At 45.3% G+C, this 142192-nt stretch overlaps 9 protein-coding genes and 2 pseudogenes across 13 annotated transcripts in view; 2 read left to right on the forward strand and 9 right to left on the reverse strand.

The window, feature by feature from the left end:
• Nucleotides 1-27428: 27428 nt before the first annotated feature.
• Nucleotides 27429-30656, reverse strand: LOC112891520 (the record flags this gene model as incomplete). Its single annotated transcript, XM_025958403.1, has 3 exons — nt 29070-30656; nt 28683-28916; nt 27429-28427 (listed from the first exon to the last, which is right to left on the reverse strand). Coding segments are annotated over exons 1-3 (2820 nt in total), but the record flags the coding sequence as incomplete, so codon positions are not given.
• An 8612-nt stretch (nt 30657-39268) lies between these two features.
• On the forward strand, nt 39269-44406 carry LOC112894140. Of its 2 annotated transcripts, none has more exons than XM_025961757.1 (4): nt 39269-40125; nt 40197-40270; nt 40374-41048; nt 42874-44406. In XM_025961757.1, the coding sequence occupies exons 1-4, from the start codon at nt 39669-39671 to the stop codon at nt 43858-43860; spliced, it is 2193 nt and encodes a 730-aa protein (XP_025817542.1). In that variant the 5' UTR covers nt 39269-39668; the 3' UTR covers nt 43861-44406. The 2 variants fall into 2 exon arrangements, with proteins under 2 accessions (XP_025817542.1, XP_025817543.1); XM_025961758.1 differs by having other exon boundaries at nt 40212-40270.
• Nucleotides 44407-50469: 6063 nt separating this feature from the next.
• On the reverse strand, nt 50470-51922 carry LOC112895078 (1-aminocyclopropane-1-carboxylate oxidase 1-like). The gene is made up of 3 exons (XM_025962950.1): nt 51719-51922; nt 51373-51608; nt 50470-51274 (listed from the first exon to the last, which is right to left on the reverse strand). Exons 1-3 carry the CDS (start codon nt 51836-51838, stop codon nt 50692-50694), a joined length of 939 nt encoding a protein of 312 aa, XP_025818735.1. The 5' UTR covers nt 51839-51922; the 3' UTR covers nt 50470-50691.
• A 1457-nt stretch (nt 51923-53379) lies between these two features.
• LOC112895273 (beta-galactosidase 2) lies at nt 53380-59053 on the reverse strand. The gene is made up of 19 exons (XM_025963218.1): nt 58889-59053; nt 58629-58724; nt 58407-58519; nt 58015-58081; nt 57823-57915; nt 57593-57736; nt 57326-57414; nt 57117-57222; nt 56949-57036; nt 56321-56439; nt 56060-56224; nt 55702-55871; nt 55519-55628; nt 55321-55430; nt 55114-55224; nt 54931-55032; nt 54637-54842; nt 54234-54552; nt 53380-54144 (listed from the first exon to the last, which is right to left on the reverse strand). Exons 1-19 carry the CDS (start codon nt 59051-59053, stop codon nt 54034-54036), a joined length of 2484 nt encoding a protein of 827 aa, XP_025819003.1. The 3' UTR covers nt 53380-54033.
• Nucleotides 59054-70082: 11029 nt separating this feature from the next.
• Nucleotides 70083-72532, forward strand: LOC112892520 (annotated as a pseudogene).
• A 375-nt stretch (nt 72533-72907) lies between these two features.
• On the reverse strand, nt 72908-75710 carry LOC112891353. The gene is made up of 8 exons (XM_025958184.1): nt 75453-75710; nt 75186-75304; nt 74929-75011; nt 74462-74583; nt 73825-73989; nt 73612-73705; nt 73222-73396; nt 72908-73113 (listed from the first exon to the last, which is right to left on the reverse strand). Exons 1-8 carry the CDS (start codon nt 75667-75669, stop codon nt 73093-73095), a joined length of 996 nt encoding a protein of 331 aa, XP_025813969.1. The 5' UTR covers nt 75670-75710; the 3' UTR covers nt 72908-73092.
• A 739-nt stretch (nt 75711-76449) lies between these two features.
• Nucleotides 76450-79277, reverse strand: LOC112893959 (annotated as a pseudogene).
• A 1551-nt stretch (nt 79278-80828) lies between these two features.
• LOC112895605 lies at nt 80829-83308 on the reverse strand. The gene is made up of 2 exons (XM_025963579.1): nt 83079-83308; nt 80829-81525 (listed from the first exon to the last, which is right to left on the reverse strand). The coding sequence occupies exons 1-2, from the start codon at nt 83194-83196 to the stop codon at nt 81206-81208; spliced, it is 438 nt and encodes a 145-aa protein (XP_025819364.1). The 5' UTR covers nt 83197-83308; the 3' UTR covers nt 80829-81205.
• Nucleotides 83309-88404: 5096 nt separating this feature from the next.
• Nucleotides 88405-91746, reverse strand: LOC112895325 (calcineurin B-like protein 9). Its single transcript, XM_025963273.1, has 9 exons — nt 91380-91746; nt 90989-91289; nt 90796-90878; nt 89898-89957; nt 89627-89735; nt 89477-89529; nt 89287-89367; nt 89093-89205; nt 88405-88923 (listed from the first exon to the last, which is right to left on the reverse strand). Exons 1-9 carry the CDS (start codon nt 91419-91421, stop codon nt 88869-88871), a joined length of 897 nt encoding a protein of 298 aa, XP_025819058.1. The 5' UTR covers nt 91422-91746; the 3' UTR covers nt 88405-88868.
• A 3587-nt stretch (nt 91747-95333) lies between these two features.
• On the reverse strand, nt 95334-97062 carry LOC112892521 (zinc finger MYM-type protein 1-like). Its single transcript, XM_025959662.1, has 2 exons — nt 97020-97062; nt 95334-96943 (listed from the first exon to the last, which is right to left on the reverse strand). The coding sequence occupies exons 1-2, from the start codon at nt 97060-97062 to the stop codon at nt 95334-95336; spliced, it is 1653 nt and encodes a 550-aa protein (XP_025815447.1).
• Nucleotides 97063-130083: 33021 nt separating this feature from the next.
• Nucleotides 130084-142192, reverse strand: part of LOC112894676 (chromatin modification-related protein EAF1 B-like) — a 14699-nt gene continuing 2590 nt past the window's right edge. For all 4 annotated transcript variants that reach the window (XM_025962453.1, XM_025962455.1, XM_025962454.1 and 1 more), the window contains exons 5-23: nt 141693-142192; nt 141499-141618; nt 141128-141385; nt 140751-140924; nt 140353-140433; nt 139694-139754; nt 139003-139580; nt 138875-138925; nt 138508-138565; nt 138191-138372; nt 137411-137464; nt 137257-137337; nt 136813-136950; nt 136481-136597; nt 135203-135303; nt 134894-135100; nt 134418-134811; nt 130932-132397; nt 130084-130410 (exon numbers count right to left, since the gene is read on the reverse strand). The exon at nt 141693-142192 is cut by the window's right edge and continues 938 nt beyond it. In XM_025962453.1, coding sequence (XP_025818238.1) covers nt 131000-132397; nt 134418-134811; nt 134894-135100; nt 135203-135303; nt 136481-136597; nt 136813-136950; nt 137257-137337; nt 137411-137464; nt 138191-138372; nt 138508-138565; nt 138875-138925; nt 139003-139580; nt 139694-139754; nt 140353-140433; nt 140751-140924; nt 141128-141385; nt 141499-141618; nt 141693-142192 — 4553 coding nt within the window. In that variant the 3' untranslated portion in view covers nt 130084-130410; nt 130932-130999. The remainder of the gene's footprint in view (nt 130411-130931; nt 132398-134417; nt 134812-134893; nt 135101-135202; nt 135304-136480; nt 136598-136812; nt 136951-137256; nt 137338-137410; nt 137465-138190; nt 138373-138507; nt 138566-138874; nt 138926-139002; nt 139581-139693; nt 139755-140352; nt 140434-140750; nt 140925-141127; nt 141386-141498; nt 141619-141692) is intronic.

Consider the following 142192-nt stretch of genomic DNA (forward strand, 5'->3'; position numbering starts at 1 on the left):
CTTGATAATCTAGGTCCGGGTGTTAAAGGCCGGGCTCTAATCTTATTTAATTTCGAACTAAATATACATAAAGGCTAAGTTGGATTGTAAAGAGCGAGAAACCTATATATCTTCCGGAAGAAAAAATGTTAGCTACGTGTCTCACGCCCCACATGTGTTGTAACTACACGTGATGCAGTAGGATTACTCGTACAGTAGTTAGGCTAGTCGGACTCGGTAGGAAGTTACCCGAGAAGTATTCGGATAGGACTCCTGAGCCTGTACCCGACTAGAACTTCCATGTAAATCTGTCCCCGCAGACTATATAAGGACGGACAGGTACCCCCTCGACAATCATCATCAAAGGCAATACAAACCACACATGATATAGGGTATTACGTTCTCAGCGGCTCGAACCTGTCTAAAACCTTGTGTTCCTTTGCACCTTCGAGTTCCTGATCTCGGCGACACCCTACCTACAAACTCACCACCTCAGGGGTATCCCTCGGTAGGTGTGGCGGTAAAACACCGACAGCTGGCGCGCCAGGTAGGGGTGCTCATCGAAAATCCACCGGAGAACTCGATGGAATCGTTCAACTTCACCAGCGCTGTGCTCGACGAGGGCACGATTTTCATCTTTGGCTCCTGGATCTGCGTCGCCGACGGTTTGGGTGGCTTCAACAGCCACCTGGCCAACTCCAAGGAGCCGGAGGCTTCTCCATCAACTTCAAGCAGCGATCTAGACGACTTCATCAACAACCTCGACCACATGCTGCTTCCCGATCTGGCCCAGCAGATCAAAAAGATGTCCGTTTTCAACGCGACTTCCACTCATGACGCACCAGATCTACTCGGGTCGGATTCAAACCGATCTAAAAAGACCTCATGATATAAGTCCCTCTCTGACTTGGAGGAGGATTTGGATCTGCTGCTCAAGATTAAGGACGTGGGCGCCACCGCTTGCCGGGAGGCCCCCGTTTTCGACATCTACTCAGATTCCGATGAAGAGTACTCCCCGTGCAGTACTACAACTTCAAGCCGGACCCGAAAAGGACTCGGAGACGAAGGGGCCACCGTTTGTCGGGCGGTCCCCGCCCTTGAAAACCACTCGCAACCCGACGGCCACACCGAATATTTTTCGGATAGCTTTCTGGGTTTAACCATTACTTCAACGCTGCAAGGACGTTTCGCGTACTGGAAGGGCTTTGAGCCCTCCGAACTACTCGACTACGAGTCCCGCCTTGTGGCCTTCATGCAGGAACTACCCTTCCAGGAGGGTAGACCTCTTTCTCCTATCATGGAAGATGGAGAAAGTAGCACAGAGCTACTCGAGTACAGCCTTAGGGTTAACCACTCGCCGGATCATCAAGTCTGCATGGCCTCCCTTCGTAACGCGGAGGAAGACGAGCTGGGCACCCAGTACGACAACGAACAACTCACGGGCATCTCAGCCGACGAGCTCACAGCTGACGTTCCCCAAGATAAAGACGAGCAGCACCGAAGGATCCGGTGGGCAAAGAACGCCAAGCGTGCTCAACGCAGGCGCAATGCGTAGAATCGCGCCCGCCAATCAAGGGATCTAAACAATGCTTTTGCAGCAGTTGCGGATCGCGAGTACCATACACCGATTGGCGCCATAGCAGAAGCAGCACTACTAGCTCAATAATTCTCATCTAATCCTCAGATACAAAGGCTGCAGTACTTGACCCAGCGCGCGCTCGTGCAACTCGATGGGCAACATCCAGTGTCCTCCATGTGGAATCAGCTCTTGAGATCTGAGTACCATGGTGATACCGTGCTGGTCAGTCACGCCCCTGGAGAAGGCCATGGGAGTCAGAGGAACAACAACCGCCAGCACAATGAGGGCCCCCTGTCCGCGCGTGGCAACAATGAACAAGAAGTACAACAACCCCCTCGCAACAAGCATGGGGCAAAGCACCACGGCCAAGACCCAATCGAGGCCAACCTCCATGATGCTCCCACGGTCGACCTCAGGCAGTAAATCAACGAGGGCCGCGACGCGTGGCTTGTTATTAAAGCGAGGAGAAGGGACCATCCCGGCAGGTACCATGACGATGACGACAGCGACCGCTTCCCCGCCTTCACCACCAACATCACCGACAAGTCCTACCCCAAGAACTTCAAACCAGTCGGAATCCCCAAGTATGATGGTAAGCAGGACTCGCGCCAGTGGCTTCGTTGCTACTCCGTCGCCATTGAAGTTTCAGGGGATCCAACTCTACAAAAGCTCTCTACTTCCCGGTTGCTCTGGAGCCTGCGTCCATCACGTGGCTTGAATGCCTCAAGCCAAACTCCATTGAATCATGGGAGGACCTCAAACGGGCATTCATCGACAACTTCTAGGGATCCATGATCAGGGCACTCGCCACGACTTGTCCCAGATGAAGCAGGATATGAACGAGACCCTGAGGTCTTACACACGGTGTTTCTTTAAGACGTGCGCCACCATCGCCAAGATCACAGATGAGGACGTCATTCGTTGCTTCCAACACGGCCTCTTTTCGAAAAACACGTACCATGACTTCGGGCGCAACCGCCCGACTACTACCGTGGGGCTGCGTGAATTGATGGCAAGGTGGGCTGACAAGGAGGTTGAGGAAAATGATCGCTTCCCCAAGCGCAACCACGACAAGCAAGGCAATGGCAATGGCCACTACAACAAAAGCCAGCGGAACCACTCGGGGAACACCCGAAAGCGCAAGCCAAACCACGAAGTCGCGGATGTCGAGTGCAATCCACGTGGCAAGAAGTCAGGAAGCAACCACTCCAACTACAAGCAAGACATGCAAAAACAATGCCCAATACACCCGAAGTCGCGGCATACGCTCTTTGAGTGTGCCACCATCCGAAAATCACTCAATGCACCACCCTCCCCCAAGCAGGGAAGCGAAAGCATAAGGAGGATGACGAAGAAGGGAGTGACAACTCGGGGGCTCAAGACTTCCAGGATTCGAAAAACGTCATCAACATCATCTTCGGTGGAGACGACAGATTCCCCTCCAAAAGTGCGCAGAAGCTAACTCTGCGCGAAATACACTCTGTGGAGCCAGCCACGACAAGGCTTCTGAGATATAGCGAGGTCCCGATCTCCTTTTCCAGGGATCATCAATGGACAAGCTTCTCCAAGCCGGGAAAATTCCCGCTCGTCCTAGACCCTATCGTGGCGGGCTCATAGCTCACTTGAGTACTCATCAACGGCGGGAGCAGCCTCAACCTGCTCTTAGCGAGTACTCTCAAGAAGATGGGACTGCATATCTCCAAGATGCTCACTCCTAGCAAAGCTCCTTTCTACAGCATCATCCTGGGTAACGTGGCTACACCACTCGGGTCAGTGGTCCTGCCAGTCACCTTTAGAACAAAAGACAACTACCGCACCGAGTACATCAAGTTCGAGGTGGTGGGTTTCGACTCATTGTACCATACCATCCTTAGCAGACCGGCACTAGCCAAATTCATGGCCGTGCCTGTCAGACCCGAGGCCATGGGACTGTGTACATAACATAGTTTAAACAGGTTTAAGAGATAAAGCCATCGTATCTCTTATTTACCTCATTTATCTCTTATTTATCTCGTATAAATAAGAGATAAAGCTAGTCGGTACAGAAGGAATCTACTCGAGTTGTACTCGGTTACAATTCCTTATCTGGTATTAGGCTAGGATTCTTGTAACCCTGACCTCCTGGATATATAAGGGGGAGCAGGGATCCATTCAAAACACAACATCAACACCAAGGTAATACAAACCACCATACAGGACGTAGGGTATTACGCACCTCGCAGCCCGAACCTGTCTAAATCTTGTGTTCCTTGCACCTTCGAGTTCCTGATCTCGGCGTCTCCTCACCTAAAACTTACCACCTTGGGTATACCCCTCGGTGGGCAGCTGGTAAAACGCCGACAGCTGGCGCGCCAGGTAGGGGAGCGCATCGAAGATCCACCGGCGAACTCGATGGCATCGTTTCAGTTCACCAGCTCAGTTTCCTCTCAGGGCACGACATTTGTTTTTGGCTCGTGGGTTTGCATCGTAGATGGTGTAGGCAGTTTCAGTCGATTCCTCGTCGACATGAAGCCAAAAACTTCCATGGCGGGTCCCAGCAGCGACCTTGACAAGTTCATTGATGATCTCGATGACCTGTCAAACCATGCATCTGCCGCAAACACCAAGGTGGAGTCTGCTTCCAGCACGACTTCATCCGGCGCTACGACAACCTTCCTTGGGTTGGACTCGTTCCAATCTAAGAACTCGCGTAACCGATCACGACTCGGTCCACACAATTTGGCCACTGATCTCCAGGAGGCCGGTATCGCTGAGTCCCTCTCCGCATTAGAGAAGGACTTGGATTCTCTGCTCCAACTTGGAGGGCCCAAAGCCACCGCACGTTGGGGGCTTCGGGCTGTATCGGTGCCAGTGATCTAATGATCACTTCCACCCCGGTGGGGCGTTTCATTCATTGGAAGGGCATGAAACCTTTTGATCTACTCGAGGCTAAGGATCGACTTGTTGCCTATCTCGAACCTTTGCCTTTTCAGGAGGGCAGGCCGCTAGCCACCGTGGTGGAGGAGTTGACTGAACTAGTCGACGAAAGCTCTGAGGAGCTCATCTCCCGCCAGGTGCTGATGGCGGAAGAAGGCAACGACGATGGCGATCTGCCCATCGACGAGCTTGATGCGGTCTCCGAAGACGAAGCCACAGCCAACGCTGGCGACGAAGATGACGCCGGTCGTGAGGTGCGGAGGACTCGAAACAGGGCTCGCGCAGCTCGCCGAAGGAGGGTCAATGAGCGCATGCGATCCATGCATCGCAAGCTTGACGCCGAATTCACCACCGTAAGCGGGCGGAGCTTCAGGACTCTGGTGGCCATCATCGCTAGGGTTACGGACATACTCGAGCGTAGTAATGATCCAAACGTGCGTCAAGCACTTCGTTACGCGTAGAGGGCCTGGATTCAGCTTGATCAGCAAAATCCGGCATCTACCCTCAGGGAGGAGCGCGTGGGCGAGATCTGAAGCTAAGCTCACAGCCGAACGGCAGGCGGCCATCTTTGACCTTAGCGCAGCAACAACAACAACGCTCGCGGAAGTCAAGCTCCTGGCGGGAGGCAGCAGCCACCTCCGGAAGGTAACCCGCGACAGGCCAATAACCGGCCTCTTCCAAAAGACCTGCACCAGCATATCAATGAAGGTCGCGATGCGCGGTCCATGATCGATTCCAGGCGCAAAGTGCGCGAAGAAGTCGAGACGAAAGGTACTGATTGCAGCGACCGTTTCCAAGCTTTCTCCGCACGATTCAGCAGCTACAAGTATGCTGAGGGCTTCAAGCCGATTGGCATCACCAAGTATGATGGCAAGCAAGCTCCTCAGCAATGGCTACGTTGCTACTCAACCGCCATTGAAGTAGTAGGGGGCTCCAACATCACCAAGGTCGTCTACTTCCTGATGGCTTTGGACCCCGCGTCGCTCATGTGGTTGGAGAGCCTCAGCAACAACTCGATCGACTCCTGGGAACGGCTCAAGAAGGTCTTCATCGACAACTTTCAGGGGGCGATAGCTCGTGCAGGTACTCATCACGATCTTGCTCAGTGCAAATAGGAACGTAACGAGCTTCTACGATCCTACACATGCCGTTTCTTCGATGTCCACGCCACCATTGCGAATATCTCGGAAGAGGACATCATCGACTGCTTCTACAACAGCATCACCGATCCAGGCATCTACAGAGACTTCGGACAGAATAGGCCAAAGATTGTTGCGGGACTACATGACATGATGCACGACTGGTCCGAGCAGGAGGAGAAGATGCGGGAGCAGTTCCCGAGACGCCAAGATAGCAATCTGAGGCGTCCTAATGACAACCGTAATTACAAAAGCCAGCAGGACTATTCGGGTCCACCCTGAAAGCGCAAGCCAGATGATCTCATCGCGGCTGTGGATCGTCCCTCGCGTGGCAAGAAGTCGACGACGCAGGAGAAGTTCGAGAAGCTCCTGCAGAAGAAATGCCCGTGGCATCCAGGTGCCAATCATGCGGCAATTGATTGATACCACCTCCGGAGGACTTTCAGCAATTCCGGCGGTGGCAAGAAGAACAAGAAGCCCATGGACAACGAACCCGAAGACAATGACCAAGGGGACCAAGGGCGCAACCCAAAGTTCCAGGATGCTTCGAAGACCGTCAACGTCATCTTCGGGGGTGATGGAGACTTCGGTTCCAGGCGGGAACAAAAACTGCTTCTCCGGGAGATTATGTCCATAGAGCCGGCGGCACCACGACCACTCCGCTGGTCGGAGGTCCCCATCTCGTTCTCCTGCGATGATCAGTGGACAAGCTTTTCGGAGCCTGATAAGTTCCCCCTGGTTCTGGACCCGATGGTGGCAGAAGTCAGGCTCACCAAGGTGCTCATTGACGGTGGGAGTGGTCTCAACCTCATCTTCGCCAGCACTCTGAGGAAAACGGGTCTGGACTTCACGAATATGCTGACTCTAAGCAAATCTCCCTTCTACGGTATTGTCCCAGGTAATGCAGCGCACCCACTTGGCACGATGGTTCTTCCAGTCACTTTTGGCACGAGGGAGAACTACCGCACCGAGTTCATTAAATTCGAAGTTGCTAACTTTGAATCTTCTTATCATGCTATACTGGGTCGTTCGGCACTTGCCAAATTCATGGCGGTGCCGCATTACGTTTATTTGCTTCTCAAGATGCCAGGATAAAGTGGAGTGCTCACTCTCCAAGGTGACTTGAAGAAGTCGTATGATTGCAACCAGGAGGCAATCCAGTACGCTTCGACTACGTGTGTGCCAGATGCTTCAGGGGAAGTACTCATGGCCGCGCAGTAGCTCTCCTAAGCCGGGCAGGAGATTCCTTCGAGAAAGGCCAGTAAGTCGAGCATCCAGTCAACTGATGACGTGACCCTCAAGTCGATCCAGCTCCAGAAGAGTGACTCATCCAAGACCGCCGTCATTGGCACGGGCTTAGGTGAGAAATAGGAACTCGTGCTCGTCAGTTTCCTTCAGGCCAACCGAGACATATTCGCGTGGAAACTAGTGGACATGCCAGGGGTGCCCAGGGAACTGATCGAGCATAGTCTGAATGTACACCCACAGGCCGTGCCCAAAAAGTAGTGCCTACGAAGGTTTGCTCATGACAAGCATGAGGCAATTAAACGGGAAATCGCTAAACTCCTCGCTGCTGGATTCATTAAAGAAGTAATCCATCCAGAGTGGGTAGCTAACCCTGTCCTTGTAAAGAAAAAGAATAATGAATGGAGAATGTGTGTTGACTACACCGATCTCAACAAGCATTGCCCAAAAGATCACTTCGGGCTACCGCGCATCGATCAAGTCGTCGACTCGACGGCGTTGTGTACTCCTTTGTTTCCTTGATTGTTATTCAGGATATCACCAGATTGCGCTCAAGGAGGAGGATCAAATCAAGACCGCGTTCATCACCCCGTATAGGATATATGCTTACAAAATTATGTCCTTCGGGTTAAAAAACGCAGGAGCAACCTATCAGCGCGCGATCCAGATATGCTTTACGGATCAGCTGCATCGGAACATTGAAGTCTACGTGGATGACGTGGTCATCAAGACCAGGAATCCCGATGGCCTGATTGCAGACTTGGAAGAGACGTTCAGCAGCCTACGCAGATTTCGGTGGAAGCTCAACCTAACTAAATGCATTTTCGGAGTACCATCAGGGAAATTGCTCGGGTTCATTGTTAGCAACCGGGGAATTGAAGCCAACCCTGTGAAGATTTTGGCTATGACTGATATGGAGGCTCCGGCCATAATCAAAGATATGCAGAAACTAACAGGCTGTATGGCAACCCTGAACAGGTTCATCTCCCGGCTCGGTGAGAGAGGACTACCCTTCTTCAAGCTCCTGAAGCGCCAAGACAAGTTCCAATGGACGGAGGAGCCGAGCGAGCCTTACAAGACCTGAAACATCACCTTCAGTCCCCTCCGATCCTTACAGCACCATTGCTAGGAGAAGATCTACTACTCTACATTGCGGCAACAACTCATGTTGTCAGCAGTGCTATTATAGTCGAGCGAGGCGAAGAAGGCCATGCATTTGGAGTGCAGAGGCCTGTATATTTCTTCAGCGAGGTACTCTCCGAATCCAAGGTACGATACCCAGCAGTCCAGAAACTTTTATATGCAATTTTGATTTCATCCAGAAAATTGCGCCACTACTTTGACGAGTACAAGATCATTGTGATTACGGATTTCCTGTTGGTGGATATTCTACATAATCAAGATGCCACGGAGCGTACATCAAAGTGGGCAGTGGAACTGGGGGCTTTGTCTATCGACTTCAAGCCATGCACTGCAATCAAGTCTCAAGCTCTTGTCGATTTTATGGCTGAGTGGAGAGAGAACCAAATCCCGACTCCAGCCGACAAGTCAGATCATTGGACCATGTACTTCGATGGGTCTCTTAAGCTCGACGGCGGCGGTGCTGGAGTCCTATTTATTTCTCCACGGGGTGAACAGCTGAAGTATGTTCTCCAGATCCTTTGGGAGGTATCGAACAATGAAGCCGAGTATGAAGCCTTGCTTCACGGGCTACGTTTGGCAATATCACTGGGCATCAAGCGACTACTCGTATATGGCGATTCACTTCTTGTGGTTCAGCAAGTCAACAAAGAGTGGGACTGCAACAAGGTGACGATGGATGCTTATGTACAAGAAGTTCGCAAGCTGAAAACAAATTTTCCGGTCTGGAGGTTTCATCATGTGTTACGGGAGCATAATGTTGGCACAGATATACTATCCAAGCTGGGGTCTACTCGTGCACAGGTTCCAGCGGGAGTTTTTGTCCAGAAGTTAAAGCAACCATCCATCAAGTCTTCACCTCAGGTAACCACCGATGCGGGTCCTCAACAGCCTGATCGGGAGGTTATGCTGCTTGGTGAGGACTGGAGAGAGGCTTACATCAATTTCATCAGGGATCAAAGGCTACTGGCAGGGATGGACCCAAGGAGCGCAGAGGCAGCTCGTGTCATGCGCAGAAGCAAGGGGTTCGTCCTAGTCGACAGCAAGCTCTACCGACGTGGCGCTCGATCAGCCATTCTAATGAAGTGCGTCATGAAAGAAGATGGCTACGAAATGCTGTGGGAAATACATGAGGGTGTTTGTGGCAACCACGTAGCTTCAGAAACGTTGGTGGGAAAAGCATATAGAGCAGGTTTCTGGTGGCCCACCGCAGTTTTCGATGCTGAGGATCTTGTGCGGAGATGCCAAAACTGCCAATTCTTCGGCAAACAGTCTCATCACCATACCGCCATCTTGGCTGTTTGCTTGTTGGAGCCTCGATATGATTGGGCCCTTCACAATGGCGCCAAGCGGCTTCACCCATGTGTTGGTGGCTATCGACAAGTTTACCAAGTGGATTGAGTACGGCGATACAGCATATTCTTCATGTCAGCAAGTAGCTCTTCTTTATATGTTAAGATTTTCCTAAGCTCTGCGGTGAAGGTATCTTCAGAATTCAAGATAAATTGTTAAGGGAAAAGTACTCGAGAGAAGAAAGGGGCCTACCTTGGTGCGCTTTCTTCTGTTCCTTGAGCTGCTCCCCGAGATTGCGCAGATCGTTCTTGAGAAGCCATGTCTCTCGAGTCCGTTCCTGCTTCAGCATGTCAAGCTCTCTCTGAAGATAGCAGTTCTTCGTCTTCTCGTCGGATATGCGTTTTTCCATGGCAGCAAGCTCCTGGTGACCACTCACAATTATTTTCAATTTCTCAGACTTCTTCTGAGAGTGTGTGATCATGTTCTGCATAAAGGAGAAGATTACGATAAGCAACTCGACAACGTATACAAGCAGAAGAGCGATCATGTCTTACCATGGAAAAATCATACAACTCCTTGTAGGCCTTCTTGAAGGTCTTTATGTTGTTAGCCGTCAGCATTGGATCATCCACCAGATCGCTGGTGATGACGTTCTCGTACCCGGGCTCAGCCATCAGCAGGTCGCCAGGACCCCTTGAGGTCCCTGCGGCTTCTTCAGAAGGCGGCTGCTGGGCACCTGCAAGTTAAGATGCACTCAGTACATATTGCCTCGGGCCAAGCAGCTAGACGTGAGCGGTCAGACACTTACCTGTGCCATCTGCAGGAGCGGCACCAGGGGCCTCGACTTGTTCCCCACCACCAGCCCTGGCTTCGGCTTGTTGAGGCTCGGGGGGTGGCGGCAGATCGGGCAGCGTCGTGTCTGCCTCGGGGGCTGGCTCCTGGGGCGTGGGCTCGTCCAAGGCCGATGGCACGGGGGCTAGAGTAGCTGCGGCCTGCTTCAGTTTGTGCTTCACGGCGCTCGCAGACCTAATGAAGCAGAGTCAGTCCTATCATTACAAGTCGAAAAGGGTAGACTGTTCATTACGTAACAAGATGTGAACTTACAGTGAAGACCTCTTCATGACAGCCTTTTTCACCCGCATGACCCGTGGGGTCTCAGCCTTGGTACTTGTTGCTGGCGGCGGGGCGACACTGGCTGGCGGCGTGGTGCCCGCCACGGCAATGGTAACCGATCCTGCCGCCGAAGCTGCTGGATCCGTTCCTATTTCTTAGCGCCTGGGCCCGGGTGGAGAAGCGGGAGGATTGTAAGCGGAAAAGGTCAACATCCAACAATATTAATGTATGATAACAGGGCAGCATGTTCGTACCTAGAGGACTCAACTTCTTGCGCTTTTCATTTGCGCACAACCTGGCAACCCTGTGGGACTAAAGGCACGGTGTCGGTCAACTCCACGGCTAGTCCGGGGAGTCGCCCCTTCTCGCCTCCCCTTCGGTTTCCCTTTCCGCCAGGGGGCTTCCGCCTTCGGCGGACTCGCTGCCGGGCAGTGCCTCGGCTACTCGAGCCCTCTTGGCTTTGGCTGCAGCGCTGGGGAGGAGGTGGTCTGGCCGAGAGATGTCGGGTTGTGGCGGGTAGCTCCGGTACAATTCTGTGTGCCCCTACAGAAGGTCTTCAGTTAGCAGTGGCAGAACAGAGTTTGTTTTCAACATAAAGTAGTCGAATGCTTACCGGTTTCGGAGGATTTTGTGACGAAAACAGCTGCGGGACGTAGGGGACCGCGTCCACATCCAGTAGCACCCGCCTGACCCGGGTGAGTGCAGCTTCGTCCGTTAGCTCCTCTGCGCACATGCGAGACGGATCTTCAGCGCCCTTGTACTCGAATCTAAGTATATGGCGTTGTTGAATTGGCTGGACTCGGCGCTTGAAGAAGGAGAACATCATGGATGCACCGATCACTCCCATCTGCTTATGAGCCGCTATGATGTCTAGCAACTCTTCGACTTGATCCATGTCCCCCCTGGGAAGTTCAATATTCCACTCCAGCCTTACAACAGGTGGTCTATTTGATTTTTCTAGGAGTTGGGGGGGCATGATTTTCGATATAAATCCAATGATTTTTCCACCCGGGAATATTGGAGGGGAATTTGTACGAGAGGTACTTATCGCCGGCTTGTTGTCTAAGTTGGATGCCGGCGCCCTCTACAACAGATGGATTTTTTTATGTGGGTTGTGGTTTCACCCGGAAGAGGAAGCGGAAAAGATCCCAGTGGGGTTCGATTCCTAGGAAGGCTTCACAGAAATGGATGAAGATTGAGATATGGCAAACGGAATTTGGGTTGAGATGATAGAGCTCAAGCCCGTAGTAGTAAAGAAGACCCCGGAAAAAGGAGCAAGAGGGGAGGGCCAAAAACCATTCAGCAAAATGGTAAAATATGATGATTTCATCCATATTTTCCATGGGGAAAGATTCATGGAATGAGGGCTGCCAATTGACAAGATTCTTGTCTTGGAGCAACCCCTCGGAAACAAGCTTATTGAGGTCATAGAGGGAGCACTTACTGCGTGTCCACTCCCCGGACGGCGGCTACGCCGCCTTCTTCTTCCCATCCTTCTCCGATCTTTTGGGTGCCATCTCTGGATCCGCTCACGACGAGTTGCTCGGGGGCTGCGGGAAGAGGGGCAGGGAGATTTGGGTGGATTCGGATTTCTTCAAGAGGATGAATGCGGAGTGCGGCTCTATTTGGGGGCTTTTGGCGGTTTTTGACAAATTGCATATTGGAAGCGCAGTTTTCACTCGGTGCTACCGCGGGGTTAAATAACTAGAGGCCGGGGACAGTTTTACTATTTTGAAGTTGAAGAGTCGTTTCAGGGGGTATTCGGAATTTGAGGGGTCATTTGATGGATTGTTTAGATAAAATATTTGATTAATCATTTTTCAGGGTTAATTGTCCCGAAAAAAGGGGTTTTCGAATACCAGATCCAATTTTCATCATTTGTACCATCACATCAGTTATGTACCATGTGGACATTTTTACACTGCGTGCCACGACTATTGGATCCTTATTTCCAAACCTGAGAGTTTTGGATTCAAGGCTTGGGGGCTGCGGGGTACGTGGCATCGACTATTTATTTTTTTCGAATCTATTTGAAAAAGTAAGTAAGGAGGATTCAAGTTTAATGCGACCCTCAGCCTGATTCTCCGATTCAACCTAAAGCTCGGGGGCTACTCCATATGGAGTGCGATTTTTCAATCGCACACCATATCAAAGATATGATTCGGGGCATGAGCACCTCATAGCTTCGATGCAGCCAATGAAGTACTCGAAGAAGAACTTCAAGACGGAGCTTCAGAAGAAGCCGAAGACTAGTTCGAAAGTACTCGATAAGCCTGCAGTACTCAGCTATGAACAGCTCGGGGGCTTGTCAAACCCGGGGCCACGGGACTGTGTACATAACGTAATTTAAACAGGTTTAAGAGATAAAGCCCATCTTATCTCTTATTTACCTCATTTATCTCTTATTTATCTCGTATGAATAGGAGCTAAAGCTAGTCGGTACAGAAGGAATCTACTCGAGTTGTACTCGGTTACGATTCCTTATCTGGTATTGGGATAGGATTTTTTAACCCTGACCTCCTGGATATATAAGGGGGAGCAGGGACCCATTCAAAACACAACATCAACACCCAAGGGAATACAATCCACCATACAGAACGTAGGATATTACGCACCTCGCAGCCCGAACCTGTCTAAATCTTGTGTTCCTTGCACCTTCAAGTTTTTGATCTCGGCATCTCCTCACCTAAAACTTACCACCTTGGATATACCCCTCGGTGGGTAGCCGGTAAAACACCGACAATGCCCCACTACGTCTACCTGCTACTCAAGATGCTAGGAAAGACACGTGTACTCACATTCCGTGGTGACCTGAAAAAGTCGTACGACTACGACTAGGAGGCGATTGAGTACGCCATGACTTCACGCGTGCCAGAGCCGTCTGCAGAAGTACTCGCGGCCGTACTGAAGCTGACCACCACAAAGATGGAGATCTCCAACCAGCGGCCAAGCCAGTCGAGGGTTAAACCTAACCCCAGCGACATCGGCATCAAGACTATCCAGCTACAAGAAGGCGACCCGTCCAAGACCGCTTTGATCGGGGCGGCTTAGGCGACAAATAGAAAAGCGCGCTCATCAACTTACTTAGGTCTAACCGAGACATATGTCAGGGGTGCCCAAGGAGTTGATTGAGCATTGCCTAAAATTCGATCCTAGAGCCACTCCGAAAAAGCAAAGACTATGATGCTTCACCCCCGACAAGAGGGAGGCCATCAAGAAAGAGCTAGCAAAACTACTTGCGGCTGGTTTTATTAAAGAAGTATACCAACCCGAGTGGTTAGCCAACCCTGTAGTTGTAATGAAAAAGAATAATAATGAATGGAGGATCTGTGTGGATTATACTGATCTCAATAAACACTGCCTGAAGGACCCCTTCGCGAGCCCACACATCGATCAAGTCATCGAATCCACGGCTGGCTGTGTCTTGCTCTCTTTCCTTGATTGCCACTCGGGCTATCATCAGATAGCTCTCAAGGAGTAGGATCAGATCAAAACAGCGTTCATCACCCCCTTTGGAGCATATGCTTATACTACAATATCTTTCAGGTTGAAGAATGCAGAAGCCACCTATCAACAAGCCATCCAATTATGCCTTGCGGACCAACTACACCGCAACGTTGAAGCATACGTGGATGATGTGGTCATCAAGACCAGATCACACGATGAGTTCATCACTGATCTCGAGAAGACTTTCAATAGCTTGCGGTTTCGATGGAAGCTCAACCCAACAAAGTGCGTCGTTGGCATGCCTCAAGGCAAACTACTCGGGTTCATTGTCAGTCACCACGGGATCAAAGCAAATCTAGAGAAGATTAACGCCATCACAGCCATGGATGCTCCAAAGACAATCAAGGATGTCCAGAAGCTCATTGGCTGCATGGTAGCTTTGAACCGATTCATCTCCCGATTTGGAGAAAGGGGACTACCATTCTTGAAGTTGCTCAAGAACCACGACAAGTTCAACTGGACCGAGGAGGCAAACCAAGCGCTACAAGATCTCAAACATTACTTGCAGTCGCCACCCATCCTGATGGCTCCCCAACCAGGCGAGAACGTGCTACTCTACATCACCGCGACTACTCACGTCATCAGCACGGCAATCTTGGTGGAATGACAGGAAGAAGACCATGCCTTTGGGGTGCAGCGACCAGTTTACTTCATCAGCGAAGTCCTCTCTGAATCTAAGGTTCGTTACCCAACAATTCAGAAAATACTTTACGGCATACTCATCACCTCCAGGAAGCTTCGCCCTTACTTTGATGCATACAACATCTTGGTGGTCTCCGACTTCCCATTGGCGGATATCCTCCACAATCAGGATGTCACCAGGTGCATCTCCAAGTGGGCAGTGGAGCTGGAAGCCCTTACACTCGACTTCAAGCCCCGGATAGCCATCAAGTCACAGGCACTAGTCGATTTCATGGCGGAGTGGTGAGAAAACCAAGTGGAAGCCCCAACCAACTAGGCGGAGCATTGGGTCATGTACTTTGACGGTTCACTCAAGCTCGGTGGCAGTGGTGCGGGAGTACTTTTCATCAGCCCGATAGGAGAACCACTCAAGTACGTGTTTCAAATACTGTTCGAGGTCTCCAACAACGAGGCTAAGTACGAGGCATTGTTGCACGGGCTACGCCTAGCAATCTCCCTGGGCATCAAGCGACTACTTGTCTATGGCGACTCCTTAATGGTGGTTCAACAAGTCAACAAGGAGTGGGACATCAATAAGGACACCATAGACGCCTACGTCATGGAAATATGCAAGCTCAAGAAAAATTTCTCGGGGTTGGAAATTCATCATGTGGTTCGCGACAACAATGTGGGCGCGGACGTGCTCTCCAAACTGGGTTCTAATCGAGCTAACGTCCCACTGAGAGTCTTCGTTCATGAGCTGCATCACCCTTCCATCAGGGCACCAGACACAAGTTCCATCGCTCAGGGTCCCAAGGAACCCGATCGAGAGGTCTTGATGATCGAGGTCGACTGGAGGGTGGTCTTCATCGACTGCATCCAGGAGCAAAAACTACCCCCCAGCGTCGACCCAAAAAGTGCTGAAGCCACTCGCATTCTACAGCGCAGCAAAGAGTATGTTCTAGTCGGGGCAATCTGTACAAGCATGGATCGGCATCAAGCATACTCATGAAGTGTGTCAGCACGGTGGAGGACAAAGAAATACTCCAAGAGATTCATGAAGGCGTGTGCGGGAACCACGCTGCTTCTCGCACACTAGTCGGCAAGTTGTTTCGCTCTGGTTTCTGCTGGCCGACTGCTTTGGCAGATGCGAAACACTCGTTCATCGGTGTACCAACTGCCAATTCTTTGGCAAACAGCCTCACGTTCCGACTCATAATCTTATCACCATACCACCTTCATGACCGTTTGCATGCTGGGGCCTGGACATAATAGGGCCTTTCACAACTACGCTAGGAGGTTTCACACACGTGTTGGTGGCCATCGACAAGTTTACTAAGTGGATCGAGTACAAGCCAATCGCAACGCTCAGTGCACATCAAGTGGTTATTTTCATCTGCGACATCTTACACCGCTTTGGCTTTCCTAACACAATTATCATAGATTTGGGATCCAATTTCCACTCGCATCAGTTTTGGAATTTCTGTGAACGAAGCTCCATTGAGGTCAAATATGTTTCGGTGGCTCATCCGCATGCCAATGGCCAGGTAGAGCGCGCCAATGGCTTGATTCTTGATGGACTGAAGAAAAGACTTTACGATGAGAATAGCAAAAATGGAGGCAAGTGGATCAATGAGATCGCATCAGTGGTCTGGGGGCTTCGCACTCAACTAAGCAAAGCGACAGGACAGTCACATTTCTTTCTCGTATATGGGTCTAAAGCTATATTACCAGCTGACGTGATGTGGAAGTCTCCACGACTGGAGATGTTTGAAGAAGGTGAGGCTGACACTGCAAGACAGCTTGAACTTGACTCAACTGAGGAAATCTGATGTAACGCATTGTTGCAGTTGGCCCGTTACCTACAAGGAGTTCATCGTTACCACGACAGGAACATTCAACGGCGCTCCTTCAATGTTGGAGATATGGTTCTTCGATGAATCCAGGATGATACCGGGCTACACAAGCTCAAATCATGATGGGAAGGACCTTTCATTATGCATAAGGTCACAGGCCCTGGATCTTATCGATTACTATACCCGGATGGCCAGGAGGTACCAAATTCATGGAATATTGAACATCTACGTCGGTTTCATTCTTGATCAACTGGGGACACCTTCTATTGGTGCCTAGAGATTGATACTACCAGTATAACTCTGTTTTACCAGTTTACGACAGCTAATACGTGTAAGTTTACTGAAGAGCCTCGCTCCCATACTCCTAGTACCTAATTACTAGAGTACGACTAGTCTTTTGGCTTTTTGAAGGGCCTTTGTGCTCATACTTCTAGTACACCTCCGTTTTACTGGTTTACGACCGGTATCATGTGCAAGTTTGCTGAAGGGGTCTCGCTCCCTTATTTTCCAGTAACATATTACTTTTTTTGACCTGTACACTATGTTATTGAAAGGGTCCTGCTCCCACGACAAGAACTTTACTTGTTTAAGACTGGTTCCACACCTGTTTGATTACTTTGACTACTTGTCTTGACTACAATTCTAGACGGGATCGATTCCGACTAGATGGCTTCATCGACTGCTCATGCACTAGTGGCTACTTGCTCTACGCTTGGGCTCGGGTGCTAGCGCCACCTTTCTACAACGACTACTTTATGACTATCATCTAGCTCCTGGCTCGAGGGCTTGACGTGACAAGGCACTTAGCATGCCTCCAGGGGCAGCTCTCATGCTTACATGCTGGACGTTGTACAATTCCTGGACAATGCCCGATCCAAGAGGCTTATTAAGATTTGTCTTGGGTATAGGTTTGTTAACCATTATTTTTGAAATTTTATTCCGAAATAAGGGGTTTCATCAATCTATTACCCAGATGTCTTATTTAGTCATTGGATCAGGGCACAATGATCAGTTTGATAGGTAATTTTGGGTGTTTGTTGGGGATGTTGTTTGTTTTACCATTTTTCAGGGAACTTATCCCGAAAGAAGAGGTTTTCAAATTTACTATACCAATTTGCCCATGTTTACCATCAAATATTTTCTATCATATATTGCATGCCATGATTCTTTGAATCCTTTATTCCAAACCTTGGGGATTTGGATTCAAGGCTCGGGGGCTGCGGGACACGTGTTATCAGCGACTTATTTTTCAAATTTGCTGGAAGATAAGGATAGAAGATTCAAGATTAAATTGACCCTCAACCTGATTCTACGAGTCAGCCTAAGGCTCGGGAGCTACTCCATATGGAGTGCGAGTTTAATCGCACCCCATATAGAGAATACTGGACAATTACTCGGGGCATGAGCACCTCACAGCCTCAACGCAGCCAAAGAAGTACTCGGAGGATACTTTCAAGATGAAGTTGCGAGAACTCGAAGACGCTTTCAGAAGTACTCGAATGCCTGCAGTACTCGGCTACGAAGAGCTCGGGGACTTGTCAGATCCGGGCACACGGGACTGTCTACGTGGCACACTTCTCCTAGGATACGGGATTGGACATGACCCACGTCCCACATCTATTGTAACTACTCATGACGCAGTAGGATTACTCGTACAGTAGTTAGACTAGTCGGACTTGGTAGGAAGCTACTCGAGAAGTACTCGGGTAGAACTCCTAGGCTTGTACCCGACTAGCACTTCCATGTAAATCTGTCCCCCCAGACTATATAAGGGCGGACAGGTACCCCCTCGGGGACAATCATCATCAAATCCAATACAAACCACACAGGACGTAGGGTATTACGCTCTCAGCAGCCCGAACCTGTCTAAAACCTTGTGTTCCTTTGCATCTTCAAGTTCCTGATCTCGGCGACACCCTACCTACAAACTCACCACCTCGGGGGTGTCCCTCGCTAGGCGTGGTGGTAAAACACCGACAAGACCCCCTCAAGAAGATGAATCTGTTGACATTCTCATCGATCGTGTATTCCTAAATCTTCATGATAATTGTACATCTACAACCTATATGCACGAGAGTGATTAGTCTTCTGTTGTATAGACTCATAATAAAATTGTAAGGATGATGTTGACTCATAATTATTTTCTATGTTTTCTTATATATTATTATGCCTTATTGTATTGCAACACACCGGAAAATTTAGTTAAAAAGCTTAGTTAACCATACTACCGCCCTCTTGCCCAGGCATCTCCACACCTCAATGGGGATGCCATCGGGACCCATCGCTTTACCTCCCTTCATCCTCTTCAAAGCCTCCCCGATCTCTACCTCCTGAATCCTCCTCACAAAGCGTCTGTTGGTATCATCAAATGAGTCCTCCAACTCGAAAATAGGACCCTCATTTTCCCCATTAAACAACTTGTCGAAGTATTCTCGCCATCTGTTCTTGATCTCCTCATCCTTCACCAGAAGTCGATCTGTCCCATCCTTGATGCATTTGATTTGGTTTATATCCCTTGTCTTCCTCTCGCGGGTCCTAACTATCCTATAAATGTCCTTCTCTCCTTCCTTCGTACCTAGCCGTTGATAAAGGTCATCAAAAGCCTGACCTTTCGCTACACTTACAGCTCGCTTTGCAGACCTCTTCGCTAATCTATAGCCCTCGATGTTGGTTGCGCTCTTATCGAGGTGAAGGCGTTTGAAACACTCCTCCTTCTCCTTAATAGCCCTTTGCACCTCGTCATTCCACCACCAAATCTCTTTCACTTCCTGCTTGCCTCCCCTACTCACACCAAACACTTCTGAGGCCACCTTCCGAACACATGTCGCCATCTTTAGCCACATATCATCTACATCTGCTCCTTCTTCCCAAGACCCCTCGCCTAGCATCCTCTCCTTAAACGTTTGCGCCTCTTCCCCTCTAAGCTTCCACCACTTCGTTCTCGCAATCTTGGCACGTTTGTCCCGGTGGGTACGTACCCGAAAATGAAAATCCGCCACCCCAAGCTTGTGTTGGGGGACAACACACTCCCCAGGTATCACCTTACAATCTAAGCAGGCACGTCTATCCTCTCTCCTAGCAAGGATAAAATCGATTTGGCTCGCGTATTGTCCACTATGGAAGGTCACTAGATGGGACTCTCTCTTTCTAAAGAGGGTATTCACTAACAGCAGGTCGTAGGCCAACGCAAAAAAAAGAAGAGAAAGATACGCAAGTTTGACGAGAGCAAAAGGAGGTCAGGCATGCAAAGGCTAGGGAGAACTACCATCACAGAAAGGTTGTAGCCAAATCAAGCATAGAGACTGAATGTGTCTTTGGTAAGAAAGGGAAGATGTGAATGTTAGATGGTAATTGTTCATTGATTTGCTAACAGGGTTGTTCGCATGTACAGGGGGTCATGCATGAACATGTTCCATTGAGTGACACAAATAATATTGATGTACCAGGGGTGATGGTGGAGCCTGTTGCACGGAGTGACGTATCGAATACCGTCGAATTAGATTTTATTCAAACAAATTTACACTATATATTTTAATTACATTATCTTGTGATTTATTGAAATAGTTGTGATTTGTTTATTACAGGTTCATCGAGCGAGGTTGTACCTGACAATGGAAGTGATGGCTGGCTTCATAGAAACAATGGTTACTCACGAAAGTTTGATAGAGGGACCGTTATTTTATGAGATACAAATTTAATGAGGAAGTTCCTACTCGAAATTGAAGATGAAATTATTTTACACATGAAGATTTAGTTTGTTGATACCAAATTTTTTACTACCCAATCTATTTATTTTGTATCATGAAGAAGATCAGAAGGTCACTCCAGTGGAGCGCAAAAGAGAGAAAGAAAGGCAATGTTATACTAATAAGTCTAATGCAAAAATCAAGAAAGGATTTTGAAGCAAAGCGAGTCTCAAGAAAATAGATTTCCAAGCTCACACAAGGTGAATTATTTTAGTCTATGCATTTAGGATTTGCATTGTATATGTTTTCGGTTCATGATTGATGCAATTTTCCACTTGTGGCATACAGGATTTTCATAGTTTGAAACTGTGCAATCCACAATAACGCAGCTAGCTCCTCGCCCAAGGACTAGAAACAACTACCAATGGTGTGATTTCCTGATCCATGAACAATAATTGTTATTGATAATTAGTAACTATAATAATTGAATTACTATCTATGTCTTTTTGTATTATAGGCAGTAGAACCCCCAGAAACAATGATGACGTCGATGAGATGTGTTTGACCACAGTTCAATTTCTTTAAGCAATGCTGGAGGATACTCATAGTCATCAGGACTAGAAGGTGATTTAATAGTATTATTAGTTATTGGTGTTCGTTTAAAAATATATATTTAAGAATTACATATGCTACATCATCAACACTTGTAGTTTTTTATTGCAGATATTAGAATTGGCATAGATACGGACCTTGTACTGTGTGATGGCATCAAATTTGCGGTTGTCGCACCAGTTGAGGAGCTAAATAAGTTCTATGATGAACCATGCTCAGGTTCTGAAGGCCATAAATCTACACTAGAATACATGTATGAGTATATGAGAAGCCGTCAGGGAACTTTCAGAAATAAAAACTTAAGAAATGTTCTTATGAGCTCATCGACTACATGTATTTATAATTTTGTCCCATACATGTATTTATAATTTTGCCATAATTCTGAAGGCCATAAGTCTGCACTGGAATACATGTATTTATAATTTTATCCGATGTTTCATTTTTTATAGCGGAATAAAACATCACAGCCCCTATATCTAAGCTTTTCCACACCCCAAATATATATACATATATCATATGGCCATCATCGTGAGGCTGATGCCAATGGGGGGCGGTACCGCCTCCCTATCGGCACAGCTCAGGCGGGAGGCAGGCGGGAGGGCGGGAGCGGGCGCTATCGCCCCACTCCCGCCCACGTTGGCAGGCGCGCGGGGGCGGGAGGCGGACGGGAGCGAGGCGGCGCGCTGGCGTCGGGCGAGAAGGGTGGGGCGGGAGTGACGTGGCGCGTTTCTATTGGTCCACGCGGAGGTTGAAATAATTAAATCTAGAAAAGAAAAGCTGATGTGGATGAGAGAGAAGTGAGAGCTGACACTATAGCCTGTGCATTGGAGGGGTGGGGTGAGAGTGGGGTGAGAGTGAGGATGAGAGCTGACGTGGCGGGGAGATATCTCCCCCCACCAATGGACTCAGCCTGAATATGATGCATATATATTTATGTAGTGCCTAGCACCTAACTTCATCCACTGCCGGAGAAAGGCACATCAGTGCCGGTCATAGGGAGACTTAGTGCCGGTCCCTGTGACCGGCACTAAATGGCCGGCACTAACGTGACAGCCGTTAGTGCCGGCTTTATTGACCGGCACTAACTGGCGCGTGTTAGTGCCGGTCTGTTACTCCAGCCGGCACTAACTTGCCCGACCCTGCCCGGCTCCTGGCAGCAAGGTTAGTGCCGGCTGGTATAACTGGCCGGCACTAAATCTTTTTTTTATTTACCTTTTGTTTTTTGTTTTTATATGTATAGGGTTTAGGGTTGATGTTCTTACCTTTTGTTTTTCATTTTTCGTTCCATTATACGTATGGCTATGCGTATTTGTACCGTATGCGACTACATAATCGTACTTTTTGCATTGCACAGTAATATTAGGACAGCATATTACACTAATATTATATATATATATATATTCATCATGTATGGAACACTTAGGAGTTTAAAAGTACTTGAGATATTACAAATTAGTAAGAACATCAACTATAGTAATTTATCAAATTCCCCGTCGTCGGATCTTTTTCGGCGACGCTTGTACGGACATCGCCATAAAATTCGCCCTTAGGATTTATGACTTCATCGAGCAGGAATCCGCATATAGCTTCTTGAATTGCCCTGATCCGAGCCATTTCAATGAGTTCTTCTTTCATCTGCCAATGCTGTCACATTTTTCGAAAAAACATGAGAATAAAAGATAATGAATTAAAATGATGAGCAGATGTGATTGTGCTCACGTACATTGAATGCCTCCACTGTCATTTGCCCTTTTTCACTTGCAAAAGTGTTGATCCACTCGCATACGTAGTATCCACATAAGTTGTTTCCTTGTCCCTGTCTCCAACACTATGGACAAATGTGGGTTAAGATATAGAATTTTTCTGATGTTTATTACGAATGACATTAGTAGCGAGAGTATATTCATACCGGAAAATCAGTCACCCAACAAAGAGGCTCGATTTCACCTATGGGCAAGCCTATGTGTTTGCGGAGGTAGCGATGCCATGCAGTATTTACCACCTCGATGAGATCTTGGTACTTTGATTTATCTTGCCTTAACGAGTCGTACACCAAGACCTTGTGCTCCTCAATCCGAATACAAAGCAATATCCAATGAAAGCTGTGCATATACATACGCATAACCAATTAATGTTGATTAAAATAGTTATTAAATAGTATTATTAATACGAAGGGATTGAAAACAAGAGGCTAACAAAGAATGACTCACTGATGGTTGTATGGCAAGAGAATGAAGGGACACATGCTATTCTTACGCAACCCCCTGTATATAATATTGACTATTTCTTCAGGGTTTTGCTCTACCGTTTTCTCGTGTATAATATCGGGGTCGAAGAACCCGACGTTATGGAAGTTCTTTTTTCGGCAAATTTGAATTTTTGACCTACGGGACACAAGAAAAACGGGGATCAGTCAACACACAAGGCTAAAAATAATGAAACGAGAGACAATACTCACATGCACCATACACTCAGGAGGGACTTGTCAAGGGCATCTTGATGGTATAAATCGTAAAGTGCTTCAAACTCGATTGTAATTCACGAATTCATTCCACCACTCTCGTTGTTTCTTCCAGACTTTATCAAAATCTGGTGTGAGGCCCTTGTTGACAAAGTTTGCCACCAATTTTTTCTTGAACGAGCCGAACTGAATTGCCATCTTCTTAAATGCCCAACCCTTTACTTTGTCAGCTTTGCCCGAGGGAAAGTTGAAGTGCAACAACACCTCTTTCCATAACAAATCTTTCTCTGAATCTGGCACGATATCTTCAGGTCGATCAGAGACTTTATTTCTCTTCCAAAGCTTGTACTTTATGGGGACGTTCTCCCTAACAAGATATCCCAATTGATTTACAAAGGTCGTCTTAATTTGACCAGGGGCTAGTGGCTCGCCGGTTGCTTCGTTGATCTCCGTGATGGTCGTACATCCTACCATCTTCCTCTTGGAGCCACGTTTCCGTTTAGGCTTCGTCGATCCTGATGCCTGAAAGAATCACAAATTTATTAAGCGGGTTGCTAGCATCTAGTGGACGTCGCGGCAGGTATTGACAAAACGTTTATCCTGATGCCTGGAAGAATCACTAAATTTCATACCTCGGCTTCCTCGATATTTTCTTCTTCCTCCCCACTAATATCTTGCTCCTGGTCGCCATGATAATGCAAGTTTAAAAATTGGCTGCCATCGTTCTCATCCTCATGAAACTCTTGAGCTACTTGCCCAGTACTACCACAAATGAGCTCGTGCATTAACTCGTCTTGGTTGTCCGTAGGATCCATTTCCACTACCCGAAACAATAAAAAAACATTAAGTATTTTCTAGTACTAATAAAATGTATGTATTTGCAAGGTTTAAAATGTATGTATTTGCAAGGTTTAAAATGTATGTATTTGCAAGGTTTCAGTCTTAACATTTCGAGGTTCGTACCCGTGCATTGCTACGGGCGATGAAAACAAATTACAGTAATACACAGAGTACAGGGAACACATAATACAATTAGACACAATATCACATAAATGAAAGAATAGCCTCTGTAATCATATTGAAATGAAAAAAGCAAAAAAAAATAAAAAATCAACAGATCTTCCAGTAGCGTGATGCTTGATGATATCAACTGAAACCAACACATTAAGCATTGAGCATTACACGTACATCAAGCATTGACCACACACAATATGTCATACAACTCTTAGATCACCAATTACCGAAGAATATAACTCATATACCTCCTCCATCGACCTTCGAGTTTGTTCGACTTTTATCAGTATTCCAATTACCGAAGAATAATCAAGCAAATGCAGATATAAACCTTCTTCAGCAGATTCTTCGGAGGGCGAGGAGGAGGTCCGGAGGGAGGGGTCGACAGTGGGGGCCGGAGCTTCGGGCGCCGCAGCAATGGCGCGAGGACACCGAGCAGTGGCGCGAGGACCTCGAAGTGGCAGGGGCAGCCGGGCGGCCGGGCTGCGCGGAACTAGCAGTCACCAGCCAGTGTGAATCCATCGAAACACAAAACTCCATAAAGTATGTATTGTTTCAAGCATAAACACATTCAAGGAAGTATTGATTCACACACATGCATCAGTCAACATCAGGGTAAAACCACTGAAGCCCAACTAGTCCTGAATACCACACAACGCGAAACACTGTTGGATATGCTCAAAATCCCAGTTTATCTCTGCATGCCATCTTATCTATTCAGAAATTTAGCATAACATCATCAACTATGGTTTGTGTTGGCTCATTCTATAATCTCCTCAAAACAAAACCTGCTCACTAGCAATGTAGGAGTAGGTGTGATCAGAAATCAAATATCTAAATACATTGAAATCTTTTCTTTTTCCAAAACACTGAAACACTTTCTAAAATTAACACCTAGCTCAATGCACTACTCTCTATATATAAAAATTTAGAGGGAAGATTTGCAAGTACTTCAAAGGACGTTTGCTTTATCTAAGTTTATGTAAACGTAGCCAATTGCGTGCATTACTGGCTCATTGCTCCTCTGAAACGTTCTAGATTTAGAACGCCTAAATAAGATTCTGCTGAAATTGCAACACTAGCTCAAGCATTCCGGGAAGATGAAACAATTTGGATTTAGACGCCTCTACCTGACCATCTAACTTTAGCAAACAGTTTGCACCAAGAAATCCCGACAATCAAACGCAGAACACTAGTACATCAGCATTAGCAGGCCGTGAGCAAGAACAAGAAGTTTCCATGCCGACGCTACATTATTTAAGACCACTAATATGTGCAGGATGTGCTCACCTCAAATCCGTTTCAATGAGGATATTACAGAGGAGTGAGCAGAATAGAAAATATATAGCACTAATAATATCCTTAGTTCAGAATGATAGTGCATCTTGATTTTTTTACACCTATATTGACTGAAAACAATGGGTGGTACTTCTTTAAACATCATTGCATCTTGATCTTTTTTATACACCTTTATTGACTGAAACGATTGGACAGTACTACTTAAACATCATATCATCAATTGGGAATAGTCTTCAGGATAGCAAACTTTAGTATTATCTGTTTTTTTAGAATTGATCCCATTTCTGCCCCTTATATGAGGTGTGCCTATCAACATTCTACATTGATCCAATTTTATCACATGTGAGCTGTACAACTGAGGTTTTATTTATTCAATAAGTTCCTAATCGAATAAGTAGCACTGAGATTAGATGAATTGAGTCTGTAAACTTGTAATATGGCACTGCAACTGTGTGCCACTTAATGTTTATAATGCTGCAAAACAAGCAATGAACAGGACTAGAGGCTGCAGTGGAGGCAGCTCTTGAGTTCTTGGAAAAGGTAGAAAAGACGTGACTACCCTGATCCCTCTGTCTATTAATGTATGGCTTGTGTAGTCATAAATAAGTTTGCAAGTAATTTTTGACGTATAATTGCTCTTGCAATATATTGTTATTAGTTGCTAAAAGATCAACATCATATTAAGAGAACTTCTATACAGGCAAGGAGGCAAGACAAGATACATGGCCAGGAGATGACAAGGTGCTCACCGCGAGGAGGAGGTCCGGAGGGAGGGGTCGACGGTGGGGGCCGGAGCTTCGGGCGCCGCAGCAATGGCGGGAGGACGCCGAGCAGGGGCAGCCGGGCGGCCGGGCTTGCGCGGAACGGGCCGCGCGCGAGGACGACGAGGTGCGCTGCGGCCGGAGCTTCGGGCGGCGGCGGCAATGGCGCGAGGACGACGAGGTGCGCTGCGGCCGGAGCTTCGGGCGGCGGCGGCAATGGCGCGAGGACGCGGAGCAGTGGCGCGAGGACCCCGAGGCGGGGGGGGGGGTGCAGTCGGGCGGCCGGGCTGCGCGGAACGGGCCCCGCGCGAGGACGACGAGGTGCGCGGCGGCCGGAGCTTCGGGCGGCGGCAGCAACGGGGCGAGGGCGTCGGGGCGGCGGTAAGTTGGGGGCGACGTCGATCTGAATGCCAAGGAGTTAACTTGTTGGGGAGATGGCTAGGTTAGTGCCGGCTGACATTACCAGCCGGCACTAACTTGTCCACCTGACGTCAGGTGCGCGCGTTAGTGCCGGCTGGTAGTGCTAGCCGGCACTAACGTGCTAACGATAGTGCCGGCTGGTATTACCAGCCGGCACTAACGTGCACCATGCGCGCGGGAATTGGCGCGCGGGAACTGGCCACGCCAATTCCCATTTACACTAAATTTGTAGTATTCTTAAATTAGATCAACATAGGCTTAATAATTAGAATAATATAACAAACATTACATCTTATTTTTAGCTACACAATAATTATAGTAATTATATGTACACAATAATAATAGTAATTGAAGTAAATTAACGAATATGCAACCATTATCAATTATGTGTAGCGTAAAGGGTTTATATGTGTATATGTTTCTATTATTGATAATAAATCGAAAACATTTCATTTTGATTCATGCAAAATTGTTCAAAAAACTTTTCAATAGTAGCCTATAGAATGATGTAATCAATTCTCATATTACTTGATTATTTATTTGTAATTTAATGTTTCAATGCTTCTAGTAATACAAAATTTGTGAATGTAAATAATATTTATACCATGCAAAAATATAGTATTATCTGAAGATGATATTATGTCATAATTGGATAAATAGTATCAAGAATTGAGATAAATACGATACGGTGCGTTACATTACATCACTGATTGAGAGAATTCAATACATAATTTATATAAAACTACTACTCATTATCATTATCTACTGGAACATTGATAATCTTCCTTTTGACGAAAGTGCCTTGAGCGTGATCACAGCGTAAGTAAGGTGTGTCCTCTTTGGATAAGAGGATGCTAGGGTCAACATCAACTGAGAATGGAGGAAGGTCATCAATTTGGTCATAATCTTCCGAATTGTCCGAAATATCCTCAACTCCAACAACTTTTCTTTTTCCAGGAAGAACTATGTGCCGTTTCGGCTCATTTCCAGTCTTGTCTGCTTCAGACGTCTTATCTGACTTCTTCTTCGGTTTGCTCGACATGTCCTTCACATAGAACACTTGTGTCACATCCTTGGCTAGAACAAATGGTTCATCTTTATATCCAATCTTTTTAAAGTCAACTATGGTCATCCCATACCGGTCCTTCGTTACGCCTCCTCCAGCCACCCATTCGCAATGAAATAAAGGGACAACTATGGGTCCATATTCAAGTTCCCATATCTCCTCTATGACACCATAGTAGTTGTTCTTTTCTCCATTACTATTTACTATACACATACGGACACCACTGTTTTGGTTGGTGCTTTTTCTGTCTTGAGCTCTCGTATAAAATGTATACCCATTGATTTCGTACCCTTGGTATTGCTGGACAGTGATTGATGGTCCCCTAGCCAGCCATTGAAGTTCTTGATCAACTGTGTTGTTGCCCAATAATTTTCGTCTAAACCAGCCGTCAAAAGTTTTTATATGTTGGCGTGTAATCCAAGAAAGATTCTTTTGTGGATTTTCAGACTGTATAATATTCATGTGCTCATCAATATATGGAGCCACCTTGGATGAATTCTGAAGAACCGTGAAGTTTGCTTGGCTGAATTCACTACAAGGGATGTGCACATTACATTTCTTTCCTAGTGTGCCTTTTCCCTTTAGTCGCCCCTCATGGTGTGACACGGGGAGCCCAATCGGATTGAGATCAGGAAGATAGTCAACGCAAAACTCAATGACCTCCTCGGTTCCATAGCCCTTAGCAATGCATCCTTCTGGGCGAGAACGTTTACGCACGTACTTCATCAATACTGCCATGAATCTCTCGAAAGGAAACATATTGTGTAGAAAAATAGGACCCAGAATAGTTATTTCTGTCACAATATGAACTAGAAGGTGTGTCATAATATTGAAGAAGGAAGGTGGGAAGACCATCTCAAAGCTGACAAGACATTCGACAATGTCTTTCTGCAGCTTTATTAGATTATTTGGATTAATTGCTTTCTGTGAAATTTCATTCATGAATGCACAAATCTTTACAACTGCCAATCTCACATTTTCCGGTAGAACACCCCTCAGTATAACCGGAAGTAATTGTGTCATCAGAACGTGGCAGTCATGGGACTTCAAGTTTTGAATTTTCTTCTCTTTCACATTTATTATGCCCTGTATATTTGAGAAGTACCCAGACGGGACCTTGATACTGTTCAAGCAATCGAACATGTTTTCCTTCTCCTCTTTACTCAGATTATAGCTGGCAGGTTTTAAATAGTGGCGTCCTTTGTCTCTCTTCTCGGGTTGCAAGCCTTGTCGCCCGGCTAGCATCCACATGTCGCGCCTTGCTTCCAATGTGTCTTTTGACTTACCATACACTCCCAGAAAGCCTAGTACGTTGACGCAAAGATTTTTCGATAGATGCATCACATCAATTGCGTTGCGAACCTGTAAGACTTGCCAATAAGGTAGGTTCCACAATATAGATTTCTTCTTCCACATTGGAACATGTCCCTGGTCATCCTTCGGAACAGGTTGGCTACCGGGACCCTTTCCAAATACTACCTTCACATCCTTGATCATCGAGAACACACGCTTTCCATTACGGAACACAGGCTTACGACGAGTTTCGGGCTCTCCTTTGAAATGCTTCCCTTCGGTTCTTAGGGGGTGATCGGTAGGAAGGAATCGGCGATGGCCCATGTATACGCACTTCTTACAGTGTTTCAAATAAATGCTATCGGTTTCATCATAACAGTGGGTGCAGGCCATGTATCCCATGTTCGACTGTCCCGAAAGTTTTGCAAGTGCAGGCCAATCATTGATGCATACAAAAAGCAAAGCTCGGAGGTTGAAAGACTCCTGTTTATACTCATCCCACACATGTACACCTTCTTCTTTCCAGAGCAGTAAGAGATCATCCATCAAGGGTTGCAGGAACACATCAATATCGTTGCCAGGTTCTTTTGGCCCTTCTATAAGCACCGGCATCATGATGAACTTACGCTTCAGGCATAACCAAGGAGGAAGGTTGAACATACATAGGGTCACGGGCCATGTACTATGAGCGCTGCCAAACTCACCGTACGGATTCATTCCATCCGCACTTAGAGCAAATCTTATATTCCTTGGGTCGTTGTCAAATTGAGGATACTCTCGGTTAAGGTTTCTCCACTGGGACCCATCTGCTGGGTGTCTGATCATGTGATCCTCCTTACGGTCTTCTTTGTGCCACCGTATCAACTTAGCGTTGTCCTTGTTTTTGAAAAAACGCTTCAGACGTGGTATTATAGGGAAGTACCACACCAACTTTGCGGGAACTCTCTTCTTTACCGGCTCCCCATCAACATCACCTGGATCATCTCGTCTGATCTTATACCGCAATGCGCTGCAAACAGGACAAGCTTCCAAGTTCTCGTATTCGCCGCGATACAGGATGCAGTCGTTAAGACATGCGTGAATCTTCTGCACGTCCAATCCAAGAGGGCAAACCATCTTTTTAGCTTCGTATGTTGTTGACGGCAGTTCATTACCCTCAGGAAGCATGTTCTTTACAATCTTTAGTAGCTCACCAAATCCCTTATCGGTGACACCATTAGTTGCCTTCCATTTCAGCATCTCTAGCGTGGTACCCAACTTCTTCTGCTCCGGTTTGCAATTAGGGAACAACGGCCTTTTGTGATCCTCCAACATCTTCTCAAACTTTAATGCCTCCTTCACAGTGTCACTGTCTTTCTGTGCATCAAGCAACGCCTGACCTAGCTCGTCAGGTGGCTCCTCTTGTGCAACATTTGCTTCACCCTCGTCCATTGGTTCATCTTGAAAGCCACCTGCTTCATGAACCCATGCCCAATCTGGAAGATTGTTATCACCATCGTCATCTTCTTTATTATCTTCCATCATAACTCCAACTTCGCCGTGCTTAGTCCAAAGGCTATAGTTACTCATGAAACCATTCAAGGCCAGGTGATTCCATAGAGTTTCTCTTTTCCGGAATTCCTTTTTATTTTCGCAAACACTGCATGGACAACACATTAAACCCTTTGGCGACCTATTGGCCATTGCTGCCTTGAGAAAAGAATCTAAACCCTGAATCCACGCCGAGGTGCTCCGGCTTCCGTGCATCCATTGCCGGTCCATCTGTACAAATTAAAAAAAATCATGCTCATCTGTACTATGAATTTAGAAAAGTCTAAACGACTGATAATTTAAAACGGAACGGAGGGAGTAGCTTTGAGAGTGAAACTGTGAGAAACTCTCCAGAGGCATATCCAAGGTTTGGAAATTCTAAAAAAAATCAGACATACATACATCGGGATATTTATAATTTGCAGAAATTTTTCTAGAGATTATTATATGGCTTGTGCATTTATTGTGTGCGGGTTGTCCAATAGATCACGACCCCCTTTTTGTACATCTTGCTGTGGTGCATTTGCTTTGTCGGGATTGATTTTAGTTTGTTGGGCTTGTGCATGTAATAACTAGTGGGTGCCCTGATTTGTTTCGTATTGTGGCCATGAACCCCACAACAACAAGTCTATTTGTCATGTTTTCATAATCAGATCCATTATTTTAATAATTAGCTCATTACCTAAATAAGCTAAATTTATCACTATAGAAGGAAATTTATCAATAATTAGCTCATTGTCCCTCATCCTTAAAATCTCTAAAATTTTGCATAGTAACATATACACATGCCCCCGTGAAATAATTCAAATAAATTACTCTAAATGTGTCATAGTCAAACTATCTAGAAAACCTTCTCTAAAAAGTAACAAATCGATTCTATTTTGCTCAAATTAATGAACAAATCGGAAAATGATGCTCCTTTTTTCCTCAACCTTAAAATCACTATTTTCTTTATATAGAAAGCATGAAACAAAAAATAAACACCGTGAAAGAAGAGTGGAAGAAGATACTCACCTTTGGTGCACTTGGATGGGTGAAATCCTCACAAATTTGGAGAAAAATGGGCAGCACCTCCCCTGTAACACGCCATGGGAGTGAGAAGAGCCCGGTTGAATGCTCGGGAAGGAGGAGTGCCAAATGAAATGGAGGGCTGGGGGTTTGGAGTGGCCGGTATATAAGGGGCAAGTTAGTGCCGGCTAGTGGCTTTAGCCGGCACTAAATGTGTACGTTTAGTGCCGGCTAAAGCCACTAGCCGGCACTAACTTGTAATTGACCAGGTTAGTGCCGGCTAGAAATGCGGACCGGCACTAACGTGCGTTTTGACCGTTGTGCCAGCTGTCTGACAGTTGGGGGGATCGCACGTTAGTGCCGGCTGGTAACTCTAGCCGGCACTAACGTGCCCGCCTTACACTGTTGAGGCACGTTAGTGCCGGCTCATTATTGACCGGCACTAACGTGCTGGTACCGATAGACCGTTTTCTAATAGTATATGCATGCTTTGATCATTCAATCTATTTATGCTGGCGCTAATTCCAATTTTAATTTGCCAGCTATATATATATGTATATATATATATATCCGGGATATCGGATAATCCAATGCCATATATAGTGCTTGCTTTTTCCGCCGAGCCACTGGATATTTCCCCGTATCTGGAAACCTACCTGCTTGCCATTAGTTCAGACAAGAGATTTGTTGCAGAAAAAGGAAAAAAACGCTCGATTCTGAAAGCTGACTTTGTGTCTAGTCTTATCAGGGCACTGATGCTTGATCATATAGAAATCCATGAACAGGAGCTCCAAAGTAGACGCGACTAATGCCGTTACGACAGAGAAAAGAAGTAAGAATTAGTGCAGCAGGACAATTATTAGAGGGCACCGGTTCTTGTTACTTTTCTACTCATCTTTCTTCTCCGTTAAAGTATTAGCGTTGAAGGAAATGCTCTCTTTACGGAATGGAGTGATCATTTGCATCAGATGCTAATAATAACGTATTTTTTTCTGCCAATTAACGTGCATAATCACATGTTTTGTTCACAATAATACAATATGACATTGTTTTCTATTATCTGTATTTGATTTACGATATTACTGATCCAACATTGTATAGAATTTTTGAGCAAACCAAAAACTCATATCTTTAATTTCAAGCAACTCAATTATATGTACATTCTTCAATAATCAGTTTTTCTGATTTATGATCGCGTTTTGCGGCGCCCTAGCTCTCCATACAGGAGGAGGAAAAGGACCGAAAGCAGTGGGCAGCCCCGGGCACTCAGATTATATTATTATCACGATGGAAATCATTTTATTGTTTTATTTCCAGCAAAAGATTTATTCTTCTTGATTAGGCAAATACATTGAGTTTTGATTGAGTTAATTAATTTTTTGTAGCATGGTAGATAGAGCTTGGAACAGTAATATTGTCTTTTTTTGTAATTATATTTTCACAGCTTTTTAAAGTATGGAAATTCAGAGCGCACAAAGAGTGAGAGCACTAGATTTGGTCTCCGATGAGGACGACATCTCCAATTTACATGAGCTTTTTTATGCCCGAAGAGCCTTACTATCTGAATAATGACGTCATAAATCAAGGAAAAGTACGTAGGCAATGCAGCAGTCAGCGCGCCTGCCATCGTGTGAATCTTATGGCAGGTGCGATTATATATATTAGACGTGACATGACTACTCACCGACCTTGTCTCATGTGCATGCAAAGAGACCTAAGAACATTTAAGAAATTATTAAACTTGAAAATTACAAAGTGTCGAACGGGTGGCTACTAGTTGCGGCTAGCTAGCCTGAGAATAAACCTACAGAGCTGTGGTGCTATGTGTATTTTATAGTAGAAGAGGAGACTACATAATTTGAGAAGAATCACTAAGCAAATGGAGGCGGCAGCGCCAATGATGAACGAAAATAAACTAAGTACAATAAACTAATGCTCAGCTATATATATATGAACCCCTCTCGGTTCTCCATTTTTCATAAACACAAGTTAATAACTATGCCCATTCCGCCATTAAACACAAGCTACAGATTCATGAAGGTCTGAGCTCTGAAGCATATGGGATTCAAATCCGCTGACAGCCTGAAACACCTGCTGCTGGAAGCATAGGAGAGATTCAGCTCGGCTGAAAGGTTTGGCTTGGTGGTGACAGAAGAGAGTGAGCACACGTGGTTGCTTCCCTGCATGCGTTTCTCATGCTAGGAGCTACGCGTGCTCACTTCTCTTCCTGTCACCCACCCTCTCTTCTCTATTAATTTCCCGTCGATTGAATGTAAGCTTAAGCTACGCCTTTGAAGCTTTTAATTTGTAAAAACACGTGCATGAATGTCTTCTAGTTTTCTTTCTACCTTGAAACTAGCTTAATCTTCTAGTTTCTTTCTTTATTTTAGAATTTTCTTTTTTCGAAGAAAGTTTTAGAGTTTTCTTTCTTTTTGTGTTTTGATACCCTCATTTGAGGTTTGATGTTTAGAGTCCAAAGAACTCTTCTAACATTGGTTGTATGTATCCACCAAATTGATATAGAGACCAGTTTATCCTTTATCTAAAAAACGTGTATGAATGTCTTATTTAATTTGGAGCACAAACTAGCTCGCGCTTGCAAGGGCATCCTTAGTTTATTATTAGACCTCTGTATTTCGCCAAAGCACTGGTAAATATCCATTTAGCTTACAAGCATGTTTTGGCCGACATTTTCAGAAGCTAAGTAAGGCGTATTACCAGTATTCAAGCAACAAGCTTAAGTTATGTTTTATAACTGAAGTTATAGGTAAACTAGCAGCTGCAGATATAAGTTATGAAGTTTTCGAAAAAACTTATAAAGCTTTCTGCTTATTACCCTTATTGCAAATATAAGTCCATTTGTACTAGAGGTCTTTTATGATGCACAATACCACCACTTAGTGATGTACAGTATAGATAAGGTCTAACACTTCATTAGTAAGGATAATTTTATAATTATTTTCCAGTTATAAATGAAAATGAAGGGACGGAATTAGAAAGATAGTCCAATGAAATGGACCATGATATTATTAATATTTTTTTCATAGTACCTTATACGTTTGTTACGGTGCTTGGGGGCAGGAGGCAACATCAAATATCCATGGGGTACCCTTACTTCAGTTTTTTTATTTCACATTTCTCAGTAAAAAAATTCCTCTCACCACAATTATTCTCAGCCATTGATCTTAGAAAGAGAGGATTTGTTATAACTAAGGGTAGTTTAGGAATTCTTGTGCCCCTAATTAATTATGTCACCGGTTTATTCTCGCCGTAGGAGATCGAAGGAATCCCCTCTTCGTGCTGCGCTTGCGGAGGGGCTCGCCAGCGCCCGCCGGCGCAGGGTCTCGCCGTTGGCATTCCAATCCAGCGAAACGGACTCGCACGACCAAGCCACCATCACCCGATCGACGCGGCACAGCATCCCTTCGCAGCACAGCACATTAGAACTTAAGGGCCAGAAGATTGCACCAGTTCTGATCGCTGGAGCTCCAGGAGAACGTTGGCTTCAAGCCTTCAACGCTGATCGCCGGAGCTCCAAGTTCTGCTCGGCGACGCGGCAGATGTGCACAGCCGCCAACACGTTGTGCACGCCTCCCATGGTCTTTCTCGACTCCACAATGGCAAGCGTGCCCAGCGCCAGGGCAGCGTGCGCAGGGAGGAGGAGGGCAGCGGTTCCTGTGTAGGTGCCGCCGAAGGAGTGGCTTGCCAGCGGTGTCGGCGCCTCGCCAAGCTGTATCCTGCAGGTGGGCGGCATCGCGCTTCCTAGTCGTCTCGGGCTGCTGGCACGAGCGCTGCTGCGTCAGAGAAGGTAGGGCCTGAGCGCCGGGGTCCACGCTCAAGGCCGGAACCGGTGTCCGTGGCACGAATTTGAGGGATGGGAGAACGGGCCGCTGCTTGGCGTGAGGGGTCTCGGATGTTGCCGGTGGCGGCGCGAGCTCGCCCAGCGCTATGCGCCCGTGCCCCTACGGTGGTGCCATGCCTTCTGGCCGTCCCTGCTCCTTGACACCAGCGCTGCACCGCTTAGCCGGCCCCGCCCCGCTCGTGCCGTGCCGCCATCCCGGCCCGGACCAAGGGACATGCGATGGCGGGGGTTGGCCCTCGGCGGGAGCGGCAGCAATGGAGGACGAGGATGACTTTGATCATTGTATTACTGACTGAAAAAGAAAATACTAAATAACCTTTAATATTGTTTCTATAAGTGGTTCCTGGCCCACAAAATAATAGGTTCCGGTCCACGTCTTGGGTTCTTCGTAGTAGGTTACTCCTATTTTATAACCATTGGATCTGGATCCCTCAATAGCTCTTAAAATTTTCAAGCACTGTAAAATTTTTCATATCACTCACATCTATACCACTATTAAATTTTCCAGTAGTATACAATTAATTTGAACATTCGAATGTTCTATATTAGTTATTTTCAAACACTAGTACAGAAATAAAAGATCTCTTGTACTAAGTCCAATTTCATTAACTTTGACCATTAGTTCTGAAATTTCTATAGGTTGACGACATACGATTTATATTTTATAAAAGATATTTCCTGTAATGAATCTAGTAATTTTAACCTTGTATTGCCGGTCTCTATAAAAATTCTATATGTCAATATAATGGTCATAGTTATAGAATTTTGATTTATTACGAATCTAAATGAACTTAGATTGGAGGAAGTACGTATTAAAGATAGGTGTGAAGTCCAATTGAAAAAATATGGAGCTCATGGTGTCCGATGATGCCCCTGAAGGCAGAAGGAACAGATATATAAGCCAAGACTAAAGCCCCATTTGGTAGGGATTTGGATCCTCCGGCTGTTAGGAAGCAGTGAAGTCAAAAGGCTGGCTTCACCAGCTTATAGTTCATTTCGGTCATAGGCTTTTGCTACAGTGTGCAATGTTTTCCTAGAACCATAGCCGTTTAGTGGTTTCTCTAGCTCGCTTGGCGTGCTGAAAAACCTGAAGCCCTTGCATACGTATACCAACGTGTGCTCTTGCATTTCAATTAGATGAGTCTTCAAGCTTAAGCCTCTACCATGTAGCAGCACGATTGCTATTGCTCTCTGATGATGATGAGATGACACATAATTTGGAGATCCATGCTGGTAGATTCCAGATTGGACTCATATAGTGGTCAAGGTTTCATACAAATTTTTTTACAAAATCTTTCACATTCATAATTTGATTTTGCCATGAGGCCTCCAAATAATGAATTTTTACTAAGAGAAAGAAATTACATATAGTCCACCCAGAATTTTGTTCAAATTTAATTGCAATGTTTGAATCCTTAGTTCTACTGTGTTCACTGTGCAAACCTAGTGAAAATTTTCTAAATCCGCTACTGAATAAGCTCTGCTCTGGCCTTTATTTTTGTTACATCTCTTGCCCACAGAGAATCGTTGCTAATCGTGCTTAGAGGCCAATTTAGGGGCTTGGGTGGCAGGCTATCCTGTTAAGTTGGGCTGGGCCCAACATCAAAGTTTTTGTTGGGCGGTTAGCTTAGGTTCTAGACCTTTTTCCTGATCCCGTGATGGGGCGCATGTATGTTGTTCTGCTGCAATTCAATCCTTCTTATGCAAGATTTGAGCTTCCACACCTTTCTGTATTTAAGATTATATTAGTATTATAAGGATGGATAGCTGATATGAGGTGGGGAGAATAAACAAACAGTTCATATGGATGACATGTGCCATAATTGGATTAGAGGGGTTGAGTTGGGAATTAATCACTTTGAATCTCCAATTTAAATTTTTTTTTCTTTTAAACTATGATTGTTTTTACTCCGTTTAGACCAGCATTTTGTTTATGATAAATACAAAAAAAATATCCAAAATGAGTATATGTTCAGATTTTTTAAAAACCAAGTTTGAATTTTACCATGTCACACCTCTATTGTCATTGGCGATAGCATATCAAGTAAAGGACGAGCGCTCTCATATTCGCCCCCTTGAAACACCATGTGAGAAATCACTAAAATCTTCTTAAAGATTTGGTGGTGTGGAGTATGTTCTAATCAAACATCCCACAATATTTGAACTTAAACAATGACTTCATTTTACGAGTAGAAACAAAAAGGCAAATACAAACGTTTGCCATTTGTTCAGTCCATTCGACCTATCTTTAGACAGGTTGTTGAGTTTAAACTTAAGGGGGTATTTGATGCCTTGATGGCACAATAATCTACATCAAAGAAGGTTTTTGTTTTTAAAATTATGACCATTATGTTGCACCAGTAAGTATAGCAGCAGTCCTTTCGGGCGATAGCTTCGACTCACCGCCTCACCGGTGTCATACATTCCCAACGGATTCATGGTTTTAAGGAGACAACGAAATCGCCACTAAATTGAAGAATACAGTAGAGAACGGCACCAGAGACCAAAAGAGAAAAAAAGGCTAACCTGAAACAAAGGTTGCGGATTGTGACTCGAAATTAGAAGCATCCCCAATCCAGGCATTCCATATATAGAAACAAAAAGGTATGCTAATTAAGAAAAGGAGGTTGCTGCCTGCTTTCAATTGAAAACAGCATCATCATCTTCTTGTGTGCCAGCCTAGAGAAGAGCGCTGGCGTGACAATGACATGCCGGATTGGCTCCCTGCCCTAGCTTTTCCTCGCTTTCAGTGGCGCTGGCGCGGCACACCCAGAGAGATCCGCCTCGAGAGCAGCGGAACGGCCATGGGGTCACCTCACATGCCACGAAAGACGCGCGTATACCCGGCGAGCGACGACGAGGGAAAGGAGAAAGGGAGAGGGATACGGCCAGGAAAGACGCGCTTGTAGCCGTAGCCGCTTGTCGCTAGCTCGCCTTTACTGACACAACGGCATCACTTGCTCATCAGCACTCATCAGAAGAGGCGGCGGCCATGCATGACAGGAGCCAGTTCGGTGTCCGCCGCCGCTGCTACCAGTACCAGATGTCCAGATCCGACCCTTGTTTGCGGCCTGCAGAATACCGCGGCCGTTACCACAAAACCTGGGGTGCAGTAACTCATCAAGCTGCTTAATCAAATAGTTAATTGTTTTGTTTATTAGTAGTAGGTATAGTACTGAACAAATCAAATTAGCATTGCAAACAGTACATGGATCAGTGATACTTCTGCTAGTAGCAGTCGTAGCCCAGGGGAAAAAAGATGAGTTGTGCCACATATACAACGGTAGTGTAGAGCAATAAGGGCATGCTTGGCGTACTTTGAGTAGTACTATGCATGAGCATGTGGGCTGAAAAGAAAAGGCTACGACGAGCGAGGTGGACCGGCAGCATACAGCCACAGCCCACAGAACCATGGCTGATCTTGTGGTCAAAACCGTGGAAAAGGATGTCCCGTTTCCTGACGCCCAAATCCCAAATGGGGTTTCAACAAGTGTTGTGGTCGCAGCTGCTGGGGGAATAAGATAACACTATCTTATGTCTTCCGGTCTACTACTTGTCACTGACATCTGAGATGGCCGTACGACATCTGGCATCTAGATTCCAGACCGCCGGTGGAAACAATACGCTACTAAATACCCATGTTATGACAAAGACAGTGATCAACTAATCCTCAATTTTCCATGTCAAAACAAGGTCGGAGTACATGGTTTTGTGGCCCACAGTATGGCATCCCCCTCTCGTTAGACACCAGTCGCATGATGATGGCACGCTCATATCTGCAACCATTACACTTACACCTCACTTGTCCTATCTGATCCAGAAACACCAAAAACTTTCCAAAAAGCAAACTGTTTTCCTGGAAAAATTCCTAATAATTCCACGTCATGCAAGCCGCCTACCTACCATCCGTGCACACCAGTCGCCGCGTCCTGCCGGCAAGCAGCCAAGCACTGTACATAAAAGCAGTGTGTGCGCGTGCGCCCCAGCAAAATTGCACACACACATACACCCAAGTTCAAGTGTTCAACCCAGAGACTCAATTGCCGAGAGGAAGAAGAGATCGAGAATCGAGAGACACTGGCCTCTCCTTTCCGTGTGGGGCACTCTGATGCTTTCTTCCCCGCGCCCATCTTCCATCCATGCAACAAGGAATCGAATTCTTAATCCAACTTTTTCCAGAAATAATTTTCCTCGCACCAATTCCTCTCCATTTTTTTTTTATTCTCTTTCTTTGACCAAGATTGGTGAGCGAGTTGACATATATACCCATGGGGCCGCCGCCGCCTCCTCCACCTCCGCACGGGCTCTGTTTCGGCGGCGCCTCCTGGACATGGGGAATCGGGGAGCAGGGCCCGAGCACTGACGGGATGGAGGGGAGCGGGGGCGGAGGAGGAGCCGGGCTCAGGTTCCTCCTCCAGTTCGATCCGGAGAAGCCGGGGCTCGACAGGACCCTGCTCGGTGTCTCGCTCTCCACGCTGCTCACCCGCCTCCTCGGATGGAGCAAGGACGGCGGCCGGGGGAGAGGGTCCCTGGCGATCGCGGGGGAGGAAGCTGGTGGCATCGGCGGCGGCGGGTCTGGGAACGCCGCCGTGTCCGCCGCCGCGCTTGCCGCGACGGTTTCGCTTTGCCTCGCGGCGGTGTACGCTTCTGACCAGCGCCCGCGCCGCGCTCCGCCGCCGCCGCCGCCACGGCGGAGGCGCCGGCCGCTGCCGGCGCCGGATTCAGGTGCGCGGTTCGAGTGCTCCGTTTGCTTCGTTCGCGTCTCGATCCGACGGTGGTGCTGATTCTGTTTACAGTGGATTTTCGTGCAGCTGCCAGGCCTCGTGCTCTGCCGGCGCCCGACGACGGGCTCAGGATTCTGTCGTCCAACGTGAGTTCTGGACCCAACGACTTTCCGTTTCTTGATCGTGCCAGCTCCGCACGGCCTTTTGGAGTAGGGTCAGGCTGATCCTTTGAAATTTCCGTGTGAAAAGGATGAATCTTTGGAGAACGTGATTCACGGCGCGTCCGTCGGCGCCGGAGACGACGAGCCGGATATCATCGCGCGAGTGGTGATCGAGGCCACGCCGGCCGAAATCGCTGGAGCGAATGCCGACGACGGAACGGAGCCGGACGGGTCGGAGGAAGAAGAGCGGCAGGAGCTCGAGCGGCAGCGGGAGGAGCACGAGCGGCTGCGGGAGCTCTGGCTGTCGCTGCTGGAGCGGGAGCAGAGGCTGGAGCTCCGGCTGCAGGAGCTCGAGGGCCTCCGGGAGCAGGAGGCCACCGTGCGGGAGCTCGAGGGCCGCGTCGCCGCCGCCGCCACGGAGGAGCGGCTCCTGCAGCTGAAGGTCTCCACGCTGCAGGAGGAGAACGGGAGGCTCCGGGCGCAGCTGGAGGAGCTGGGCACGGCCCGCGGCGAGCTGGCGCGCGCCAAGGAGAAGCTGCGCGCCATCAAGGCCCGGGTGCAGGCCGAGGAGGAGGAGGCGGCGGCGCTCCGGGCCAAGGTGGCGGAGCTGGAGAGGGGCGGCGCGGAGACGGCCGGCGCGCTGGCTGCGGAGATCGCGGAGCTGCGGAAGGCGAACGCCGCGCTGGAGGAGGAGAACCTGGAGCTCGCCCTCAGGCTGCAGGATGCACAGCAGGATGGATCCTCTGTTAATCCAGCTCTTGAGGTAATTGCCTTCTTAACTCATGTCATCAGTAAAATTTAATCTTTTTACACGTTGCATTGTCAAGATAATAAATGTTTTTTTCTGAATTATTAGATGCTAGTTTATCTTATTATCATGATAGACCGTTGAAGATGGCACCTTGCACTTTGTTTTACATTACACTTTTGCCAAATGGTTGAAAAATAAGCGTTGAAATCTTTTACGCAATACATTTTCTACCTACTAAACATTTTTAATTATTAAATGCTATTGTTTATGATGGTAAAGCGTTGAAGATGGTACCTTGCACGTTGTTTACAACTTTTGGAAATGAGCAAAATATAAGTAATCAAAGTAATTTGGTCCACGAGGTTCACATGGATGGCTAGAAATTTTTCTGCATTCAGGAATACAGTAGTGCCAACAATGCCTGAATTATGTGATTTGCAACTGTGCTGGTGGAACGCCCTTTGTCGCTCCCTTATGTCAGGAATAAAAACTCTCCTTGAAAAGCAGAGGCTGAGATTTGTGCCAAGTTTCCATGTCACTGTCATAGCTTTAATTTGACTTATGGATGCCTTACCAAAGCAGACTACCTCATCCTGGGTGGGTTTGTTATTCCAGTGCTAAAGTCATGCTTAGAACCTTCTGCTGCTGAATTATTGGCGCTGGGCATGCACGAACTTAGTCGTTTTCGCCTTTGAATCTGTAAAAGCTTAAACAAATTAATCTTCTTTCTCCTTGATCACTGGTGTCAATGGTACTTTTCCCGGCTAGCATATGCTGAACGTGATGGGTCATAAACTTCTCCGTGCACCTTGCTCGATCAAAGAGTCGTTAGTTTGTTACTCGTTCAAGACCTTTCAAATGCTCAAAAGCCAGAGGAAATTGCTATACTGTGTTGGGTTATTTTACTCTTCTACTCCGTACCTGATTTTTTTTTCTCTCCAATACCTTTGAGATTCCTCCCCCTCGCCTCTATCTCCAGCGACATTAGGGATTTTCAGAGGTTATCTTTGAAAAATTTTGGGGCTTTGGAAAGCCAACGAACAAAGATTAGTCCAGCGGCAGAGGTAGCTGGTAGGCAGGGTTGGTCTAGCTGTGCAGGCAACTCGGCAGCAAGGTGACGTGGGCTGCCCATGGGGAGTGTCGGGGAGGAGGCAACTTGCTCCAATCGGTTAGCACAACGACTCAATGAGGATCAGAGGATCCCAAGGCAGGAGCCAATAGAGTTGTGTGTAGGAGAGCGGGGCGAGGGCCAGCAGACGATGTTGCGAGTGGAGCAAGGAGGAAGAAGACTAGAGTAAGAAGAAAAAGGAGAAACGTTGGATGGCATTATGATAATAAGATCAAGGATCTAAAGTTCAGATTTGTGAGGAAGGGTGAAATATACAGAGCCAAATCAAAAGAAGGCGATATAGTTCTTCCATAGTTTCTTGGACGCAGAACATTCCCTTTCTTCAGATCTGCTTGCAAATTTGTCAGAGCGCGCAGATGACTCCCTCGCAGGAAACACTACCGGCATTCACTTACTTGATGCAAATTCTGATGTTCCCAGATGAGGAATTCTGTTCTGTACCTATCTGTAGCCATCACAAGATCTCAGGCTTTAAGCACACACCAAATAAAGGAGAAGCGTTTCGACACCGAAAAAAGAAGCACGTGTAGTCAAGCAACATGCCACTCTAGTCAGTGCCATACGGCTCTGCTCTAAATTTGTTTAACTAAGCTTCTTAAACTGCTATCTCTGGAAGCATCTTAAGCTTGTTCAAGTCAATTGGTAATCTGAACATTTCTGCGCTTGTAATCTTCTGGGCTAATCTTGTCCCTTATTTTCCGAATGCAGGAGGACATGGCTGAGGAGGCGAGGTACCTGAGGGAGAGCAACGAGAGGCTGACGAGGCAGATCGAGCAGCTTCACAACGACCACTGCGCGCACGTCGAGGAGCTCGTCTACCTCAAGTGGGTCAACGCCTGCCTCCGCCACGAGCTCCGCGACCACGACGGCCGCCCGAGTACCGAGCAACCGGACCACGACGATGACGGCGGCGGCGCCGGCGCCGGAGACTTGTCGGCCCTGGAGCTGAGCAGGAGCATGAGCTTCCGCTCCAGCGAGAGGGCCAAGCAGCTGATGCTCCGGTACGGCCACCCCGGCCTCGAGGGCTTCGACCCCGCCCTCTTCTCCCCGCTGCACGAGTCAGTCGACGGCGACGCGCGGTCGCCCGCGCGCAGCTACTACGAGCCCGACCGGAGCCCTTATGCCATGTCGGAGAAGACGATGGCCGCCTCCGTCTCCGCCGGCGCCGCGACGCCAGGGAAGAAGGCCGGGCCGCGCAAGCTCAAGTTCCTGGGCAACATCAAGAAGCTGCTCCCAGGCAGCAAAAGAGGCCACTCAAGCCACGGGCACGCCGGGCGCGACAGCAGCAGGAAGGCGCCGGCGACGCCGAGCGACGAGTACCTCGATAAGGCCATGCAGTGGCTGTCGACCCACGACGTGCTCGACGGCGACCACTCGTACGAGAGCACGCCGCTGTCGTCGTGCGCGCGGACGCCGCTGAGCAGCGTGACGACCGCCACGACCGCGGACTCGCGCGCCCGCGGCGGCGGCCACAGCGAGCGCGGGGAGGCGACGCGCCGCCCGGAGGCCGAGCCAACCATGGCGCGGTCGAAGAGCGACGCCGGCAGGTCGTACGGGCGGGAGGCGAGCCGGTACCACGCGCTCCGGCCGGACCACCCGGCCTCCGGCGGGGTCGAGCCGGACGGGTTCCGCGCGCCGGAGAAGCGTGAGCCAAGGAGGCGGTCGGAGGAGCTGAGGAACCCGGCGGCGGCATGATGACGACAGTGATGGTATGCTGTATGCAAAAGGTAGGGTTTTTTGTGAATATTTGTGATCAATGTTGAAGGGTGAACTTGGATCGAGGAAGTGCCATGGTGATGAGTCGATAAAAGATGTAAGAGAAGATCCGCGTCATGTGTGGATGAATGATGATAACAACTTCTTGGGTCGCCAGATCGCTGTGCAGCTGATGTGAACAACTTCTGTGCTCTCAGCAGTCAGCACGCAGAGTCATCTGGGCCAGAATGTTTGGCCGGCTGTGCTTCTGATCACCATCCTCGGGGGTATTTGGGATGCTAGAAGTAATTTCGTCTTCCGTGGTGAACCATTCATCACCAGGCGGGTGCTTGCTGTAGTTTGCAACTATCTTGATTGGGCGTACCCTTTGAAACTCCAGTAGTCCTCCATTCGTCGTTGGCGTTTGCATATGCGTGCTTGTAACTCAAAGGAAAACACAATGCAGCATGTGCCTGCTGGGTTGTGTTTATCTTCACTGTATTTGGGTTGATGATGTTTGGCAGAGCTTCTATTGCTTCTGATTAACTAGAAAACAATTCATTGTCTCAAAATGATTCTAAATGATACTCTATATTAAATTTTAAATTGAAGTGATTATGAGAAAGAAGTAAATCAGAAAAAAAACTACTTTTTAAGCTCCCAACCCTTTAGTTTATTGTATATAATTACTTCACGGAATTAGACTAGAATCAGTTCTTCGTAAAAAAACTGTTTGTAAAAAAACTACGAAAGGCCAGCCGTAGTGGTGACTAAGGGCACAGAGCGGCAAGGTGGTACCAAACTCCTAGTCTCCTAGTATGTTCTTTATTTTTTACGAAGACAAAGGGCGGAGCTAATTTAATCTAATTATTTTCCAACTGAAAAATAATAGGAAGCCTAAGCTCCATTCAAAAAACAGCTCGAAGTTGCCCATAGGAGGAGGTATATATAAGGCACAGATTTTAGGCTGCAAGTCAACCCGGTCCGAACCGAAAAAGCTCAAATCTACTGTGGACGAGAGTATCTCCAATCAAGCTTGTCTCCAATCAGTGAAACAAATAAATAAATGCCCTGCATTTGCTTGGACGACGCGGGAGCGGTACATGACAAGTGATTAATCAATCTAGAGAATCGTTGGCGTGTGACGAGACAACTCACTGGGAATCAGGAGTCAGGACCAGAGATTGGCGTCGCAGCTGGGATTCGCACAGGTCGTCGTCGTTCAGAGGACCTGCGCGTCGCGGCGCCCTGCCTGGCTGCCGGAGATGCTGCGGGTCACGGGCGCCCTGCCTGGCAGCCGGATGAGCTGCGCGTCGCGGCGCCTTTCCTGGCGGCCGGAGGACCTGCGCATCGCAGGCGCCCTATCTGGCTACCGGAGAAGCCGCGAGTCGGGAGGTAGCGGAGAGGCGGAGGAGTCGTCCCGGCGGCCGAGCAGACGATGATTTGGAGGGGAATGGAGGCACGGCCGGCCGGACGACGATCTGGGGCCGCCGGCGCCACCGGGAACCCTAGCCGCGCCCCTGGTCTTCTCGTCGAGCTCGCGTGGGGGATGAGAAAGAAAAGGGAAGAAAAAAGTTAACCAGTGGTACGGTGGGTAATTACTAATAAGTTAGGAGAGGTGGGAATCTGAAAAATCTAGAGTAGATCTAGATTTTCTTTTGAACTACAAGAATCCGGAGATTTTTGATAATCTATGACCGGCAGTTAGCCTTTTGGTTCGGATTTTAGATTTTTGATAGAGAATCTGTTGGAAAAAACTAAACCAAAGGAGCCTAAGTATGGGTTCGAAGAGGTTCCAGGTAAGGAGGGCCGGCGATGGTGGCGACTGAGGGAGATGTGGTTCCGTCTCTTGGTGGTGTGGGTAGGAGCTTTTTTTAAAAAAGGATAAAAAATAAAATTCGAAAAAGGGGAGCCGGATGGAAAAAATTCGGAAAATGTGTACCTCCCGCCCGTTGATCGGGCGGAAGGCGTGGGGCCGGGGATCTCCCGCCCACCCAGCGGGCTGGAGGTCAAAAAAAAATTCGAGGCCCCTCCCGAGGGCCTCTTCGCGAATAAGAAAAGTTTCTTATTCGCGAAGAGATCCCTGAGGCAGGCCTCCCGCCCGGCCAGTGGGCGGGAGGTGCCCCAGCTTATGATTTTTGTTATATTTTTTTGGAATTTATATTTCACAACTATTTGAACTTTAGATTTTTTTCAAATACAAGATTTATTCGCCATACTTTTATGTATGCATATAAAATTTTAATTCAATTTTACGAAGAAGATTACGGTATCTAAAACTCGTACGAAGATGGTTAAACGATAACGTTTTGCAACGTAGAATCCAAATATTACGATAGTACGATACATGAAGCCATTAAAAATAAAATAATATGATAACAAACAAGTTTAATTATACAAATGCCAAGTCACAGTTATAATTACAAACACAAATACTGATATGTCTTTAGTCAATGCGGCAAATATTACAAATACACATTCAGGTATGATACAAACTCAACGCGGCAAATATTACACATGAGCAAACAACGTTCAAATAAAATTACAACTAAATGATGCCTGATGACGTAGTAGCACTCGATCGGCGACGTCTCCCACTCCTTGATGCAACCGGAGGTCTTCCATCTGTAGCATCACCTGTAGGGCCAGCTTCAGCGGAACTGGGGCCAGCATCATTGTTTGGACAATGTTTATACGTGTGTCCAATCTGATTACATGCACTGCAGCGCTGTATCCTCGGACGGAGCTCTGACTCATCCATATCATTACGAATACGCCGTGTCTGACGGCGCCCTCTCTTAACCCGTGCTGATCTTGGGTCTGGAATATATATAACAGGATTCGTTGTCTTAGTGAACGATCCAACCAAACGGAACCCATAGATCTCATACTGCCAGGTGCTGGCAATTGTCTCTTTTCTGAAGTAATGGAAAACATATATATCGACAGGATGTCGAATATCCGCACAAGCAGCCATTACATGAGAACACGGTACGTGCAGCAACTTTGGCCTCATGCATGAGCAACAACAAGTTCCATCAAACTTGAGAATGCACTCCTTTACAGGAGTTTGACATCAAATGCCACGTCGCGCTCTGTCTTTAAAAGATACTTCAAACTTGAGCTCCTGTGTACCACATTGCCGTACGTGGTGTAGCCAGGCGCTAGCTGCCTTTTTAATCATATATTCTGTCATCATTTTCCTCAAATATCTGTCAGGATCTTGCATGAATGCCTGATTTTTAGTGAACCGATCCCTAAAGTAATCGGTACACCCGCGGACGATGAATTACACAATTGCAACCAGTGGAAGCCCACGAACACCACGCAGCACCCAATTGTAAATCTCGGCGAAGTTGGTGGTCATTATGCCGTACCTTGCACCATCGATATCGTAAAGTAAAGCCCACTTCTCTTTCGGTTCATTCTCAATCCATTCAGAAAAGATTTTCACCGCTGACCCAGACCTTCTGCGAGTACGTGCAGCATCTGTTGGCAAAGGACACAAAGCCTCTGCTTCATCCTGTGCAGTTCTGTTTTTTGATGCGTCCTCGTTTCTTTTCTTCCCGGTCAGTTCATCAAGTTTCTGCCACTGCTTGTTAATTTTTTGCTGATTTGTTTTCTTGCATAGCCTCTTGAACATATTCATAAAGTGCTTGTTCTTAAATTGCCTGAAAAAGTTTGCACCGATATGTCTCATGCACCACCTACTGCGAACATCACGCCACTTGGGCGGCTCTCCGATCTCCACACACCCCTCCTGCAAATCTAGTATTGCCCTCAGTATGCCGGCGTGACGATCATGAATCAGGCAGACATCTTCCCTATCCCGAACGACTGCAATCTTAACCCGTTCCAAGAACCAGTACCAACTGTCTGTGTTCTCACTTTCAACAAAAGCAAAAGCAACAGGAACCAATTGATTGTTTCCATCCATTCCAATAGCTGTCAGCATTTGTAATCTATACTTTCCTGTAAGAAAGGTCCCATCGATGCACAGTAGAGGCCTGCAGTGTTGGAATGCATTAATGCATGGACCCAAGCTGAAAAAGACCCGCTGCAATATGTAGGGCGGACCTTCTTCTCTGTCTAGGCTTTTCAAATCATAATAGCTTTCAGGATTTCTCTGACATAGGACGGCCAGCAATCGAGGAATATTATCATATGCAGCCTCGAACATACCAAACCTCATCTCCAACACCTTCTGTTTTGCACTCCACGTCTTGCTGTACGAGATGGTGTACTTGTATTTTTCCTGAATATACCTGATAATAGACTTTGGTTCATATGACATGTTCTCTACTATCATCCCGTACATCTCATTTGCGATGTATTGCGATGTAGGGTTGCGATGGATCTTCTGCACTCCCGGCAAATGACATGTGTGCTCAGTGATAATTGAGCATTCCCAATAATCTTTCCATTTTCCCTTATAAGCATGCACCCGCCATGGACACCCCTCCTTCACACATACCACATCGTACTTACGAGATTTGCACTCGACTGTTTTAAACTCTCGCATAAGAGAGAGACCAGCACTTAACAGCTTCCTTGACCTCTTCAATTGAGTGGTACCTCACACCCTGGACAATTTTATTCTCCCTGCAATTCGAAGGCACGCTAGATCCGTCATCTACGACAAGATGACTGAAGTCGCTGCTTACCCATTCTTCAGGCACATCATCATCATCATCAGACGAATCGGCATTCATTACTTCATCCAATTCACGTTCTTCGTCTTGCAGCTGTTCAACAGTAAAGAGTATGTTCTCGCCCTCATCAGCCACGCATTGAGGTGCTGCGGTGCCACCTGCCTCAATGTTTGCCTCCTCAAATTCTTCATCAATATTTTCATCCCCCGAGCAGCCTCAATGTTTATCAAAGGGTTCTGGTGCACACTGACAAGAAGTACCAATGGCCACTGCTAATAACTTGCATTTTGCAGATAAGTTAACCAGTCCTCGTTGCTTGCAAGTGGCATCAGCTCCCAGATCAAAGCGTGAGTGGTACGATTTATGACGCACTGAACACTCACAGTGTGTGTCTCCTGATTAATCCTTAATCCCCTCATTAACCAGTTGCATAGGGATTCAAATATCCTCTCGTGTGGTCTGGTAATTTCTCTGACCGCACAGTTGAATTCACTTAAATCTACCCCATTCGGCCCATAAATCACATTTCTTTCTCCGTAATATATATTGAAAATACCCTTTTCGGAAGACATATCTGTCAATCATTAATAAACTAGTTATACTACATATTAATACACAACGACCCTAAGTTTCAGCGACTCCCAGATTCTATTTTCCAGAATCTAAACTATTCAGAATATAAATTATACTAAAAATAATTGAAAATACTAAAAACTATTCAAATCATAAATACTCTAAGAAATATTTCCTAAATTATAGTTATTTTCAAGTAATTATACGGCTAGAATGAGAATATACCTCCAAATCGACGTGTGAACAGGGCTTCGCCGCTTCCTCTTCTCTCTTCCTTTTTTTTTTGGTTTTTGCTGAATAAAATGACATTTTTGGGGCAGGTGGGGGCTTATATAACCGAGGGGACCTCCCGCCCGACCAACGGGCGGGATGCCCCTCGGCACCACCTCCCGCCCGTTGGACGGGCGGGATGCCCCCGCAGGGACCTCTTCGCGAATAAGATAACTTTCTTATTTGCCAAGAGGCCCTCGGGGGACCTCCCGCCCGCTGGATGGGCGGGAGGTCCCCGGCCCCACGTTTCCCGCCCGATCAACGGGCGGGAGGTACACATTTTTCGAATTATTCCCAACCGGCTCCCCTTTTCCGAATTTAATGTTTTTTATCCCTTTTTTTAAATAAAACCATGTGGGTAGGTTCTGTGCATCGTTTGTTTGTGAGGGAAAAGGCCAGACGAATTGTGTTCGTGTACGAAGAAGTTAGCCGGCCGACGGCCCGGCGTGCGCGCTGGGCTGTACGCACCTGCGGGCCGCGCGGTGTGGCCCATGTAAACAGAACATGCTGGATTCGCGTCTAAGGGTGTGTTCGTTTCCTAGGGCCTAAAGTTTAGAGAGGTCACATCAAAGAGAATCTTGTCATTTAGAAATATTAAATAAAGTCTAATTACAAAACTAATTGCAGAACCCCAGTGCTAATTCGCGAGACGAATCTAATGAGGTATATTAGTCTATGATTAGCGGATGATTACTGTAGCATCACTGTGGCAAATTATGGATTAATTAGGCTCATTAAATTTGTCTCGCGAATTAGCACCCAGCTGTGCAAAAAGTTTTATAAACAGATTTTATTTAATACTTATAAATAGTAAGATTCTTTTTGATGTGACGGGTCTAAAATTTAGAGGGCAGGAAACGAAAGGGGCCTAGTTGGACACGGTTGTCGGCTAATATGTGTCTCCCAGTGTCCATTTATTTTAAGCTGAGGATCATCTCGGCGTTTCTGACAGGAGTGTTGCCTTTTCTATTTTCTGTTCTGGGATTTTCTGTTTGCTTGGCCGGCCATTCTGTGGCGAGTGTGGTTGCAATTTCGCCTGCATAATCTTCTTTAACTGATGTGAATTTAGTTCATTTTTCACCTCAATCCAAGCATGTGCCGGAAGGGAAGGGTGTTTTGCAAACTAGCTCTTGACGGGATGCGTTCATCAGCCGCACCATTAGTCAACCGCAGAGTACGCACAATTAATAATCACTAACCATCACGTAAAAGATTTTTTTGCTAAAGTAAACACGCAACGCAACCCCAATGCAGGCCATGGACCATCAACAAGCAAAAGCAGGGAATCGAAACGCGGGATCTCCATGAACGGAAGCTCTGCCTGGTGCGTGGTGGCTCAACCGAGTAGCCTCTTGACGGCCTGGAACCTGGCGTCCTTGTCGCCGAACTTGGTGCCCTGGTAGTACTCAAGGTAGTCCCCGAACCTGTACGGCCCGGGGTAGGCCAGCGCGGCCGCGTCCCCCCTCGTCGCCGGCGCCACCACGGCGTCGGGCCCGGGGTTGTAGAACGTGGCCACGGACAGCCGCCGCCCCTCGCTCCCGGCCGCGACGCGGTGCACGACGCTCCGGTACGCGCCGCCGCTGATGACCTCGATCTGGTCCCCGATGTTGACGAAGAGGCGGCCGGACCTGGTGGGGCCCACGGGGACCCACTCGGCGCCGCCCCGGAGGAACTCGAGCCCGCCCACGGCGTCGTCCTGGAGGAGCAGGATGATGCCGCCGGCGTCGGTGTGCGCGCGCAGGCCCCACACGCGCCCCGGGCGCGGGCAGGGCGGGTACATGGCGAACTTGGTGCCCACGAACGGCGGCGCGAAGGTGGTCGCGACGTGGCCGGCGGGGAGGCCCAGATTCAGGCCCATGCACTCGCCCAGGCGCTCCGCGAGGGACACCATCTGGGCGATGTACGCGTCCAGCGTCTCTCTGCATACAATACACATCAAGCGTCCGTCAGTACGTGCTAGCATTGGGCAGGAGAGGGGATGCATGAGACGGCAGGCAGGCTAAAGAACGGTGCCGACCTGGTCGGCGGCGTGATCTCCGGGAAGTCGGCGGCGTTGTTCCTGGGGCGGTGCTGGATGAAGTAGGTGCTCTCCCAGTCCACCTTGTCCGAGGGCTCCTCGTCGCCGCCGCCGGCCGGCAGGTTCTTGGCGAGGTCGGAGGCGTGGAACCTGGCCTCGAGGTGCTCCTCGTAGTGGGCGTAGACGAAGCGCTTGACCTCGTCCATGAGCGCCGCGTCCACGCCGTGGTTCTCCACCTTCGCGCGGCGGATCGATGAGCACGCACGCATCAGAATAATAATTTTGCCAAGCTATATACCCACGAGGTGCGTTACATCATTAATTACAAGAATGCAGGATATGTTACCCAGAAGAAGCCCCAGTCCTTGCAGGCCTCGTGGAGCTGCGCCATGGTCCGCGACCTCTCCTCGCCGCCGGCGGTGAGGCCGGCGAGGTCGATCACCGGAATCTCCGTCGGGCCCGTCATGGCTTCCTCTATAAATGCACGGTGAGGTGCCGAATGCCAAGCTTCGGAGCACACTTCCAGCTCCTTGTGTAGTAGTGTCTGAACTTGTGCTTGCTGCGTGAGGTGAGGAGGGGCTAGGCTGGCTATTTATAGCACCCTGCTTCCGACAATGCACGAACATACTCGCATGCATGTATGCGTGCCCATGGACAAATCCACCTTGTGGTGTGGTACATGTATGTGATCTAGTCGTTCAGATTTCCAAGTGGACGGTGCCAGCAAGTTGCAGAGGCGGGTGACGAGGCAGCTAGCTACGGGCTAGATCGATCCCTCCCAAACTCCATGTGGCCAAATGCCGGAGGCAGCCACCACAACAGGTGCAGGGCCGGGGTTGGCGCGAGCGCGCGCGGAAGCCGGTGGCTTGGTTCCCGCGGTTTCCGTTGCTTGGTTTGGAATGGCACGCAGCAGGTCCTGAGCTCTGAAGAATCGAATCTGATGTGATCTAGGTGAAGGGGCCCAGATGCACTGGACTGACCCTGACAAACCCGATATTCCGATGCGTGGATCCGATGCGATATCGATCAAAGTACACTCGCTTCGCCGCGCGGTCTCGTACGCTGCACTCGACGCTGTTTCTGCAGGCCGCGGCACGGGCGAGCCCGGCGCGCCGCCGCATCCGGGGGCCGGCTCCGGGCTGTCTCCATCCTGCATGGCGGATCTTCCGACCGGCCGCCGGCAATGCCGTTTGCTTCGCTGAGTTCCCGCCTTCATCCTGTGCCTTGTGCGCGGCGGATCCGCGCGGTTTTTTCCATCGAATCGGCTCGCACACTGGATTCACCACCAAACCGGATTGCAGCAGGCGCCCACATCCAACTTGGGCACCTTCTTCTCTGTCTTCGTGGAAAGTCACCTTAGTCTAGGCTCCTGGTCTAGAGAGTAGAGAAGACAGACGACCACCAAACGACATGTTACCGAAAGCAATTGATATTTTTTGTTTTGTTTTTGATTGAAAAGCGATCGATTCGGGTTTTGGCCAGCACGGTTGTTGCCTGCACCCTGCAGCTGCCGTGAAGGCCGTGCGAACGCAGGTGTGCTTGTTTTGGCCGAGCCCCGGCCCCCGGGTTCCCCTGGAAACTGCGAGCGCGAGCACAGCAGCACATGCCGGACAACACCAGCAGCCAGTGGTGCCGCAAGTGCAAGCTCGTACTCTCCAATCATGCGCCTCGTTTGTGCGTTCCCGATCAATCAATCTACCACGGTCAACAGGCCGCCAGCACATTCAGTCAGGGCCACGCGGTGTCGACCTTTTTGACCATGCCAGCTCTGTCAGGAGATCCCCAGTAGGTGGGGCCGTGGAACATTGGCAAAAACCACTACCAACCAAGGCGACATATGTTTATTGCGAGACGATTAGTTTCTCGGTAAAAATTGCAAAAGGTCATAAGTTTCGCCTATCTATGAGGAGTATCCAACACAACATGGCACAGTTCAATATCGGTATGTCTCTCAAGTGCTACTTACAATGACCTAAAATGAGCTAAGATGGCACAGTTCCTCGAAAGTTTATATCCCTGACCTCACCTTACAATGTATTACTGCATCGAGCATGGCCATGGGTCCATTCTGATGTAAGCATTGCGCAAGATGGCTTTCATGTAAACCATGCCCAACAAAGCACAGAATCAGCTAGATGTAGTAAGACAGAATAGGACATAGTTCATATCTATAACCTGAACCGGATATCCTTTGCTGCTCGATTACTAGCTAGCACAGTACATGAATGATGGGCCCTGAACATTACATTGCACCCTCCAATGAGCTAAAATGAGCAATCAGATAATGCAAAACCAATACCTTGCTTCTTAGCGTCCTCCCAACCCAAGAGCCATCGCGCACATGGACTCAGGTGTGAGCAGAGTCTCATCTGCGCCCTCCCCAGCCAAACCAATCTGTTGTGTCTAAGATGTCTAGACTCTAGAGTCTAGAGGGCCAAAACCCTGAATTTCTCATACCTAGAGTCCTAACCATCCCATGCAAAATCTTGTGTCGGCTAAATTACATACAGATATAGATGCTTAAATCTAACATACAACTAAGCTAATTCCTGTAACTACTGACAGTCTGTGCGTCATGTTTGCTGCGACTTTCACCTCCTGCCAGAAGGTTGATTGGGCGACATTATTGTAGAAACCAATGGCTTATATGGATTATGTGAATCAACCACATATAGCCTCAACAACAGCCCTTTTCATCGTCCCAGGGCAGGGATCCCCACCAAATACATCTGAAACCACGCTTACCCCACAACGCTCTTGACCAATGCAGTTCTGCAAGAAATAACAACTTTGATTGTAGCGTAAACAGAAATACGAGATTAGAGTTATGATTGGTCCACCAGTGTTTGCAGATCATTTACCTTCCAAAATATGTCATATGACTTGTGTGCATGGCAAGCTCCTTCAGAGTAGCCCCCGCAGGAGCCCTGTGGTGTGCCAAAGCTGGCAAATTTTATCTCAGTTATCTTCCGTCCACGATCACACTGGAGGTGGATCTTGGCTTTCTCATAGTCTTTTGTATGCCAGTTCTTCATTGATGGCTGCCATTCAGAGACATCAGCGCAGATACTCCCTGTGGTTCTTTTCACCATCGAGATTCTGGTAGGATCACCACCCCACTCCTCAAATATAACCAAAAGGTTTCCTGTCGGATTAAGCCATGGACGAGGGACGTGATACCTGAACAATCATGAAGTGAATGTAAGAGCTTCAATTGTAAACTTTTCATGGATATTGCTGCAGTAACCCATGAAGTGCGTATACCATCTCTGAGAAGAGTCACCACAGTTGGTTTGGCACTTTTTCTCGTCATACTCTCCACGGTAATCACAGATTCCACAGGTTCCAGAGGCTTTGTAGCCAGGCCAATACCGTCCGATACCTTGTCCATTTATCCAGATTTGCCCTTTACCCATGCTACTCATATCCAAAGCTAATGGCTCATCTCCATCAGGTGCATTGAAGAAAGCCTGCACAGAATAAATAAATGAATGATCTTTTTGAAAAATAATGTTTTTCCACATGGAAAGCAATCGAATTTATGAATTTCTTCAATACCTTGTACCATGTCAGAGGCTGTTTCTGCATGGGTTCTCCCCACTCTACTGATGAGCTTCCAGTAAGTGAATGAAGACTCAAAGTCTCACCTTTCAGACCAACCTGCACAAGTACAGAGCTGTTTACGTTCATGTCTTCAGCACAGCACACAAGGTTAAGGGTCATAACAATGACAGAACTAACCTGATAGGTCCATTTCTGCCATGTGAGATCTCTCCTTCCCTCATTCAGGCCATCCAGTGTCACAGGACCTAGAATTCCAGCATTCCAAGTCTCAAAATGTTCTCCCACATTCTGCAGTTAAGGTTAATAGAATGAATCTCACAACACATATACATCTCACAACCAGTACTAGAGCACTATCTGCTGTTAAGAAAAACGTCCACTTACCGGGAGGCCGACTGCTATACTTAAGCATGAAATGGTGTTACTGCCTGGCCAAAGTTTCACATTTCCCCTATATGTCAATCTTGGATCTTCCACATTTCCATAGACAGTTCCTGCCAATGAATTGGAGAGCATATTGAAAATCAATTAGAAAGAGAGGGAGGGAGGGAGGGAAAGAAGGGAGAGAATCCTTTGTTTTACCTGTTAGTTGTCCGTTAATGAAAATATGCAAAGCATGACCAGCTGACATAACAGTTAGAGTTGGATTCTTCCCATTGCTCAGGAACTGCTCATCCTGAGCAATTTCAACACTGAAAGTGAAACCTTTAGCATCTTCGAATCGCAAAAACTAATGATAGATTTTTCTGAGTTAAGAGTACTCACGATGTTGTATACCATAAGTAGTCTGTTTTATCCCTTGTCAAATTTATCTGTTCCAATAAACCCACTGTCGTAAATGATTCCTCGCCCAAGGAGTTTATATCCTCATTGTATGATTGCCATGTGAATCCTCCAGCCCATTCCATTTTCATTTGTGAGATCTGACTCCCAACCTGTATAAATAAACATATCAGTACAAAAAGTTTTCTTTCTCCAAAAAAATAAAAAGATATGCAGATGAAGGAAATGCTGCATAAACTAATTGAATAGGATAATCATCCAATTCAGCAAGCAACTCATTTAGAGCAATAACAAGAGGAAATTGTAGAATGAACAAAACAACTCAGGCACCCAGTCTCACCCTGGCAGTGTTGTACACTGTTGTTTTGCAGTCTGGGAGAATACTTATGGACCAGGGAGGTAGATCATAATGCATTCCATTGAATGCTACCCTAGCATAAGATACTTTATCCTTGTTCTCAAGGAAGGCCACGCAGGAGCCTGTGCTTGATTTAAAAACAGATGCCTAAATAGGAATTATCAAGAAGTCAGTCCTGAATTAAATATTGTTATAGGGTTAAAGTGCATAAAGAGTGAACATAATATTGTAATAGTTAATGACCTGCTGAGCATTGCCAAGTGAAGTAACAATCGGATCTCTTGCAACCAAGGCTGGTTCACAGAGCTTGATAGCTTTATGCAACTCCTTTAAGTGACCCCATTTTGGTTCTCTCAACAAGCCTGAGGAAGTGACAGGGGGTGACTCAGATCAATTTGGTCAACAGAGGAATTATTAAATCATAAATGGTTGAAACATAATCACTTCTTATTTGGCACCAAATGCCCCCGTGATATCCCATCAAAGTATATTCAGTAATGCATGTCGCATGTGCTTTTGATTGTCAAAACAATGTCTTACCCAATCATATCTTTTAATTACTAGGAGTTTAGATTAAACTAAAACCACTTCAGCTCGTAGACTAGTAGGGACAGTGGATTTCAATATTAGTTACCATGCTGTAGCTTGTAGTTATTGTCAAGAGAAAAACATACCAGAAATTAGCTACACCTTTGTTTCATTCAAGATGACTGGAGAGCAACATTAAATCAACCTTATAGCAGCTATTGAATTACATATATAACATAACTGTATCGGGTAAAAATGTGTAGCAGTGATCCTTACATGACAGGATATTGGTGCAAAGTACAAAATACATGCCTTTGCCCAAAGTAGACTGTGTTTAACTCACCATATTCATCAATTGGAGCATCGTAGTCATAGCTAGTTGCAATGAATGGACCACCAGCTGTGCGCTCAAAATTTGTTCCTCCATGATACTGAAAGGTGGTGTCAGAACTTTATTTAGTAATAATTTGGTAATAAGCCTCAGTTGCAAAGCATAAATCATGGGAGTTACCATGTAATAATTAACAAAAGAGCCACCCTTCTGAATAAATTTGGCAACACCATATGCTAGATCCTCTACTGGTCTATGTGGAACTGGAATACCAAAGCCTGTATACCTGCAACCAAGAGAAAATAAAGGAGATACATAAGGAGAAAGATTAAAAGGAAACTACAAGTGTCTAGCTTCTTGGATTAGGAAAAGAAAGCAAACTAAACTACCAAGCTGTCCAAGCCTCAGTCCACATGGTAGGCTTGTGAGGTTTATTCGGGGAGAACCAGTCACAATAAAATCCATTGCATGTATTAATCTGCAACATTGGATCAGAGCAAGTTCTTGTTTAGTGTACGAAGAGAGAGAGGGGGTAGCAAATCATTCAAACCATGATTATTTTCCTTTCTTGGACCATGGTCACAAGGTCAGACCCCAGCAAATTAAAGAAATGCTGGCCAAGGTGCATTGTTAAAGAAAGGAAGTACAGGACATACAATTGGATCCGGCGCATCATCTTCTTTGCACATGATCCATGGAACACCTGTGTTCAGCGCAACTGCCATGTTAGCAGCCCACGACGCGTAGGCCCTGGCTGGTTCACCCTGATCCCACTCCAAGGGCCCAAACTCGTTCTCAATCTGCAAGGACAGCGGAATCCAAAGGTAGGTTGCATTCAAAAGCATGGCATAAATACAGACCTAGAATGTATGAGTTGCAAACATACCTGAGAGAGGATGATTGGCCCTCCCTGCCATTCAAAGAGCCCTTCTGACTTCATCATGTCAACAATCTTCGTGGTGAATTTCTGCATCTCAGCCTGTTCAAGATTGACCCTGGGTTAAAAAAAGTTACCAAGATTGCAGTAATTTTAGAAAGGAGAAATACTTGAGAAGCAGAGCGATCTATCGATTCTTGCCTTGAACGGCTCATTATCAGTCCTAAAGCTGATGCCTGGGACATACTTGAGCCAAACAGGGAAACCACTGCAACCAAAAGGAGGGAAAGGAACATAGTTTAGCATACTTCACATCACCCTGACATCAATGGATCTATGTTAATTATTCCTCGCTGGTCAAATTCAAAGCACAGGACTAAGTTATCACTTGCGAACACTAACTGACAACTACCAAGAGCATGGAAACTACTTCAAAAACCAAAACAACTACCAGCACTTGCTTCTTGTTTCTTTCACTCGAAACACATGTATACAAACTAAAAGAAACACAAATGGTCATAGCAACAACATCAATGCCGCCAGAAACATTTCACATAAAAAAATATAGCAAAAACCAAGCAAGTTCCCCTTACCCGAAATTCCACTCGGCGCAGACGTATGGGCCAATGCGGAGGTGCACGTAGAGTCCGGCCTGCTTCACCAGCTTGATGAAGTGCACCAGATCATACCGCCCCTCGAAGTAGTACTGCGCATGGGCAACCAACCACCAAATCAAGAACAGCAGCGGAAGAGGGGAAATTCAACTGCTTTTTTTTTCACTAGCAATTTGTGTTCCGGCAATGGTAACTACCTACCTGTCCAGGGGAGGGCTCGTGGCCGTTCCAGAAGACGTACGTCTGCACCACGTCGAGGCCGCCGTCCTTGGCCTTCTGTATCAGATCCGGCCACATCTGCACGCCAGAAGAAGCAAGCACGCAAGCGAGGGGAGTCAGACACGCTCCACGAACTGCGGCGGCGGACCCCAGCGAGCCCGCATTTCCGGCGGGGAAGGAACGGCAGGCGCCGGAGTGCCGGATGGGTCGGGGAAGGGGGAAAGCAAGGGAGTGCGGCGCACCTCGGGGACGCTCCTGGGGTAGTGGATGGAGCCGGAGAGCAGGATCCGGCGCTGGCCGTTCACCACCACGGCCTTGCGGTCGTAGGTGACGGCCGCCGACGCCGACGCGGCGAGCAGGGCTACCGCGAGCATGATGGCGGCGAGGCCCGCCGCCGCGGGGGCCATGGATGGGGGGAAGGAGGAAAGGAAAGGGAAGGGAAGTGAAAAGAAGGCGGAAGCAAAGCGAGAAAAAGGCCGCGCCTTTCAGTGCTTTCCCTCCACTGGACGGACGCCGGACGGAGTGAGGCGCCGCTTCACTGAGGACAGTGGTCTCTCTCTCTCTCTCTCTCTCTCTCTCCCCCCTGGTGGGTGCTTCGCAGCTGCTTCCCTCCTTGCTCTGTCTCTGGCTGCTCTGCATCAAACACCTCTTTTGCACGCTGCTCCCGCGTGTTTTGCTGCTGATTCTCGCTCCCCTCTCATGCTTTCTCTCTCTAAATTTGGCCTTTGGGATCCGAGAGGGAATGGCTTATTAACGATTAACCTCTAGCCCCTCGATCTGAATAAAAAAATGCGTTTCAACAAGAAGGGGTCGCGAGGATCTAGGAGAGCGTGATCACACTACTCACACTACTACTTTAGAGACTGGGAGTCCAACTAATAGCGTTGTTAATTAGAGAGAGAAGAGGAAAGGAGTACGGAGAATGTGACTGCATTGATGGGCCCACAGGCTGGGACTGGTGTCGTCAATGTGAGAGACTTTTGGCGCGGAGGGGCGTGGGAGCCAGGGAGGCACGAATTTATATGAGAGGTCAAATCTTGGTGGGGGTTGCCGGCTGGGGTGGTCGGCTGCTCTACTGTCACCGGCTCACCGCCAAACAAACATGCAAAGGTTCCATACTCGGATATCTCATTCTTTTATGAAATCGGATATTTCATTTTTAGAAGAAAATAAATCATGTTGGTCTAAAACAAATTCATGTCTATAAATTGTAGAGAACACTTCCTCTATTTAAAACTGCAAGGTAAATTTTGTTCATTAAGGAAAGGATCATTTCATATTACAATACAAAATCCATGTTCTTCGCAATACATCCCAAACAATCAGTACTTCATTCCAACTTTGAAATGTAAGTTTCAAAAAAAAAACTTTGGAATATAGGTGGAGGGTAAGCTTGGGACCTAATCGGCCCCTTTTCACCATATTTAGGGGTGGGCCTAGGTTGCTTGCGTGGATGTTCTGGTATCATTCCATCGGATTGCCAAACAATCAGGGTTCCGATGATTTTACCATTCTTTCTTCGAAAGAAAATCAAGTTCATTCGAAATACATTCATGCCTATCACCTGCTGTTGGGCAAAGTGTGTTGAAAAATTATTTATCTATTTAAATTAATCACGCATCAGTACTAGACGTTTCATTATATTAACCAAAAAAGGTTATTTCATTTTCCAGTACAAAATGTGTGCTCCATATAACCCTAATAGCTACGTCACTTTAACTTTGTGTTCTTGCATGCGTGCATAAAATATAATTTTTTATATCAATTTACATGAGGGAAAACATTTTTAGAGAGAGATCAAACCTTGGTGTGTGTGTTCTTCTAGATATACCCCTAATAACTACTCACTGTCTAGGCCCTCCCAGTAATCCCAATTAAGGCAGCGAAATTGAGCCAAAGTCGGGCCAGGCAACCCAATCTTTATTCTTTGTAAAAATAATTTATTTTATTATTTCGGATTACGTCTAATCTTTTTGGGTACCAAAACTACTGCTCATTTAATTACTACCTATTTGTTGGAAATGCTTATTTTTACAAAGTACTATCTACGTTTGAAATTGCAAGGCATAATTTTTACACCAACATATAAGGTTTACTTCATATATCCAATGCAAAACGTATGTCCTTCCGATTTACCCTTCATAACTACTTCATTCTAACTTTGCGTGGTTACATACATGTATTAATATAGTTATTATAGATGATAATAATTAGACAAAATATGCTACTGCTAAAGCTTATTTGCCGTGCACTCAAAGCTACTACTACTATACAGCTTTGAGTGCCCTAGTTCTTGCTTTAGTTTATTTCCATCCCATTACATACCCCGTGTAAGTAATGAGGCTTAGACGCGTTGGACAATCCCACGGTGGTGATGGGTAGGATCTCCTCCGATCCCGGCCGTGTCATATAGTGATGTGTAGGCATGCAAGTGGTGGATCAACAGCGTAGTATCGTGTGATGCACGATGCGTGTAGCATGTACGTCGACGTCTCGCCCACCACTTCATTCATCGATCTGCCGTAACCCTTTTCACCGCCTCGATCATGTGCTATCTTTATTGTTACATAAAAGCAAATTAAAGAACCCTACGGCACATGACAATTCCACATCGGCGAAGCACGGTGCCAAAAAAATTTCTTCCAAACAAATAACTCTGGTAGATCGTCTGGCTTTTTCGTCTGGACTCGCTCGCTGACGTGTGGGTCCCATCTCATATATATACTGGAGCATGTTAAAGTATTTATTTACACAAGTACAAGGCTACGGATAAAAAATAATAATAATTTGTGTGCTAAAAAAAGGGATCAAGTAGAATCGCGTTTTGTTAAACTACATTTGGTACTGGAACTTTTGTACAGATCGAACCCCTAAATAATAGCATAATAAGTAGTATACAGTAACAGGCTTGCCCCCAAAAAAAAGAGGTAATAACAAGCTGCTAGGCTCTGTACCTGTTACGGTCGGCTCTCAACTGCATGAGTGACGCTGCCTGCTTTTGGCACACTAGGCATTGCGTGGCATCATCACGTGCAAGGCGGCATGGTCGGTCGTGTCCTGTTCAATAGCAAACAAAGGTTTTATGAGCTGAGCACGGTACCAAGGTACGATAGCTGTGCCGTAACTAACGGTAAGGCGCCTGCTTCGAGCCATGGAGAGCCGCTACCAATACTTGTTGTTGATGAACAGCGACAAAAGAAGCGCACGAGATATGGTTACGGTCTTACGGAAGAGATGGCTCAGCAACCAAGTCATCATATCCATGTCTATTGGCAGCCACTATCAGCAAACGGCCACTAACTCGGAGCATACTACTTACTCGAGATGGATCACACAGTTGTGTAGCCATGTCTGGAATCGAAAACTAAGTGGCGCCTTCTCTCCTAAGGCTACTCACTCGTCGCACCACTTTTCTCTAAGAATCCTGTCCGTGCATCTACATTGCTGTAGCATTTCCTCCTATCGACGCCGCATCCTGAAGTACTACTAATGCGTGCCCGGCACGTGCCACGGTACAGTTCACCACCGTAAAAAGTCGCCTCACTTAAGTCACGTACTTCCCGGACTCCCGGTCTCCCTTCAAGGTGCAAGATCATTTGCAGCAGCGATGCGGACGCGCGGTTAGGAAAAAAAAGTAAAATACACTACCGATCTTTGAATTTAACTCGTACTATCATCTACATCTTTAAACTTTTAAAATGCACATTTATATTCTCAAACATGCTAATCGTATCACGTGAAATCTAAATCAGTTTTAGAAGTGGAAGTGTTTCTGCCGACATTGAGCTTATATTACAAGTGGGTCCAAAATTTGTTGTTGAGTTTTTGTGCTCAACTCGTATATTTTCTAAATTTTCTCTAAAATTTTATTTCAAAACTTTATGCCCATATAATTTTTTCAATATTTCCTCCAAAATTTGTTCCTCTTTATTTTTCTAATTTTACAAATTTTGTCATACAATTTTTTTATACAGATCATTTGTATTTGAACGTATTTGTATAAGTAATTTGTTATGGTTTTTGTTGTGTGTATACATTTTGTATATAACTTTATATTTTAACAAATTATAAAACTCTCGATTTATCTTAAGCAAATATGATTTGGACATCACATAAGTCAATTAGTAAGTCTAACGATCTGAATGTTTATTTTAAAGTTTGGGAATCTAGATGACACAGAGGACTAAATTTGAGGATCTAAAATGCATTTGTGTTAGCCGATGCGTGAAAGCTTGTCTTACGCTTGTCCTGCTGGTAGATAACTGGAGACCTGCAGGGCTGGCCCGTCACCAGCTGCCTGTCCCTGCCAAGCCAGAACTGGCCATTGAATTTTATGCTCGTATCGTACGTACGTGATCGTGGCAGGGAGAGCTGTTTATTGCGTGCGGTGGTGGTGCCGTGGTGGTCTGCGACGACTCTTGACGTGCAAGCGTTTCCAGCAGTGAATTCTTGGGTGGTCGGCGCCCCCCGCTGCATCCGGGCGCCGGCGGCCGGCCAGCGGCCATGCCGATGCCCCCGCCCCGCACGGCAACGGCATGGACGCCTGGACGGACGGGATCCATAACCGGCCGGTCTGCCCGGCCCCGCTCCCTGTTTTTTGTTTTCCTAGTGGCCGCAGAGCAGACTTTTTTGGAGCACGTACGGCGTCAGCTGAGCAATGGTGGCCGTTGCCAAATCTGAAGAAGTGTTTCTTTTTCTCCCGAGAAATGCGCATCGTATGGGTACAGTCCTCAAGCAAGATGGTGCCTGCAGGACCGGCGAATGAAGCACGGCACAATCATACTGCAGTGTACTGTAGCATTCTCTCCGGTGCGGTGATCAAATCCCGGACCCCAGGCTGCGGCGGAGGGGAGGGGAGGGGTCCAGCGACCGGTCTCCATGCAGGCCCCAGCCTGCTTGGCCAGACTCCGACGGACGGACGGTGAGAGCGAGCAGGGATTCATGCAGCTGGAAGCAGGCATGTCATGTGCACCTGCGCAGGAACCTACCAAACAAAACATTCCCCCATCTCCATCACAGCCGCGTCCGTAGTTCGTAGCCTTGCATATGCACTGGCGTTACATCTCCTCGTTCGGTCTCCGTTCGTCAGGAATGTTCGCATGCCATGCCGGCAATGTATCTTGGGTTTCAACGCAACCCCAGCAACGTATCTTGTTTTTGTTGCGGCTGCAGGTTTACCTCTGTTTCTCTCGCAGATTCACGGCCATCCAATCGTGCCCCTGTCACGGAGTGGCTGTCTGCCCGACCACCACCATCAGTTAGATCGCACTCATGCAGACCTGCTGGAGGGATGTATTGCCAACAGGAAAGCAACGACTGTTTTTTGTACCGGTATACAGTGATACCTTCTGTTTGGTTTGGTCTCACGTGCGTGGGCCAGAAATTTTGTTCAGATTTTAGTAGGTCCTTCCCATTGGTTTGGGCCGCCAACCTCGCTCGGCCTCAGGCCCCAACCAAATGAACGGCAACAAGCCCAACTGGACACCCTGTGGCTTGAGCCCTTCCTCGCCTCCTCCTTCCTCCGGTGACACCACGATAGAAAAGGCTTGAAAGAAGTCTTGGAGTAAAATCATGAAGTCTTGTATTTGTTTTACATTAGGTACAAACATTTTCACTATCTATGGTGAGGCATTGGAGCTATTCTGCCAGGCTCAAGATAGCGTTATACTCATCATGCTCTAGATTGTGTGATACGATTTTGGGAGTCGACATAGTAGTAGTATAGGTTAAAATCATGGATGATATGGGGAGGCATACATGCTCTACATTGTGCGGATATAATTCTAGGAGTCAACATAGTAAATTTAAATCGTGGATACTATGTTGTGTGACTAGTAGCATGTTGTCATGTGGGGGCGCACGTACAGGCGCCGCCGTGACGTGCGCCGCGCCACAAAGCGCGCCGCGCGCACGCAGGAGGGGGCCACCTTGAGTGGCTAAGTTTGGAAGGATAGATTAGTTTCTAGTTTTTATCCCTTAAGTTTAGGAAAGATTGGTTAGGCCTTGGACCATATATTCTTGTAACCGGACTTTAAGAAGCAAGCAATATTATTATTCTTGATCTTCCTGTCTCTCCCACAACCAAGCCGACGGCAGAGGGGTATAACCTCGCCGGTGACGACGAACCGCGGCTACGAGCTCCGTAGCCAAGGGCCAGCTACCCTAGGTCTCGACGCCCTTGACAACCTGGTATCAGCTACCAGGCATTCCTCGTCCCCATCTGCTCCGCCGCCGAACCAGCTTCCCACCACTGCACCACCTTTGGCCGCCGCGCCGCAACCTTCCGCCATGGCTGAACCATCCACCGCCGACCTGGCCAAGATGATCGCGGCCCTGATGGCGACGGTGGCGTCCCTGCAGACGTCCGTGGCGCTCCAGCATGAGCAGCTCTCCTCCTCATCGAGCCGTCCTGGAGGCCACGATGGGCAGGACCACCACGATCGACCGCCACGGTTCCAGAAGATGGATTTTCCCCGCTATGAAGAGAAAACTGATCCACTGATCTTCACCAACCGCTGTGAATCGTACTTCCATCAGCAGCGCATCATGGAGGAGGAGAAGGTCTGGATGGCCTCCTACAATTTGGAGGAGGGCGCGCAGATGTGGTACATCCAGGTCCAAACGGACGAGGGCACCCCGTCCTAGCGTCGCTTCAAGGAGCTGTTGAACCTGCGTTACGGGCCGCCGTTGCGTGCTGCCCCGCTGGCTAAATTGGCGGAATGTCGGTGCACGGGCACGGTCGCCGAGTATCAAGATCGATTCCAGGCGCTCCTCCCTCGTGCTGGTCCGCTTACCGAGGTGCAGCGAGTTCAGCTGTTCACCGGAGGTCTCCAACCGCCGCTCAGCATCGATGTCCGCATCCAGAACCCCCCATCCCTAGCCGCCGCCATGAGCTTGGCTCGCCAGTTCAAACTACGGGAGCAGCACGCCACCCCGCCCGTTGCTGTCGTCGTCGGCTGCCCACCTGACTCTGCCCACGCCGCCGGGTGCCAAAGTAGCCACTCCCGCGACAATCACCGTCGAGGGCCGCCCCATCAAACGCCTCACCCAGGCGGAATAGGAAGAGCGCCGCCGCCTCGGGCTCTGCTATAATTGCGACGACAAATTCACCAGGGGCCACAACCGTGTGTGCAAACGGTTGTTCCTCCTCGAGGGCATTGAGGAGGACGACAACGGGCCAGCCACGGAGGCCGCCGAGGACATGGGGACTGGAGACACGCCCGTGTTCTCCCTCCAGGCCCTAGCCGGGGTCGCCTTCACTGACACGATGAAACTGGAGGTCGGGCTGGGTTCCGTATCACTCGTCGCCCTGCTGGACTCCGATAGCACCCACAACTTCATCTCGGAGGCTGCTGCTCTTCGGACCGGTCTGCCTCTTCAGCACCAGCCGCGCCTCACGGCCCTGGTCGCCAACGGCGAACGCGTCGCGTGCGTCGGTGTCATCCGCGACGCTCCGCTGATCGTCGGTGGCGTATCGTTCCCCGCTGATCTCTACGTCATTCCCTTGGTGGGGTACGATGTCGTCCTCGGCACCCGGTGGCTCGCCGTGCTCGGGCTGATCGTATGGAATTTCAGCAATCGCAAGGTCTCCTTCACATACCAAGGCCGCGCTTTCTGCTGGCAGGGGCTGGCGGGCCCTCGCGTGCCGACTGTGAGCACGACTACGGCTAGCAGCTCGCTCCTCGACGAGCTCTTGGAGGATTTCGACGACGTCTTCGGCGAGCCGCACGGCCTGCCCCATCGCGCAGCCGTTACCACAGCATTACCTTGGTACCGGGGGCACCGCCGGTGGCCGTCCGTCCGTACCGATACCCTGCTTTGCACAAGGACGAACTGGAGCGGCAGTGTGCGTCCATGCTGGACCAGGGGATTATTCGGTGCAGCAGCTCGGCGTTCTCGTCACCGGTCCTTCTCGTCAAGAAGGCGGACGGCTCGTTGCGGTTCTGCTCGACTACCGTGCGCTGAACGCCAACACCGTCAGGGACGCTTTCCCCATCCCGGTCGTCGACGAGCTCCTGGATGAACTCCATCGCGCCCGATTCTTCACCAAGCTCGACCTCCGCTCCGGCTACCATCAGGTCCTTATGAAGCCGGAGGACATCGCCAAGACCGCGTTCCGGACGCATGACGCCTTCTACGAGTTCTTGGTCATGCCGTTTGGGCTATGCAACGCTCCAGCCACATTCCAGTCGCTCATGAACGACGTGTTGCGCGCCTACCTCCGCTGGTTTGTGCTTGTATTCTTTGACGATATTTTGATATATAGCGCTTCTTGGGCGGATGACCTCCGTCACCTCCGCGTCGTTCTCGCGGTACTCCGGCACCACCGTCTCTTCGTCAAGCGCTCCAAGTGCTCCTTCGGCGTGGACGTTGTCTCCTACCTTGGGCACACCATATCTGCGGCCGGTGTGACCATGGATTCGGCCAAGGTCCAGGCCATCCACGATTGGCCTCAACCGCGCTTGGCGCGGGCAGTGCGCAGCTTCCTCGGCTTGGCAGGGTACTACAGGAAGTTCGTCCACAACTATGGCACCATTGCTGCTCCTCTCACCGCCCTTCTCAAGAAGGAGGGGTTCACCTGGAATGACGATGCAGCAGCGGCTTTCAGCGCCCTTAAAGGGGCGGTGATGTCAGCGCCTATGCTGGCACTGCCGGACTTCGCCAAGCCGTTCGTTGTTGAGTGCGACGCCTCGACCTATGGCTTCGGCGCGGTGCTAGTCCAGGAGGGCCTTCCCGTCGCATTCTTCAGCAAGCCGGTGGCGCCGCGCCATCGCTCACTTGCCGCGTATGAGCGGGAACTCATCGGTCTTGTACAGGCCGTACGGCATTGGCGGTCGTACTTGTGGGGGCGATGCTTCACCGTCAAGACGGACCACAACAGCCTCAAGTACTTGCTCGACCAGAGCCTCGCCACGATTCCGCAACACCATTGGGTCGGCAAGCTGTTGGGTTTCGACTTCACCGTTGAATACAAGTCCGGCTCCACGAACATCGTGGCTGACGCCCTCTCCCACCGTGACACTGAGGAGAGCGCCTTACTGGCTATTTCGGCGCCTCGTTTCGACTTCATCGGCCGTCTCCGTCACGCACAGACCACGGATCCGGCACTAGTGACCATCCACGAGGAGGTTCGCGCGGGTACACACGCTGCGCCGTGGACAGTGGTCGATGACATGGTCGCCTACGGAGGGCGCCTCTACATCCCACCCACCTCCCCGCTGCTGTAGGAGAATGTGGCGGCTGTTCATGAGGATGGGCACGAGGGCGTCCATCGCACGCTTCACCGCCTACACCGTGACTTCCATTTTCCTAACATGCGTCGTGTGGTGCAGGACTTTGTGCGGTCATGCTCTACTTGTCAGCGATACAAGTCGGAGCATCTACACCCGGCAGGGCTGCTTATGCTGCTGCCCGTGCCATCGGCGGTCTGGGCCGACATCGGCCTCGATTTCGTGGAAGCGCTACCACGGGTGAACGGGAAGACGGTCATTCTCTCTGTCGTCGACCGGTTCAGCAAGTACTGCCACTTCATCCCACTCGCGCACCCGTACACGGCGGAGTCTGTGGCGCAGGCTTTCTTCTCCGACATTGTTCGCCTCCATGGTGTTCCGCAGTCAATCGCCTCCGACCGCGACCCGGTGTTCACTTCAACGTTCTGGCGCGAGCTCATGCGGCTTATGGGCACCAAGCTGCATATGTCGTCGGCTTTCCACCCACAGTCAGACAGCTAGACGGAGGCCACCAACCGCGTCATCGTCATGTACTTGCATTGTTTCACCGGAGATCGTCCCCACCAATGGCTGCGCTGGTTGCCGTGGGCCGAATACATCTACAACACCGCATACTAGACATCACTCCAGGACACGCCGTTCCGCGTGGTCTATGGTGGTGACCCTCCTTCCATCCACTCTTATGAGCCAGGGGAGACGAGGGTGGCAGCCGTAGCCCAGGACATGGAGGCTCGTGAGGCCTTCCTGGCTGATGTTCGATACCGCCTGGAGCAGGCACAGGCGTCCCAGAAGCTACACTACGACAAGCAGCATCGACCGGTCTCTTATCAGGTCGGTGATTGGGCACTATTTCGACTCAGGCGGCGCGCCGCGGCCTCCCTACCCAGGACATCCACGGGGAAGCTGAAGCCCCGATTTGTGGGACCCTACCGCGTCATCGAGGTCATCAAAAACGTCGCGGTTCGCCTGGAACTGCCCTTGGGTGCCCGACTCCATGATGTGTTCCATGTTGGCGTGCTCAAGAAGTTCGTCGGTGCTCCTCTGGCCTCGCCCCCGACCCTGCCGGCCATCCACAACGGCGCGGTGATCCCAGAACCGCTGCGTGTCGAGAGAGCTCGATTGGCACATGGGGCTCGTCAGGTACTTGTCCACTGGCGCGGTGAGCCAGCGGAGTCGGCTTCATGGGAGGACCTCGACGAGTTACGCGTCAAGTATCCAGACTTTCAGCTCGAGGACGAGCTGGACCTCGAGGCGGGGAGAGATGTCATGTGGGGGGCGCACGTACAGGCGCCGCCGTGACGTGCGCCGCGCCACAGAGCGCGCCGCGCGCACGCAGGGGGGGGGCACCTTGAGTGGCTAAGTTTGGAAGGATAGATTAGTCTCTAGTTTTTATCCCTTAAGTTTAGAAAAGATTGGTTAGGCCTTTTGGACCATATATTCTTGTAACCGGACTTTGAGAAGCAAGCAATATCATTATTCCTGATCTTCCTGTCTCTCTCCCACAACCAAGCCGACGGCAGAGGGGTATAACCTCGCCGGCGACGACGGACCGCGGCTACGAGCTCCGTAGCCAAGGGCCAGCTACCCTAGGTCTCGACGCCCTTGACACATGTAGAAACACTGAAAATAAATTGAAGGGATCGGATAGAACCAGTCGCTGTGTGTAAAATTGATTTTTCAGGGCGCCGGGATCAGCTTTGAATGTCCAGCTATGCCGGCAGTCACCGTTCGGCTCGGAGCCGCCACAGAGCCAGGCCTCTGACTCCCTCCCCTCCCCTTCGTCCTCGCGAGAGACGACCCCCCCTCCTGCTGCCGCGGTCGGCGCCGGAGCCCTCCTTCGCTCCTGCTTCCTGTTTTTGGGCCCCACTCATCAGTAACTTAACTAGGTTGTGCCCTTCCGGGATTGGTATGCCCCCTTGTAGTTGTCACCTGGCAATTGCAGCCGATTGTCGTGAAAGACTCTTGGAACTACTCCATGTCTGTACCTTAGGCAAGAAGAAGGTTTACCGTCCCCATTAGGCATATGGTCGATGATGTCTTGTGCCACCCTCATCCAGCAAGCAATCTTGCAGGATCCAGAGTTGGGGGCTTCAAGTGGATGTTGTCGTTCCATGTGGATGTGCCTTGAAACTGTTCATTCTGGGATATAAATAAATAGTTTTGAAGCTACAGGAAGAATTCCTAGAAGTTGCAGGCCATCTTGGCGATGCACTGTAGACGAGTTGTTGAGCTCTAATCCACATTACCACATCTGTGCAGCTGTTTCGGAAGAAAGAGTTGAGATAACTAACAACCATGGAGAGAGGCTTGTGGTATTGCTGCATAACACTGGTTCCAGTAAGATTGTAGTCTTGTGCCATGGTTTTATAGCTACCAAGGTATGTAACACTTTAGGTGTCAGATGGAATATTATACCCTGTCATCTTCAGGATATCAAGACCATAACATAATTACTGCTGCCTCATTGAATTTACTGCTGATTTCCAGAGTGACAGTCTCATTCTGGACCTGACATCGGCATTAACAAAGAAAGGGATCAGTGTCTTCCGCTTCGATTTTAGTGGAAATGGGTAAGCTGCAGCAACTGAACTGTGTTTACCAGCAATAACAGTCAATCTACTGAATCAGTTATAGAAATTTTGCTTTTTTGTGACATCATCCTGTTAGTCGTTTAAAAATCAAATCATTTCAGTAGTTATTAGTATTTAAAATGGGTCTTATATGTTTGCTATATTAAGTAATATACATATGTATTTGTTAATCTTTGTCAGGAGTCCTTAGTAAATTATCAAAGACTGATTGGCTTTTCCCATATGTGTTCGTTATCTGAATTCTCTCAATCTTTTAAGTTCCTGCTGCTTACTATATGATTTTGCAGTACCCATTTTTTAAATGATTCTGGTACAGCATTATGTTTAACATGAATTGCACTCTATTTAGGCCCCACTTTTGATGACCTTTTTTTTTCAATTATACATCTCAGAGAAAGTGAAGGTCAGTTCGAGTATGGTAAGTGGTAACTACCGGAAGGAGGCTGATGATCTGCATTCCGTTGTATTATATCTCCAAAAAAATTATGATATAACAGCAGTTGTTGGTCATAGCAAAGGTTAGAGATATTTATCCTTTCTTTAGTACACTTTGTCGTGCATCTTTTTTACTGTTGAGTTCCTTTGAATTTTTGTCAGTAACATATTAGAAGACTTTGCTCAGTAAAATAATAACTTGCACTCATGTAGTGTACTCTTAAAATTGTGATAACACGAAAATGTTATGCCATATATTTGGACCTAGTAACTTTTGTTGGGTTTACATTTGTTTGAAACTTTGAGGAGTTTGTTGTTATTTGGTTATCGCTTTCCTTATGAAGTATTGTTATTCTGTTAGATGCATCGAACATATCTTACCCAGTTTATTGCTTTTCTCCCTTAATAATTAATTTTGGTTTAAATTAATCCACAAAATTCATTTGTTAGTTGTATTCTACTTTTTCGCAATTTGCTGGACCATTATTTCCTGTATCACCGTATATTTGTTTAGTGACTAAAGTTGCCATATCTTAGTTGATGGTTAACATATAGGTTTGGAAATTTCACTCATTGGAACTACATTTCCGTTTTATTGCAGGAGGAGATGTAGTGGTTCTATATGCTTCTATTTATGACGACGTCCGGACAATTGTTAATCTGTCAGGCCGATTTGATTTAAAGAAAGGCATTGAAGAATGAATAGGGGAAGGGTCTATCAATAAAATAAATAAAGAAGGCTATCTTGACATCAAGGACAAATATGATATGAATAAGGCTTGGGTGGTTATTGCTATATGATAACTTCCATGGGTATCCTTTGAAGTGTTGGAACTGTAGAAGATTTCAACTACAGGGTAACCAAAGAGAGTTTAAAGGAAAAGCTTAACACTGATATGCATGCTGCAACTATTTCCATTAGCAAGGAATGCAGGCAGAGACTATTTGAGACATTGTAATCCCTTGTCCTTATATTCCAAACAGAAAAAGATGAGTCTTTTGAGCATTTGTGTTTCATCTGTGCACACTAAAAATCCAAATTTTCTTGTTCTCATTATAGCCCTGTGCTAGAATAGCTCACATCTTGTGCAGCCTTTCAGACATGTTACTATGTCTATTCAGGTTCCTAACGGTCCATGGTTCAGGTGACAAGACCATACCTGTAGAAGACACCTGTGAGTTTGCGAAGCTTATACCTAACCATAAACTGCACGTAATAGAGGGGGCAAATCATAACTACACCGCACATCGCAAAGAAGTTGCTGATGCGGTAGTGGATTTCATCATGTCCAATGGGGTATAGGTTGTAGATACTTAAACTTTACCTTTTGTATTGCTTTTTCTGTAGGTCCAGGTATTCCCTGATGACTAAAATTTTCTTTCTGTATTCAAGGTAGGGTACACCGCATCACCAAGAGATGAATGGCAATTACACACCGTTTAACCCTTGGCGGCGCATCTGTGCCCACTATTGTAAGTGAGGGACAGATTCTTCCATCCTGGCTATAGGATCGTCTCGGCAGTGATGGGTCGTTTGCACGATGACTTGCTCCTCCGCTCGCCGGCCACCGCGCCGTGTGCCGCCGCTGCCACGCCATCATCCACTGGCAGCGTCACTACCCGTACCCCTCCGGCGGTGTCTTTCTAGGGGCCGCCTCCGGGATCCGGATCCAGATAACTGGTAGCCGCGCTTGAGACAGTCGACCGGCTTACTACCGGTGGGTGGCTCTCCCGGAGCTTGCACGGATTCTGTGCGACGAGGAGTGTCATCCGCTCTCGGTGTGACAGAGAAACCGCGGCAGTGCCATCAAGAAGTTCTGGTTCAGTGTCCTCATGCTGATGGGCTTACACCCTGCCGTCGAGGTCGTCTCCTTCACGGCACACTGAGCTTTGTACCTGGATTCTTGCATATCAGTGTACCAACGGAATCCATTGATTGTACCTTGGCAAGCAACGGCCAAACACAAATGTGGCAATGTCCCAGGACCCAGGCTGCCCCCCCCCCCCACCCCACCCCACCCCACCACACACACACACCACACACACACACACACACAAACACGAAGAGCAAAACCGGGATCTGTCTATGTGCCATCCTTTAAGTAAGGTGATTGAGGAGCAGCCTGACGAAGCGTGGAAAGGCGGCGGAGTCGGAGGAAGCCATCGATGCCCGGCAAAGGACGTGCTGCTCTAGGGTGGGGTATCTCCTGCCTGCATAAGAAATCAATCAGTCATCGTAGCCATGAAATCATTGGTGAAACAGATTGCAAAGCACCAACTGCAATAGACAGAAGGTGATCAGTTGCGCTTTGCCTGTACCTCATTGGATGTGATGGATTCTATGACGGCATCAGAAAGTTCTTTACGATGAGCAGTGTAGCAGTGATTTGCTCCCTCAATGACACGCAGTTTGTGGTTCGGTATAAGCTTTGCAAACTCATATGCATCTTCCACTGGTATGATCTCATCAGCTGAACCATGAATTGTAAAGAACCTGGACACAGCCAAATAACAATTTCTGTGAGGAAAAAATTTATGCTAGAACATCAATGAATGTAGCCAAAAGTGTATATATGTACTATTTTGAATCCGACACAGGCATACAAATTACAGTTTAACAAGCATAGCTATTGCGTGCTGCTATAATTGGCTGCTTCAATTTTTAATTTGCATGAAAGGGAAAATTAAACCCTAAATTAATTTCTTAACCTGCATTCTTTGCTGATGGAAAGGCTTACTGCATGCATATCAGTGTTCAGTCGTTCCATCAAGCTCTCTTTGGTTACTCTGTACAAAAACTTTCCTACATTGCAATCAACAAACAGTTATAAGATGCACATGAAGGAGAAATGATAAGGTACACTTAGCATAAATGATTTGTTTATCATGTAGCCTTGAATAAAGTCAGACATGTTTCCTTGCCTGATTTGTTTGTGACATCAATGTAGCCTTCTGTGTTTATCCTATCCATAAATTCTTTGCCTAGGCGCTCTTCAACGCCTTTCTCCAAATTAAATCGACCAGAAAGGTTAACCACCATTGGGACATCATTATAGATAGAGGCATATAGAACCACCACATCTCCACCTGAAGAAAAACAATAGACTTAACGAATTAACGATTGATATTTCAAAATTTGCTAGACTGAAGGTACTGCCAGAAGGATGGCCAGGTTGCTACAGCTTGCTTTGGGAGAGACAAGGATGGGCCTTTTTATTCTTTCTTGCTTGTTTCGAAGGATAGCAATGCCTAATTCTTGTTAAAGAAGTTCCTTAACAAACAAAGCATTGATAGATCCTAACTGATTGCCATTTGATTGCAGCTGCACTTTTCGATTTCTGAACCTCGAGTAATGCGGCACATGATTATACACAAATATACTGGAAAATGTCTCCATGTTTGACCCCTCTATTAGATTGCATACGCAAGTTCTTGTTCAAGAAATGAACAAATTCTTTTGGGCATTTGGCCAACCAATGATACAAATTCAATTGAACAACTTAATAACATAAACAATGAATTCCAAGGTTACAATAAATAAACCTACGATTGAACCCACCTTTGCTGTGACCAACAACTGCTGCTACATCATACTTCTCCCGGTAAAGATATGAAACAACAGAATGCAGGTCATCAGCCTCCTTCCTGTAATTACCGTACTGGAATTCACCTTCACTTTCTCTGAAAAGCATACGATCAAAGGCCTCATATGAAATAAGGTGATGGACCATTATCATTCAAAACTGAGGAAAGATTCTGCAGAACAATGTAGTAGACAATACAAATTCAAACAATTGAATGCAATAAAGAATATTCAGACAGAAATTAATAATTGTTTTACTAATGTACTATGTTTATTTCTCTGAACAATAATGCACGTATAAGAGAAACTTAATCACAAACTCAAGCAGTACTGTGGTAATACAGACAATTAGGAAGCTTAGCTCATCTAGTTGAATATTTGCAACCCAAGGCTTCCTTAGAAAAAGAATAAAATCAATTGATTATAATCCATGAGTGACGTACCCATTTCCACTGAAATCAAAGCGAAACACACTAATCCTACGCTTTGTTATCGCAGCCGCAAGATCAACAATGATTCCATCGTCCTGAAAACAAGCACTAAATTTCATCACATCCACAACGATTACACACTCCTACAAGAAACGTTTAATTCTCTACAGCTTGCGTTAAAAAGAAAAACATGCTAATCAATTTAGCCAGCCATGTCCTCAGCGAAGGAGGCAAATTTTGTTCAGATGACGAACGGCGTATTCGTGTACCTTGGAAGCCGTAAAGCCATGGCAGAGCACGACAACCTTGTTCGACCCCGTGTGGTGCAGCAGCCCCACGAGGTTCTCCCCGTGCTTGTTCGTCACCAGTACTCTCTGCTCCGTAGCAGCTGTTCAGAAACCAAACCGCATGGACTCAACAACCCGGAGGCAGGAACAGTTCTACTTCGCTCCCATCTCTTGGGCGAAGTATTAACGGCAATCACAATTCAGAGCAATCGGTGCTAATATAAAAGATCAGGGAAGAGAGGTGCTCACTGGGATTGGGCGCATCTTGGGATGAGCTGAGCGGCTCCGCCATGGCTAGCCGCCGGGGAGACCCCCGGTTGGGATCGAATCGGAGGCGGCCGGTGTTCCCGACGTCGCCGGCCGCAGCGAAGCGGAGGAGAGGCAGGGGCGAAGAGAACTCCCGGGATCCGATTCGGTGGCAGCAGTGTGGTGTGTGTCGAGTGGGAAAGGGATTTCTCATCGGCATGAACTGCTCCTGCAGGGGAGCGCGTAATGCCGTCGGATTGGATCTTTCCTCAATCCTGAGTAAAGTTACGCCTTCAGATCCTAATACCAGCCTAGTATTTAGCTTTCTCACAAGTCAACTTTTTTGGTTTAAACTTTGTTCATCAGTAATTAAAAATCATATAGATTTGCGTATTCGTGCACGGGGCAAATCGGATATGATGATATTGATATTAGTATATTCATCTTGCAGTATACTTTTATATAATATTTATATAACACTTCGTGTCTAACTAAATTCTGCTTATGGCCCAGCTTTCATGTGAAATGAGACTCTATGTATCGATGTATGTGTATAGTACCTCTTTCACATCTTCGTTCTCGTTTTGTATTAAAAAGTTAAATAGGAGGTGTGGATTGTAAACTGTCCCGAACCTACTGTAAAGGTTGTTGGGGAAACATTGGGAAAACTAGAATCTGTCTGGCCTTAACTCCAGGCAAGGAAATCCGACACAGATATGTGATTAATTAGATTACTTATATCCTCAGTATCCATCAGAAACTCAGGAATAGGACATTGACTTTTGATCATACATATTCTGTGTATTTGCTCTAGAGACCCAGCAGCATAACCATGGCATTGTGCCAAACAATCCCATCTTCCCTCAGTCGTGCATAGAGCATAGTGCGAAAAGAACCGGAGTGGTCACAAACGCACCACTGAGCAGATGGGATTTTCTGATACACATGGCGTTATGTCATCATCTGAAAACTCATGTCTAGTTGTCTACAATCATCCTACTGAACAGTTTGAGAGAGCGTATGTTGGAATTCATGTTCTTCAGTGATTTCCACATCCGAACTTGCTCTTTCTACTCTCTCGTAGCTTGCCCAATGTTCTCCAGGGGCCCATGTGACAGTCAAGCTCAACATTACTTAGGACTTGCACAACTAAAAAAATGACCTAAAAGTCAGTCTGTTAAAGGTGACCGAGGCAAGAAGGGGCGATCTGGAAGGATGCAGCGTGGGTGTGCTCTGCTCTAGGGTGCGGTGTTCCCTGCCTGCACAAAGAAATAGCCAGTGGTGAAACGGATTGTAGAAACACATATTACCAACAGAATTACAGGCGAATTGCAGTTTCTCTGTACCTCGTTGGATGCGATGCAGTTTATTACAGCATCACATAGTTGCTTACGATGAGAAGTATAGCCGTGATTTGCTCTCTTAATGACATGCAGTTTGTGGTTCGGTATAAGCCTTGCAAACTCATATGCAACTTCCACAGGTATGATCTTATCAGCTGAACCATGAATTGTGAAGAACCTGGAACAAGAGTCGATCAACAATCGCATGAGGACAATTTTGTTCTAGCGCATGCGTACACTTAGCCAAACATGCAAGAAATGAAGTATTTTGAGTTCTGCAAAATGCATGGAGATGACAAGTTTAACATAGATACTGTGTATGTTGCTGGTTGCTTAAATTGTATTAGAAGGAACGTATATGATGCTTAAACTAATTTCTTAACATGCATTCCTTGCTGATGGAAAGACATGCTGCATGCATATCAGTGTTCAATTGTTCCATCAGGCTCTCTTTTGTTACTCTGTACAAAACTATTCCTACATTGAAATCAACAAACAGTCAGTAGCTATCCATGAAAGAGAAATAAGCTACATATTGGCATATAAGAGTTGTTAAGAAAGTAGCTATGCATATAAAAGGTTCTAATGTTCCCTTACCTGATTTGTTCACGATGTCAATATAACCTTCTTTGTTTATTCTATCCATAAATTCTTTGCCTAGACGCTCTTCAACTCCTTTCTCCAAATAAAATCGACCAGAGAGGTTGACAACCATGGGAACATCGCCGTAGATAGAGGCATATAGAACCACCACACTTCCACCTGAAGGTAAAGAGATAGGTTCAGTGACTTCTCCAAATTGCCTAGACAGAATGATGGCTGGGGTGGCTACAGCTTGCTTTTGGAGAGATGAGACTAGACAAAGTATGAAAACATAGCATCTAATAATATGAAAACTAGTAAATTGATAAAAAGTCTAATTGAATGCCACTTCACTGAAGCTGCACCATTTTTTTTCTGAACTCATACTGCTGCACGTGCTTATGTTTTTTTAGATTGATGCACGTGCTTATGTACAGGTATGCAGCAAGGTTTAAAGGTCTGACTCCTACACAAGTTCTGGTTGAACTTAATACATTGTTTTTGCTACCTATGTTCAATAATGGATCAATGGAGCAACAACTTAAAGACAAAAAGGAAAAATCACACAATTATAGAAACATAAAGTAGAGGACGACTATAACCCACCTTTGCTGTGACCAACAATTGCTGTTACATCATACTTCTCCTGGTAAAGATATGAGACAACAGAATGCAAGTCATCAGCCTCCTTCCTGTAGTTGCTGTACTGGAATTCACCTTCGCTTTCTCTAAAAAGCATGATCAAAGGCATCATTTGAATGCAGCTATGGACCAGGTTTTGTTATCAAAGTTAAAAATAGACAGTACAACACAATGTACCAAGCAATACCAATTCAAACAGTTTGAATGCAAAGACAAAGAAGATCGCACAAATGTTTTGTATGTTTATTTCTCTGGAGAAGGGTCTCCATATGCTCACAAAATGCAGGTCTAAGATACAAGTAAAATCTGAAATTGAAGTGATACTGCAATGATATACGTAGTCAGTAACAGTAAGCATCAGGTAGATCCAAAATTCCACGTGCCAACTTACCCGTTTCCACTGAAATCAAAGCGAAAGGCACCAACCCTTGTTTTTTCAATGCAGTCGCAAGATCAATCATGATGCTATCATCCTGAAAACAAGCATCACATTTGATTAGATCAAGAAACAATATATATGCAAGCTCCTTAAAAAAATAGAATGAGGTAAAGCTTCTTCTTCAGATAATGACAAGTCCATGTACCTTACAAGCCACGAAGCCATGGCACAGGACTACAACCTTGTTCGAACCTGCGTGGTGCAGCATCCCCACAGATAATGATTCTCGCCATGCTTGTTGAAAACCACCACTCTCAGTTCCGGAGTAGCTGTTCAGAAACAACATGGAGTCAGCAATTCGGAGACAATCTCGAGGGCAAATCATTACTGCGAATCTCAATTCACAACAATGCGGAAGTAATTCAGGAAAAGAGAGGCGCTCACGGGGATTGGGGGCATCTTTGGATGAGACGAGCGGGTGGGCCATGCCTGGCTGTCGGCGGCGACCTGCCTCGGTGGGGATCGTATTTGGAGGACTCCGGCGTCGACCACGGTGCGGGCCGCAGCAAGAGCAGGGTTGAGGAATCTTGATCCGCGGAGCGGGCGAGTTTGGGAGGAAATCGTCCGCTGAAAATCCTCCTTTTGTTTAGGGCATTGGAACGGAAATCCGAATTGTGTCGTCCGATTGCGTAAAAGGGCACCGAGGATCCGAGTTTATCTCAAGCCCGCCATCTCATCTTCCTTTCCGTATTTGAAATCGCAAGGCAATCCGCCACGGGTACGGAGGCAGATCGAAGGAGGATTGAAGTGCAGTTCCGGCGACGTGGAGGAGACAATTATCGAGGGATGTAAACGGATTGGGATGGTACGGATGTCACTGATTTGTTTTCACATTTTGTATCGAATTCCTATTCGAACACGGATAGATTTGATAAAAAATAAATATGCGAATGTGAATTGTTTCGGTTATAAATATAAATAGACGTATATCGAATACGGAGCGAACTAGATGCAGATGCAGTTACTATCCGATATAAATATTTCTTCAGATATCGAGCAAAGGTAATATTTATTCATATCACACATATTGTAACATTTAAGAGTCCAAATTTTAACTAGATTATATTTAATGAAGCAAATTAACAAACACTTACATGATATTTCTAATTTATTACATAGATGAGAGAGATTCGATTATATGACATTGTAACTTACAACACAGTTTAGATTGGAGACGCTCAATTAACAACATTATAACTTATTACGTTGATAATACTTGACAAGCACTCGTCTGCTCAAGAGGCTAGATTCAAACTAAAATCGTGCTTGATTAATCAAATTAATAATAGATGACACATCATTTTGGACACTCAATTACACGATATTGATATTCTGAATTATTACATGCATAAATATGTAGAAGCAATCAAAATATTGCTAGAGTTCGAATGATTATACCATATTGAGTTTTTTTAAAAAAAATAGGAACAAGTTTATTTTTGGTTGTCGAATTATTACCAGAGTTCCAACTCCAATATAGTACCAATAGATAGATTATATTTTTAGAAAATTTTGATGCTAATTTTATTTTTTTTATTTGAAATGAATTAGTTATCATTTTTTAAGATTAAATCAGATTTTTATTAATATATATATATATATTTGCTATAATACAGCTATCTGAATCTATCCGGATTATTCGGCTGGATGTCCGTTATCTCCCGGGTATTATCTTCTTATATCTAAATTCGATATCCGAATAAAGTATCCAAATTTGTATCCGATATCAAAAAATATCCGAATATTTGAAAATAATATCCGGATCTGACCCTTTTCGATCGGTCGTCGGTAAGAAAATATCCGTACCATTTACATCCCTACAATTATGCGTGAGAGGCTGGAGTAACATATAGTACTCCAGTACGGAGTGTGGTACAAATACATGACACGACATTTCACACTATTTTACAATTCTTTCAGAATCAATGGAATCACTCGAGAAGTTGAAGTGAAAAGGTGCACAAAGCTTTCAACAACATCCAAAATTTGCATACTGCATTTCAGAATTAAATGGCACTTAATACGAGTGATTCACAAGTAACAGCGGGAGACATAAGCCATCCTTAATTCCTTATACAAATCCTCTTATCAATATTAACACTGCATACAAATAGAGTAGGATGGGATGACAGTAACCTGAACAACACTGGCAAGGTGACAGAATTTCACACATCTGAGTTACAGATACCATGATAAAAACTAGTTCAATACCTAGTCACATGCATACCAGATGTAGTGACAGTGTGGCTACTCACGATTGACAAGACCTTCACCGGAAGCTTAGCATTACAGCAATCATTTTCTTACGGAGCAACGTTAGGAATATTTGGCCTGGAGGTGCAGACTCTTTGATTTCAAAGACTCTGTAATCCATGTATTAAAAGGGTCCAGGAATATATTATGACCAGAACAGTTGAATAGCCGAACTCATCTTACATAAGAATAGCAGTGCATAGCTAGATGGAGGCAATAACAGCGGGCCAATTAGACAAAAAAAAACAAAAACGTTCTGCGGCAGCAATAAGCTTCTTGGAAAACATCTCCTGATTATCCCTGGTCACGATAAGTTCTCATCAGAACAAAACTGTTTCCTGGCGACCGGAACCAACCTTTTTGTTGCCAAATGAAGAGATATGAGTACAAAAAAGCTACCATCTGTGCCAGCTAACAAGGCAACTTCAGAGGATGTCCTCAGTGGACTGCAGGTGGAGAAAAAAATTTCAAGACCAGTAGGACAGCCGATGCAATCATCACAAACGAGGGAGAGACTCTGCCCGAATGAAATCCTTAAGAAGAGCTTTCTCCTCATTGAGTTTATTCTTCTCAGCGGCGTCGCGTGGTTTGATCTTCCGCATCTCCTCCAGCATCCATTTGTACACCTGCCGCTGCTCATCTTCGGATGGTGGTGGGAGAACAATTTTGGGTGTGGGTGCAGGTGCAGGAGCAGGATCTGCAGCCTTTGCAGTTGCACTTGCTGGGGATGACAATGCTGCAGCAGCGGCAGCGGCAGCGGCAGCCTCAGTATGTTTCTTTTCTTGGTCTCTTTTGTAGGTCTTGGCAAAAACGTAAACTGAATGGATCGAGGATGTTAATTTACTGCAGCATGTGAACAAACACAAGATAATCAAGTGTGCTAGACAAGCATAGTGTGACAGGCATGCCTACATGGGTTAACTCTAATGATAGTGTGGGAGGCATGCCTACAACAACTAAGAGATCATATTTTAGCTAATTAAGTTCTTTCTCATGCCTCAATCAGAGTACTACTTCCTTGAATTTGTGCAGGAACTGATGCAAGTATGGAAAACAACAGTGAACTGATGCAATATTAGTATCGACCAGATAGCAAGTTCAACTTGTAGCTGGTGTAAATGGTATTGTGCTGTGTGCCCATGTATATCTGTTAGATCCTAAAACGCGTCTTACAGTACTTTCCTTCTTTTAATAACAATAATCAACCAAATAGATAAAATCATAATACATCCTATATTCCTATCTCATGTGAACTCTATAGATATCCATCCTTTTCGCCTTAACCCACAGTACAGGGAAATCAAGCTGGTAATTGACAACCTGGTACATACATGATCAGCCATCAAAAAGAGTTGTGAATACGATATTATGCCTTTTTGAACTTCTTGGAAGAATGTCACTTGCACATGTAGTTTTACAAATAGCAGCGTAATTGTAAGCAATTGTTGAACTTCCTTTTACGACAGATAAGAGGCTGAGATTCTCTAGAGTTTCCCACTGTGCATTAATTGGAGTTCACTTGGTTTCTCCCATCAGTTTCCTACTAAACGGGAGCATATACCACCTACTGGGTAGGGGACCATTTCGTTTGTAAAGTACCTACCACTGAAGAAGCATTGAATCTAAATTCTATATAGTCAGGATCAAATTCTATCAGTTGATTTCAACCCCCATAGCATATGCTACCAATGGTACCAATAATTCCAAGTAATGAGCATATCAATAATGAACTTCAATCAACAGTGTGGTAACTATTTTCCCTATCCTTTTGTTTGACCATTTAACATAGAGAATCTTATACTAGGCACAATTCGATAAAAAAAGTCTGATACAAGTCTTGTTTTCAATCTCTGGAACTAAAGCTAAATGCTTAACAATCTAATTCTTTACTCGACACAAGACAGAAAAATGCAGTTTCCAGAAAACGACCATTCATATCTTACCGGCTAAAAATATCCCCTTGACATCACAAGATAAACCGATCCACTCCCTTTTCCCGTTAACCACAAACCTGACCACGACATGCCAGGTCATCCAACCCTAGCATTTATACAAGTGAAATGCCACGTCTTTCCAAGAAAATACCAGCACCAAACTGAGGTGACCTAGTTGAACAACCATTAATGCCACGGCTAACACTAGAACAAGCAAGAATGGCTTCTAATTATTTGTAGCATTTAATCCCTAATCTTCACTGCAAATCGATCATTTGCAACCTTTCTCGAGCATAATTTACACAGGACAGAGCCGAAAAAACGTAGGAGACAGATATCGCAGCCCAAAATCGAATCGAACGAACCGTAGTGAGCCCATCGAGCACACATGAGTGGAAAGGGGGGAGATCGGTCGGTGTGGGGTTTCCTCTCTCACCTCCGATGAAGACGTTGGTCGCGAGGAGGAAGGGGAAGATGCGGCGCATGAAGACCCCCTTCGCCGCCGAAGGCGCCTGCGGCGGCGCGGCAGGTTCGGGCTTGCCGGCGGCGGCCATCGCGACGGGGCCGGGAAGGGAAGATCGAGGACTGACGGGGGGCGGCTGGGACGGCGGTGAGACGATTGCCTGGACCACTGATGAAGATTTACATTTGACCCATTTACCCTTGTTCCCTCTTCCCTTGCCGTTCAAATCGCAGAATCATCATATCCCTTCCTCAAAAAATGATTTACTATATACTCTCCGTAACACTTTATTTGGATAAATCCATTCTCTTGCGGTGCATGAGTGAAAAGTAAACTAAAATTTCATCTCCATCTCTCCTTATATATATAGATTAGACAGGATTACCACGGTAATACAGGATTACCTTTAGGGCTTAATTGGCTGCCTGTATATCCACGCATGACTCGTATCTGCGAGCTAGGCTCACCTCTGCCTGGCTGAATTTATGCGATCGTGCGATGTTAGCTTGAACATTTAGATTCTAATTAGGAGAATTAAACATGAGCCAACTGCCAATTACATAAATAAAGACTAATTCACGATACGAATTTATTAAATCTAATTAATTCATCATTAGTATATGTTTAATGTAGCATAATATTATTAAATCAAGAACTAATTAGATTTGATAGATTCATGTCGCAAATTAGCCTCTATTTATACAATGGATTTTTTAATTAGCCTATATTTAATACTCCTTATCGGTATTTTACCGCCACGTCCACCGAGAGATACCCTCGAGGTGGTGAGTTCGTAGGTAGAGTATTTCCGAGATCAGGACTCGAAGGTGCAAGGCACGTAAGGTTTAAACAGGTTCGGACCGCCGAGAGTGTAATACCCTACATCCTGTGTGATTTGTATTATCTTAGGTAGTGATCGGGTGATCTTCTGTTTGGAAGGGGTCCCTTTCCGTCCTTATATAGTCTGGAGGGATACGAAAGTTCTAGTCAGATACAAGTTTAGGATTTCTACCCGAATACTTTTCAGGTAGCTTCCTACTATTCTGACTAGTTTTACTACTGCATGAGTAGTCCTACTACGCTACAAATAGTTACAATAGATGTAGGGCATGTACCATGTCCCATCCCCGCTACGTGCACAGTTCCGTAGGCCCGGGTCTGGCAAGCCCCCGAGCACTTCGTAGTCGAGTACTGCATGTATTCGAATACTTCTGAAGGCGTCTTTAAGTTCTCCCGAACTCCATCACGAAGGTGTCCTCCGAATACTTTCTTAGTTGCATTGAGGCTGTGAGGTGCTCATGTCCTGAGTAGTTGTCGAGTCTTCTTTTATACGGGGTGCGATTAAACTCACACTCGATATGGTGTAGCCCTCGAGACTTAGATTGACTCGTAGAACTAGGCTGAGAATCAATTTAATCTTGAGTCTTATGTTCTTATCTTCTAATAGATTTGAAAAATAAGTCGTTTATGACACATGTCCCGCAGCCTCCGAATCTTGAATCCAAATCCGCAAGGTTTGGAATAAATGATCCAAAGAATCGTGGCATGCAATATGACAATAAAGATTTGATGGTTAAGATAGGCAAATCGGTTCAGTAAATTTAAAAACCACTTTTTTCGAAATAAATTCCCTGAAAAAAATAGTTAAGCAAATAACTTCTCCAAACAACGCCTGAAATTACCTGTCAATTAGACCTTGTTCCCTGAGTTAATAACTAGATAAGACCTCTGGGTAATAATCTGTAAAAAAACCTCTTATTTCAGAATAGAATCCCAGAAATAATGGTTAACAATTATCTTTCCAAGATAAATCTTCAAAAAATTCTTGAATCGGAATCTTCCGAGTAGTTTTACAGTGTCTAGCCTTAAAGTATGAGAGCTGTCACTGAAACTGAAAGCACGCTGAGTGCCTTGTTACATCCAGCCCCCGAGTCTGGAAGCTAGATAAGTCGCATAGTAAACGTCTGGTAGTTGATGGCACCAGCCTCTGAGCTCAAGCATTGGCTAAGTTGCCGCTGGATCTTGTATTGTTGATGAAGCCAACTAGTCGGAGTCAATTCCGACTAGTTTTATAGGCGAGACGAGTAGTCAAAGTAGTCGCTAGTGTATCGTCGAGCAGAGTTGATTCCGACTAGTTTAGAGGCGAAACGAGTATTCGAAATAGTCGTGAGTGTGTCGCGCGCATTCTTCACGAAGTCCAGTAGTCGCTGACGGTTGTTGATGAACCTAACTAGTCGAAGTCGAATCCGACGAGTAGTCGTTGTAGTCAGCGATGTGAGGTCGAGCCAACTTATTTGGTTGCCCGTCCGAAGACATATTACACAAGATAAAAGTTGTTAAATAATCATCATCTAATATTTATTTTGCATGGTTATACTCCAATAGCCCTTAGCGCATCTTATCTCTACATACGAATCAAGCATCGAAAGGTGGTCAGGAAGCGGGTCTTCCCCGGCAGTCGGATCGGCTGGGCGGACGGTCGAGACAATACGTATCTTGGGGTTTTGCAAAAAGATTCTTCTATTTATTCAAAATCAACCTGCGGTCCACGGAAGTATGTAAATTTTTCACAATACTCCTCGCACTTCACTCAAATCAACCCGTAGTCCTACGGTCCTTTCAGTTCTTTTTCCAAACTCCTTGCTAAAATTAATCCGTAGTCCGCCTTTGATTATTTCACAAAAGAAACCTTAAATTTTTCACGAAATAAACCCACGGACTAACCCTTCTCTTCGTCAGTTTACAAAATAGACGTCTTTTTCCCCGGGAAACTAATCCGCAACCTGTTTTTTTCACCGTTTCGCAAAACGAACCTTATTTTCCCATACAAGCAATCCATGCTCCACCTCACAACAAGATACTCTTGAAAAAATAACCTGCTCATTTTATACAACTAGCCCATCACAATTTGAAACCCTAGTTTTGTACCAAAATAAAAGTACGAGCCCTATAACAGTACACCATTTTTAATACGGACGCTACTCAAGTAAATAAATAAAGTAATACAACAATAGAAGATTCTATTTTTCTAAAACTATAATAATGCGCTGCTTATAGTACCTCCATAATAATTTGCTATATTTTAATATAACCCCTGCTTCCTTAAACAAAATATCATCAAGACTATTAATTGCCAAATTTCGTGATTCAAAGTTAAAGTCTCCTCATTTCGCAACTACATTAAACTACCGGCTAGTTATGCTCCACCCTCTCCTTTCACCACAATAAATACAGCCACAAAATATTAAAGCTCCATTTTGATATGCAACATAATAGATTACTTAAATAGTAGCGACACCACATACACGACAACAGGGTGCTCAAAATATATACCAGGTGCAATAGCGGGCCGCAGACCATGACACCTATGTGAAACTAACGTAGCGACGGATTTATCCTACCTACGTTGCTTAAAAAATTTATACATTTGCTTACACACAATAATTACTATTCTATGCATAAATTAAAATATGGATCAACTACGGCACTATGACACAAAAAATACAGCGGCGCAGTTATAGACTAATATTCTTTAAAATATATTAATATAACTTATATTTTGCCTGACGTGGAGGTGAGAGTAGGGCAAATTGACCTAGACGAGCGCGAAGCGAAGCGATGGTCTCGAACGGTTCAAGATGCATCTACAGGCTTAGAGTCTTTGCAGCACCCTGTCTATTGCTCTGACATGACCTCTACTGACTCTTTTCCTGATTTTATTTATTATTTAACCTCCACGTCACCTATCGAAATCGATAGCGCCGTTGGAGGTGGCCTTAGATAGCGGTACACGGCAACATCGATGGACCCATGTTAGCATAGCATTCGGATAGGAAACACAGATTTAATAGCGAAAACGCCTTAGAAGTAAACAAAAATTGAGTTCTAAGTTTCACTAGCTTGTGTAAAGAAGCACCAACGACAGATATCTTTATTCTTTTTCAAAAAATTAGGACATATTTGGATGGTAGCACGGCGGCGTTCCAATCGTGGCCGCCCAGTTAATTATCACGAGAAAAGATCCAGAAATATCTTGCTCTCGTGTGGCGTGCTGCAGGTTTTGTAATGCTCGGGGCAGACGCGTTTGGTTCCTCTCTTCGCGTGAGGGTGTTTGTAATTCTCTCTCAAATTTTTTTTTAAGTTTCACTAGCTTGTGTAAAGAAGCACCGACGATAAATATCTTATAAAACTAACATATTGTACTTATCTTTTTTCAAAAATTAGGACGTATTTGGATGACGGTAGCACCTTTATTTCCACGGCGTCCAAATTTGTGGCTGCGCAGTCGTGCCGCAGATTTTGTAGGGACAAAAACAACGTCGTCCGGCGGAGTATTACTGTAACCAATCACGCTCCTACTATGCTTCCTCGTGCTAAAAAAAATACAACTTTCGTTTCCAGAGAAGTTAAATAGTTTAAAGTTTAACCAAATTTATAAAAAAATTACTAAAATTTATGTCTCCAAATAGATTAAGTATGAAAATATATTATATAATTAATCTAATAATATTAATTTTGTAACATAAATATTAATATTATTTTGTATAAATTTAATTAAATTTGAAAGTATTTGATTTCTCAAAAAATAAAAGCATTCTTTTTTTTACGGACAGAGTATATCCGTTCCACTCAGTCAGTAGTATTTTTCATGTTGCTTTCTCCACTGGGAGTTCCAGACGTCCGGATATGCTTCGTCGTTGTCTATTGCCTCGTCTCATCACTGTCCATCGATCGGCCGGCCCTTATTTTGTCCTCTTCTTCCTCCAAGCAAGCTATGAAACTGGATTGGGCACGCTATGCATGGTTCATTTTACTAGTTAATCAACTACTATTATTTTAACCAACTATATAAATAGTACTAATAGCCAGGGACTAAAGAGTGAAAGTGTCTCCAATTTAAATTTGCGCATGCGGTGTCGTGTCAAAGGTACATTGATGCAAACAAACTTGCCCACTATGTACGAAGATATCCAGGACACCAAGCTGCATAAAAATACAAAACTAATATCTAATGGCCAATACTAACATCTGGCTGTGAACGACCGGACCGTCCACATCAGCATGCAATCTTATTATCATAGCCATGATTAGCACCAGAAAAGCAAGGAAATGCTTGCCTTGCTCTTTCTGTCCCTTTCAAGAAAGGGCCAGGAGAAATGGTGGTTCCTGCATCATCACACAAGGTGCATCGTCTTGACATCACTGGGGTGCATAGAGAGGGCAGGTCCATGGTGGAGCAGCCATCTGGCAGCCTGTTGGCATTGTGAAAGACCTTACTGATTCTTTCTAACAACAGTCGTTAACAATTTAATAGGTCTCATCCATCTACTACTTGCTTGTTCAGAAGAGGGGCACAAAACAATTGCCCAGTCCAAAACTCGCTGGCACACGAGGATCTTTTACAATATAACATATGTACAGTTGCTCCTGAATTTCTGAGAACTGAAGGAATGCTACTTGTATTTACAGTTACCAACTCAATGCATTTTGAGACAAAACGGCAGCAAGAAATCGGAATAGGAAGATCCATTGCCAATTCACCACCCTGGATGAGCCTTGGTTTATAGCAGAAGGGATGGTAGGTGGCTGCTGTAATGTTCATCCGTCAGTTGCACGTGATTTTTCTTCAACAAGTGCTCATGATTGATCACATATGGTTCTCAGTAGTTGGGTGCGCCATGTCATCAAGATCGTTGACATAATCAGCAGCCACCAGTCATCAGGATTAGGAATCCTGCGTAGCTCAAGCAATCCCGTTACTGCTTAATCTTCAACTGCCGTGTTGAAGATGAAACTAGGGAAGACGGTTGTAATGTCCCTGAATTTTTGATGGGGCAAGAACTCAGTAAAGTAAACAATCCTCGAGTCCTGGCTCGTAATTATGAATGAATTCTGCTGTATTTTGCATTGATTCCACATTATTAGTGTATTTGACAGCATTATGGCATACCTACTTTTTCACAAAGATCACAAGATCAGATGCAAACCTTAGATAGGGCAGCGTCATGTTCTTTAACAGGTTAGGGTGGCGTAATACGAATTCCTTCCATTCTTCTTGATTTATTTTTCCATCCCTATCGGCATCAGCATCTTCAAATGTCTGGGAAAATAGGTCCAGAGTTACATCCGTGTCATTGCAGAAAAAAGAAATATTCAGAAATTCCAGTTGATTATTGCCTACCTTATCTATAATGGTCTCAAGAAGGTCATCTGATAATTTCACACCAGATTCCATCAAAATAGCAATGACCATTTGCTTAACCTATGAAATAAGCCATGCTGATAAGTCATATTACTTGCAATACACTAGACAAGGAACCTCATCAAAGATACCAATAAATACATATCACAAAGAACCTCTATCAACTAACCTCCTCACGCTCAATAAAACCAGTCTGCCTCAAGTCATACAGCCTAAATGAAACTGAAACGATCCAGAAAGACAGATCCCAAAATTAATACAGAAAAAATGATAAATACATGAGCATAGAGAAAATAGTTCTTGCAAGTAGCTTAGGTACATTTGATCTTGTCTTCCGTAGGTGCTAACGGATGGAAGACACTTAGAGCATGAATGAATTCATCAAACTCTATTACACCATTTTTCTTCTCATCAAACAAATCAAAAACCTGAATCATAGAGGCGATCTTAGTTTCATGTCATTATCTATGGAGGCGGCATGCAATGTAAAATGTTTGAGGATAATCAGGAGGAAGAGTAACTGTGTATGATACGGTATTATATCAAGAACTTAGAACATTTTGAAAGAGCAAAGCAAAGTAAGGGCTCACCCTATCAAGAAAAAGATTCTCGCCACTTGGAGTTTTGAACAAAGCCATCTGGAGCTCTTCCTGAAGAACATTCAACAGAGGAACAGATACCAAAAACTAGTTATGACCAGTTAACTTTTTTTTTTTGCAGAAAGCCATCTTAGTTGTTGTATGCAAAAAGAAAGAGAATTCCTATCTCGTTTACTACTCCCTGTGTTCTCTTATGCAACTATTGCTCATCCCAACGTGTTAGTACGCAGGGTAAAGAGATGCTGCTGAAAAATAGGCCTGATTACTGTTTTTCTGAATTTGACTTCCTCGGTCAAGAAACAAACACAAAATCACTACTGTACCAGCATAACTAAAATATTGGTGATTCAATGGTTCACCAATTAAAACACAACCTTGGGATGGCAGAGGAAGGAACATGCCAACCAAGCATACTGTGATGCTAGTATTATATTGGGCCCAATGGCACACGCAACATGGGGAAATTCAGGCAAGCAATCCTATGGGCTGTCAAACAAAATTTTGTAATATTCTCATGTGTACCTGTCACATGACAGCGTCCAATCAGCTAAAAGAACATGAACATGACAATGTCTAGCTAATCCAGCCCTGAGGATTCCAATCTATTGCGTGCGGTGAACCAAGTCAAGATGGATCTATGTACTAAGTTGCAGATGGCTTCCAAACACCGAATACAATCATGTAGGGATAACAAAGTGGGACTGGTCCCTGACTCCCTGCTCCCGTTTCTTTCATATTTAAATCCAATCATCAGCGACCAATAAAAACATCCCTTCGATCGAAGTACAGCGACGGATGTTTCATTCAAAGAAAAGACTGAAAGAAATTGATGGAGCCAAGAACATGCATAGCAGATACGGGAATTCAAGAGGGATTTTGTTGGTCGCACCTTGTGGATGAGGCCGTCGTCGATGATGGAGCAGCTGATCTTCTTGTAGAGCTCGAAGAGCGCCTCCACCTCGTTCACCGAGACTTGGCTCAATTAAATGCGCGCAAGAGGGCGTCAGATCGAACGGCATTGCGAGAAAATGGCGGACGAGCCAGCCAGCCAAGAGGGGGGTGGGGAAAGACAGGATTTTTACAGCATCGGGAATCGGCGGCGAGGCGCGCGAGCTGGCGGAGGTCGAGGGAGGTCCAGCCGTCCCGGCGTAGCATGGGTCGGTAGTGGTGGCGACGATGGTAGCTCTTGTTTTTGGCGGCGAATAAGGTGGCGGCCGAGGAGGACGCGGCGGCGCCATAGCGGCGCGAGGCCGAGGAGTCGGAGCCGGGGCAGAGGTCGGCGAGGCAGTCGGTGAGGGCGAAGAAGATGGCCTCCGCGATGGCGACGAAGGGGAAGAAGACCGCGCAGAGGCGCTCCCCCAGCGAGAGCGAGCTCTCCGACCGCTGCTCGCACCACCGCCGGAACCAAGACACGCAAGATCAGCCGGGAGAAGCCAAAATGGATTCCAAGAAAGAATTGCAACCACCACCCACCATGTCGGAGGAGGAGAGTCGGAAGCCGAAGCGCGAATCCATGGCGAACGGGCGCCCGTGCTAGCTCTGCTCCCCGCGGATCGGATGAACTGGAAAGCCAGCGGCGTCTGTGCCGCCCCGGTGGCTCGTGCCGATCGTGCGCCGCTTTAAGGGCACATTGGCCTGTTAAACAAAGCCGAGGGCAGTAGAGAGGGGGATCGGACGGGTTTCTGATCAGCCTCAAGCTTTCTTTCTTTCTTTAATCCATCATCAATGGACGAGCAACAATTTTTAGTGTTTTTTAGGGCTCTGCCTGGATCCGTCGCTCGACAAAGGACAAGCCCACCAGAACGAACGAACTCGCTGCGGTTTGGTTTATGGTGGCCTGGTTGGTCTCCTTGTTGGGACTTGGGAGTTGGCTTGGAGCCTGTGATGCGGCCGGTCGCTTTCACGCGAGATCGATCCCTTCTCCCACCCGTGCAGTGCGTCGCATCGCAGGGGAGGAGGGTGGGGCGACGCGGTCGGCGGTGGTCGCGGCGGTGCCCTGGCGGCCTGTGCCTTTATCAGACACAGGCGGGAGTGTCATAAAGAAACATCGGCAAGAACAAAACAGATGTTGATTAAAAGAAAAAGAGTTTTGGATCAAATTCTAGGAATCTATGTGTCTGCAGACTACGCCCAGCTTCTCTGCTTGTGGCCCATAAGCATTTGCAGCTTTGCTAGCGACCATGTATGTACCGGTGAATCCGTATAATCCCATATACAAGAGTGTATGGTTACTTGAACTGGCGTATACAGCCTGTATGGATGGATGAAAAAAATATGTATTTATCTTGGTCCGGTGGATACACCACATTGCTCTTTTCCATCCACGCAGATCTGTTTGATAGAGCTCTATCTGATTTTGATTCTCTGTGGAAGCTGATTCTATAAAATAAGTAATCTTGTGGCTGAAAGTGAGTGATTCTCTAACATAAACTCTTAAAATTAGGATGAAGAATCACTTCACAGAATCAGAAAGAAACTACTTTTTTCTACCTCCCAGTCTGTTAGTTTATTTCAAAAAATTACTCCACAGAATCAACAAAGAATCATTTCTTTTTAAAAAACTATTTAGCAGAACTTGTGCTGAAAATTCAGCAGAGAATCAGCTGGGAGAACTCTACCAAATGCACCTCTAGTAGAATAGTCGCGTCTAGATTCACTTATTAGTCCCACGTGTATGATCATGCATAGTCGTTAGATTTGTCCATGCATATAAGTGTAACCAACTAAAAAATATTCTTCTTTTCAAACTCACCACACTTCCCGTTGTACAAAACATCATTCATGCAACAAACATACGTTACATATTCTTGCAGGTAGGTATTAGATTAATTTTTATCCTAAATTACCAAATATGCTTGTGCGTTATTACAAGCAAAGCCATATAATATATTAATTATCATATAAAAATATATATTATAGATTATATGTATTTTATAATAGCATATCATGTCGGTCGAGAACTTCAGTATTTTTCGCCAAACACTAATTCTAAATAGTTTCGGACCTTAGCTCAACATAAGGTCTAATTTCCGATTTCAAGTCGATCTTTTAGATCCATAGACCCACTACCATTATAGGAACACCAAACCGGACAGAGGAAAGTCAACGACTGAACAAGAAAAGAAAATGATCCTCTCTTTAGAAATCACTAGTATAGAAAGGGTTATTGGTTTTTCACATTTATCTCGGCTTGTGTTGAATCCAGAACTAATGTAAGCATTAGTTCCGAATCCAACAGTCGGATCCTGGAGGTGGGGGTAGGGGGATATTTAGTCCCGGTTGGTGGCTCCAACCGAGACTAAAAGTCTATCTTTAGCCTCGGTTGGTGTCTCCGACCGGGATTAAAAGTCTAAACCTTTAGTCCCGGATGGTAACACCAACCCGGACTAAAGGTTCCTTCACGGATTAGTTTAAAAGGAAGTTATCCCAACTAAAGTCACATATGCTGTGTAGGTGGGGTGGCAAGGAAGCTATCTGCAAGGCAAGAGATCTTACGTGTAGAGTAATTTTTTTTATCTTGCATAGATCTTTAGAAGTAGGTATAAAGGTTGTGTAGAGGATCAATCGGTACCGGCCAGAAAATAAAAATAGAAAGATGATCCAAGTAACGGAAAATAATCATACTTTAGTTTAAAAAATATCTTTAAAAACAGTAAACATGTATGTACACTTTTTTCAATGCATTCTTACATGAAAAAGAGGAATGAAATGCTACAATGGAGCACAAAATTGTTCACAATTTCTTTTTTGGAACAACCTCGGAAAAGAGTAGACAGTTTCTGTTATTTCACTAAAAGAGCTGATCTTATTTTGAGGGGAAAACCGAGCTCAAAATAGTACATTCGCTGATGATTCGCATGGCTACTTAAAAGCAAAACCAATGAAAACCCCGAGGTCGGCCACCCAAATAATAAAAAGACAAACAATACCATAGCAATTCGTACTGACAAAAACCCCGTACATCATCATTGCCGAGTTTGTCACAGCATTGCTAAAAGCAGCTTTAGTTTTCCCACGACAGGCGTTATTATTACGAGCCCGCAGTCATCGTCCCTGCACCACCCTAGCACCCAAAACTCCTCGAGCGAGACAATAAAAAGTCATTGTTATCGACCAATGGCTAACAATATTCCCTCCATCCTAAAGTAAAAGTCTTCTAAAAAATTTCAGACACATTAAAAAATGAGCGTAGAGCTTCTGCCACCATCAGCATTCAGTCAAGAGCGTCATTGAAGGGAAAGAGAGGGAAGAGAGAGGGGGTGCAATGGTACAGTACCAGAGAGTCTCGCCGCCGCCATCCTTGCAACCGCAGAGTTGCGGAGACTTATGTGGCACCGATCAGTGGTGGAGGACGCGATGAAATCGTGGTATGGCGAAGAAGACAGCAAAAATAATTGACGACAAAACAAGTGTTCAACAAAATGACAATAAATACCTTAAAAATATCGATTATTACAATAGCAATTAAAACCTGTCAACATAAAAGATAATGAGTTAATAATTTTATTTATTCAAAGAGTACAAAAATAGTAAAATAAACAATATATGTACCTCTAAACGGGTCTAGGAGACCTAGGAAATTGCATTTGCCTGTCTTTCTTTTTTTGAAATGCCTTTTTAATTTGTTGAAGATCAAGACCTTTGAATATTTCTCTTTCGATGTAACACACCATCAAATCATTTAACCACCTATCGGTCATCTTATTGCGCAATTCAGTTTTAATCATCTTCATCGTTGAGAATGACCTTTCAAATGTTGCTGTCGCCACCGGTAATATCAATGCCAATTCAATGAGATGATAAACCAATGGAAAAACAATGTGTCTCTCAAGTCTAACCATTATTTTTGAAACGCTTGCAAGATCATAACAAACTTTGAATTCTTCAAGTCTCCGCACATGAATGATGAAAGTTTGAAGTTGATCTTTTATGGTCTTGCGGTCATCAAAAGAGAAGTCATCATAATAGATATCCGCAATACGAGCAAGTTTCTCAATATCAAACTTAGAGAATGAATCTCTAGGGTCAAGACAAGAAAATCCAATAAGCAATTCTGAGGACCGCTCATTAAAGTGGTGATCAAACTCCATGGTAAGAGCATCAATTGTAGCATAGAATATATCAACATAAAAAATAATGATCTTGAGTGATATTGTTTCTCCCACCTTTTCTTGATCGACCAAATCGTGGTACTTGATCACTCATATTTGGTATTGGGATACATTTTGCAAGGCAGAAGGCTTTTGTTTCTTCAAACAATGGTTCCCAACCTTCACTTCTCAAATTATTCAAACGTGTCATCACATCAATAATCAAAGACATAGCTTGAACAATATTTTGATCCTTCCTTTGCAAGGTGAGTGAGAGCTCATTTGTAATACGAAGGATTTGCAACATCATCTTCATGATAAATACAAAGCTGAAAGACTACATTATTTGTACCAATCCTCCTACCCTAGATGGATTGCGCTCATCTTGATTCACAATTTCTAGCACTTCTATTACTGAATCCCACATTGACTCAATACGAAGTAAAGTCTTATAATGAGATCCCCATCTTGTATCTCCAGGTCTTGCCAATGATGTTTCTTGTTGTTTACCTCTCCTAGATGATATTTCTCCACTCTCTAATTTAGATAAGAGATTCAATCGATGTCTATCAAGCAATAAATCCTTCCTTTTACATGAAGTGGAAGTGCTGCTCACAATTAGTGTCACATACTCAAAGAAATCTTCAATAGATGAGGCGCATTTTGAGACAGTAATAACTACCAATTGCAATTGATGAGCAAAACAATGGATATAGAAAGCAAAAGGGTTCTCATCTCTAATCAATTTATGAAGACCATTAAATTCTCCTCTCATATTGGAAGCACCATCATACCCTTGCCCTCGTATATTTGCAACAACTAAACCATGATCATTTAACACTTCAAGTAATGCTTTCTTTAATGATTCCGATGTTGTATCCTTGACATGCTTGATAGCCAAAAATCTTTCTATGACTTCCCCTTTTTTGTTCACAAATCTAACAACTATGGCCATTTGCTCTTTGATAGATATATCACGTGATTCATCAATAAGAATAGAGAATAGACAATCCCCCATTTCTTCCTTTATTACCTTTATGATTGCTTGTGCACAAGAGTTTGCAAGGTCTTTTTGAATCGTGCCGGAAGTCAAATTTGCATTTTTTGGACACAACTCATCAAAAGCATGTTTCACTTCCTCATTCCTTTCCTTGTACCAATCAAGCATTTCCAAAAAGTTGCCCTTATTCAATGAAGTAGAAGTTTCATCATGCCCTCGAAACGGTTCACCTTGCAATGCAAGATAAGCAACAATACTCAAGGAAACTTCCACTCGGGTTTCATATTTGACCGATGCATCTTTCGTATGAGTTGACACCCTATCTCTTACACTTGCTCTTTGGTTATCAAAATCATGATATGATGTTGCTGCAAAGTTATGAATGCTACTAGGCCCACCAACATATTTTGGAAGTGCTAAATAACCATTCTTCCATTGTGAGAACCCGACTTTTGTAAAAGCATCATGACCAAATTTCTCTTCTATTCGATCATGTCTAAAAAGATAGCAATAGAAGCAATAAACTTTATTCTTCTCCACACTATATTCCAACCAATTGTATTGCTTAAACCATTTCTTTTGAAAACTCCTACTATCATTCGAGGTAGGAAACTTATGATCCATTGGTTGAAAAGGACCTTTAGCTATAAAAGCCCTTTTAACTTCATCTCTAATATTAGGGGCAAAACAATCAATTGAAATACGAAGTCCTGGATCCGATATGATATAGTCCGGGTTGAACTCGGTTATACCTTCTTGAACCTCTGCTTGAGCAACTTCATCTTCTACACCAGTTGTTGCTTGAGCAAATTCATCTTCTACACCAGTTGTTACAAGCGCAAAATTATCTTGCCCATCTTCAACCTCTTGTTGAGAAATTCCACTACCACGAGTATTTGGTTGTCTACTTGAACCACTAGAACCAGTGCCAAAATAGCCTTTTAAACCTGTAAAAATGAAATCAATTGTCAGTCAATGTAAAAGTGAAATGAATCAATCAATTTTTGCAAATCACAAGAATACCTTTTTGAGATATCTTTCCTTTTCCCTTTCCATTACCAGCCATCTCTTACTGGCCACTGGGCAGCAGAGTCGGGCAGAGGGGGGCGGACTCGCGGAGGCGCAGCCGCGCAGGGGAAGCCGGGAAGGGTGGGCCTCGGGGGCAGAGGGCAGGGGGCAGGGGGCGTTGCCGCGGTGGTACTGCAGCTTGCGCTGGGCGCCTGAGCCGCTGGGGGCAGGGGCAGCCGAGGAAGGGCGGTGGCGGTGCCGCGGTGGAGCCGATGCTTCATGCTCGAGGGAGTCGAGGCCGAGACCGAGAAAGAAGGGGGCGGCGGCTAGGGTAGCGGAGACGGGACTCAGGACTCGGGAGTCGCTCGGTGGCAGTCGCGTTCGCGTCTGGTGTTGGAGGACAGGAGTCAGGAGCAATCTGCTGCCAGCTGGGCCGGGCCGGAAGCGAACGATGCACTCTAAATTTTTTTTTCTCCCGAGCGTAGGTATGCCCGTTGCCATACCTTGCCACACAAGGAGCTCCGCCACTAGCACCAATAGCACTTTTTGCCATGCAAAGGAACATGCGTTAGGGAGTGTTTTTTTTTTCTAAGCTGTTCTTAGTTTCTCACGGTTGATTTTTGGGCTTTCGTTATTAGAAAATGCAGTGTAATTTTTAGACGAATTTACATCATTTCGGCTAACTCTTGAAAAGAAAAAATCACGTGTATGGTCCCCTCATCACCGACCCCATCCTTTTCTTTGTTGAATCTGAGCGTACTCGTCCAGTTGTCAGGGAGCAACAGCCATCAGCGTCACCTGTGACTGAGCGTGACTGCCTGAGTGCGGTACCGAACAGGCGTACCCGTAAGCGGTAGGCCGTTGCTCGTCATAGTCTCTCCCTCTGCCCGCTGCCCGCTGCCCGCTGCAGTCCTAGTCTCCAAGTCCAAGATGGGTTTTGCAGCACTACAGGCGCTGAGATAAAATATCGTCTTTTTATTTGAAACACAACGACACGTGGCTCCATACAAATATCTAGGGGAGATTTTTTTTTCTTTTTTTGATACTTATATGTACGGGAGATTTGAGCGTCTCCAACAATACAGCTTAGATTAAGGAGCAGCTACACTCAGGCGGTCAGGCCCGATCCTCAAACTAATACAAATGTTCATGTTAAACACTTTTTAATACCACTGCTGGATGCATATTCTCTAGGGTGCTAAATCAGTAAGAAATAGTAATCAGAAACTAGCGCAAAATCGAAGGATACTAGATGAAGTTAAGGAAGAAATTTTACTGATTGTCACCGAAAACTCGAAGCTCAATCTGTAGATTCTATTCCCGACCAATGTATAAGCTACAACGAACATGTAATATATTAATCCGTGATCATCATTGACATTATAGATCATGCTAATTGTTACGTGCATGTAGGCTATACCTACCTATTCGGTCGTACCTGATTGTCGACGGCTCGATCTTGGCAACCGTGGACAGCCGGCTCCCGGTGAACGTGCGTGCGTGCGTTGGGTAACTGGTTGCGGGATTACGCGGACTAGGCCCCGCCTGCCAGGAGGATGTTGGTTGCAGGAGCTGCAGCCATTGGCTCGGACATGATCTCGTCGCGTCGTCCCTCGTCCTCATCTTGGCCAGAAATCGCGCCTCGCTCTGGCAGCCGCGCTAACCCGGTGGCAGATGGGGACGATGGACGACGATCTGATAAGATGAGGCGAGTGCAAGGGCGCGAGGGCCGAAGTAGAGGAACGAGGAGCTGCGTCAATCGTCAGGCGCGATCTCTCCGCCCACGATCTCTTCGACAACGTTTTATCTAGGCTGGGCAGCCTGAGATACGTGCAAACATGGCCGTGTATTGTTCACGATGTGTACTATATCTAGTATACGTGTACTTGGGAGGGACCCTTTGAATTTTGTGGCCCGGGGAGGCTGCACTGCTCGACCCCACTCAAGGCCGGGCCTAGCTACACTTAGTCCAAATGCAAATTTTGCTAGCTCTATTATATATGAAATGCATTAAATTTGGAAGGTATATGAGAACTTTTTGGATAATGGAATAAAGGCATTCTAGCCTATATATGGATACATGCTTTAGCCGTTCCTTATTAGTTTATTACAATAGCTGCACCCTGCAGCAAAAGCAAACTTGTAGATCTTAATAAACTTCTTAAAAATAGAGATTGAAAACCCTTAGCAAACTCTATTGCTAAACCTCCATCTATGCCTTTCAAAGATCTCCATTGTAGTAGTTTCCAAAGCATGACATGTCTTGTGCATAAGTTCCCGATCCAATATGCCGCCATGAATAATGCACTACTTAAAAAACGATTTGTAGGGACATTCTGATTTTTCTAGGACCGGTCCAAAAGATAACTTGTTCCTACAAATAGAGCAGGGTTGCTGTAGCAATTCACCCATCCCTGAAAATGCATTTTTAGATACGGGTGATGGCGTCACCCATTCCTGAAAATGACCACCATTTTTAGGGACGGGTGACGTCATCACCCGCCCCTAGAATAGTCTCGTAAAAAAAAATCATAACCTTTTCATATGATTTAGGATGAAGTCAAACTTTATAACTAAATTGTAGAGATTGACGAGACATACAATTTTATAGCTGATAACTTTTCATTTAAGGTCATTTAATAGTCTAAAAAATTATTATAAGTTGTCTAATAGCTATAACTATATAGTATATCATACAATTCAAGTCATACTTTGAGATTTCCACAATCTTAACCTTTATATACACTAAAATATACTTAGCATATTTTTTTTATCTACGGTTCACTATAACCATAGTGTAGAAGTTTTATTTTTTTATTTGTTTTACTATATGTAAAGATTTATGAATTTTTGGAATAAAGTAGAAAAATATTTTTAGGAGCAGTGATGGGCATCACCCGCCTCTACAAATCAATTTTAGAGTTAATATAAAAGAATACTATACCCATAGAGTCACAGGTGACTGTGTAGTGTGGGGGAGAGAAAGGTACGCGCGAGGCTTGAGGTATACGGTTCGAACCCCGAGTGATGCAAGTGTGCATATTTTGTCAAAAAAATTGTACCTCGATAATACAGGGCTTGTGGTGGTGCCTGGTTGGCTGCAATATTTTTTCTTTTTTATTTTGCTGTTTTTATTTTTTTGATTTTTTTATTTTCTGAAAATTGATTTGTAGGGGTCCACTCCTAGAAATCGATTTCTAGAGATAGGTCACGCCGTGACCAGCCACTAGAAATCATTTTCAGATGCGGACGCATTTTCCGCCCCTAAAAATAGCATTTTTAGCTGCAAGAAGTAGGAGCGGGTATCGCTTCCGCTTCTAAAAATACATTTTTGCCCGCCTCTAAAAACCCTTGTTTAAATAGTAATGCATGCATATAAGATTGTACCTTTTGTTTGTCAAACGCAATGCAACTTCGCTTCGGCAAAGTCATATTGCCCCACATATAGGAATACCGAAATCCAAACAGAATATGATATATAATCTTTTTTGTTACTCCATATAGCCTAGAACCAAACATTTGTGTAAAATTATTGGGAGGATATACGCTGCTCGACAACGAGGTGCCCTGATGAACAGAATCTTAAAGAAAAAAAATGATAATTTAACAAGTCATATGGACCAAAGAGATGAGAATCCCCTGATGAATAAAATCTTATTTATTCCAGGATTTTACCATCACAATTCTTTCATTGGTACACCTATCGACAGTTAGGTATCGTGATAAATAGAATCTCAAAGGGAGAAAAAAGACAATTCAATAGGTGAAGAGATGAGAGTGCCTTGATGAACAAAATCTCAAAGGAAAAAAAGGATAAATTAACAGGTGTTAAACGCCAGGATGCTCACTCTCAGGCTAAAGTTTTCCATCCTCCAAGGTGAGGGGGAATGAAAGGCGGCAGCGGCAGCGAGTAACCAACATCACTCATCGACTGGCTTCACTTCAAAAGATCTTCACTGCTCTGTGCCGCCGGTCTAGCAGAGAGGAGAAACTGAGTAACAATCCATACAATATATAAGATGACATGCTTACACCTTGGTCCATAAGCCTGACGCATCAAATCTTCACTTCAAAAGATCAGGCGTGTCAGATGACAGAAAACAATGTTGCCCGCGTTTAAGAAGGGTGAAATTTGACCAAAAAATTGTCAAAATTCGTATGCACTAGATTCCAAAACGTTCTCGAAGAAAAACCGTTCATATGTGGTGAAAATTTGTTCCCAACATAGAATTGATTTTGAGTGATGTTTTATGGACCGGTGTTGGCAGGAACTGAGTGCTGATCTACGGCCATGTGAACTGATTCGATTTAGCGTGTTACAAATCACGGAATCAGACATGGAAAAGTACACCCCACAACTATTCAAGTGGCGATCTATCTCTTTTTATTCAAGATGGCAATAGAATATTTAACCATACTTCGCAAACTTGTTACAATACAAGCTTTCATTAAATCATCACAACAGTAAAAAAGAACAAATGCAAAACTACAGAAATCCATCTTTTTTAACCAGATGTCTAGAACTTACGAAAACATGCACATACAGCTTTTTAACAAATTTAAACCCTTGAATAGTTAACGTTTAGTGTACTTTTCTTTTTGGGCCTTATAGGTTTTGGTACTTACAGTCGACTGTCGAGAAAGGCAGGAGTCGCTATTACTTGTTTCGGACAAGGACACTCAGGCTAAGCTGAGCAGGAAAGATGTACTCCCAGTACCATGTGTCATGCTGTGCTAATCATCGATCATGCGATTTTTTTTCTCCCGCCCAAGGATGGGTATGAGAGTTGAATGAATAGGAAGCTCCAAGCGAAAGCATATATGTGGCAGATCTTCACATCAAAAGATCTTACCAGAGCGTGTCAGGTGACAGGAAACGATCTAGCTTGAGAAGGGCTGACGTTTGCCAAAATTCTTAGGCAAGAGATTTGAAGCAACTAAAAAAGTTCCTTCCCGACTGCAGGAAATGCCGTTCCATCTGAAGAACCGAAAATATTTTCAGATCAATAGCAAGGATCATGGCCACTACCAAGTGGAACTGTTTTACCAGCTTTGGACATGACGCCGACAAATCAGCCTGTAACATCCTAATTTTCAAACTAGAAGTTTAAAATAAACTTTTGTTAGGTCTTGTTTAAAATTCTTAAGGTTTCATTCAAATTCTCTTGAATTTAGAACTTTTACTTCACTTAATAGTATTTATTTTATCTATAAAAATAAATATAAGGAAATATTAGGGTTTGTGCATCACATTCCTCATTGCATTGTTTTATTGATTGCTTTTCATTTGAATTTAAACTTCAATTTTAAATTCAAATGCATTTGGATAGCATTTACTTTCCCTCCCTTTTTCCTATTTTGGGCCGGCCCACTTTCTTTTTTCCCATTTTTATCTTTCTTTCCTCCCCTTGTGGCCCGGCCCACGGCCTCCCTCTCCCCTTCTCTCCCTTCCCTCCCGCACGCGACCCACCAGCCGTTTCGCCCCGGCCCACCAGCCCGCGCGCACGCCCCTCCCTCTTTCTTTCTCTTGCACTGGCATGCGGGGCCCGCCTGTTAGGCCCTTCTTCTTTCCCCCGCACCGGACCCGGACTCGAACCCGAGTCCAGCTCGCCCCCGCGCCGTCTCCGCCGCACTCCGCCTCAGGCCCGCACGCCCAGGAGCCGCCGCTGCCCCTATTTAAAGTGCGGACCCGAGCCCTAGCCACCCCATCCCGTAGCTGCCGTCTCCGCAGCCATAAACCCTAGCCCCGAGAGCTCGCGCCGCCGCCGCCTTTGCCGCACCTCGGGAGCTCGCCGTGCCGCCGCACGGCTGCTCCCCGCCATTGAACAATCCCTGCAGGAGCACCACAGTGGATAAGGGAGCTTCTTGGCTGGTCAAACCCTCTCTCCCCGCTTTTCCCGTACGCTCGCACGCTTACCGTCGCTCCGAGCCGCCGCTCGCCGCCGTCCGCCGCCTAGGCCCCCGAGGCCCCTTCTTAACCCCTCAATTGGGTTCCCCATCCCACGCGCTACCTCCTGGACCAGGTCCGAGCCAAAACCGAGGCTGGAATCGCGACATCGCGCATCTCCAGCAAAGCTCCGCCGCGCGCCGCCACCTGAGTCGCTACCGGCGTTTCCCCCGCCGCTGCTCCGCGCCGTCCCCCGCGTCCCCGCCCTTAGATCCAGAACCAACGGTCCGGACCCGTTTCAACCCGAGTCAAACAGATCTAATACCGGTCAACCCATGGTCTTTTTGCAGTTTAGCCCTTAAGTTTTCTAGAAATCAACCCGCAGTCCATGTTAGTTCAAAAGTATTCACGAGTAAATCCTTTTTCTTTTGGTTAGGCCCCTGACTTTTTCAAATATAGAACCCACAGTCCTAGATCTTTCTGTTTTACAATCTAACCCCTGGGTCTACGGTTTAATTATGATCTAGCCCTCGGTTTCTTCTATTAGAGCCCTTCTAGTTTAAAACCTTTCACAAATAAGCCCTTGGAATCATGTTTTAACCCGATTTTCTCCATTTTAACTCCGTTTTCATCGATTCTTGCGCTCACGCGATCCTTACGACATATGCAGTAGCTTCATTACATTATTTTGTTCTATTTATATTGATTGGTGTACTGATTCTTATTATTTGTACTTATTTGCTTGTATGTATGTGTGTGCTACGATAGATGATACGCAGTTCGAGGGTCCGTAAGAGCCGAACTTTGAAGAAGTTCCTGAGCAGCAGCAGTTTGCTAACGAAGGCAAGTGTTTCAGTTCTATAACATTACACCTATACACTTTTTCTTTATATGCATGCATGTGTCTAGAATATGATGGATCCCAAGTTAAGGATATGCCTAGTTTCATTTGAACTTCCTTGAATAAACCTGGGTTATTTATATTTATGTTGTAGTTACGCTAGTTGTTTTTACTTAGACTTTAGTTGGATAACCTGGATATCATGATATTGGATTACTCATGTTCTGGAATATTGCTGGGTGATAAATAAGATTATTGAATTAAATTGGAATATGGAGAACCATCTAGGAAAACAGTACAACCATAATACTACATGGTTCTGGTCTTGGCTAATTATTAGAAACTTTAGATTATGATGATCTTACCGAAAGGGCAACAGGGGTTGCATCGTCGGGGTATAGCTCAGTTCTATTGAGGCATATGGCTATATGTGGTCCTTGGCTAACGCGTTTCCTCATTAGGGAGAGTTATAACTGCTTTGGCTTGAAATCTTAGCGGATTGTCATAAGTTAAGGGATCTTTGTAAAGGCCTTGCAGTGAATCCCTGACACTCACCTTGGAAGTGTTTAAGGGTCTTGCAAACCCGGGCATCAAGGGAAACACGAGTTGTGGGTAAAGTGTACAACCTCCGCAGAGAGAAAACTGATATATCAGCCGTGCTTACGGTTAAGAGCGGCTTGGACACTCACATGATAATCAAACTTAAAGATGATCTAATTGATGGTTCTTGTTTATTTTATTTATTTATTTGTGTTGTGGATTGATTCACCTCAGATAGTTTGGTTAAGGGCTGGTATACACTTACACTTAGCTAATGCTTGCTTAATTAAAATTTGACCAACTAAAAATGCTTATCGCAGTCAAACCATGTCAGCTTTTCCTTGATCATAGCCTTGCATGTCATATTATTTACTACACTTTCTGAGTACCAACCATAAGTGTACTCACACTTGCTTTATCAAAAATAATACTGCTCAGAACAAGATAATTGTCCGGTATTCCCCGAAGATTTCGAAGAATACTAGGCGTATGTCTTCCAGTCATCTGCTTGTCAAGTTAGAAGTCCGCTGCTATTTATTGACGTTTATTTATTCATTTAAGATTAAGACTGTCGGTCATGTAATAAATTACTACTATACTCTATTTCGTTAATGCATTGTTTCGTATATTCGCTTGTGACGTCTATTGTATGTGCGGAACTTGATCCTGGCGCACAAATGGGATGCATTCGGTTACCTTTTTTAAATCGGGTGTGACACAACCGCTGATGTCCAAACATTTGAGCTGCTAAAAAGCCGAGAAGGATAGCAGAACCCACTACGCCAGAATCCCTAATCTGAGACGCGCCTTAGGCAAAATGCGAGATGAGCAGGGGTCGCGTCCCCTTATCGCGTCTCAGATTACAAAGTAATCTGAGATGCGCCTCCCACGCGTCTCAGATTAAGCAAATGAGAGACGCACCTCCCCTAGGGCGCGTCTCGCATTTTCCTCCCCCCATGCGCCGGGGGAGCCAAATGCGAGACGCGCCTCTCTTAAGGCGCGTCTCGCATTTTGCCTCACACAGGCTTCCCTGGGAGCCAAATGCAAGATGCGCCCTAGGGGAGGCGCGTCTCTCATTAGACTGAGATGCGAGACGCGCCTCCCTTAAGGTGCGTCTCGCATTTTGCTTCACACAGGCTTCCCTGTGAGCCAATTGCGAGACGCACCTTAAGTAAGGCGCGTCTCGCATTAGTCTACCCCCAACAGGGGCCTTTTTTCTTCCCGGCTGCATCCAGGAACTAGCCAGGATTTGGCAGACGTAATCAAATACCTGCAAAAGATTTCAATGCACAGAATTTACCGCAATCATAGCACGCATCCATATAATTCACACAGTGCGAGACACACAAGCAAAGATAGTATTATATAACACATGTACAATCATCCACAGCAATTAGCCTCGTCCAAAACTCAAAATAAGGCTCAACCTAACTCAAAACAACAATCATCAACAAGAACAATAGAAGAAAAGCAAAGCAAGTCTCCATCTAGCTCAATTTCGCCTGCCATGCTGTGAGAAATGCAACTCCCCCTTTGGGTTGATCACCTCGATCGTGAGGAATCCCGCTAGCCTCTCTCGGATATCCTTCACGTTATCAATCGTCGTATGATTGAAATAATCATCTTCATCCTTCGAAAAATAATTACAAGCAGTTAGAATAGGAGATGAAGACAGATATACTTAATTAGAACACGTGAGAATTCTTACCGTGAAATCCGATACCGCTACAACTAGAAGCATGTTGTTGCAAACATAGAACCCACATGCGTTACCCGAGGGTTGCTGTGTGCACTACATGTCAAAGATATATAGAAATTAGCATTTTGCGACACTTAGAACCAAGAAAACATCGTAATAGTTAAGCGATTTAGTTATATTAGTTACCGTCCACGCGGTGTGATGTGTAAACGCAACTCGACGTTGCTCTTTGTATCCTTCCGCGGCCCTAAGATGCCTGTCAAGAGACCTAAACACAGACATCCGGATGTTATATTAAAAATGATTGTGAAATGGGCAAACAATAAAAAACTAAAGCAAACAACAAACTTACTCGTCAAGGATTGAGATGACTAGAGAATAATCACGTATCTTTAGCTTTCCCCACTCATCTGATGGAATTCTCGAGTCAAGGTAAAAGACTTGCTTGCTCTTGACATTGATGACGAGTGTAAGCCAATGGTTGCCTGGGTTGTACAGTACCACAATGTGCTCCTTGTCAGCATGTTCTCGCATGCATTTCACCATGTACCTGACCAAGTTGAAATGGAAACAAGCGGTTACATGTGTTAAATGGAAACAAGTGACTACATGTGGCTACAAGTTGAAATGAAAATAAGCTTAACTATTGCATGTGCGTACCTAACCAAGCCATCTCTATCTAAAGTCATTAGTGTCACTGTCATCATCTGTGGGTCAGTGTACCCACACTTCTTTCCGGTTCGACGCCTTGTCTCTTGTTGCATGTGCCTACACGATCCATATGCATTGAAATAGAAACGAGTTAAATTGTTGAACGTATATCAAATGCATTGAAATGGAAACAAGTCTTAATCGACTTACAATGCAAAGCATCGAACAAGAGAAAGATCCAAAGCGTCGAGGTTGAAAAGGTTGAACAAATCGGAGAAGGCAACAGTAAAGATGCCTTCAGTGCCCTCAAGCTGCAGAAAGTGCCGCTCTTTGTATGCCACTATGATATCCTGGAGTTTATCGACATTGTGTATGTAGTAGTTGTGCAGGTCCATACAATATTGACCTGCTCTCCGAAGCTCAGAGGAACTAAGTAAGGCCTTTCCAACCCTGGACTTTGGATTCTGAGAAGTGTAATCCCTTGGAACCGGGTTTTTTTTATCTCCTCCACCTTTTTCTTACCCTCTGAGATCTCCTGCTTCCTCTGCATCGGCCTACTGTGCTTCTTCCTCACAGGATTAACCTTGCTTGGCTTCTTGGGAGCGGAGCTGGCTCTATCGGAACAGGTGGAGGGGGGGGTAATCTGAGGCTGAGTAGGGACATGAGGATGCGGATCCGGAAACGCTTCCCATGGATCCGGCAGCTGTGGCCGTGGCTCAGAAAATGTTGGTGGCAACGGAGGACTCTGTGGCTGAGGTTCAGTGGTCCATACTGAATCTGCATCTGCTGGATCAATATCAATACCAGCTCTCCGCTACTGAACCCTTCTCGCAACTGCATCCCGCAAAGTGGTGGTCATGTCATCTGGTGGCACATCCAGCTTGATATCCTTAGCAAACTCATGCAGTAAGTCAATCTTGACCACAGCACAATCAGTACTGACCTGCAACAACAACAATAACAAAACCTTTAAATCTCAAGCAAGTTGGACATCATCAAGCTGGGACACACCGGGATACACAAGCCCTTTCCCGACCTCCAATCGAGATGATCCTCTGACCTGCACGAGAAGACTGCATCGGGTCGGACGAGCCAAGCCATCTATCGTATCCAGATCCACTGATGTAGGCACTGATGGCCTCTCTGTCCCTCTACTCTAAGAAGCACACACTGCAGTAGAAGTGAAGCTGCTCCTTCGCTCTTCGCTCATCCTCATCCCCGGCAAATCAGGGAATGACAAACCCTGAGACTCGAAGATGGGCTTCAGCTCTCCAAACATCTCCATCTTCAGCTCCCTTTTGATCTCCTCTTTGTCAACCTTTGATGAGGAGACTCGAGTCTGCTTCCGGTAGCTGCCTTTGTGTTCAGGGAACCCCTCCTTCTAGGTCAACTTACTGGAAACACCACGGACACGACCCCGTTGCTCACGGGTTCCCAAAGCCCTGGTTAGCGCATCAAACTCCCTCTCTTCTTCATTTGAACCTTGGCTGCTCTCCGTCAAAGCCCTTTGAGCAACTTCCTCAACGCTCGTGCTGTAGAAACTGATACTGCCATCCTCCATGAGCCTTGACCTAGCACGCATAAATGGTGCCAGCCGTCCCTCAAACGAGTCATAGGGATTCTCAATGCCCCTCTCTGCCAGCATCTCATCCTCCTGCTCCCACTTGCGTTGCTTTCCAGCATATCCCGTTGAGCCAAGGTGGTGGTCAAGCTCATTCTGCGCTCGGAGCCACCAATAATACTCACTTGACTATTGGAACTCGTGAGTATTCCATTTTTGAACAAGCTCCTCCCAGGCTTCTGTTGTCAAATCCCCATACTTGTCGAAAGGGTTCTCATTTTGCTTCCAACACTTTAAAAGCCTGCATAACAAAATAATAAATCTGCATAAGTGACAGTAGATAATGAAAAATGATAGTAAATGACAATAGTAAGTGACAACACTTTACTTGTTCTTATAGCTCCTCCAGGCTTTAGAGATCATCTTCATAGCATGCTTCGTAGACTTATCATGCGACTCTCTCGGATATTCAACATAGGGTTGAATATCGTTTGCGAAGATATTCTTTTTGTCATCCCAAGACAAGTCATCGAAACGTTCCAAGGTGAGTGGCACCCTTTGCCGGGCAGCGAGGCCACAAACCCGTCCTAATCTCACTTTGACTGACGGGTCTTCGGATGCTGCCTCAGAATTGACCCGGCCACAACTTTTCACATCTGATGGCCACGTTGTCTGTGACCTTTTCTTTCTGCCAGCACAAGACATGCTAGCTCCTGACTGCGATCGTGACAGCCATTCTGCAGCTGCTCCGTCGTCTGTAGGTTGCTGCACATGGTCCTCACTGCCTGCAGCTTGCTGCACATGGTTCTCACCACTGGACATCGTGCTACACGAGAAAGAAACAAGAAAATCAGATACAACCATAGAGCACAAATAGCACACAGTGAAAATAGTTTAATGGTCCAACATATAAAAATTTGCTCAAATAAATCAAAACAATAGGAAAGGATGGAATCCATTTTTTTCACATTGGAATAAATAAAATGAGAAAAAGATACACTTCTTAGCTTTTTCTAAAACAAGTCAGTTTATCTACGTAGCTTAGAGATTATTCTTAACTTCCAAGTCAGAATTCACAATGTATGTTAAAGGCTCAAAGCACACAAATACATATGTTTGCATGTTAGCAGTAGCCTGCAAATATTCATGCAATCTAAAGGTCTCTATGTTAAACATGTGCATCCTGTTGAGTATCTGAATATATGATACTTTATTAGAACATACCTGTTCACTGAATCTAGTGACGTCCCGAGCTGATCTCGAATATGGCGAAAGCAATAAAGCCCAGCAAGTTCACCAGTATCCTGATTCACAAGACAAAATGTTTATGGATTGTCATAGTATAAGTGACTTATGCAGCATATTTCTATGATAGCTAAGTAAAAAAACTGAGTACTTGTATGCATATGGTCATTTATAATTGAAAATCTAGATGATGTATCAACAATTGTGGCCACTGGCCAGAAATGCTGGGACTACCAATTCAGAAAATATATATAATACCTAATTCAAATACAGGTGATCTAGCTGATATGGATGAAAAGGAAAAGGAAAACTCTCATTACGGCGCTTGGGCAAGGACGGCGGCAGTGGATGGCGCTGCGGGGCCGGGGAGCTCGGGGAAGGGCTCGGGGCGGCGCTGCGGGCGACGGTGGCTCGGGGCGGCGTCGCGGGGCTGGGGACGACGGTGCGACGGCTCGGGGAAGGCTCGATGGTGGCGGCACTCGTAGGGACGGGAGCTCGGGCTAGGGGCGGCGCCGAGAGAGCGGAGCGGCGCCGCGGGGCCGGGGACGATGGCTGCGAGGGAGTGACGGTGGCTTGGGGACGACGGGCGGCGTGAGAGGACGGCGGCGGCGGGGAGCAGAGCACGGGGATGGCGCGGTTGTGAAAATTGGACTAAATTCCCAAGAAGGCAGAGGGGCGGTGCCAAATGCGAGACGCACATCAACTAAGGCGCGTCTCGCATTTGCTCTCTGCCTTCTTGGGACTTTAGTCTAATTTTCACTACCGCGCCATCCCGTGTACCAAATGCGAGACGCGCCTTAGTTGATGCGTGTCTCGGATTTTCTCCCCCCCCTACCCACTCACGCATAGTCTCCAGAACTGAATTTGTTCAGTTCCAGAACTGAACATACGAATTCAGTTCTGAAACTGAATTCTTTTCAATTTTTTACTCAATTTTAAATCAAAACACAACACTTTCATTCAAATATTCACGCATTACCATATTTCACAAAGGAACAATTAAAGTCACACAATTACCATATTTCACAAAGGAACAATTAAAGTCACACAATTACCATATTTCACAAAGGAACAATTAAAGTCACAAAATAACCGTATTTGATAAAGGAACAATTAATATACATTTGTGTGCCCAATTATTTTGCTACTTTCCGTTGCTCCCTTGGTTTTTTAAAATTCTTGACTTTTTCTTGATGGTCATTGCGCAAGTAGGGAGTTTTGTTGGCCGATGGTATTCTTGGCTTGATCATTGAGGTGGCGAAAGGAGGTATCTCATCAAACTGATCAAACTCTTCCTCATCGACCGCATTCTCAACACTGATGATTTGCCATTTTCCAGGTATAACCATCTTGAGTCTTTTATTTGTTGTGTCAGAAACATAGAACACTTGAGCCACATGTTGTGCGAGCATGAAAGTGTCCGTCTTGTATCCGTGACGGCTAAGATCGACACTAATGAACCCGTACTTGTCTTTTTGTACACCTCTATTTGCATCAACCCAATTGCAACGGAAAAGAGCTATTTTAAGACTATGAAAGTCAAGCTCCCATATCTCTTGTATTTGACCATAGTACGTGGTTTTGTCCTCTCCGTTAACATTGTAAGCATCAACACGTACACCACTATTCTGATACATGCTTTTCTTATCTTGTCGTTCAGTGTAGAACGTGTATCCATTTATGTCATACCCTTGGTATCTCATAACGGTGAATATAGGACCAAGAGCCAACTTTTTGAGTTGTTCACTTATAGGAGTATCTGATCGTGAAATTCGATTCTGGAGCCAACCACAGAATTTTTTCATGTGTTCCTTTGCTAACCATGATTCACTCTGTCCAGGATTCTCTCTAAGCAACAGCTCCTTATGCTCATCAAAGTACTCAGACACAATGTCCATCTGTTGCAACACGTGGAAATGCGCCCTATGAAATAAATCTCGATCTGGAATTACTTCCCGATCGTCCCCGTGCCTGTGAGCCTCCCCTCATGACGAGACTTGGGAACACCAACCGGGTTACTCGGTGTCAGACCCAGGGCCACCGGGCTGGGCACGTTACGTAGTCTAAGAGATTAAGCCTGTCTTATCTCTTATTCATTCTGTTTATCTCTTGTTTATCCCGTTTAAATAGGAGATAGAGCTAACCAACACGGAGAGGACCTGCTTGAGATATGCTCTGGTATGATCCCTCGACGGGGGGTTGGTTAGCATCTTTGTAGCGCTGACCTCTCGGATATATAAGGGAGGTCAGGGACCCCTCTCAAGAGAAGAAGATCATTAGGTCATTCTACACCAAAGGAAATACAAACCACCATACAGGGCGTAGGGTGTTACGCTCCGTGCGGCCCGAACCTGTCTAAAAGTCTTGTGTTCCTTACACCATCGAGTTCCTGATCTCGGCGTCTCCTCACCCAAAACTTACCACCTTGGGTATATCCCTCGGTGGGCAGCCGATTAAACACTGACAACTGGTGCGCCAGGTAGGGGAGCGCGTCGAAGATCCATCGGCGAACTCGTCGGCATCTTTCTAGTTCACCAGGTGGCGGATTGCTACCTTCATGCATGTGCATCGGTGGATCGATTTATCGAGTTCGAGATCGGATCCTTCAGCGAACGGCTACATCGACCTCGACTACTCGGCTCGACTTCGCCTTGCGCTGCAACGTCGATGCACCGCGGCCGTCGACCTCGACAACCCGGTTCAACTTCGGCTTGTGCCGCAGTATCCGCGCGCAGCAGCGACGGGTTCGACTACTTCGACTTCGCGAGGACGATCGGCAGCTCGCCGACGATTACTTCAACTACTCGTCTCGACTTGAAAACTAGTCGGAATCGACTCCGACTAGTCGAGCTTCATCAACAAACCGTTGCAGCTCCATTAATGAGCTCCTCGGCTTCGTCGATATTCATCCACGAGTCAAGCTAAGTGATTTTACCTTTTCCGACTTGTTCTCCACAGAATCGGCTACCCTTTCGGGTACGCCTCTCGATGGGCATGAAACCCTCGGAGGCTACGCCCTGATCGACTACTCCTGGGATGTTAGACCGACAGCCACAGCTTTGGTGCACCGAGTACTGGAGGCTCTGTCACAGACTTAATGCACCGAGTGCTGGCGGCTTTGCCACGGCCTTAGGACACTGACTACGGAGGCTACGCCACAAGGTTGTGTTCTGAGTGCTGGAGGCTTCATGGGACTACACCCTATGGAAGTATAGATCTTTGCGTGTTGCCACACACGCACTCGCCGACTGCTTATGCGTGTATGTCTCTCGATGGGTACGAAACCCTCCAGAGCTACACATCGCCGACTACTTTATGCGCACCGCGCATCCTCTTTGTCGCATGATGACTTCTTTGTCTTCTCTTAACGGTTGCTAAAGTACTCGGGTAGCACACGCCTTAATCCGTGAAACCTCGACTCTTCTGTAAGTCTATCCTCCTACGCGTGCGGCTAAACTCCCTCCGCTATGGTCTACGGCCATCAGGGATCAGGTGCTTAAACGTAACAGGCTAACTGCCCGGAGAAATTACATGGCCTAGCAAGAGCAAGACGCGAAATTTTTACACCGAATAAATTTTGGTTCCTTCATATTATTACTGAGTACTACTCGATATCTTCGCATTATGCTACATAATGTGTGCATTGTCTTTTTTTAGGTCAAGCTTCAGCAACAACCCTCCAGGCAGCGCGGCGTGCCATCGCAGTTTCGCTAGTTCCCAGGCTCGGGGGCTGGGCGATGCGCACTACTCGACATTACTCATTCGGCTCTCCTGGCTTGTAAGCTCGGGGGCTAGACGCCGCAAAACCACTCGAACACGACTCATATGAAGATTGAGAGCGCAGAAGAAACTCTAAGCCACCGCGCGGTTAAATAAACCAGCGGGAGGCTTAATTTCACTATGCAGAGGTGAAAGTGCATCTAGGCCTAATGACCTATTTTGGTGATTAATAACAACCTAAATGAGTATCTAATGCTTCAATTGAGTATAATGAGCAGGGGTCAAAGAAACCAAAAAGGAGAAAAGAAAAAGGAATGAATCTTGACGACTATTCAAAGTTGGAGAACGGTACCGGATCAAGAAAAGAGTTGCAAGTGGAGAAATTTATTTGTTTTATGTTTTCTTGAGTTTAGGTATACCGTACTATCAAGGGGGATGTGGAAAGTGTGTGGAAGATCACCAATAAATCAAATCCGGAGAGTAAGCCTTGTAGAAATTTATGCAAATCCGAGAGCTCCTGGCGGACAGTCCGCCAGTCCTGGCGGACAGTCCGCCAGGGCGCTTAATCAGCCTAAACCCGAGAGCTCCTGGCGGACAGTCCGCCAGGCCTGGCGGACAGTCCGCCAGGTCACTGGAAACTGCCTAACGGCTAGTTTCCAGTGAGACCATATAAATACCCCACGACCCCCATTCGAGAAAAACACTTGCCTAACCTGTGAAACTGAGTCTCAAGCACATTCTAAGCACTCCAAAGCTTCCCAAAGTGAAACCCTAGCTTCCCAACTCCAAATCTTTGGCCTAGGGTTTGATTTGAGCAAGATCCAAGCAAGATTCAAGTTCTCCCCAAGAGATTCACCTCTCTTGGGCATCTCTTGGCATTCTCCAACACTTTCCACATCTATTACTCTTGGAGCTTGGCTCCTAGACGGTTAGAGGTGCTCAAGAACAACCAACTCGTGGTGTGGTTGGATTGAGAAGTTTGTATTACCCTTGTTGCTAGTGAAAAACTCAAGTTTGACCTTTGTGGTTGCTTGAGAGAGGAAAGGGTTGAGAGGAACCCAGTCCTTTGTGGACTCCTCAACGGGGACGTAGAATCCTTGAGTGGATTCGAACCTCGGGTGAAAATCTTGTGTCTTTTGTGCTTGATTATCTTACTTCATTCTAGTATTTTTGTTATTCTTACCTTCGTCTAGTATTCTTGCCCGATCTACTTGTGTACTTACTTTGAACTAGATTGCTTCCACATTTAGTGTTCCTCACTTGTATTAGAGTCTTTCTATTCAAGTGGAATTTGGTATACAAGTTTTATTCTTCGAAAGATTACATTCCATTCCCGAGACCTCCCAGCGGACGTTGGATGTGCCCAGCGGACACTCCCAGCGGACAGTCCGCCAGGCAGCCTCGGGCTGAGATTTTTGTGTGCAGGTTTTAAGCGACGATCGCCTATTCACCCCCCCTCTAGGCGTACTTTCAAGTGGTATCAGAGCTTGGTTCCTCAAATTTGAGTCTAACAACTCGAGGAGATCATGGCCGGAGAAGATTCACACAAGAGTCTTGAGAAGAACAAGGGCAAAGAAGATGAGATGCACAAGGAAGACGACAACGCCAAGTTTGATGTATCCGATTGCTCCAAGAAGAGTGGAGATCACAAGAAGAAGAGTAAGAGCAAGAGGATAGTGATTGAGTCATCCTCATCCTCAACATCAAGTAGTGATGAAGGGTCCATCTACATCAAGAGAAGAAAGAAAAAGAAATCGGTTACTTCTAACTACTCTCGCACTCCTTTTAACTATGATAACATGAGTTCCAACAATAATTTTCTTTCCGTTTCTCTTGGAAAACCCCCACACTTTGATGGAACTAACTACTCTCAATGGAGGACTAACATGAGATGGCACTTGTTTTCTCTTCACCCTAGTCTTTGGGAGATTGTTTGTGTAGGTATTGAGCAACCGGATAGCGATGATGAAAGTTTTGGACCAACCATGCAACAATTATTTCACCGCAATGCTCAAGCCGCAACCATCCTCCTCTCATCCTTGAGTAGAGAGGAATTTGATAAAGTGGATGGGTTACAAAGTGCCAAGGAGATATGGGATACTCTCAAAGTGGCACATGAAGGCACCAAGACCATTCGGAAAGCAAGAATTGAGATGCTTGAAGGAGAACTTGGGAGGTTTGCCATCTTGGATGATGAAACTCCCCAAGAGATGTACACAAGGCTCAAGAAGATGATCAATCAAGTGAGGAACCTAGGAAGTAAGAAGTGGACCGACCATGAAGTGGTCAAGAGGATGATTAGGGCCTTTTCGGTGAGGAACATAACCTTATGTACCATGATAAGGGAAAGCCCTAACTACAAAAGGATGACACCGGAAGAAGTTCTTGGCAAGATCATCAACCATGAGATGATGGAAAGCGAGGCCAAATATGTCAAGAGCTTGTCCAAGGGAACCTCAACCTCAAGAGGACAAGACATTGCCCTCAAGGCAAACAAGAAGGAAAAGAGCAAGAAAGTTGTCCAAGAGTCCCCATCAAGTGACAATGAGAGCGATAGCTCAAGTCTTGATGATGATGACATGGCTCTTCTCATGAAGAACTTCAGCAAATTGATGAGAAATCGCAAATACAAGGGCAACAAGAGGCATGAGAGCTCCAAAAGAAGGACAAAAAGAAATTGCTATAATTGTGGCAAGAGTGGGCATTTCATTGCAAATTGCCCATATGAGAAGAAAGAGGACAAGGAAGAGAAGAGGAAAGACAACAAGGAGAAGAAGTACTTCACCAAGGACAAGAAGTTCTTCAAGAAGAAACAAAGTGGTGAAGCACATCTTGGCAAGGAGTGGGACTCCGATGATGAGAGCTCCGACTCGGATGAAGAAGATGTGGCCACACTCGCTTTTAACAAGACTTCTCTCTTCCCCAACCTCAAGGATGGGAAAAACATCACTCACACTTGTCTTATGGCAAGGGGAGGTAAAAGAAAGGTAAAAGCCATCCCATGCTCTTCTCCTAAATACACTACTAGTGATGATGAAAGTACATCTAGTAGTTCTAATGAAAATGATAATGATATTGATATGATTGCCATGTTCAAGAATCTAGATAAAAATGCTATTGCTAAGTTTAACGAACTCATAGAAGAGCTAAATGAGAAGAATGATATCCTTGAGAAACAAGAGAACTTGCTCATTCTTGAAAAGAAGAGAAACCTTGAACTCAAGGAGCTCATAACTAAGCAAGAAGAAAAATGTAAGGCCTTGGACAAGGAATTTGTGGAAAGCAAGGAGACTAACACTAGTCTCAAGAGTGCAAATGTTGCACTTCAAGATGAACTTATTTGCTTAAACAAAAGCCTTGAATTGCAATTTGACACTCTCTTGTCCAATGCCTCAACATCTCAACATGACTCATCAATTAGTCTCTCCATAGCACAATCATGCATTAGATGCAAGGATATTGATGTTGATGCTTGTGCTACTAATGTAAAGTTGATTGAAAGCTTGAAAGTTAAGATAACATCCTTAGAAGGTGAGGCACAACAAAAGAAGAAGGATCTTGAGGAGGAAAAGCTCAAATATGCAAGAGGTGCATACTTGAACTCAAGACGCCCCAACATCAAGGATGGTATTGGTTTTCAACATTTTGAAAAGCATAATGCAAGAATCAAGATCAATGGGCATGAGTTCCCTAAGTTTGTAAGGGAAGCAACAAGTGAGAAAATTGCTTCCGGTAATGGGCACCCGAGAGTGCCTGGCGGACAGTCCGCCAGGCCTGGCGGACAGTCCGCCAGGACCCAGCGGACGGTCCGCCAGGAACCCTCGGGTGGCAGAATTTCAGCCTTTCGCCCCACTTCTTCCAATGCATCAAAGCTTCCTACTAATCATTTCTACGACTTTAATGCATCTTATGTGATTATGAGAAACAAGTTTGGAAGAGTGTTTGCTAAATATGTTGGGCCACACCACAAGAGTCCAAAGACTTGTGTGTGGGTGCCCAAATCACTTGTGACTAATGTAAGAGGACCCAAGCAAGTTTGGGTACCTAAAAACAAAGTCTAAATCTGTTTTGCAGGGCTATGCCTCCGGTGGATCAAAGTGGATCATTGATAGTGGATGCACTAACCACATGACCGGAGAAAGAAGCATGTTTTCAACTTATGAAGAGAACGACGACCCTACCGACTTAATCTCTTTTGGTGACAATAGCCAAGGAAGAGTATTGGGTTTCGGTAACATTGCTATATCTTCCGAGCACTTCATTTCAAAAGTTTTTCTTGTTGAAACCCTAGATTACAACTTGCTATCCGTGTCGCAACTTTGTAACATGGGTTACAATTGTATGTTTACCGATGAAGGAGTGACCGTCTATAGGAGAAGTGATGGCTCGGTTGCGTTTAAGGGTGTGTTAAAGGGAAAGCTTTATATAGTGGACTTCACTAAAGATAAAGCTCAACTTGATACATGCTTAATTGCAAAATCCAACATGGGTTGGTTGTGGCATCGCCGCCTAGCCCATGTTGGTATGAGAAATCTTCACAAGCTCCTAAAAGGTGGTCATGTCCTAGGACTAACAAATGTTGTATTTGAGAAAGATAGGCCTTGTGGAGCATGTCAAGCAGGAAAGCAAGTTGGATCTAGCCATCCCACCAAGAACATCATGACAACAAGTAGACCATTGGAACTACTTCATATGGATTTGTTTGGTCCTATTGCCTACATAAGCATCGGCGGTAACAAATATGGCTTAGTCATTGTTGATGATTATACACGTTTCACTTGGGTATTCTTTTTGCATGATAAAAGTGAAACTCAAGGGGTTCTCAAGAAATTCTTAAGGAGAGCTCAAAACGAGTTCAACTTAAGGATCAAGAAGATTAGAAGCGACAACGGGAGTGAGTTCAAGAACACTCAAGTAGATAACTACTTGGATGAAGAAGGAATCAAGCATGAGTTCTCCGCTCCCTATGCACCTCAACAAAATGGGGTGGCGGAGAGGAAGAACCGCACGCTCATTGAGATGGCAAGAACAATGCTTGATGAGTACAAGACTTCCGACCGGTTTTGGGCGGAAGCGGTCAATACCGCTTGTCATGCCATCAACCGACTATATCTTCATCGTCTACTAAAGAAAACTTCCTATGAGCTTCTCACCGGTAACAAACCCAATGTTTCATATTTTAGAGTTTTTGGGAGCAAATGTTATATTCTCAACAAGAAAGCTAAGAACTCTAAGTTTGCTCCTAAAGCTATGGAAGGTTTTTTACTTGGTTATGATTCAAACTCACGTGCATATCGAGTATTCAACAAAATCTCCGGATGTGTTGAAATCTCATGTGATGTGGTGTTTGATGAGACTAATGGCTCTCAAGGAGAGCAAGTTGATCTTGATGAACTAGATGATGAAGAAGCTCCAATTGAAGCTTTAAGGAACATGTCAATTGGAGATGTACGTCCTCAAGAATCAAGCAATGACCAAGGTCAACAATCTTCAACCAAGGCATCCCTTCCAACTCAAGATGATGATCATCAAGGAGATGGCAATGATCAAGGGGGAAGTGTTGAACAAGATGAAGAAGAGAGAGATGATGAACAAGAGGAGTCAAGAAATCAAGTGCCACATCCTAGAGTGCACCAAAGTGTTCAACGAGATCACCCCGTGGACAACATTCTTGGTGACATTGCAAAGGGAGTAACTACTCGTTCTCGTGTTGCTACTTTTTGTGAACATTACTCCTTTGTTTCTTTTCTTGAACCTCTTAAGGTGGAAGATGCTCTACAAGATGCGGATTGGGTAATGGCCATGCAAGAGGAACTCAACAACTTTAAAAGAAATGAAGTGTGGTCATTGGTGGAGCGACCCAAGCAAAATGTTGTTGGAACCAAATGGGTGTTCCGCAACAAATAAGATGAAAATGGTGTGGTGACAAGAAATAAAGCACGACTTGTGGCAAAAGGTTACTCACAAGTTGAAGGTTTGGATTTTGACCAAACTTTTGCTCCCGTAGCTAGGCTTGAGTCAATTCGTATTCTTGTTGCCTATGCTACTCACCATAATTTTAAGCTCTATCAAATGGATGTCAAAAGTGCATTCTTGAATGGTCCAATCAAGGAAGAGGTATATGTAGAGCAACCACCGGGATTTGAGGAAGAAGCGTATCCTAACCATGTTTACAAACTCCATAAGGCGCTCTATGGGCTTAAGCAAGCTCCTAGAGCATGGTATGAATGCCTTAGGGATTTTCTCATTGAAAATGGTTTTAAAATTGGTAAAGCCGATTCTACCTTATTCACTAGAAAAGTTGGTAATGATTTATTTGTTTGCCAAATATATGTTGATGACATTATATTTGGTTCCACTAACAAAGGTTGTTGTGATGAGTTTAGTCAAACAATGGTTAAGCGATTTGAGATGTCTATGATGGGAGAGTTGAACTTCTTCCTAGGATTTCAAGTCAAGCAACTCAAGGAAGGGACATTCCTATGCCAAACCAAGTACACTCATGACATACTCAATAAGTTTAACATGGAAAACGCAAAGCCAATCAAGACCCCCATGGGGACAAACGGGCATCTTGATCTTGATATTGGAGGTAAATCCGTGGATCAAAAGGTATATCGATCCATGATTGGCTCACTACTTTACCTTTGTGCATCTAGGCCCGATATTATGCTTAGTGTTTGTTTATGTGCAAGATTTCAATCAAATCCTAAGGAATGCCATTTGAGAGCTGTTAAAAGAATCATGAGATATTTAGTTCATACATCTCACCTAGGTCTTTGGTATCCAAAAGGTTCAAATTTCAAACTAGTTGGCTATTCCGATGCGGATTATGCCGGATGCAAAATTGATAGGAAAAGCACATCCGGGACTTGCCAATTTTTGGGTAAATCCCTTGTATCATGGGCATCTAAGAAACAAAATTCCGTTGCTCTTTCCACAGCCGAAGCGGAGTATGTTGCAGCCGCACATTGTTGTGCTCAACTTTTGTGGATGCGACAAACTCTAAAGGATTACGGTTACACCTTGAATCGTATTCCACTCCTATGTGACAATGAGAGTGCCATTAAAATAGCCGAAAATCCTTGTGAGCATTCTAGAACCAAACACATAGATATCCGGCATCATTTCTTGAGAGATCACAATCTTAAAGGAGACATAGAGATCTCTCATGTGAGAACAAACGACCAAGTTGCCGATATCTTCACCAAACCCTTAGATGAGAAAAGATTCTGTGCATTAAGGAATGAGTTAAACATCATTGATTCTAGAAATTTAGAATGAAGTGTTGCACACCTGCTTGTCCAATGGTAATCCGTTTAATGACAAAATGATTTTCAAAGTATTGTATGCCTTGTTTGTGAAAACATTGGATTCTCTTGATCGTTTGAATCGAATTGGTTAACATGGTCATTTTTATATGAAGTTCTCTTGAAAAACCATGTATTATATCCCAAATATTCTATATCATATACATCCAATATTATCTCTAAGTTATTTGAATATTTGGATAGATTAAGTGAGAGCGGAGAGTCTGCTGGCTGAGAGCTCCTGGCGGACAGTCCGCCAGGCCTGGCGGACTGTCCGCCAGGAGGGCTCGGGGTCAGCTAGCAGAGCAGGCCATCCTCTTATCTCTAATGCATTTTCTTGTGGCCCCACTGCCTCATGTCCGTGGGTGTGAGTCCAAAAGGTCCTTCTCCTTCTTTGTGGCTGCTCATTCACTCCCCTCTCCCATACACACAAACACAACACCCTCTCCTCTTTCTCACTCACTCTCTCCTCCTCCCAACGGACACCACCTCCATTGTCTGTGGAACCAAAGCTTCCACCCATCCACGGCAAGGGAAGCTTCTCTTCGTGCAACAAGGACCTTCCTCCTTTGGGTTTTTTCATCCATTGGAATCTCTCTCACGTTTAACCTAGGGCAAGAACAAGGTATTTGCAATCTTCGATCGATCTCTCTACTCGATGCATATCTTGAGGAATGCTTTTAGCTATGAATTCCTGCTAGGTAGAGCATGCTACTCCTTGAAAATCTTGAAGAATGGATGGCTAGGTTTCAAGTTCACTTGTTCATGCTCATTTCATACCTAAAACTTTGATTTAACCCGATCTCCAAATCTATCCATCCCAAGTTGCTCAAAATTTATTTCTAGCCTTCCATTATCATCTAGAACATGCCTACAAAGTTTGAGCCTCAACAAACTAATCCTTAACATCGCGTGATTTCGCGGGAAGTTCAAAACCGAACCCTCCTGGCGGACAGTCCGCCAGGCCTGGCGGACTGTCCGCCAGGAAGGGTCTGTTCTGTATCTTCCCGCCTACTCCCGTGTTTGTTAACATTCATTCTTTCATTTCTTCTAATCATGCACTATACTTCCTATACATGTTCAGATGGTGCATGAGAGGCGGACCAAATTCATGCATGATCCCGCTTCCGACTCTAATTCGGATGAGATTGAAGAAGTGGAAGTCATTCCTCCACCTAAGCGCAAAAGGAAGCCAACACTCAAAATTCCAATGAGTCGAGCTGGCCAAATGGGTGGTTCTAGCCATGCGGCACCCAGGCGTAGTCACCAAAGGGTTGCTCAACCACAATATGTGCCTCAAGAGTCAGTTCCTAACCTTGATGATTACCCTCCACTCCAACCCTACCGGAAGTACATCATGCACAGACCGGAGTACATTAGGGTCAACGTCGGTGATGTTGGAGTAAGGCGAATTGATTACACCACAAAGCAAGGAGGTGCTGTCTTCAAAGAGAGAAGGGAAAATCCTTATGAGTATGAGAAGTACATCCCGGATAGGAGATTTTGGAGCAAATTTCAAGCTGATTGGTACATATCCGTCTTCATTGAGAAAAAGAATGCTATCACAGTCTCCAAGTACATCAATTGGGTTGAAATGGGTGAGAAAAATAATCCAACCTTTGACTTGGTCATAAGAGAATGTGAGAAGAAATGCCTCTATGAATTCTTGGCCCTCAATCAAAATTGGAACAATGAGCTAGTTGCTCAATTTTGCTCCACTGCTTGGTTTGAAGGTGAGGGCAAGAATTCCTTTATTCACTTCAATATTCAAGGGCGTGCCTTCTGGGTTTCATACAAGCAATTTGCCACTATCCTCAAGCTTGATGACACTCTAGATGAGATGGAGATTCACGATGAAATCAATCCAACAGATGAAGCTCTTATGACTCTCTATCGGGATGAGGATCCGGATTTAGCGACGACTCATGGACTTCGTCCATATATGGAGATCATGAACCGGATATTCCGGGAGACATTGACTCCCAAGAGGGGTGATCGCACCAAGATTCATGGTACGGTCAAGTTGCTTCTTTTAGCTATGGACTTCGATCACCCGCCCTTTAGTGTCTTTCACTTTTTCTGGACGGAGTTGAGATACATGCTCCATCATGGCAGTAATCCCGTTATCTATGCTCCATATATTCAAAGAATGATAAATGCCGTGACGGGAATGGAGTTTGGATACGACACTGTTCATGCACCATATTGTCCACAGCCTCCCAAGGAGCAAGAGTTCCCACCAGAAGGCGAGTCTCCTCCATCAGCTCATTCTCCACCCCAGCCCACTATGGATATGCCCTCCACTTCAGCGATGCCTTCCTCCTCTAGGACTCGTCCTCGCAGGAAAGGCAATGCCTTTATCTCTGGCTTGAAGTCTCTCTTCAAGGTATGCCGCAACACCAATAATGTAGTTCGCGCTCATGCTCGGGCAAATCAGCAGAGCATCAACAGGATTGAGCGCCACCTTGGCATTGAGGAGACGGACTGGCCCGCATTTCCACCTTCTCCTCCTAGGGACTTTCCGGCTGAATGGGAGCATTATGATGTTGATGATGATGACGATGATGAGTGATTGCTGCTCCTAGCTTCCATTAGTCTTTTTTTTTTTTGGTGCTTGATGCCAAAGGGGGAGAAAAGATTGTATCTTAGTGTGTTCTTAGAGTCACGGTGAGCTTGAGTGCCGTTAAAAACTTATTTGAATGTATGTGAGACTATGTGTTTATTGTTTATCTAGTATTTGAACTAAGTTGGTTTGTAATAACTTATTTATGGATGATGCTATGCTATGATTGTGAACTCATTGCTTAACCTTGTTTATCTAATCTTGGTTATATCGGTTCATGAATATCTTGTGGATGCAAGGATTAAGGGGGAGCTCTTCACATATATATTTCTTCAAGCTCTATTGAATTTATTGTTTTTATTGGTTCATTTGGGTTGTCATCAATCACCAAAAAGGGGGAGATTGAAAGTGCATCTAGGCCTAATGACCTATTTTGGTGATTAATAACAACCTAAATGAGTATCTAATGCTTCAATTGAGTATAATGAGCAGGGGTCAAAGAAACCAAAAAGGAGAAAAGAAAAAGGAATGAATCTTGACGACTATTCAAAGTTGGAGAACGGTACCGGATCAAGAAAAGAGTTGCAAGTGGAGAAATTTATTTGTTTTATGTTTTCTTGAGTTTAGGTATACCGTACTATCAAGGGGGATGTGGAAAGTGTGTGGAAGATCACCAATAAATCAAATCCGGAGAGTAAGCCTTATAGAAATTTATGCAAATCCGAGAGCTCCTGGCGGACAGTCCGCCAGTCCTGGCGGACAGTCCGCCAGGGCGCTTAATCAGCCTAAACCCGAGAGCTCCTGGCGGACAGTCCGCCAGGCCTGGCGGACAGTCCGCCAGGTCACTGGAAACTGCCTAACGGCTAGTTTCCAGTGAGACCATATAAATACCCCACGACCCCCATTCGAGAAAAACACTTGCCTAACCTGTGAAACTGAGTCTCAAGCACATTCTAAGCACTCCAAAGCTTCCCAAAGTGAAACCCTAGCTTCCCAACTCCAAATCTTTGGCCTAGGGTTTGATTTGAGCAAGATCCAAGCAAGATTCAAGTTCTCCCCAAGAGATTCACCTCTCTTGGGCATCTCTTGGCATTCTCCAACACTTTCCACATCTATTACTCTTGGAGCTTGGCTCCTAGACGGTTAGAGGTGCTCAAGAACAACCAACTCGTGGTGTGGTTGGATTGAGAAGTTTGTATTACCCTTGTTGCTAGTGAAAAACTCAAGTTTGACCTTTGTGGTTGCTTGAGAGAGGAAAGGGTTGAGAGGAACCCAGTCCTTTGTGGACTCCTCAACGGGGACGTAGAATCCTTGAGTGGATTCGAACCTCGGGTGAAAATCTTGTGTCTTTTGTGCTTGATTATCTTACTTCATTCTAGTATTTTTGTTATTCTTACCTTCGTCTAGTATTCTTGCCCGATCTACTTGTGTACTTACTTTGAACTAGATTGCTTCCACATTTAGTGTTCCTCACTTGTATTAGAGTCTTTCTATTCAAGTGGAATTTGGTATACAAGTTTTATTCTTCGAAAGATTACATTCCATTCCCGAGACCTCCCAGCGGACGTTGGATGTGCCCAGCGGACACTCCCAGCGGACAGTCCGCCAGGCAGCCTCGGGCTGAGATTTTTGTGTGCAGGTTTTAAGCGACGATCGCCTATTCACCCCCCCTCTAGGCATACTTTCAAGAGGCGAAGAGTTTTTCTCAGAATTCCAGAGTAACACCAATGCTACGGTTTTTGGATCCTTATCTCCAATTTTGTGGGATTTGGATTCAAGGCTCGGGGGCTGCGGGGTACGTGGCATCGACTACTTATTTTTCAAATTTCTTTGAAGGATAAGGAGGATTACAGACAAATGGGACCCTCAGCCTGATTCTCCGATTCAACCTAAGGCTCGGGGGCTACTCCATATGGAGTGCGATTTTTAAATCGCACACCATATCAAAAAAAATTCAGGGCATGAGCACCTCATAGCTTTGATGCAGCCAAGCAAGTACTCGAAGAAGGACTTCAAGATGAAGCTTCAGAAGAAGTCGAAGACTGTTTCGAAAGTACTCGATAAGCCTGCAGTACTCAGCTACGAAGAGCTCGGGGGCTTATCAGACCCAAGGCCACCGGGCTGGGCACGTTACGTAGTCTAAGAGATTAAGCCCGTCTTATCTCTTATTCATTCTGTTTATCTCTTGTTTATCCCGTTTAAATAGGAGATAGAGCTAACCAACACGGAGAGGACCTGCTTGAGATATGCTCTGGTATGATCCCTCGACGGGGGGTTGGTTAGCATCTTTGTAGCTCTGACCTCTCGGATATATAAGGGAGGTCAGGGACCCCTCTCAAGAGAACAAGATCATTGGGTCATTCTACACCAAAGGAAATACAAACCACCATACAGGACGTAGGGTGTTACGCTCCGTGCGGCCCGAACCTGTCTAAAAGTCTTGTGTTCCTTGCACCATCGAGTTCCTGATCTCGGCGTCTCCTCACCCAAAACTTACCACCTTGGGTATATCCCTCGGTGGGCAGCCGGTTAAACACCGACACTCGGGTCAGCATAGTTTAGGGCCCACTCAATGGCTTCCTCTGTACAATATCCTTGTACCATGCTGCCCTCGGGGAAAGCTCAATTTCTTACTAGTGACTTAAAGATGCCGTTGAATCTCTCGTATGCATACATTTGGTGAAGGAACACAGGACCAAGTAGCTTTATCTTCTTGACAAGATGGGTTGTGAAATGAAGGCTAGTATCGAAAAAGGTAGGTGGAAAATACATCTCAAGAACGCACAAAGTTTCATAGTGCTTCTTTTCCAATGACTCAAGATCTTCTTCACTTAGAACCTATTGACCAATTGCATTAAAGAAAAAGCAAAGGGTCATAATAGCCTCCCGAACATTGACCGGTAGGATATTCCGAATTCCTACGGCAATCATCTGCGTCAGCAATACATGGTAATCATGAGACTTTATGTCGGAAGCTAGCTTTAGATCAGGCATTGAAACAAGCTTTGAGACATTGGTTGAGTAGCCAGTTGGAACTTTCACACTTTTCAAGAACTCGCAAAACTCCTTCTTCTCATTCTTTGAAAGGGTGATGCATGATGTGGGCAGCTCTATTCCTTTCACGGAGTCATCATTGAGCCACAACTCTTCTCTAATTTTCATTTTCTTCAGATCAGCTCGTGCATGTGCGTGATCTTTCATTTTTCCATCCATGTTAAGCAATGAGCCGAGAAGGCTCTCACACACATTCTTCTCCACGTGCATCACATCAATAGAATGATGGACGTCTAAGTCCTTCCAATATGGTAGCTCCCAGAAAATCGACTGCTTCTTCCACATCTCATCTTCTTCAACAATGACCTTCTTGCCCTTCTTGCCTTTCTTCTCCCTTTTCCGCTTACCGAGGACAACTTGGACATTCTTAACCATTTTATAGTCATCATGACCTGAGAAATGCGGTGGAGGACGCCTCTTCTCGGCCTTACCATTGAAGTGGTCACACATGTTCCGGAACGGGTGTTTCATTCCAAGGTAGCATCGATGTCCCATGTACACTATTTTTTTGACTCACTCAAGTACTCAGAGTCTGTCTCTCTCAAACAATGTGGGCACCCGCAACCTACTTTTTTGCTCTGTCCAGACAAGTTACGTGCCGCTGGAGAGTCACTGATAGTCACGAATAAAATGGCTCGAAGCTGAAAGTACTCACGCTTGTACTCATCTCAGACCTCCACTCCTTTACACCACAGCAACTTCAGATCATCAACCAAAGGCCTGAAATAAGTGTCGATGTCATTCCCAGGTTGATGTGGCCCCGGTATCAAGCCTGACAGCATAATGTACTCATCATCGCCGTGTCTCTCAACATTGCGAACCATCTCCTCTATGTTATCAACCTGTCAAGTCGAACATGAAAAGTCATTAGCATGACCTTATTATACTAATTGTAAGCTTTATTATGGGGGCCGGGTTTGATTACTACCTGATCCATGAAGTCGTCATTGCTCAACCCTAGTATATCCGCCTCGTCCACATCGTCGTCCTCTTCTTCGACAACGGTAGGGACCTCCCTATCCACATAGGAATCCCTACTCTCTGCTTCATCAAGTCCTTCTTCACCGTGTTTATTCCAACATCGATAATCCTCCATGAATCCACGTTTGATCAAGTGTGATTTCAACACATCCTCTTGAAGATATCTCTTCTCATTTTTGCAATTCTTGCATGGGCAATAAAGATGCTGTCTACCATTGTCCACCATATCTTTTTTGCGTTCTCAATGAAGGCATGAACACCATCCATATACTCCTTGCAAAGGCGTGGACCATACATCCAACTCCGATACGACATCTATATAGAATATGAAATCAAAACATTAGGATTCTCATACTGCAAATAAAAATGATGAAATAATTAGATCTTGTGTTCGATAAGCTATAGATATAATACATGCATACTAACAAATTTAACCAACTACTATAAAAGAAAAAGCAAAATCCAAACAAAATTCATAAATTTTGAATATATCCCAAATATATGCAACAGGTAGGAAGGAGAAAAGAAATCAAGTGCAGTATCAGACTAACAAATTCTTGCACTTCTAGCATGTTGGCACTGACCCAGCCAAGGCCAAATGAAACCCCTCGAAAAAGAAAGAAATCAAGTGCAGTATGAGAAGAAATCTAACCTGCCTCCCAGCTCGCGCAAGTAGCGTGAACTTGTTATCCTTAGCTGGCACTTGTGTAATGAGATCCGACAGGATATTCCAAGTTTTTAACATGATTCATCTGGAATATCCGGGGCAGGGACAAATGCGAGACGCGCCTTACTAAGGCGCGTCTCGCATTACTTTCCCCAGGCGGGGCTTGGCTTGTCTTGTGGGGATAAATGCGAGACGCGCCTTAGTAAGGCGTGTCTCCCATTACTTTCCTCCGGACAAATGCGAGACGCGCCCTAGTATGGCACGTCTCCCATTACTTTCCCCAGGCGGTGCGGTGGGAACTAATGCGAGACGCGCCACCCAAAGACGCATCTCAGATCATGAGATTTGAGACGCGCCATCCAAAGGCGCGTCTCTCATTTGTAACAGTAAAGTAAAGCGAGACGCGCGCCTTGCTTTAGTCCCCTCCTGCTATTTAAGAAAAGAAATAGTCACGAGATGTATTGCTGAACGATGAGCACCGACAAAACCCCCCTCCCCAGCGTCCCGGAGACCGCGGCGCTCGGCATCACCCTCCGCGGCGCATCCTCCAAGACCGCCGCATTCCCGGAGTGCACCGCCTCGGAGATCACGACGGTCGCCACCACCGGCAAATCTGCGGCGCCTCCTCCGAGACCGCCACCAGCAGGCTTCTCCCGGAGCGCCGACACGGGAACCACAGCGCCCATCACCACCAACATCCCTCGCGCATCAGGATCGGGTAGCCCCCATTGTTACATGTGTTTGTTGGAATCATCGCATTCTGCCGGTATCTGCATCAGCAAACCCACAAAACCCACGGACGAAGCTTCTCTTTGTCTGCTTTAGTGGTAGGATTCTATCGATTTCTATTTTCTCACAAAACCCGAGCTGGTCCAAGATGAAATTTCCGAGCTGGTCGAAGCTGTTTAGCTGCTTCGGCGGCTGCCTCCCCTGCAGCAACTGTTCAACCAACGTAACCTGTTGTGGCACGAGCACTATGATAACCAACAATTACAACAATTACGGGGGGCAGGAATCAGAAAACCAAGCTAGCGCTAGTAAGCAAGCTGCATTGTCTGATTTAATATCCATGTAATAATTAATATCGATGTAATAATAATTGCTGGATTTAGCTAGACCAATTGCATCTGTGAGATGATTTATATTGTGAGATATGAGATGTAATGTAATGTAACGTAACGTAATGTATTGCAGGCAGGCACGACAAATGCGAGACGCACCTTAGTAAGATGCGTCTCGCATTACTTTCCCCAGGCGGGGCTTGTCTCGGAGGTGGGAACTAATGTGAGACGCGCCACCCAAAGGTGCATCTCAGATCTCAACATGATCTGAGACGCGCCATCTAAAAGCGCGTCTCGCATTTGTCTCACCATTCGGGCGCGTCTCAGAACAGTAAACTAAAGCGAGACGCGCTCCTATAGCGCGCGTCTTGCTTTAGTTAAGAGAGACGCGTGCTATAGGGGTGCCTCGCTTTACCCTCCCCCACCCTGCGCAGCGCCGCGCTCATATTTTTAGCGCGTCTCTCCTTCTGTAATCTGAGACGAGCCCCTGCAGGCTCATCTCATATTGCCTGCTCCTATTTGCTGTTTTGGCGTAGTGACCACTCATTTGTTTTTTGATGGAAGAACCACTCATTTGTTACCCACAAGGATCAAACATCCTATAAATTAAAATAAAATGTGTTGATTGCTATTATCCTATACTACAGAAAGTTCGAACGTCCATATAGATAACAGCGAACAAGACCTCCACAACTAAACTGTGTTTTTTTAGTTATCAAACAGAGAAAATTACTCGCACAATCTGACCAAAGGCGAACCACTCTGAAAGCAAAACTAATAAGTTTTGTACTGTGCTATATTTATTCATTTACTTAGAAAAAGGTACACGCATAAAAAATTTGGCGTATACTACCCTGGATAAACATAACATGAAATTTGCAGATGATGACGCATAAAGAAAAAGGGTTTTGCAGTCGGCCTCCAAAATTCGAGAAGTATGTGTGGAAGAGAAATACGTGATCATGTGCAACCAAGCATCGTCTATTATTAAGTGCATAAATTTCACAATCATATTCAGATAAATAACCTGTCCGTATAGGATCAAGCGTCAGTGCAACATAATGGGAAGAGCTAAGCACAGTCCGTGTCTTTGTGAACACAAAAGAAACCCGATGTGCCACACCATCTGTTTACCACCAAGAGCAGCGGCGAAGTCCAACATAGAGCATAGCAGTAAGAGCAAAGAATATAGCATACACCGACTCAAGGATTATCCTGAATAAAAAAACACCAGCCTGGTTTCAGTTCCTCTTGTCGGCCCAAAGCAGGACTCCAGAAACTGCTAACGAGATGATCTGGTTTGACGCAAAGAAAGGCTTTTGCATTCATTGACTTGTGAGCTGAATATACAGGCTTATACAAAAGAGAATGTCTCTAACAACATGGACCTCAAAGGCAAAAATATACAACTGGGCCCAGTGTCGGGTTACAATTCGACAACAAAAGGAATTTGCCCTCACAAGAACCACCTCCAGCAATCTAGGGTCAAACTACTTGGAAGGTAGCAGTGTGGCACCAAAATGGTACGGAAAATAATTATCTACCTGACACTGAGGTGGCTACAATTAGCTCAAAGTCGGGGAATAAAGAGCCCTATCATCCGCACATCTTCCACAGCACGGACGCCTAGAAAAAGATAGGAAGACGTATCAGAAAACGGAAAACCAAGGTCACATAAGGCGACAAAAAAATAGAAAGAAAATATAGTCATTTGGTGCCATGACAAATGATAATAAAAACATGCAAAAAAAAGTAAGCATTTCTAGCATCCAAAATTTGTCCATAAGTGTTAGCATTTATGGCATAATCAACCCCACCCATTCCCCCATCATTAACAATTAGTTTCCTTATTTGCTGAAAAAGCATCTTGGTGATTAGCGGCGACTATTCATGGCATCAGTTAGCTGAAAAGGCAGCATTAATTATAGCATTGGTGATTGAATGAGGGGCACCACAGTCATTCCTCTTCCCCTTTAATCTGTTCTAAAATTCCTAAAAATGCTTACATTTGTGGATGGAGTATTCTGAATTAGAACTGAAGGAATAAACAATTGAAGTTTCATCAGGTTAACTCAAAATTGTTGAGTCCCATCCATGCACACAAAAATTGTAACCAACATCACGGAGCAAGTCCAGAGAGTAGATACCTGTACAGTAACTTTACAAAGGGAAGGGATGCTCTGCAGAAATATCAGCCCAGCATAGCTCATCATCATCATCCTGGCCCGGAATTCGAAGGATGAGCATATATGCTGCCTTGAACAACAGGCCGCTGCTGCTGCTGCTGCTGCTGCTGCTGAGACTGCAGGTGCTGCCGAGACTGTTGTTGCTGCAGCTGGCCACCAATGTCATGCCCATGAATAGGCATACCACCGGACATTTGCCTTTGCAGCATGCTTTGGCTAGATGATGGCAACAGCTTATCACTTCCAACAAAGGTGTCTTGAGGTGAGCTAGCTAGGTGTGGGGTTGAGGTAACTGCACTTGGATCGAGGGATGACTCTTGTTTCCGCTGGCTCATTGATGAGATGCCTGGGCTGCCTGAATCCGTACTTCTTGCAAGTGATGCAGATGACATGACCTGGTTGTGTTGTACTTGGTCAACAGGTAATTCAGTCCTGCCATCTGTATTCATATGGCGATTTTGCTGCATCATTAATCTTTGAATATTATTCTGTGACGGATTCATGTACCGTAGCTGCTGCTGCTGTGTAGCCAGCTGTGATGGTGAATGAAGTTGACCTTGTTGGGAAGTTAGCAAGGCATGGTTGGAAGAACCCTTAACTGCACCCTGATTACTAACATCTGGAGTCTGCATCGGTGACAGAGGCATCTGAGTAGTGTATACCTTTGGTTGACTCCCAGGTTGAGGTATTGATGGAATTGATCCTTTACTACCAACAAGATGCCCTGGACCTTGTTGCATCACATTCTTATCAGGAACTTGGTTTTTACAGTTTGCAGAAATGCCACTGGCTTGACTAGCATCCACAGGAGGCTGGTGCATCATGTTCCCTCGGCCTAAGCTCTTCATAAGCTTAGCTTGCTGACTACCTTGATTTCGTTGCTGTTGATTTTGTCTAGGCTGCTGCTGGCCCTGTTGTTTCTTCTGTTTATGTGATGTATTGGCAGAAGGCTGATGGGGAAGCATTGGGTTAGCCAATGGATTTTGTGCAGGATGTTGCTGCTTACGCTGTGGCTGTGAAGCTGGGATTACACCAGCCGCAGATCCTTGGCTCTGCTGCTGCATTTGTGCACCATTCTGCACAGTTGGAACTGCATTGCTTCCAGGCAGTGGGCGCTGTTGCTGGGGCACCATTTGCTGAATATGTCTCTCCTTAGCCAAGCGCATAGCATAAGCCTGCTGCTGCTGTGGGTTCGACTGGTTTGTTCCTTGGGTATGAGCAAGGTGTGTGTTTCCATACATGTGCGGCTGTTGCGGCAACTGATGTGGTTGGGATTGCTGGACAGGGAAAGATTGAACTGGTGAAGATCCTCCAGCATTGGAAAATGGTGGGCCGCTGAAATGGACAACCTGGTTATTTCCCTGTGAGACTTGTATCTGAAACTCCGGCAACATCATCTGTCTATGCTCTTCCGAATTCTGGACAGCCTACAAGAAACAAACCATAGCATTAGTAATTGTAAAAAAAACAAATAAAAACCTTTCATTTAACCATCACTTTCCTTAATCAAGCAAACTTAATACTCCCTCTGTTCCAAATTATAGGTCGTTTTGGCTTTTCTAGACAGTAGACACATGGCATTTGCTATACATCTAGATATACATTATGTCTAGATATATAGGAAATACTATGTATCTAGAAAAGCAAAAACGACCTATTATTTGGAACGGAGGGAGTATGTCACAACAACAACTAAGCCTTTTGTTTGAACACAACAATAAGAACTAAGCCTTTTGTCTGAAGCAAGTTAGCAATGGCAAGAGAAATTGATGTCCAAGATCATGGTTCTAGCATGGGAATTGGTAATTTCCTCACACTCCTATCCAAAGAAAACGCTTGGATATATTCCATCTCTCAGGTTCAGCTGACCAGCTTCTCGTACTATCAGCATGAATGAGAATTCTGCTGTAAATTGGTGCCTCTTGAGGCTTTATCAGATATGTCCAATCTCAAACAATCAATCCGCTAACAACACCCCCCCCCCACCACCACCACCACCACACACACGCGCGAACACACACAATTCCGGGGGTGTCTATTCCTCACGCGCACGAGTGCGAGCTGAGCCGTCGCTGAAGGCTCACGCCGCTCGCCCACGCCGCCGGTCATCTTCCCCGTCTCCGGCGGCTCCCACCGCCCGGTGCTGCCCCCACCCGAGTGAACGCCGCGCCCCCGCCCGGTCCCTGGCCCACCGGTTGTCAAGCCGCCGCCCCCAGCCGGCGGCGTCCCCGCTGCCACCCACCGCCGCCCTGCAACCCGCAACCACCGCCGGTCTTCCCTACCACCCCCTCCCCCCTCTTCTAAGACCGCCAGTGACCACCGGCGCCCCGGCAACCCCTCCTTCCCGAATTCCGGGCGCCGCGGCTCCGCGAGGAAGATGAAGAGCGTCGTCTGTGACGTCGCGAGTTCCACTCGAGCATGCGATGAATAGGCGCAGCGCACAATTCCCCCACACCCACCTACCACATACATCATCTCAGATTTGGTCCTTTCTTATATGACCACAGCTCCAGTGTTGGATAAGCTTTTCTTCATTGGTGCCAAACCCAACCCTCTTCACTACAATATATGCATCTCAGCCAGCTAAACTTAACTATTGAATGTCTTTAATAGGACATTCTGCACCATAAAACACCACAAGCCTGATAATCGTCCTGTAGAACTTTTTAGCTTCTGCAGTATCCAGCTAACATGCTACCTCCTACCAAGCAAAGGCCGTCACCTCTATGACACAATGAGAGTACAGAGGAATATTATATTTTCCAAAGAGATTGTTCGAACCACATGATCGATTGAAGGACTCGCGAAAATTTGCCGCTCTAAATGCTTGTATTTGAAATTTTTCCCTCGACGTTTCACTGACATGTGAAGATATCTCAAGTCCATGAAATGACCACCTCATTCTCATGCAATTCATCACTTTTTTAAAGGTTGCCCCTTATTAGTTTGTTCTCCGGTTGCACAACTGCAAATGCTTCTTGTGTTTTCTGATAGACTTCAATATTGGTACTTTAAATCTTTTTTTATGAAGCCATGGCATGAAGTTGGTTATAATATTCAAAACGGACAAAGAGAGCTAATTTCTCCTTTAAAAAAATATATTCAATATATCTGGGGCTAATTAGACGATTCATCCCCCTTGCTCCCATTGTTCATGCTTTTGGACCTATCATTGTTACATTTTCCCAACAGTATCAGTCATCTAGAATTACTCAGAGTACAGGTAAGCCATCTGAACCAGCAAAAACCAGCAAATTTTGAACCAGCTCCATGCCATAGCTATGTAAACATCTGCTTTTGTACTAGTTGAAGTTTGAAATCATGTTGTTTTCGTATGATAAAACAATAGGTGGATCCACAATATTATGTGCTGCTACCACAATAATCAACACAGTGAGGATATCCTGAAATTGAAAAATCTTACTGCATATGAAATTGAATGCTTACCCGAAGCATCTGCATTGGGTCACGAGGCCTCAACATCGTATTTCCAGGACCAGGTATGGCACCAGGATGAACATTTACTGTATTTTGTAAGCCTTGCCCATTGTTGGGTGACATGTTTCCATGTGGAAGTACATTTGCCATGCCAGGGGAACCAACCCTTGGAAAACCCGGCCTAGTAACAGGTGAACCTCGATTTAGTCCGGTCATAATTCCAACACCATGAGCTGGTGGCATCATTCGGACACCACGATCAACTCCAGATGGCAACACACCAGGAACAGGAACTCCAGGTTGCTGAAGGCTTCTGCCATTAACCATCTGGCTATAGTGAATTCTTGATTGCTCATCACCCTGTAACGAGGTAGGTCTAGGCACACCATACCTCGGAGCATCCCTGCAATACAAATTTTGCAGAAACAAATATGAACATCGAATGTGTTATATATCAGCTATAGAAGATAATCACATCACATTACCTGGAGGGAGCATTCATAGGCAATGACGAATTGCTTCCTAGAACCATACCAGGAGAACCTGGTAATCTGGAATTCACATTTGAAGTAGGAAGAGTAGGACCAATAGAACCATGATTGTTTGGAAGAGCTAAACCACTTGTGTGAGATCCTTGGTAACCAATAGAAAGTGTATCCGAGTTCGAAGGTCCATCACAAAGATCAAGTGGCCTAAAAAAAGTTCAAAATTAGAAAGAACATGGTGGTTTGATGCGGCCAATATAGCAAGTTATAAGATCATATAGCAGAATTAGATAAGTGTATAGTTCATACGTTAAAAGTACACCAGATAAGTTCCCTGGGCATGCTTGAGAAAGTGCAAAAACATGAGACGTATGAAGTGGATTTATCTGCCTCAGCTCCTGGATCTCACCCTAATAAGAAAAAAAAACAGACACAAGAAAATCAGTGTGAGCATATTTTAATAACACAAAAAAGAGCTCCAAACTGTAAGAAACATTAGAGATAAATTTTCAAATTAACTTAAATAAATGTGAATATTCAGAAAAAGAAACATGGTTTCACCATACATCAGATGACGGGTTGTAATCTGACTTTGATTGCAAACCAAATGATCCGTAACTTTCAAATTAACCAAAAATAAACATGGTTAGATCATATATCACATGGTTTATTGTTATTTGAATTGGACTGGAAGTTCAATTTTCATTCAAACAAAACTTGAATCAGCACATCTCAACAAAACTAAAATCACCACAAGAAACTGTCAAGAATGTAAGAGTTTATATTCATACTGATATTCTTGTTGAAGAAACAAGGGGGTAATATTTTTGGTCAATATGCACTCCCTCATCCATCCCAAAAAAAAAAGTAAAACAATAGAAAAGCATTCAATCAAATTGTATTAATTTTGGCCACAAATACCATCTACAATATATAACTTAGATATATAACAGCATGAGTAAAAAAATTCGTAAGAACACTACTGTAATATTATAACGTTACAGGAGTAGTTTAAATATCAGAATCAACAAAAATTTTGTTTCCGATGTAAGTAGAGATAATTTTATAATAGCTCTAAAGACCAATAAAGACACATAAGGTACAGAGGAAAGGATAAAGGACTAATTTCATTGCACAATAACATGCAGATAGCACCTCTGTTACTTTCCTTGTACATACCTAAAACTAGCTGAGTTGTCCTAGCTTACAGTAAGGAAATAGTTCAACAAGAAATCAAGGAAGAGCAAAAAAGCACAAAAGAATTAGCAAATAGTAGATGAACTATTACGCCCTCTGATCAAAAGCGCAACTCGTTAGGACATATCATTCTACAAGATGGCACTTGCACTAACAATTTCTATTAAAATATGTAAAAGAGACGTATTATTTTATGAAAGTATGCTTAATGATTATTCTTGGAATATTAATTTTATATTAATACATGAGATAAGTCAGCTCAAAAGGTGACTGACAAAAACCACGATAAATATTTTCGATGGGATGAGTAATGTAAGCAAAAGATTACAAACATATTATGTCCCAACTAAGAATTAAGTAAACATGATGTTATCAAACCATAGTACTAACCTTTCTACGAATTTGATGCAACTTTTGTCCAAGGAATATTATTTTCTCAAAGTGTGTCTTGAGAGTCTCTTCCTCAAACGGTCCTTGAAGGCGCTGAAACAGCTGCCTGGCGCTACCCTGATATGCACATGAGGGTCATATTGTTAAGAATAAAGATTGCGTATCTTTGGTTTATCCATGTTGCACACTGCTTAATAGAATAATAGGTCACTTTAGTTGCAAAAGATTAGAAGAGATTATATCCACATGACCAAAAATCTAGAACCAAAATCTTCAATATTATTTCTATTTACATGCTGCGAGGTAAAATAGAAGAATAAATGGGAAATAACCTTTGGAATGCCAGGCAATGCAGATGGGTAGTGTTGAGATGAGCCTGAGTCATCAGCACTGTCGGCTCCATCACCGGAACTTTTATCCGTCAGAAGTTTATGGCGTTCCTTACACTCTTTAGGCCTTCTATATATACACTGCGCATGAGATGCTAGAATTTCAATTAAATGATAAAATGGAACAAATTTTTTTAATTAGCACCAGATTATTGCAACAAATAAAATCCAGAGCCATGAAATGTCTATATAGATCATAGATCAATTACAAAAATGAACAGAAAAGGTTGAACTTACTTCGTTAATCCTAAGAAGTACAAGGTGCTAAATGAAAAACACAAACATAAAGGTTGCAACAAAACAGTTTGCATGGCACATTCTCATGATTTGGGAGAAAAATAAATGACTGATAGCAAACATAACCGGTTATCCTGAATAGAATATTACCTTCAATTGGATGATGCTATTAAGGGCATCGCTCACCAATTCCCAGTTTTCACCCATATCATGGACAAGGACAACAAGAGCCTGATACAATAGGACATTAGAGTAATGCCAACCAAAGAAAAATAAGAGATACAACCATTTCAAAGACAATAACCTGGTCCTCAAAACTTGACCATGGACTTCCAGGACCAGAATGACCAGCTGCCATCTAACAAAAAGATCAGAATTTTAGAAAGCTGTTTTCTGTTGTTCAGTAAGAAGCATAATTTACAAGCAGCAGCATAGAACGCTAAATATCTTAACACAAATCAGAAAATGTTGGACTATTCAAAAGAATTTGAGATTTAAAAAGTTGCATTTGGCTCAGATTTTGGCTTAACTCAAATTATCAAGACTGGAACAAACATCTCTAGCACACCATGAGCTGGATTCATGAGGCATTATGTTCAGATTTTCAAAAAAGAGGTGCTACACAAGTTCTTGAGCCAATTTAACCAGTGTACAAACTTGATCAAGCCTCCCTCTAGCCATGCTCGACAGCTCAAACGCTTCAATTAAGCAAGAATGTGAAATGCTAAGCATGACTGTATGTTATTGAATCAGCTCATTCCTAGAATTACCAGTAAAGGAGACACACACTATGTTTAAGTGGCCAAAAACAAGGTATGAGCTTTAATCAGCAGTACATTCAGTTGTTGTAAACAGAGGGCCAAGCAGAAATAGCATAAAATGATTTCTTTTTTTAGTATTCATCTGTAGTGCTTCTCACAGTGACTACACTATAATCTGACCTACATGAATGTGCACGCCATCCATTTTATATTACCAAAACATGGTTCCACAATTAATGATAAATTTTAGTAAGCCAAAGTAATGCATATGTTCAAGGAAAAGTTGTATGACCAGAATGATAATTACCAAAAGATATGAATACCTTGAGTCCTTTACTTTTTCTTCCACGAGTGCTGATCTTTATGACCTTAGGGTTTGCCATGTTGCTCATTTGTGACGCAGCAGGAGAAGCTATTGGACCAACTGGTGTAAGAGCTTCCAGTGCAATATCTGGTGCTTGATTTGTCAGTTTAGGCTTCTTAGCAGCATGTTGACCATTAACCACTGTTGATAAATCAATAACACCTAAGATGTAAGGAGCTATTTCGCGTTCCAACAATAGGAACAATTTGTCTCATGTGGCATTGGTGACAATATGATCACAAAATATGCAAACTGAAGAATAGATAAAGGGAGTACCAAAATTCCCATTTGAATCGAATTGATGAGTCTCCAGTCTCTTTTTCATATAATCCTTCTGGTATGGAAAGGAGAAAACATGTATCAGATACTGAATATGGGTTGGGGTTGGGATTGGGGTTGGGGTATCTTGTGGCATTTCCTGATCCCAGCACTAGAACACACAAAAGAGCGCCATACTACATGATGGATGACTGATTCATTTAGAGCATTATTTGTTTGCAGACCACTAAATCATTTCAGACCATTATTCAGCAATTTGTAAGGATAGCCACTTCAAAACTAAGATCTTGACATAAAATTTAGTTGCAAAGGTCATCTCAGATGATATAATTAAATATAGCAGAAAAATATCAAAATAAAATACCTGCTCATATTGAGCAACCAAATCGACCTGAGGTCTAGGATCATATGTGCCCTGAAAAATCACCAGAAACTTACTCTATCAAACAAAGACAACAAGAAAAAGATGAGAATTATGCACAAAGAATTAACCTTTCCAGGTGCCATCAAGGAACACGACTCAGCCACACTTTGTGGAGTCTTGTATCCTGGGTGTTTAGGCTTTTTCTTCTTTTTAGACTTTGTAGACACCTCGGTACCATCATACACCAATTGTCTGTCAAAATCAACTGTGGACTCTATATCTGCATTCTTCCTGGAATAAGATCCTCCGTGTAATGTACTTTGATCATCTTGACAGGAGTTTGTGTCTCCACTAGAAGCATCTGTTTTACTTGTGAATTGAGGGGTCCCAGAAACACCAGCAGGAAATGGACTCACAACCCGCTGTCTAGCTGCTGTGCGGATGCGTTTTATAGGAATAGAAAGGAAGTCTGTTGTTCGTTTGCCATTTGGTACAAATTGCTGGTTTCCTGGTTTGCTTTCCATGAATGGTTCATAAGGCATGTCAGAACCAATTTCATATGGCCTTGCACCATTCATCCTCTGCGGCACAGGGTGTTTCTTTTTGTAGCTTAATTTTGATGCCAAACCACCATCATAAGCTCCAGGCAGTAAATAGGTACGTCCCTCAGCTTCATCTTCTCCGTATACATTTTCCATAGGCACATCTACACAAAAATGAAGTGTTGCTAAGAACACAAAACACATAATAATACAGGTAGTTTGAGAATAATAGCATGCAGTATATGTTGATAAGAACATGAAACACATAAAAATTTACCTGAAACAGAAGCATATGTTGATGGCTCATAATCATCCTTGAGTACAGTGTTACCAATTTTCTGGAACAGAAAGATATTATAGTTCATTAAGTCCACTTTTACCACCCAGAAAAGGACAGAAATGCCAATGAACACAACAGTATTGTGTCAACGTGTATCATATACTCTGGTACTACATATGTTTCTTGAGAGCAATTTAGAGTTGACAAGGTAGCTGTTAACATCCGAGATTCTCTGGCCCATAATGCCCTAACAAATATACAAAGCAGATATTTGGGAAGAGACTAGTCCATTGTTGTAACCCCACTGCTTAACACCTAAAGCTTTCCTACAAATTGGCAATTGAAGAGCAATAACAAGTGAAACGACAACAGCAACAAAGCCTTCAGTCCCAAGCAAGTTGAGGTTTGCATGAGAATCAAACCCATCAAGAGCCATACAAACCAAAGATAGAGAAACAAAACGAAAAAAGACATAAAATAATATAGTAGCATAGTATTACTAATTATACACAGATGCACAAGTGAAACACTCTACTGAACAGACACATGTCTAAGTGGGTACTCAAGATTTCAACATTTAACAAAACAACCCGATGGTCAAAAAAGGATAAGAGCAGAGCATAGTAGCCCTCAGAGCACCAGGGGAATCTCTTTACCTTGTTATAAACAAAGAGACGCTCCATAGACTCCCTGTACGCCTGCATTGCACCAGGTGCTACACCGTAAAAGAGATTTGCCTGAGATTAGAGGGGGAAATCATTAGCAGATTTTTTGCAGTTTCTGCTGACTGAAAGGAAAGTTACTGCTACGTGGAGTATTGCTGGGGGATGGCATTAGGTTTTACTATTTAACATAAATAAATAAGAACTCGATCAACCTAGGACGAACTAGATGGGTACATGAGAAGACATAGGCACCCAAATTCAAGTCGAAGAGGACTTGAATTTGGGAGGTGTTAACCCACACCTCTTATCACTTGGAATAAAAGAAATAATAAGCAAAATAGTGTAAACAAATAAGGATTATCAAAACAAACAGTGTTCAGATAGATTACTTCTGAAAGTTGATCTGGTACTTTCAGAATGCCAAAATCATTTAGCCTGTCAGGAGTTGGTGGTGCCTCAGCTAATGGCAGACATTCGGATGCATTCCTGTTGTACTCAAGAACTCGAAGTGCATAGCTAATGACAGACTTCCTAGACTTATCTTGCTCCAAATTTTCTTCATCCTGTAAAAGTTCACATATCACCACAATATCAAATGGCAAATACATAAGCTACGTAGTATATAAACATGAGTTCCAACATAAGAGAGCTGTTCTCAGCTATTGCACTCAACTAGGAGGCTTCTAAATATAAACATGATTACATGAAGCCCTAAAGCATTATGGCACGCTATGAAAGAATTAATTGGCATATTCATTTTGCTGACCTCTTGTTTTCCTGCTTTGACGTCACCCAGCTTCTTTTCTTCTAGATCGTTTGATTGCTCTATTTGCATTGGTTTAGACATACCACCACTTCCTCGTGAGGTATCGATTGAACGCCAAAAGTGCATAACACCATTGGCCAGAATTCTGGCAACAGATTTCTGCTTTCTCTGAGTGCTTGCTTCTTCAAATAACACTCGACCACTAGAAGAAATCCAGTGCGACATCTGTGCTGCGGCTGCACTTTTCCACAAGCGCTCCTATTATGGAAATAGTCAATTTACAAGATATTCCAATAACTTGCCAACAATGGGGAGCAGCACAGCAAAAAACTTCAGTTTGTGAAAACAAGAAAGAAAATTTGAGAAAGTACCTGCATGAAGTCATTTGCCATCCAGGCCATCTCCTCCAGAACAAAATCCCAGTGACTCTTTCGCTTCTTCTCCAAAGAAACATTGCAGAGAGACCGCTCACCAGCCCTCTTAATGTTTGCCTGCCAAGTAATGAGTTTCCTTTTTTAGAAGCAAGAGCACTATCAGAAAGGAGAGCATTATATACTAGGTATACCTCTATATACCGCGCCCTTCTGAGGATAGCATCTTCGTGATCCTTCTTTGCAACAATAGAATCTTCGCATTCCTTCTTTGCTATCTTCTCCTGATCTAAGGTAGATTTCTCAACATCATTTTCTACAGGGTTAATCGCATCGCCTGTGATTGAGGCAGGGGGCACAGTAACACAAGCCAGCTTTTGAGCACCACTTGATTCACTGGTGTTGTTTCTATGGGAATCTGAACATTCCTCCTTGTTCCCTTTATCCTCATTAGAAGTAGCAAGCTGTTTTGTATCCTTTTGTGCATCTACTGCATTGTTACAAAGTTCTCTCTCATCTTTCACACCAACGGAGCAACTAAGTTCTGGTTGTCTAGAACTGTCATCCAAAGCGACAGGCTGGCTACTAACTTCCAGTTGACTATCTTTCTTGTCATCCTTGTCCTCAGGTAGAATTTTATTCAAGCCTTCATCAACCATTTCACCAGCCTTAACTGGTGCAAGATCCTCATTTT

Source organism: Panicum hallii, chromosome 5, assembly GCF_002211085.1.
Source record: "Panicum hallii strain FIL2 chromosome 5, PHallii_v3.1, whole genome shotgun sequence".
Taxonomy (NCBI): Eukaryota; Viridiplantae; Streptophyta; class Magnoliopsida; order Poales; family Poaceae; genus Panicum; species Panicum hallii.

What these genes read in the sequence shown, in the direction of transcription:
- LOC112894140 (XM_025961757.1), top strand. Translation starts at nt 39,669, where the DNA reads ATGGGGCCGCCGCCGCCTCCTCCACCTCCGCACGGGCTCTGTTTCGGC. An exon ending in TCAGGATTCTGTCGTCCAAC is followed by an intron (nt 40,271 to 40,373) that starts GTGAGTTCTGGA and finishes CCGTGTGAAAAG; the next exon opens with GATGAATCTTTGGAGAACGT. An exon ending in CTGTTAATCCAGCTCTTGAG is followed by an intron (nt 41,049 to 42,873) that starts GTAATTGCCTTC and finishes TTCCGAATGCAG; the next exon opens with GAGGACATGGCTGAGGAGGC.
- LOC112895078 (XM_025962950.1), bottom strand. Translation starts at nt 51,838, where the DNA reads ATGACGGGCCCGACGGAGATTCCGGTGATCGACCTCGCCGGCCTCACC. An exon ending in AGGACTGGGGCTTCTTCTGG is followed by an intron (nt 51,609 to 51,718) that starts GTAACATATCCT and finishes CGCCGCGCGAAG; the next exon opens with GTGGAGAACCACGGCGTGGA. An exon ending in GAGATCACGCCGCCGACCAG is followed by an intron (nt 51,275 to 51,372) that starts GTCGGCACCGTT and finishes TATTGTATGCAG; the next exon opens with AGAGACGCTGGACGCGTACA.
- LOC112895273 (XM_025963218.1), bottom strand. Translation starts at nt 59,053, where the DNA reads ATGGCCCCCGCGGCGGCGGGCCTCGCCGCCATCATGCTCGCGGTAGCC. An exon ending in ACCCCAGGAGCGTCCCCGAG is followed by an intron (nt 58,725 to 58,888) that starts GTGCGCCGCACT and finishes TCTGGCGTGCAG; the next exon opens with ATGTGGCCGGATCTGATACA. An exon ending in CTTTTGTTAATTATTACATG is followed by an intron (nt 57,037 to 57,116) that starts GTAACTCCCATG and finishes ACCACCTTTCAG; the next exon opens with TATCATGGAGGAACAAATTT.
- LOC112891353 (XM_025958184.1), bottom strand. Translation starts at nt 75,669, where the DNA reads ATGCCGATGAGAAATCCCTTTCCCACTCGACACACACCACACTGCTGC. An exon ending in CCAAGATGCGCCCAATCCCA is followed by an intron (nt 75,305 to 75,452) that starts GTGAGCACCTCT and finishes GTTTCTGAACAG; the next exon opens with CTGCTACGGAGCAGAGAGTA. An exon ending in TTTGATTTCAGTGGAAATGG is followed by an intron (nt 74,584 to 74,928) that starts GTACGTCACTCA and finishes TATGCTTTTCAG; the next exon opens with AGAAAGTGAAGGTGAATTCC.
- LOC112895605 (XM_025963579.1), bottom strand. Translation starts at nt 83,196, where the DNA reads ATGGCCGCCGCCGGCAAGCCCGAACCTGCCGCGCCGCCGCAGGCGCCT. An exon ending in GACCAACGTCTTCATCGGAG is followed by an intron (nt 81,526 to 83,078) that starts GTGAGAGAGGAA and finishes CGATCCATTCAG; the next exon opens with TTTACGTTTTTGCCAAGACC.
- LOC112895325 (XM_025963273.1), bottom strand. Translation starts at nt 91,421, where the DNA reads ATGGATTCGCGCTTCGGCTTCCGACTCTCCTCCTCCGACATG. An exon ending in CGCCGCCGATTCCCGATGCT is followed by an intron (nt 90,879 to 90,988) that starts GTAAAAATCCTG and finishes AATTGAGCCAAG; the next exon opens with TCTCGGTGAACGAGGTGGAG. An exon ending in TTGAGACCATTATAGATAAG is followed by an intron (nt 89,206 to 89,286) that starts GTAGGCAATAAT and finishes CTATTTTCCCAG; the next exon opens with ACATTTGAAGATGCTGATGC.
- LOC112892521 (XM_025959662.1), bottom strand. Translation starts at nt 97,062, where the DNA reads ATGGCTGGTAATGGAAAGGGAAAAGGAAAGATATCTCAAAAAG. An exon ending in AGGAAAGATATCTCAAAAAG is followed by an intron (nt 96,944 to 97,019) that starts GTATTCTTGTGA and finishes TCATTTTTACAG; the next exon opens with GTTTAAAAGGCTATTTTGGC.